Source organism: Halichoerus grypus, chromosome 9 (assembly GCF_964656455.1).
Source record: "Halichoerus grypus chromosome 9, mHalGry1.hap1.1, whole genome shotgun sequence".
Classification (NCBI taxonomy): domain Eukaryota; kingdom Metazoa; phylum Chordata; class Mammalia; order Carnivora; family Phocidae; genus Halichoerus; species Halichoerus grypus.
In genome coordinates, this window is record NC_135720.1 from 128434576 (window position 1) to 128559503 (window position 124928).

General features: G+C 42.2%; 1 protein-coding gene and 1 long non-coding RNA gene across 9 annotated transcripts; one reads left to right on the forward strand and one right to left on the reverse strand.

Moving 5' to 3' along the window:
• The first annotated feature begins 8471 nt into the window (after positions 1–8471).
• On the forward strand, positions 8472–96954 carry GCNT2 (glucosaminyl (N-acetyl) transferase 2 (I blood group)). 8 transcript variants are annotated; one of them, XM_078055695.1, is made up of 3 exons: positions 8472–9828; positions 84911–85003; positions 96612–96954. In XM_078055695.1, exons 1-3 carry the CDS (start codon positions 8904–8906, stop codon positions 96707–96709), a joined length of 1116 nt encoding a protein of 371 aa, XP_077911821.1. In that variant the 5' UTR covers positions 8472–8903; the 3' UTR covers positions 96710–96954. The 8 variants fall into 8 exon arrangements, with proteins under 8 accessions (XP_077911821.1, XP_077911818.1, XP_035979854.1 ...); XM_078055692.1 differs by lacking the exon at positions 96612–96954 and adding an exon at positions 90440–93202; XM_078055696.1 differs by lacking the exon at positions 8472–9828 and adding an exon at positions 36966–38142.
• On the reverse strand, positions 57582–59238 carry LOC118522223 (uncharacterized). The gene is made up of 2 exons (XR_004910535.2): positions 59119–59238; positions 57582–57946 (listed from the first exon to the last, which is right to left on the reverse strand). It is a non-coding gene; the product is annotated as an uncharacterized LOC118522223 (long non-coding RNA).
• Positions 96955–124928: the final 27974 nt, after the last annotated feature.

Here is a 124928-nt window from a genome sequence, read left to right on the forward strand (position 1 = left end):
CTGCTTCTCCCTCTCCCTCTGCCCCCCCCCCCCCGCTCCCACTTGTGCTCTCTTTCACTCTCAAATAAAAATAAATAAAATCTTTAAAAAAAATTGAGAGATAGGAACATTTTAAGTTCTTGATACATATTGCAAAATTGTCTAGGGGAGGAAAAAGAAAACCTTGAGTTTACTGGCTTAGGTTCTTCAGCTAAAGCTCTAGAAATTACACTGACAAAACACAGGTTGTAGAGAGAAAAAGAGTTTATTAACACATACAGTGCACATTCACACAGGAGAGACTCAGCGGTGAGTAACTCAAAGGAATGGTTAACACTTGGGGTTTATACAGCATCTTACCAAAGAACGATACCTTTGTAGAGAAGGAAAAAGATAAAGGAAAAGGAGTTTAGGCACTTAGGGGTGGCAAATTGTAGTAAAAGAAATATGTGGGTGCAACTAATAGAAGATAAGAGCTAGTTAGTAGGGTTTATGATCTAGATTCCTCTGGTGCCTTGTCCATAAGGGTCTGGAGTTGTTTCAGTGATTAAGAATCATCCTATCACTTCATGGCCATTTGGCTAAGATCAAGTGTGAAGAATCATCCTGCCTTTCCTGCTAGAGAGAGGAAGGGCAGAGTTTCCTGTGTTTGCTTCTTCTGAATCACTTCAGATCACAATCATCCTTATGTCAGAGTTGCAGGCTTTGGGTAGCATACTCTGAATGCTCGGAACCCCTTCATTACCTTTCAAAATATGTTCTAATTTTCAATCAGACCACCAGTGTACAAGAGGGTTTATGTCATCACACTTCTGCCCACAGTGGATATTCTTAGGTGTTCCTTTTTTTTTTTTAAAGATTTTATTTATTTATTTGACAGACACAGAGAGAGAGAGCACACAAGCTGGGGGAGCTGCAGACAGAGGGAGAAGTAGAAGCAGGCTCCCTCCCAGGACCCTGAGATCATGACCTGAACCGAAGGCAGACGCCTAACCGACAGAGCCACCCAGGCGCCCCCTTAGGTGTTTCTTTTTAAAAGCTATTTGAATTAAAGAGAAAAAGAGCTGTGTTTTTGTTTTTATTTGCAATTCAGTGAAGGTGAATCTTTTTTTTAACGTCTACTAGCCCTTTTCTTTGTCTTTGTGGGTTGCCAAGTTTTCTCCATGGTGGGCATGGAATTTAAATGTTCTCTTGTTAATTATGGAGAAGAGAAGAACAGGTTAGGTGGGTCAAGAGAAGGAAGGATAGGGTATACAGAGAAGAGAATGGAGCCCCTAAAGAGCAGGGAAGTCCTGAAGTAATTGAATGGGCAGGATCTGCTAAGCCGTACAGTGAAGTAATTAGGTCATTGCCAAGAATGGAAAATCAGCTTTGGCTGAGATCATTTGGCTTGACTGGCTCTTTCAAAATGAGAGGACTCAATCCTTAACCTTCAGAAAAGCTGCTTCTTCTCCCCTTACCCTCCTTCACCTTCCAATGCTGGAAGGGTCTGAAAAACACCCACGTATACAAAAATAGATATCTGATGATTTTATTCCTTTGTTGGTAAAAGACGTCGAATCTCATAAAGCACTGTATTTATTTCTCTAGCAAGATTCTTATGGAGTAGGGTCTATTTTTTCATACTTTTGCAAGTGGTACAGAATGCCAGGCCGTGGAGAAATTGAGGAAGTTGAATGCTAAGGAGGAAGTTGAATTGTCAATCGGACAAACGCTCCGCCGAGGATGAGGGGAAAGATAACCAGCCGAAGCCGTTACAATTTTTCTTTTCCGATTAGAAAAATAATCCATGACCATAAATATGAAAAACAGGAACAAGTATATAAAAACAGTAATTTCTCAGAATCCCAACACTCAAAAGAAAACTCTATTACAACAGTTGAGCTTCTTTTAGTCTCTTCTTCAGGAAAAAGTTATTTTAAGAATTGCAAACTTGCTATTCCTTTGGCTTTTCTTGACTCTACTGCAAATTTTGTGTGCATGTGTGTGTGTGTGTTTTAAGATTTTATTTATTTATTTGACACAGAGAGAGAGCATGAGCAGAGGGGAGCAGATTCCCCCCTGAGCAGTGAGCCTGGTGCGGGGCTCGATCCCACAACCCTGAGATCATGACCTGAGCTGAAGGCAGACCCTTAACTGACTGAGCCACCTAGGTGCCCCTGCCAATTTTGTTTTTTAAAACCCATTGGATATTATAAGTTGCTTCAAACCACTTATGGGAAGAGAGGAAGCTGGGTAAAAGTATAATAGCATCTAGCTTGTTCCCCGGAACATGAATCATAATTCGTTCCTAGAAGAGTATGTAAAGAGCACATAGGCCCTCCTGTTTGCCTGGCCTGAGGCTCATGGTGAAGTAACTCATTCAAGGTATACAACTTTACTTATGGACCATAGAATCCGGCCTCCTAACTCCGAACCCAGGGCATTTTCTACTAAATCCTGTTGCCTTGTGATTTTGCTTCCTTAGTGAGCAGATCTGAGTGAGGAACACAGATCTTAATCCATTATAACTCACTCTGGATCTGGGACTATAGGATTTCCCATCTGGAACTAAGTTTAAGGGTGAACCTCAAGTACCAATGATCTGTGAAGAGAATCCAAAAATCCCTTCTCTGGCAAAAGCAAACTTTGAGTGGGGAAAATGGAGGGTAGTCTCAGAAAAATACCGAGAATAATTCTCATGCATCCTACATTAGAGCATCCTAATGGGAGATCCGGTTATGGCACAACAGCTGCTTCCCTGTTAACTGCTTAGAACCTCTCTGGGGTTGGGAGCCTTAGATTCAAAGCCTTTCTGGATTCTGTAGGGAAGGGTAGTAACTGGTAGTAACTAGATAACAGTAACTTGAGACATCAAGACTCCAGGCACAGATCCTTCTTTGGTTCCCAGGCCAGCCCTTTGGGGGTGGGACTAAAAGGCAAACACATCTTTGTGCGTCCACATTCCAGCTTTTGTTATCCCACTTTCAAACATTAAGGTTAATTTGGTTAACCTGCCTTTACCTTAAAGAGAAGGAGGTATTTGCAGTAGGATGCATCTGGGCAACTTCATCCTCCTGGGAATGAAGGAGAGAGAGAGAGAGAGAGAGGAGAGAGGAGATTGGAGGGAGAGGCGCACAGCGTTACCTCTGTTTAATCCCAAGCAGTATACAATCCAGTAGGATTAAGCTTATGTGGGCTGCCTTTATGTTTTCTATTTCCAGAACCTAGCACAGTGCCTGGCATAAAGTAAGCACACAAAAAATGATTGTTGAATGAGTGAATGAATCATTCGATAGTGGTACATGGGATTTCCATTTCTAAAGGTTTTTCAAAGAATAGCTCAGGGTAGTGTGGGGTCTCCTTATGCCATGGACTTACTGGGGACTGTGATTGTTTTCATTTGCCTTGTTAAATCATTAATATCCATATATATTTAATTAAAACTTTTAAACTTTTATGAAAGGACGATGTTCACTTCTAATTTAATGGTTGACATTATGTTCTTCAGTTTTCTTCAGGCAAGGGGAAAATGTTTCCAGAATTTAACAAAGTACTTGGCACTATGTGGTGGGTTAAAACGTACTTTTATTTCATGAGTCTCCACAACATTCCGGTGAGGCATAAACTCCAGTTGAGAATAGGTAAAACTGGACAAACTAGAAAAGCAATGAGGTAGGTTTGCAAGTGATTTCTACGAAAATCCATCTCCCAGAACTAAAGACAGATCGATTACTTAAAATCAGGTTCTGCCAAACGCAGAGCTACTTTTCTGGTTTTCCTATTTTTTCACTCTGGGCCTGTCTCAAGCCCGCTCTGAAGGCGGGTCATGGGGTTGTATCTTTCCACAAGGTCGGCTTTATGCAATCATAAAGCCAGGTAAACACAGTTGTACAGCAGGCTCAGGATTCCAAATTCAATGGCATTTCACCGTGCATTTAACTTGGCTTCAAACATGGCACCCAAAACAAAACACGATACAAAGTCAAGGAAGAAAGGTACAATAAGGAGTAAGAAAGTAACGAACCAAAGGCGAAGTCAGTCCGCGAGCACGTAGTCAGCTCTTGGTGCCTACTGCTTCTTATGTTCAAGCCATGGAGGATCCCGGTCCAGCGATCAACCAGGCAGAGCCTTTGGCTTCTTTCCTGATTATGTCACTACTTGACATGAGTGATTTCATCTTGCGCTCCACAGGGCCTTTGGTAGTCACCTCTTGTAAAGAGGGGTTTTTTGTTTGTTTTTTTCCCCCATCTGGGAGTGGATTGGCCAAATAGGGAGTAGGTATCTTAGAGTTTCTTGTAGACTGTGGGCTTTGAGAAGAAAAAATGGCAACATTGCAATTCCAGCAGCTGGGACTGTACAGATTAGGGGGTCCCTTCTTTGCACTCTGTTCTGACTGAACAGCATGTTGCAATCGGAAGAAGGGAGGCTCTGTTCTTTCAGCGTGTTATTCTCCGGGATCAGAAGCTCAAGGTCTCCCCTGTGGTAGGAACACTCACTGCAGCAGTGGCCTTAAGTTCTTATAACTTCCAAACCAAATCAAGGACTTCTTGAGGAATAGAGTGAGAAAAGGAAAGAATAGAAATTTAGAAAGGTAAAAAAGCCAAACTGGCACCAGGATTGGACCCCTGTTGTTTCTCCCCTGACACCGAACCTTGATAATCCAGCCAAATTCCAAACCTGAGGATTTTATGAACTGGGAGAGGTTAGACTGTTCAAGCATCTGAGGTCCGTGGGCTCAGACTCCTTTAGCCCTTGGCATTTAAAGTGAGGGTGACCAGTTATCTCTTCATGTGCAAATAAGCTGGAAAGTGTTTTGGTGCCACAGACTCTACTTAACGCTGCTGAGATGCTGTTCATCTTTCAGCTCTTTTCCTCAGCTCTGCATTTTCCCATTGCTATTTAATCGACTGCTTGAAAAGAACCAGCTTTTCCACGCATTTCCACGCTCTCCTAGATCCAGTTATCCTGTGTTAAATGCCTGCAATCCTCCCCCATGTTCTCCCTGCACTCTGTGTTTTTCCAAGCCTTTCCCTCAAGGTCTGACATCTCTGGCCAGCCCTGAGCTGGGTGTTGGATTCCTGCCAGAATCCTCCCAGCTCCACCAGGAGATTGATGATGGCGCCTAGATTTTGGAATTGAAAACCCGAGACTCAGAGGTGTGGATGACCTGGCAGGGAAAGAAGCAGCCATTGCGGGTTGGAGACCCTAGAGTAACTGCAAGGGGTGTTTCCTTAAATTTACCCAAAAGGGTGCTGTGAGGTGTGAGATCCAATGTCTTGTTTGGGGGTTCCCAAACTGTCCACAATGGCGTTGGTCCAACTGGAGACTTTCTGACCCCCAACCCAGGACTCTTCTCCTCTATTTTAAACCCTGTTGCTTCCTGTGGTTATAAAAAAGCATTGATGAGGATAAGACAGGGTACTGAATTTAACATTAGTAAATACATCAATAAGCAGAGGAATAGATAAATAAATAAGCTTAAAAAAATACTAACAGGCAAGCATAGTTTGAACGCTGGGACATAAATTTATACCCTGCTATTTATTGAGTGACCAAGCCACAAGTCTGAACTGGTTCCCAGTTTCTTCAGAACTCCATCCTACCTGATCATGGTCTCCAACTTAGAATTGGAGATATTAATTTTGATCTAATGCTCCAGCTGGGACAAAGAATTGCACTGTTCTTTTTGGTCACCCATTACCATCCCCTTCTATTATTTCACACAAATGCAAAAGCCCAGAGCTCAGGATTTAGGAGGATGATTAGTGGTACATTGCATAGGGCCCAGGAGGACCAGAACGAGTATTTCCCACGTTTCTGACATGAGAACCAAGAAGGTAAGCATCAGATAGACTGGGTTGATGGGGGGGAAAAAGATGGATTGGTACTAATTCTTTAAAATATGTTTAACAATGTTGAGAGGCGCCTGGGTGGCTCAGTTGGTTGAGCATCTGCCTTCAGCTCAGGTCATGATCCCAGGGTCCTGGGATCTAGTCCCCATGGGACTTCCTGCTCAGCAGGGAGTCTGCTTCTTCCTCTCCCTCTGCCACTCCCCTTACTTGGGCTCTATCTCTCTCTCTGACAAATAAATAAATAAATAAAATCTTTAAAGGAAATAAATACATAAAATTAAAAATGTTTAGCATTGTTGAGGATTCTATTTTAAATAATTGTGAATGTTTCTAGAGCTTAAAATCAGAGGACCCTTGTAGCAGTTCAGGTGAGGTACAATTAAGGACTTCACTGCAGTGAAATATTAAACTGTAAATGTTCTTCACCCTGTAACTATAAATTCAGAGAGTTGTAGATTTAGAGAAGAGCCAGCAAACTGTTAGAGATGCATTTCTGCATGAAATGTCTGGAGGGATGGGACTGTGCCAAGAATGAAGGTGATAGCCAAAATAAACAGAGAAAATTATCTGGATATATTAGGAGAAGAAGCTGTAAAAATTTGACTAGTATGCATAATCAGGTATTGATGGTTTCATTTAATTATCCCTGGTCCCTTTCATTTGATATGGACAGTGGCTACTTAGGGGGATAGTAACAATTATTTATTTATTTATTTATTTATTATTTTTTATTTTTTAAAAAAGATTTTATTTATTTATTTGACAGATAGAGACACAGTGAGAGAGGGAACACAAGCAGGGGGAGTGGGAGAGGGAGAAGCAGGCTCCCCGCGGAGCAGGGAGCCCGATGTGGGGCTCAATCCCAGGACCCTGGGACCATGACCTGAGCCGAAGGCAGACACCCAACGACCGAGCCACCCAGGCGCCCCACAATTTTTTTTTAAATGAGAGAAATTTTACTCCTCATTTCAGAAAAGATTATTCTTGTATGGCTACTCTATTGAAGAAATGATTTGTTCAAAAGAATTCTAGGTACACACATGAGAGATAGTTATGTAAATAGGTATTTGGGTTGATTGAATTCTATTTTGGGTCATATAGACAAGACGGTGCATCTGAATCATGCTATAAAATCAGATTCCAAAAACAAGTAAGACTGACTCTCACCTAGTTCTGGATAATTTCCCTGGGTCCATTCTTATCATCATTTCCTGCGCTCCCGAAGATCCCCTCATCGATGCATAAAACTTTCAACTGGGCTGGGAAAAAAGAAATAATAACTCCAGTCTTGTGTTCTAAGGTAATGATTGTGAAGATAATCCCAATGAAGATTGAGTAGCACCAAGGAAATGTGAGGCTATGATAGTAAATGCAAAACGCAGGAATGCACACTTGCATCTCCCCTGTGTTCTTGGTAAAAATCAAAACATGTATGTCTGTGGGCAAGAGGTAAATAGACTACCAGACATGAAAACACTGTTTACAGTCTATAATATCATGTTGTTTTATAACTAAGACATATTGGGAAAATAGGTATGTTGAATGTACCCACATCCACAGACACAAAGATTAGAAGTCCTTAATACTTGGAATCTCACACAAATGTGACCAGGGAAACAGGGAAATGAAAACTAGAGCACTCGATCAATACATATTTGATTGTCTAGCATGTGCAGACAGTGGTGGGAGCTAGAAACAGATGAGGGATGTGTGAGCTCAGTGCTCATGCACCGCTCCTCTGAGTGTGGACCATTCACACCCACATGCAGCTAACTACCAAATAAAGTAAAACTGATCCGTGTTCTCTTTGATGTATCATCCAACTGGTACGGGCTCGTGGAGGAGAGAATAAGGGAAGTGTAAAAAGGTTTCAAAGGAAAGGTGGCGATTGTGTCATTTTTTGACACGTGATGGGGGAGGGGCTTTTGTTCACTCCTCTCTCCCCCCTACTTGTGGTTGGCCATGCCCATGAACTCTTAGACATGTTATCTCATTTTATTCTCATGACTGACCTACGAAGGTGGTAAAATTATTTTCACTTTTACATAGGGGAAACCCCTTTGAAAGGGTTTGTACATTTGTAAAACCTCTCCCCTTGAGTTCTGGAACTTCCCAGACTGAGACGGCTCCTCTCTTTTTCCTCTCCAGACATCAGGCTGCTCTGCAGGTACCCAATTTGGGCTAGGGTGAAATCACCTTGGCATTCCACTAACTTCAGTTTTAGGTTTTACACAATTTTGGGGTAAGGACAGCTGTTTGGGGGGGGGTTGGGTTGTTTTTTTTTTAATTAGCCTTTATTCATCCAGTGCCCTGGTCACTCTGTGTAATAAGTTAGGTGGTCAGGTAAGCTTGCAAATGTGCCTTTTTAAGGACCTCACCTAGCAGCAGAGAAAATTAAGCCTTGGAAAGAATTTGGCTCAACAGCCAGTCATATGCCTTGCTTTATAGCATACCCAGCCAATATAGGGAGGAGGGTGAGCATGTGTGGAAAAAGATAGGTTAAGCGATTAATTTTTAAGCACTAAATATTTATTGACAGAATATCTCTCCAGGCAGTGTTCACATGCTTAGAACTGAAGCTTTTAACTTGGCAGTGCTGTTTAAGCAAACAAAGGCCAGTCAGTTGAACGCAATGATTAACAGAAGTTGGGGAGCTGACACAGTTGCCAACCGTTGGCCTGGAGAAGAGCCTAGGGTAGAAGTCTTAGGGGGATCACTTGCTGAATGGTGACCTCACCCCCCGGTGATTTTACCGCGGAGATAGGTGGCTGCATCAGAATCAGAATCTGCCCGAGGCCGCTTGTTTTTGTGTGGTAACAGGTTGTAGGTTAACGGGAGCCAGAGCAAAGCAAATCCAAGGGAGCTACTTCAGAGATGTGTCAGAGAAAGGTGGAAATGAAACATAGTGGTGAATGAGCAGGGAAGGAAGACAGCAAAAGGACAAAACGGTCAACTGGAAGGGCACACAACCACTGATCAGAATTGCGTCTACCAAGAGGATGATTTATGGATTCTGGAGAAAATGTAAGTTAAATATATCTACACTCTGATCGGCTCTCGAGAGACGTTTCCCTCACTTTCTCGTCTTGAATGATGGTCTCTTGGAAGCATTGTCTTTTTACCGTGTCTCTTATCACTGCCCTGATTTTCGTCTTTGTTTACAATAACGAGTTATGGGAGGAGAAGCATTTTCTGAAGGCATCTCTGTCCAATGCTTCACTGTTAGCAGAAGTCTGTCATCGGATTTTTAAGGGGAAGGTTTTTTACCCAAGAGAGAATGCATTGAAAACTACCCTCAGTGAATCTACCTGTTACGAGTACATGGCTCAAAGTCACTATATAACAGAAACACTATCGGAAGAAGAAGCGGGGTTCCCTTTGGCGTACACGGTGACCATCCACAAAGACTTTGGCACTTTTGAGAGACTCTTTAGGGCAATTTACATGCCCCAAAATGTCTACTGTGTTCACGTGGATGAGAAGGCGACAGATACATTTAAAGATGCAGTGAAGCAATTACTGAGCTGCTTCCCAAATGCTTTCCTGGCTTCCAAGATGGAGCCAGTTGTCTATGGGGGGATCTCCAGGCTCCAGGCGGACCTGAACTGCATCAAAGACCTCGCGGCGTCCGACGTGCCCTGGAAGTATGCCATCAACACGTGTGGACAAGACTTTCCCCTGAAAACCAACAAGGAGATAGTTCGGTATCTGAAAAGCTTTAAAGGGAAAAATATTACCCCAGGGGTGCTACCCCCCGGTCACGCTATTGGACGGACTAAATTCGTCCACCAGGAGCTATTAAGCAAAAAAAATTCCTATGTGCTTAAAACAACAAAATTGAAAACTCCACCTCCTCACAACATGACCATTTACTTTGGCACTGCCTATGTGGCCCTCACAAGGGAATTTGCCAACTTTGTCCTCCAAGACCAGCATGCACTTGACTTGCTTTCCTGGTCCAAGGACACTTACAGCCCTGATGAACATTTCTGGGTGACCCTCAATAGGATCCCAGGTATGTGTGTCTCTTAACTTTTGTTCTTATGGGTAAACACTGCATGGTCGATACTGAATGAACTGCTTTAAAAAATAGTAAAAAAAAAAAAAAAAGGTTAACATTTCAAAGATCTTTGCAGTTTTAAATGTTAATTAAAAAAATCTTTAGGGGCGCCTGGGTGGCTCAGTCATTAAGCGTCTGCCTTCGGCTCAGGTCATGGTCCCAGGGTCCTGGGATCGAGCCCCACATCGGGCTCCCCGCTCAGCGGGAAGCCTGCTTCTCTCTCTCCCACTCCCCCTGATTGTGTCCCCTCTCTCGCTGTGTCTCTATCAAATAAATAAATAAAATCTTTAAAAAAAAAAAAAATCTTTATAGCAGTTCTGCTCACCGATGTCACTCATGATAAGGCTCATGTCCATTTTACAGATGAGGAAACTAAGGCATAGGGATTAGCAGGGCAGAGGTAGAGCTCAACCCTCTGACTCGATTTTGCTGATATGTCAAACTGCCTTTCTGGACCCACAGACCAACATCAGATATGTGCTGCAGCCTTGAGATAGGGCAAAGGATTGAGGGAAAGCTGGCTGTGCCAATGAAAGACTAAACCCAATTCTCCTTTAAGTGTGATGTCATTTACAATCAGGAATAAATATTATAAAGTAAATTGGAATGGCAATTTGAACATTTTAATAATACTTTCACTCCTGTCAAAGCTCCAATAGCTAAATTCACATGCTTTCAAAATGGGAGCAGCATACGACTTTAAAACTTTTTATTTGCAAGCTCTTTCCTGGAATTGAATCAGAAATTTAGAGCACCTTAAAGGTTTCTAGACCAGTACCTTCATTTTATAGACAAAGAAACTTCAATGGGATTGTGTGAAGTCCTCAAGCTACCCAGCTAGTGAGTGATCGTGCCAGTGATATAATCCGGGTCTCCTAAGCCTGATGTTCTTTTGATTTCAGTTAGATCTCAGTCGTTACTAAATTAACTGCACCTTTCCTTTGGCCCAAGTTCTAAATGATTTGAATGATCTCAAGTTGTTTTTAGTGAACGGATTCAGTTCTGCTAGTTCAATTCAGAATAAAAATTCAGATTCACAGTTCAAGGGAAAAGTAACTTGAATCAATATGAGCATCAGAGTCATGGTTTCTTGAGATTAGTGGTTCAACCCTGGATGCATACTACATTCACCTGGAGCTTTTAAAAATACATAAGGTCAGGCCCCATTTCCCACAGGGCCTGACTTCTGGGGTGGACCTCACCTTAGGTATTTGTTCTGTCTCTGGGTAATTCTCAGGGACAGCCAGGGCTGTGAACCATTGCAGATGCTTGTTTTAGATGTTGTTATACAAAACTTCATAGACTTAGAATGCTTTTTTTTTAACCACTTGAAAACAACCTCTCATTTATTTTTAAGATTTATTTTTAAGTGAGGTATAATTAGCATATAACATTATATTAGTTCCAAGTATACATACAGCATGACCTGCTATTTGTAGATATTGCGAAATGATCACCACTCTAAATCTGGTTAGCATCCATCACCACGTAGAGTTGCAATTTTATTTTTCTTGTGATGAGAATTTTTTGTATGTGTGATAAGAACATTTAAGAACAGCTTTCTTGAAAATAATAATAATAATAATAATAGTAATAAAGAGCTTTCTTAGCAATTTTCAAATATACTGTCAGAGAGGAAAAAATTTACCTCTTCTTTTCAACGTTATTCTGTCTGGTCTAAGAATTCAATTGACATGAGATGAATTAACAGGAGGAAAAAAACCCAAAGTTTAATTACTTGTGTGCAGAGAACCAATAATGAAAGTACGACCCAAAGAAATGATGATGGCATCTAGCTTTTATACATTTTAAACAAAGAGACATAAATCTGTGAGAAATTGACAGGACAAAGAAAACTTATGTTTGGGCGCCTCAATTACTAAGAAATTCTAAACAGGATTTGGGCTGGGGTAATAAATTAGTAAAAGTACCAAGGTTTGTTTCTCCATTCTTCTTGGCTCTGAATTTCCTACCTCTGGTGAGAAGGATGTCCCTTTATCTCCTGATACAGGGAGTGTAGATTTCCACGGGAGATTTATTTCCTGCTTTCTGAAGACAAAAGGTGGGGGGAGGGTCAGGATGTTGCTCTTGTGCCGGCTCTTTTCTTTTCTTTTCTTTTCTTTTCTTTTCTTTTCTTTTCTTTTCTTTTCTTAATTTAAATTTTACTTAGGTAACATACAGTGCAATATTGGTTTCTGGAGTGGAAATCAGTGATTCATCACTTACATACAACACCCAGTGCTCATCACAAGAAGTGCCCTCCTTAATCCCCATCACCCATCGAGTCCATCCCCCACCCACCTCCCTCCAACAACCCTCAGCTTGTTCCCAGTGGTTAAGAGTCTCTTATGGCTTGCTTCCCTCTCTCTTTTTTCCCCCCTTCGCCTATGTTCCTTTGTTTTCCTTTTTAAATTCTACAAATGAGTAAGATCATATGATATTTGACTTTCTCTGACTGACTTATTTCACTTAGCATAATACCCTCTAGCTCCATCCACATTGTTGCAAATGGCAGGATTGCATTCTTTTTGATGGCTGAGTAATATTCCATTATATATAGATGTGTATATATGTGAGATTTTTATATTTATATATGTATATATGAGATATTTATATTTATATATGTATATAAATATGAGACCCTCATATTTATATATGTATATATATGAGATTTATATATTTATATACTTATATACATATAAATCTCACATCTTCTTTATCCATTCATCAGTTGATGGACATTTGGGCTCTCTCCATAGTTTGGCTATTGTTGATAATGCTAGTAATGTAAACACTGGGGAGCACATACCCCTTCAAATCTGTATTTTTGTATTATTTGAGTAATGCACTGTCTCTTTCTTAAGTAACTTTAGTTCAAAAAAGTGGCACATTTTTGGGGTGGGCTGCCCTTGGGCCCCACAGTATAATACAGTATTATTAACTATAGTCACCATGTTGTACATTACATCTCTATGACTTTTTATTTTAAAACTGGAAGTTTGTAGGGGCACCTGGGTGGCTCAGTCATTAAGCATCTGCCTTCGGCTCAGGTCATGATCCCGGGCTCCCTGCTCAGCGGGAGGCCTGCTTCTCCCTCTCCCACTCCTCCTGCTTGTGTTCCTTCTCTCACTGTGTTTCTCTCTGTCAAATAAATAAAATCTTTAAAAAAAAACAAAACTGGAAGTTTGTAACTCTTGACCACCTTTACCCATTTGCCCCCCCATCCCCCCATCCCATCTCTGGAAACCATCAATTTGTTCTCTGTATTGTGAGTGTTTTGTTTTTTTTTTCCCCAGATTCCACATATAAGTGAAATCATACAGTATTTGTCTTTCTTTGTCTGACTTATTTCACTTAGCATAATGTCTTCGAGGTCCATTCATGTTGTCACAAATGGCAAGATGTCATTCTTTTTTATGCTCAGTAACATTCCATTGTATATGTATCACATCTTCTTTATCCATTCATCCACTTATGGACACTTAGGTTGTTTCCATGTCTTGGCTATTGTAAATAGTGCTGCAATGAACAGGGGGTGCCATATCTTTTTCATCTAGTGTTTTTGTTTTTTCAGATAAATACCCAGAAGTAGGATTGCAGGATCATAGGGCAGTTCTATTTTTTTTTTTTTAAGTTTTATTTATTCATTTGAGACAAAGAGATACAGAGAGAGAGCATGAGCAGGGGGAGAGGCAAAGGGAGAGGCAGAGGAAGAGGGAGAAGCAGACTCCCTGCTGAGCCGGGAGCCCGATGTGGGGCTCGATCCCAGGACCTGGAGATCATGACCCAAGCTGAAGGCAGATGCTTAACCATCTGAGCCACCCAGGTGCCCCAGGGCAGTTCTATTTTTAACTTTTTGAGGAACCTCCATACTGTTTTCCAGAGTGGCTGTACCAATTTACATTCCCACCAACAGTGCGAGAGGGTTCCTTTTTTTCCACGTCCTCGCCAAGACTTGCTATTTCTTGTCTTTTTGATAATAGTCATTTTAACAGGTGTGAGGTGACATCTCATAGAATACTTTTTAAATCTGCGGATTTCCAAAAGTTGGAAGGGGTAATGTTGTAGTGATAGAAGAAATCAGGACTCAAGAAAGTAGGGGGGGAGTCATGACCATATAATTGTTTATATGGAATTCTAGTGTCCAGAATGAGGGAGGAATAACCCCACTTCTGACTTACATGTTGCTTGGATCGACCATGATGTTGACTGTTTAGGTATGAGCACCATACTTTAAGCAAAGATGTTAACAACACAGTTTCCAAAGATAGCAGCCAAGAAGGATAAAAGACCAAATCCCATTTTTTTTTTCTAGAAAGGACCAAGGCAAACAAAAAGGTTATTCAATCTGAAAAAGATTTGAAAAAGGATCACTGTCTTCACAAAATTAAAAGATTTGCTCATTTGGAAGAAGAATCTAGGGTCAGTGGTGGGAGATTTAAAAACCTGTCAATCTGGAATTAGAATGGGTATCTTCCTCAGTGATGAACAAGCAAAAGGGATAGGTAGAAACAGAGAAGGAGAAATGCAGTGAAGGCAGCTCATTTATCAGGTGTTAGATAAGATGGCCTGAGAGTCTCTTCCACTCTGAGATTCCATGATCCTAAAGGATGATTCTAATCAGTTTGTTGAACAGAAACTTAAGGCTAACACCCTGGCTTCTCAACCTGGTTTATCTATTGGAAATGGATTTTTACACATCTGGTTATCAGTTACAGATCAGTGAAGCAATGGAAAACCATTGCACTGCTCCAAAACTTAGAAGAGTGAGCCCTTGAAGTAGTTTCTGTCTTATATGTATGAAGGATCCTTTTTTTTTTTTTTTTTTAAGATTATTTATTTATTTATTGGGCAGAGAGGGAGAGAGAGGGGAAGGAAGGGAGAGGGAGAAGCAGGCTTCCCTGCTGAGCAAGGAGCCCAATATGGGGCTCGATCCCAGGACCCTGGGATTATGACCTGAGCGAAGGCAGACGCTTAACTGACTGAGCCACCCAAGCACCCCTGAAGGATCCTTTCTGGAAGCCGGTGCCCCCTCACTGGTAAAGTTAGCTCATGAAGGACCTGGGTGAGCCTTAGTAGAGAGCTTGGTCATGAGGAGGGAACGGAACTGAAACCTAAGCGTTTGTCTTATTTAACTATCACTCCTGCTACGTGGAAATCTGAGTCAATTCTGTTTTAAGGGCACTTCTAGTTGATGTATTAATTGGCTGCTTGATTGTTTTGGACATTTTAAGGTTTTTCTAGTTGACTGCAGTGATTGGGAGTTTATTAGGATTCTCAAAGAAGTAATAGGGCCAGGACAAAAAATCTCACAGACAAAATGGCCTCATGGGGAGCTAGAACAGCACCACCCAATAGAAATATAACGTGAGCCATATATGTAATTTTAGATTTTCTAGTAGCCACATTAAAAGAAATAAAAACAAACTGGGTGTTATATGCAACTGATAAATTATTGAACACTACATCTGAAACTGATGACGTACTATATGTTGGCTGATTTGAATTTAAATAAAAAAAATTTTAAACATATAAAAAATAAAAACAAGGAGGGGAAATTAATTTAAGTAATATATTGTATCTAACCGAGTATACCCCAAATATCATTTGTACGTGTGGCTGGTGTACTCGCAGCAGGTGTCCTCCCCGCTCTGGGTAAAATGGTGGGACAACAGCGAAAGCATCCCAGCAGCATCGAGGAGTCAGCCACGCTTGCGTCTCAGTGTGGTCCCCTCTGCTGCTCTGGCTTTGCCTGCTTCCTTTTCTGAAATTCTCACCCCGGCTTCAGCGCTTCACTTGCTGGTGCTGCCCACTGCCCTATGGCTCGAGCTCTTTGCATCTTCCCCCTCCGCTGCCGGATGCCGTGGGGTTCGGGGGACGTCACGCGGCCCCTTCCGATATGCGCAGAGTCTTGCTTTGGGTCAGGTAGGAACTGCAGATGAGTCCCTGTTCTCATGTGACATCACGTCATAGGCACACTGCCTGCGCTGTACATGGCTGCCCTTCATTTAGGTCTCAAGCTGTTCCAGTCAGCTGTGGGTTAAAGCACGAAACAAAACATGCCCCGCCCCGTCTATAAGAGGTGCCTTAAGAAGTGGCAGGTCCTCTGGAAGCCTCAGAAGGTAAGAATTTGTGCATAGTCCACACAGGTGAGGGTGCCCATGAGGACAGAAGGGTCACAGAAAAGGAGTTCACCTATGGTCTTTTTATTATTATTATTATTGAAGATTTTATTTATTTGAGAGAGAGAGAGCACGTGTTCATGAGCAGGGGGAGGGGCAGAGGGAGAGGGAGAAGCAATCGGGCTCCTTACTGAGCAAGGAGCCTGGCTCGGGGCTCCGTCCCAGGACCCTGAGATCACGACCTGAGCCAAAGGCAGACGGTTAACCGACTGAGCCACCCAGGTACCCCCGCTTATGTTCTTAAAGAGATTTCTCCCTCCCCAAATAAATAAAAATTAAAGCAAATATAAAGAGGTTGCCCAATAAACTTCACTAGCTGTTGTGAAATTAGGGCTTCCTGCCCTCCCTGCTTCGCCTCTGTGCCTCCATCTTTCCCCCACTTTTCTCTAAACTCTCTCCTCCCCATCTCTTCCTTCACCCAGACTGCAACAAGATGGCAGCCTCTTAATCCTCTGACTCACCTGGGCATGATTTCCAATTAGGGAAAAGATCCATTTGTAGGCCCCAGGCGCAAGTTCTTGGCCTCCCACTTTGCTTCTGAGTTTCTCCTCTTGTGTGCGTCTGGCTTGCATGGTTCTGCCTGGGTTAGGGTAACACCAGTGGGTGTTATGTTCATCGAGTGTTCCTCGGATTTAAAGATTTAAAAACTGACCAATGGTTTCTGCCTCACTTGCTACAAAGGAGTATTTGGAATATGATTCCGTGGGAGTTTATTTGAAATTCATATTAAAATCTGAATGAGTGAAAAAAGAAACCCGACTGCAGGTTTTGTTGAAGAGGGGAGGAGAAAGGAATGCCAAGGTGCGTGAGGGAAAGGAACAGAGAAAGGAAGAGAGCTGAAGATAGAGGACCTGGAAGGCAGACTCCCTGCTTCTCATTTTTCTTTCTCCCTGGAGCCAGCCTACGGACCAGCCCTGATGGTTTTCTGTGTCCTACATGTACCTCTGTGCCCTTGATAGGGGAAGCTTGCTGCTGTAGAGTCCATACTAGAGTGACTCTACCATTATCTGCGATGGCTAATCTCTTTATTTTCTATCTTTGTAGAAATGCAATCAGAGGTGCCAATCTCTTGAGAGAAGCAACTACAGGAGTCAGGCAAGAACAGATCTGAATCATGGTCCTGGGAACTCATCCTTTGGCCCCAGTGATTTGGCTGGGATCTTGCTATGCCCAGAGGGAATTTATGTTCCTCAAACACATTATGCTCACAGAGCTTCCAAAAAAGCCACTAGCTGTATGGGCAGACTTGTGGCTGGGGGTGGTGGAAGTCTTACTATTAGCTTGAACAATATTTTTTTTATGTCTGCTAGAAAATACCAATTTTGTCAACTTTCAGGAAAGGGAATCGGTGAATGGGGCCCCCATGAGTTCTTTTCAGGGAAATACGGTCTCTTGAGAAGGTGATAAATGGCATGACACACTTCACCTTTACATAGATAGATTAGCAAGGAAATAGTGGTATTAGTTTTATTTCTCCAGAAGAAATGAGGGCAGGGCAGGCGGAAGTGGTTTGCAACCTTTGAATGATCTTATCTGTGCCATACTTTTGTCTGCCCTCCTTCCCTAGTCACTGAATTTGTTCTTGGAGCATTCTGTGACTCATACTCTACCCTTACTTTCCTCTTTATCCTTCCTCACTAAGTTAGACAATTCTCTCCTAGTTCTTTTCTCTCAAGAGGGTGACCTGTGTTATCTTGACGGTTACACCCTGATAGGACTAAAGTCACCTAGAAGTTCAGTGTCTTTTATGGTTTAAGTTATGGAATAGTAGGCTTACTTGCTTATGATGACTCAGCAGAGCCAAGGACCACTGGAGATCTCAGGCACTTTTTTGAGTTTTTAAACTCAAAATAATGATAATTTCTGCAAATCAGAAATTGCCCTAAGATGCAGTTTAGTTTATTTATATGCATTTTACATATCCACATATATTACTGTCAAAAATGGTTTGCATCATAGTGCTGACATATATGAACAAGTTTGCTTTGTTAATTAGAACATCTTCTGGGATTTCTGAGGAATAAGCGGAGACATGACCCTAGATTAATTAAATTAAGATATTAATATTTAGATTTAATTAATTTAATGAAGATAGTAATACTTAATATTCAGAGATAGCATTTCTTCCTGTGGTGACCCATCTTAATTTTAGACTGAGGAAGATAAAAGTAGATTGAAGAGAAAGAAAAAGGAAGGGTTAGGCCTAACTGAACTAGAGTCAATGGTCAGTTAGAATGCATTTCAGACTTCAGTGGTCTGTGGAGTGTGTTGAATAAATGATCTAAAGATCTGTTTACTCTGTGGAGTCAGAGGGTGGCCTCCATTTGCTGGTGGGATTTAAAAGCAGACCGTCTTAGCTCTGCCACCTACGCTTTATAACTTTGGGCAAGATGCCTAATTTCTCTGAGACTGATTCTTTATCTTATCTTGAAGATAAAATACCTCGTTGTGGGCCTGTTGGAAGGATCACGTTGTAGGAACTCAACGTCCAGAAAGAGGGGAACAGACTAACTTCTTAGATGTCGGTTTTTGAGGTTTTAGTGTTACTATTCTAAAACTTCTGTGTGTGACCAGAAACACTCATGAATATTTGGGGTTTTTTTTGTTTTGTTTTGTTTTGGTTTTTTTAGATTTTATTTATTTATTTGAGAGAGAGAGAATGAGAGGGAGGAGGGTCAGAGGGAGAAGCAGACTCCCTGCCGAGCAGGGAGCCCGATGCGGGACTCGATCCTGGGACTCCAGGATCATGACCTGAGCCGAAGGCAGTCGCTTAACCAACTGAGCCACCCAGGCGCCCGAACATTTGGTTTTGAAGGTGCAGGGATAATATTTTGCTAGAAATGGGTATGGGGCCCACGAGGTGACCCCCAGCTGTGGCTTTTCATGGCCATGTCACATGTGTAGAGCCTTAAGTAGTTGGTTTCTCTTTCCTCTTATTAGGAAGTAGTGTTCTGGGACTAGTTGAAAGCCTCTCACTCTGCCAAGCTTCTGTTGCTCTAGATTGGTCCAAAGACAAATAGTCTCCCCACCCTTGCTGGTGCTGTCCCATTGTTCTGGAATGTTCTTGACTCTCACTGCCCAGTCTAGACATTTCTTCAGATCAAGCAGCCACCCTCCCCACGTACTTTACTCCTAGTTGGATTATAACATCTCCTCCATGCATCTTAATTTATTGCGTGGATCCCAGTCAGTCACCCACCACATGCCCCCCAAATATGAGAATGTGAACTGAATGATTGGCACGAAGACTGAGACACTTGCCTAGCCTTATCATTCTGTGGGGTTCCCATATCATGTTGAATGAGGAGCAAAGGAGTGGGAGAGAGAAGTCCTACTGTGCTTGTCTAATACAATATTTTCTACAAACGAGGAAAACGCTTCTCAAGCTTTGCAGAAAGTTTATTTTCTTTTCAACTCTGGTTCAGCTTTGAAGCAGTCCACAGGGCAGGACCTGTCGCCCCACTTCCCACCTACTTTTCCAAAGGATACGCCTATGCTACATCCATTTGAAAACACTCTTGGGAGTGCAGTTGGCCTGTGGGAGTTATTAGTCATCTGATTGCTAAGGTCAGCATAAATTACCGTTTATGCATTTTGAAGACTGAAGTTGTAGGTTTTGGAAAAGTGGAATCAACAATTAAGGGAATTTGCCATAGTCATGTTGGCCTTGAGAGGCTTTGTTTTAAAATATCTGGGGCGAGAGGGGCACCTGGGTGGTTCAGTCAGTTAAGGGTCCGACTCTTGATCTCAGCTCAGGTCTTGATCTCAGGGTTGTGACTTCAAGCCCCAGGCTGGGTGTGGAGCCTACAAACAAACAAGTAAATTTTAAAAATCCAGAAAATACAGGTAAAGTGGTTTATTTGACTACCACTTGAATTCTCTGTATAATTGCTAGGCCCCAAACAGACCTCTTGGCCTTTCTGCCAGTTTTCCCCCTGGGCCCTTCTGTGTCTGGAGAAATCCTGATTATCTTGGGGGGCCCAGCCGAGTTATAATGTCTGCTGTGAAACCTTTGACCAGCCCCAGCCCCAGGCAGAGTCCACCTGTGCCCTCGGTGCCCCATCTATCTGTTTTTACCTAACTGGATAGTCCTTATCTTCTCGTTCGGTTTTTGTCACTTTAGCCTCTCCAGGGCCTGATGGAATGCAGCTCTGGAGGGTCTGGAGAGCTTTACGTCTTTGCCAACCTCAACCCACACAGAGGTTGTCAGGTTGTCAGTTTGAATTTGATTCACCTGATGTTGTTAGTATACAATAAATAGGGTGTTTTCATGCCAATCCAGAAGTTTCCTACTGTCCAAGTCACTGACAGCATGCACTAGGCTGACAGAATGACCAGCTGCTTTTTCAGCCCCAGGTTTAGGTGCTGTGAAGCCTTTCCAGGAGGTGTGAGTCCTTACAATGTCAGGCATTGGACAAATTACCTTTTCTTTCTTTCTTTTTTTTTTTCCCCTAAATTAACTGCTTCGTTGAGGTATAATTTACATACCACAAAAGTGAGGCATGTGATTCGGAAGTCTAGTTCACACACCGTAAAACACCAAATTCACCCATTTTGAATGTACAATTCACTGATTTTCAGTATGTTTACAGAGTTGTGCAACCATGACCCCCATCTAATTTAGAATATTTTTTAAAAAGATTTTTATTTATTTATTTGACAGAGAGAGAGAGCACAAGCAGGGGGAGTGGCAGGTAGAGGGAGAAGCAGACTCCCCGCCGAGCAGGGAGCCCTATGAGGGGCTCGATCCCTGAGCTGAAGGCAGACGTTTAACCGACTGAGCCCCTAATTTAGAATATTTTTATCACCTCCAAAAGAAACCTCCTGTCCTTTATAGCCACTTCCTATTTCCACACCCAAACCTTACTTTCCTGTCTGTATGGATATGCCTTTCCTGGACATTATATATAAATCAAATTATATATATTTTTTCATGTCTGGCTCTTTTGCTTTGTGTGATATTCTTGCGGTTTGTTCATGTTATAGCATGAATTGGTACTTTACTCCTTTAGATGGTTCACCTACTCTTCCATCATATGGATGTACCACATCTTGTTTATTGATCCGTTGATAGACATTTGGGTTACTTCTACTTTTTGGCCATTATGAATAGTGCTACTGTGAACATTCCTGAGCAAGTCTTTGTATAGACACAGGTTCTCCTTTCTCCTGGGTAGATCCCAAGAGTGAAATTGCTGGTCCATGTGGTTACTCCATGTTTAACATTTTGAAGACCTGCCCAGCTGGTTTCCAAAGCCAGGTGATGCATTGTGCATTCCCACCAGCAGTCTGTGAGGGTTCCAATTACTCCACATCCTCACCAAAACTTGTTACTGCCTGCTCTTTTATTTATACCATTGTAGTGGCTATAAAATTGTAGCTGTGATTTAGATTTGCATTTCTCTAATGAACAACGATGTCCAACATCTTTTCGTGTCTTTGCTGGCCTTTGATAGATCTTCTGAGAAGACGAACTGCCTTTTAGACCTTGTTTCCTTGCATCTCGGTATTATGGCAATCCTATTTTATAGATGAGGAAACCGAGGTATGGAGAATTTGGGGTACTTTCCCAAGGACACCCAGTTCATAAGTGTCAGAGTCAAGAATATTAAATTTGTTTTGAGGGTGGAGTGGACTGAGAGATGAAATTGTCCAACACTGAATTAAGAACACACTGCATGGCCCCAAATGTAAAGGTTTTTGCCTCCTGAATCCTCTGACTAAGCAATTGGCTAAGACTTATTTAAAAGAGGAATAAAACTGGGCGCCCGGCTGGCTCAGTCGGTGGAGCACGAGACCCTTGATCTCCAGGTCGTAAGTTCAAGTCCCATGTTGGGTGTAGAGATTGCTTAAATAAATAAGCTTTAAAGAAAATCTCTTAAAAATAAGTAAAGCAACCCATGTAAACGAGACGCAGTTACTTGTGGTAGGACCCTTTTTCTCTGGGTTTACGCAAACCACGATTCCTCCTCTTTTTAAGAAGCAAATGTCTCCAATTCCCTCCTTTCTGATAAAACCCTGTGGGCTATTTTAGCCCCCATCCTTATCCTCCCTGTTCTTTATAAGGAAGGGTTTGTGTTGGAGTCCTCGTTGGGGTTTCTGCGGCTTTCACTTTTTGTTCCTTCCATTTCTCAAGAGGTGCCCCGTGCCTGTGGTCTCCATTCTGGGGATGATGCATCAGTCTGTGGTAGCTGCGTTCGGACACCTGGACGCTGAGGAGGCAGGTTGTCTCAGTCACCTCAGTGTACTGCTCCGAATGCGTATTCTTGGCTTACAGAGCTTGACAAACTCAGGGCAGCGTCTCACAGAGTTTCACAACCAGTTTTTTTGCTTTTTTTTTTTTTTTAACCTCAGAGGATTCATAAATGTGTCTCTGTAGTTTTCTCCTTATTAGGAATGAAGTGAACTTCAAATTCCTATAATCTCTGCAATCCTGACTGACCTCCTTCAAGCCTTGGTGAAAAATCATAACAAATTTTTACAGAAGGTAAAGTCCCCCTGGTAGAACTTTCCATTCAAATGCCGAGCCGTGCACCACTGTTTTTAGCTGCTCTTGGGACTTCTCAGGGCTCAGTGCTGCTCTGAGAGACTCCAGTGTCTTCAGTCTCATGAATCTGGCAAAAGCGAGGCGAGGGACGGGGTTTAAGGCTCTGCTTGGTTTCTGCTCTGAAGCCATAAAAGGGAAGGTTCGGACAGGAGGGAAATGAAATCAAGGACACGGCAGGATTGGGAAGGAACTGACTGACAGTGATCGCTCACTACTAACAAAATGTGGGTCCTGAGAGTGGAGACCTTGACTTGCTCTGAAGGTCACAGGGCCCAGCACAGCCAAATGCATAGTGCAGCTAGAAACAGCTCGGCCTTTTGCCAAAGTGTGTGCAGTGCTTTTAGCTTGTTCCCGAACTATCTCCCGTGATAGCAGCCTCTTTGCTTGTTGTGCTTGGTGCTCACTGCTGAACTTCCCAGCGTCTGTGTGTGCTGATAGGCTGGTGGTGGTTGTAGGTCAGCTACAGATCGATCCCGGCGGCACGCAAGGTCCCAGGCACTTGGTGTCCCTTGGCCAGACACCTCTGGCCGGGAGAGAGCTTTGTCTCTCTCTCTCTCTCTATATATATATATACATATTTTTTTATATAGACGTATATATTCCACATATATTTATGTGAAATTCACATTTATATATGTCTATAGTTCTATATATGTCTATATATATTTCTATATTTATATTTCATATATATATATATATTTTTTTTTTGGTCCATATTTTTTACAAGTGCCAGACAAATGATTGTTTTCAGTAGATGTCACGGGGTAAAAACGGTAGAAAAGTATTCCCTTAATATACCATTCCCACATTAGACCCTAGATTTCAGAATCTCAGAGGGGCAAACTTTCCACTTGGTATAAAATATAGGGAAGAGCTGAATCCGGTAACAAGGATTCTTTTTTTTTTTTTTTTAAGATTGTATTTATTTGTGAGAGAGAGAATGAGAGACAGAGAGCATGAGAGGGAGGAGCAGACTCCCTTCTGAGCAGGGAGCCCGATGTGGGACTCGATCCCGGGACTCCAGGATCATGACCCGAGCCGAAGGCAGTCGCCTAACCAACTGAGCCACCCAGGCGCCCAACAAGGATTCTTAACTCTGGAGAGCAAACTGATGGTTCCCAAAGGGGAGGTGGGTGGGGGGATGGGTGAAATAGGTGATGGGGATTAAGGACTGTACTTGTTGTGATGAGCACTGAGTAACATGGAATTGCTGAATCACTATATTGTATACCTGAAACTAATACAACACTGTATGTGAACTATGCTGGAATTAAAATTTTAAAAATTAAAATTAAAAAAAAAACATGACTCTGGTTATCTAGAAAATGTTTAAAGATCTCAATGAGTTTTTAACCTTTTATTTTAAACTCTTTTCAAAATTATTATACTTACAAGAAGAGTATAGAGCTCTACCCTTCATTCCCACATCTCCCAACCCATAACATTTTACCACGTTTGCCTTTGCCTTATCTTATCCTTCCCTCTCTCTTTTATAAATTTTTCCTAAGCCACTTGTCAATTCCTCCTTACTGCTTCAAATAGTGTTTCCTAACCACAGAGGAACTCCCCTATATGACTAGCACCACCATCCAGGGACATGTCACTGCTCTTCAAACCACAGACCCTATTCCAGTCTTACTGGTTGTACTAAAAACGTCCTTCATAATCTAGGATCTGAGTAACGATCTCAAGCTGCACTTAGCTGCCCTCCCTCTTTAATCCCCCTTAATTTGGAACCATTTCTCAGCCTGTGTCCCCCCAGCTCTTACCGTTTTTGAAGAGTGCAGTGTTGATGTTTCCTCGTGATTAGATTCAAGTTATGCCTTTTGGGCAAAGACACCAGAAAAATGATGCCGTGGAAGCATGCAATGTTTATTTCTTGTAGTAGTGGTGATGTTAACTTTTGTCTCTGGGGTAAGGTAGTACCCGCCAATTGCTTCCCTATAAAGTTAATCAGTAAGATTTTGTATTTATTACTACGTCGTTAATAAACATTTTGCGTGGAGCCCATTTGAGACTCTTTAGATATACTGTTCTTCATGAAACGTTCACTCCCCGGTTCTACCGTCCACTGATGGTTCTTGCCTGGCCCAATTATTACTGTGTGGTTGCCAAATTATGATTTTTTCCTAACTCCCTCCTTCTATGTCTATTAGTTGACATTCATCTATAAGGCAGATGTGTTTGTTTATTTATATCCTTATGGACACGGATTCCCATTTTACTCAGTGCGTTATAATCCATTACAATTTTTACTTACTTTGCTGCTGAAATCGTCTCAGTCTCAGCCAGTGGGGGGCCCTTCAAGGTGACTTTTGAATCCCTTCAACCAACCCCATTATTCTTTGAGCACTTCCTTACTTGTACTAAACCTGCCCCCTGTCTTGGAATCAGCCATTTTCTTCAAGGAACCCTGGTTCCATTTCATGGAGGATATTGAGAAACCAAGGTTTGGGCACTCAAGGACATTATTATTTCTATGCCCTCTCAGGGCGTAGAGCTAGGGAAAAAAATATATGTATGTGTACACATAACGTCTGTGTGTACGCATGACACACACATGTACAAACATGCACTCCAAGTCACTCACACATTCACACACATACCCATCTATATGTTAGCTTTTCGAATAGATATTCAAACCACAAGTGCACATTGATATCTGCAGTTCTGATCCACCAACACAGGGTCGATCCCCTCCACTTCCTTCCCTGGCAGTGAGGGACCCAGCCCCCTGTTCTCCTCACTGTATTCACTTCGGTGCTTGCTTCCACTCTGTGAAACCAGTCCTCCCCCTCACGGTGCTCAGCGGCAGTCCTGCTCCCAGGATCCACCTCCCACTAGCTGCAGGGAAGAGAGAGAAGGAGTTCTGAGTGATTTCGATACCATCATAAATGTATTTGTAATGGGAGACAGGTAAATATGGAAATATGTAAAATACAAAGTTAGGGTCCAACTCTACCTGACTTCATGAACTTGGGTAATTTGGGGGCCTCTCTGAGTCTTACTTGCTCATCTGTAACAGGAGGATAAGAATAGTGCTTATCACTTCACAGGGTTGCGGTGAGCATTAATGATGTCCTGCGTGAAAGAGTGACCGAATACTTGGCACCTGACAAGTATTCTCTCAATGTTATCTTTTATTAGTGTTCTATCAGTCAGAGCCCCAGCAAGAAACAGATAGCATGCTTAGATTAAGCTAATCAAAGGGTGCCTGGGTGGCTCAGTTGCTTGAGCCTCGGCCTCTTGGTTTTGGCTCAGGTCATGATCCCAGGGTCATGAGATCGAGCCCCACATTGGGCTCTGTGCTCAGCAAGGAGTCTGCTTGAGATTCTCTCTCTCTCCCTTTTCCTCTGTCCCTCCCCCCACCCTCATGCACGCACATGCTCTCGCGCGTGCGCTCTCTCTCTCTCTCTCAAATAAATAAATAAAATCTTTAAATTAGGCTAATCAAGAAAGACTGACCGAAGGGACTCTGTGGGCAGAGTGGAGGGAAACTATAAAGAGTATGGTAATACCCAGGGCCAGTAATAGTGGAACTGCTGTTACCATTTCTAGACCTGAAAGAAGGAGTGCTTGGAAAAGATGTTGTGGACTGGGCTCCTTTGAGAAGAACTTCAGTCAAAGGAGGCATCTATCCTGCTGTGACTGGCAAGAGAGGAGCTGGGGAGCAAACACCTTGAGCCCTCTCTTGTGCCCAACCAGAGCCAGAGATGCTTGATACACTCCCTATAAGTCAGCCCTCCTGCAGGGTGGAGAACAGAGGGAGGGACCTAAAAGAGCCAAATGGAGGGGTGCCTGGCTACTCAGTGGGTAGAGCAGTGACTCTTGATGTCAAGGCTGTGAGTTCGAGCCCCATATTGGGTATAAAGTTTACTTAAAAATAACATCTTTATTGGGCGCCTGGGTGGCTCAGTTGGTTAAGCGACTGCCTTCAGCTCAGGTCATGATCCTGGAGTCCCGGGATCGAGTCCCGCATCGGGCTTCCTGCTCAGCAGGGAGTCTGCTTCTCCCTCTGACCCTCCTCCCTCTCATATGCTCTCGCTCTCTCAAATAAATAAATAAAATCTTTATTTATTAATTTTTAAATTACTATTATTATTTTTTGAGTAGGTTCCATGCCCAGTATGGAGCCCAAGGCAGGGCTTGAACTCACAACCCTGAGATCAAGACCAGAGCTGAGAGCAAGAGTTGGACATCCAATCAACTGAGCCACCCAGGCACCCCAAAAATAAAATCCTTAAAAAAATAAATAAAAGGGCCGAATGGACGCTATTAACTCTGTTTTTCAAGTTGAGGGGGTGAGGGTATGTTTTGGTCAAACAGGTAACTGATTCTGATGGAATTCTTGCAATAGTGTATCAAACCCCTGTCAAATATATCAGTCATGTGGATGGTCTCACACCTAGTCTTCCTGAGAAAGGAAAGCTTAAAAAAAAAAAAACCTTAGCAGAAGTCACCAGGACAGCAGGTGTCTGAGGATGGGGAAGGGCTGGGAATCCAGGAAGCATGAAGCAAGATCTGAGCACCTGGCATCCCCAAGTCAGATCAGAACAGAGGAAGGAGTACTTTGGGCGTGGGGAATTGTTCTCTGCAGAAAGAGAAGAGAGAGGGATGGTGCACAGGGCCTCTATTGCTCCAGATTGTTACCAAGCACCTGGTAATTAGTTCAGGGGCCAGACCTCAGGACCCCAGTTCAGCCTAGGCCAGGAATTCCCTAGATCCTGCCTTCTGCTTGTGCCCAGTCAGAACATGCAGAAATGTGGTCACCCGAAGAGGGGAGGGAGGGATGGAGTTTGGAAATCAATCATAATATGTGCCATAAGGAAAAGATTTGTCCAGATGGTTTTTCTGAGCTATAGAAAAAAGAAGCTGAAAGGAAAGGAAAGGACATTTCATGTTTCTGTCCTGTGTGCTTTCTCAACACTGCTGTCTGATTGAACTTGAATCAGAAAATAGAAGTGTTGGAGAAAAGGAATGCCTGTGTCTCACTGGAAGTGAGCCCAGACCCCATTCCTTCTCATGATCTCTCCATGAAGACCATCTGGGTGCTATGCCATTCCTGGGCCTGCCTGATGGGGCACAGGATGACACAGAGACCCCCATTTCAGTCCCAGGTCACCCCTCCCCGCTGAGTGACCCTGGGCTGGAAGGTCCCTGAGTCTCAGTTCCTCGTTGGGCAGGTAAGGGTGATAGCCCCGGATGCCAGCTATCAGCTTTGTCATTCATGCATTTGGTTTGTCTCTGTGGGTTACTCCTCCATCCACATCTGTTCCGGGTGACAGGTGCCCTAAGGGCTAGCGCTCAGCAATGTGTTGATGAGCACAAAGGGCTTTTGAATTTTTGGCCTCCTGTTCTGTTTTCTCTTGACTCCTTTTCTTCTGGACGTTGCTCACTGGCAGGAAGGAGAGGTGGCCAGCTGGGTCATGGCCCAGGGTGGCTGGTGTCAGGAACCAGACTGGAGACACCCGTAGCAGTCCGACTGCTTGAGGAAGAAGTGAGTGGGCTCTGGTATGTGTCTGCAGAGTATTTGATCACTCTGGGTAATAATCCATAAATATTAGTTATTCCAGGATGCCTGATCCTAGAAGATCCTAGAAGGACCCACTCACCTAGAAGACACCTGGCAGAGCTTTTCTGGGAGAAGGACTGTGACTCATTTCATTCATTCATTCATTCATTCATTCATCTTTGGTGAAGAGTTGTATAACATGGGAAAGTGCACAGATCAGGAGTGTTCAGCCTGGTACAGTTTCACCCACTGAACACACCCAAGTAACAACCATCAAGACACAGAACATGACCTGCCTCCCCGTCACTATCCTGCTGTCTAACACCATAGATTACTTTTTCCTGCTTCTGTCCTGTATATACATGGAAATAAACAGCATGTACTCTTTTTCTGTCTGGCTTTTTTTGCTCCATGTTATGTCTATGAGATTCACTTTTTGTGTTGCAAGCAGTTACATTTTTTCATTCTCATCTGCTGTGTAGAAAGAAGGAGGTGCATGAGGTGAGGAGGGATGGTTTTACCCCCCAGGGAACATTTGGAAGTATCTGAAAATACTTTTGGTTGTTACAATTTGCAGTTGGGGGCAAGGGATGCTACTGGCACTTAGTGGGTCGAGGCCAGAGATGCCGCTAAACATCCTACAATGCACAGGGCAGCCCCCACAACAGGCATATTCACCCCAAAATGCCAGTCGTGCCAAGGTTGAGAAACCCCGATGGGCATTTGGGTCTGTTGTGAATATGGCTGCAGTGAATACGGAGCTGTATGGCCTTTGATAAACATGGATGCATTTCTGTTGAGTAAATCCCTGGGAATGGCATTACTGGGTCAGAGCACCTGCCTCTGCTCAACTTTGGTAGATCCTGCATTTCCCAGAGCTGTGTTCATTCACACTTTGACCAGCTACACGTGAGATTCAGGTTGTCCCACATCTGCCCCCAATAATTGATATTTTCTGCTTCTCTCTGTCTTTTGGGGGGGGGGGAGGTTGTTGTTTTTTATTTTTATTTATTTTTTTAAAGATTTTATTTACTTATTTTAGAGAGAGAGTTCGTGAGAGGAGGGAGAGGAGCAGACGGGGAGAGGGACAAGCAGACTCCACACTAAGCACGGAGCCCGACGTGGGGCTGGATCTCATGACCCTGAGATCACGACCTGAGCCAAAATCAAGCATCTAACGCTTAACCAACTGTTGTTTTTCAATCTCTCTCCTACACCTTTCCTCTAATTCAATTTATGGCATATTAGACACATAATTAGACACAAACACATTAGTGTTTGTCAGTAAATAATCCTGTTCCATATTTTGCAGGAGACTGGGATTATGCACAGGTGTGCTTGCTGTATACAGTAAATTAGAGAAGGCATTTGGGGCAGGACCCTTGCAACTAGAGCTTCTCTCTCTCTCTCTCTTTTTTTTTTAAGAGAGTGAGGTTGGGTAGGGACAGAGCGGGAGAGAGAATCTCAAGCAGACTCCCTGCTGAGCACTGAGCCGGAGGCGGGGCCCGATCTCATGACCCTGAGCTGAAATCAAGAGTCAGCCACTTAACTGACTGATCCACCCAGGCGCCCCTGGACTTTGTCATTTAAAGAGCAGCAAATGGTACCTTTCTGTACGTCCATTTTCTTCCATTCTTCCTGAGGGTGCTGATAAGCTTTCCATAGTAAATTTTATGCAAGGGATCGGATTATCCACCATTTGAGCTCATGTTTATTCAGTATTTTCCCAAATTGTGCAATATTGTTTTCCCCAAAACTTTGGTTGTTTTTTTTTGTTTTGTTTTTTGTGGTAAATTGCTTAGTCACAGGAAAATAGATCAGGTAGAGTCATTGAGGAAAAACAAAACCAAAGAATTTTGGTCTTTGATCTATTGGCTTTCAAACAGTTGATCCCATGAGCTTGTTAGAAACACAGATTGTTGGGGTGCCTGGGTGACTCAGTCGGTTAAGCGTCCAACTCTTGGTTTTGGCTCAGGTCATGATCTCAGGGTGGTGAGATCAAGCCCCGTATCAGGCTCCACATTCAGTGCAGGGTCTGCTTGAGTTTCTCTCTCCTCTCTCTATCCTTCCCCACCTCTCTCAAATAAATAAATCAATCTTTAAAAAAGAAAGAAAGAAAGAAAGAAAGAAAGAAAGAAAGAAAGAAAGAAAGAAAGAAAGAAAGAAAAAAGAAGAAAGAAAGGAAGGAAGGAAGGAAGGAAGGAAGAAAGAAAGAAAGAAAGAAAGAAAGAAAGAAAGAGAAAGAAAGAAAGAAAAAGAAAGAAAGAAAGAAAGAAATGCAGATCATTAAGTTCCACCTGGAACTTACTGACCACTTGGGGTGTGGGCCCTGCAACCTATATTTTTCACGACCCCTCCAGGGGATGGGATGCTTCACAGAAGTTTGCATACTTTTGATCTGGACAATCCTTATCCCGAAGCCACAGACACACCTCGTTTGGCTGAATACTTTTAGAAACAAATGTTTTGGTTCTTCCAGGGTTAAGCAGTTCACTTCCGCATATAAATTCAGTGGTAAGTTTCCTCTTGGAATGTTAATATGCTGTGACTTATTTGGGGTAATTTCGTTTTCATTTTCTAAGCCTCCAAATTTCAGGCTCTTCCTATTTCCAATTGGTACATTTATGCTATCAGAACGTTGCTGCCTATCTGCACGTGCTTGGGCATTTGCCTGTTTGAATATGTATATGCTATCTTTTGCAAGTATTTGCATAGCATCCTTTAACATCCAGGAAGTATTTCCATATACCTCTGCTCCATCAAAATCAGATGTAGATCAGTTCAGCTCACACCACCGTGATACGGTGTAGCATAACCATCCTCTGGACCTGCTCTCTAGGTATTAAAATTCTGCATATTAAACTTCTTCCTTCCTCTGAGATGAGAGTTTGAAATAATGCTTTGGATTCCATGGATCTAGACAACAAATTCTTCTGTTGCTAATTAGATGAATGGTATAGAAAGCAAAATGATTGGGTCTCAGGAGAAGGTGGATTTTCCCCAGAGAACCCCATCAGAGGACTCCTCAGTTATGGGAGTTGTTGTTTTAGTTGAAGATGTGTTTTGGAAATGTCTTCTTTCTTCTCTTTAACATCGTGATCATCATCATGAAAAAGAAAACCAAAAACCTCCATTTACAAACTATCTGGTCACCCGGACAGAATTACGTAGTTGGCTGTCCAAAGTGAATTGGATTGTCACCATTCTTTACTTTCCTGTGAATTACCCTTAGCTCAATTAAAAATAAATCCCTGAGTCATTTGACCTGCTTCAATAACAAAGGAAACCACACAAAAATGACCTTCCAAAGGACACCCATCAGTGAGCCCAAGAAATGATAACATCTCACCTCATTCACCCAAACTTTTCTGCCACGGGACTTAAGCTCTCAATGTTACTTCGATAAACTTCATCAGACCCTGTCCTTGCAGGGCCCTTTCTGCTGTTATTTAACATTTTAAATGTTGTATGCCTGCTCAAGCCTGTGTCCCCTCCATTTCTTTCCCAACTAAAGGACAGCAGTTAATTGAGAATGGAAAAACCAGTCCCAGAACAATTATGAAATCATAATGAAGTTTGCATAAGTACATGCAATTAAACAAAGAAAAGGTATGTGAGGAAGTGCAAAAGAGTTCAGGGCCAATGTGGTACATTCATAGGTCTCGGCAGGTGTATGCTCAAAACAGACGAGCGAAAAAAGGAATACTGAAACAGTAAAATCACAAATCATGGAGGGCTTTCCTAGCCTATGCTGTTCTAATTTACAAATTAGAACAATGGGCAAATACAGGTTTCAACAGTCCTTCTTCCATCGCTGAAGACTGTACTTTTCAAATGCCCAGATGATTCTGGACCTGTTCAACAAGCATGGAACACAGTGTGTGCCAAATGGCTCACCTTCCAGAACATGAGGGAAGGCTGTTTGAGTTGCTGGACCATGATAGGAACCGGGAGAAAATGTCCCCACTCTCCTGAGCTCATCCTCTAACCGTGACTGGTACTCTGAGGTCAGGGTTAGCTGATAGGAAGGTTTTTATCTGCTGCTAAGCCAGAGAAGTTCCAGATTCACAACTCTGCCCCAGGAAATTTCTCCACATTGGGCTTTCTTGTTCTGTTCTTGCTCGATCTTGTAATCTCTCCAGTTGGAATGCCTTCTCCATGTTCTGAGGGTCAGAATCTACCCACTGGAAGCCCTTTCTCACCGTCCCAGTTCCAAGGGAGCTTTTTTCCCCTCTGAGCTTCCATCACATTTACTGGATGTCCTTTTGTTTGGAACCGATCCACAGTCTCCTGTGTTTTGCTGGTCATGTATTTTCAGCTGTCCGTATTTTGAATCCTAGTGAAGATGGAATTTCCTACAGGACAGGGGCCATTCCTCACACGTCCTGCATTCTGTCACTGCTGCTTAGTGGATTCACCATACAAATACTGAATTACAGCTCATTTTAGCTAAAAGGGACTATAGAGAACATCCTTTTTAAAGATGAAGCAAATAGGGACCTAAGACCACATACTCAGTTAAAGTTAGAAAAGGGACTAGCATAGCAGCAATGTCCACAATAGCCAAACTATGGAAAGAGCCAAGGTGTCCATCGACAGATGAATGGATAAAGAAGATGTCGTGTATATATATATACAATGGAATATTATGCAGCCATCAAAAGGAATGAGATCTTGCCATTTGCAATGACGTGGATGGAACTGGAGGGTATTATGCTGAGCGAAATAAGTCAGAGAAAGATATGTATCATATGACCTCACTGATATGAGGAATTCTTAATCTCAGGAAACAAACTGAGGGTTGCTGGAGTGGGGGGTGGGGTGGGAGGGATGGGGTGACTGGGTGATAGACACTGGGGAGGGTATGTGCTCTGGTAAGCACTGTGAATTGTGCAAGACTGTTGAATCTCAGATCTGTACCTCTGAAACAAATAATGCAATATATGTTAAGGAAAAAAAAAAAAGAAGAAGAAGAATGTAGCAGGAGGGGAAGAATGAAGGGGGGGAAATCAGAGGGGGAGAAGAACCATGAGAGACGATGGACTCTGAAAAACAAACTGAGGGTTCTAGAGGGGAGGGGGGTGGGAGGATGGGTTAGCCTGGTGATGGGTATTGAGGAGGGCACGTTCTGCATGGAGCACTGGGTGTTATGCACAAACAATGAATCATGGAACACTACATCTAAAACTAATGATGTAATGTATGGGGATTAACATAACAATAAAAAATTTAAAAAAAAAAAAAGAAAAGGGACTAGGATCCAGTGTCCTGATTTTTGCACCATGTTAATAATATTGCCCTGTTAGTAATATTGTGAGGGTTAATAGTCAACCCTTGTTTGTTTGTTTTTTTTAAGATTTTTTATTTATTCATTTGACAGAGAGAGAAAGAGAGAGCGAGTAAGAGCATGAGCAGAGGGGAGGGCCAGAGGGAGAGGGAGAAGCAAACTCCCAGCTGAGCAGGGAGCCAGACAGGGGGCTGGATCCCAGGACCCCGGGATCATGACCTGCAACCAACTGAGTCACCCAGGCACCCCTGGACAACCCTTCTTGACACATAAGTGAAAACATATTTTGCATGGTTTCCCAGAGACTTGATTGAAAGTTGTGGGTTTTTTAATGTCATTTAATCTACCGGGTCAATCAATCTGGTCAGACTCTTAATCATAGGAAACAAACTGAGGGTTGCTGGAGGGGAAAGTGGTGGAGGGATAGGGTATCTAGGTGATGGACATTAAGGAGGGCACATGATGTAATGAGCACTGGGTGTTATATAAGACTGATAAATCAAAGGCCTGTACCTCTGAAACCAATAATACATTAGATGTTAATTAATTGAAAAAAAAAACAAGAAAGAAAATAAAATCAATCTGGTCAGAGCTTTTGTTTGTCAAAATAAAAGATACCAGTTCCTCTGTTCCCAATTCCAGTTAAGAGTGCATTTACCTATGGCTACCTGGAACTGTGGGGGATGTGGACTCCCTTCATTCATTCATTCATTCATTCATTCATTGAACACATACAAACAGGTAAATAAATAGTATAAATATGGTAACATACATATTTCTACATTACAAGGTTGAGCGAATGGAAAAGTAAGTCTAGACTTCCCACTAATTCCCAGCCCATGAATTCCTTAGTGACCCTAGGACTTTAAATCCTTCCTCTATCTGTATTTTTTTATTTAAGAAAAAACCCCAAAGCTGCAGCATCTGATGTTCTGTATTTACATGACTAAAGCCTCATTAAAGCCTCAGGGTTGTTTCTAGGAAACATCGTTAATGAATACATAAATAATGGATTTATTTATTATTTGTTATTATTATCAGTGGGTGCTGTATGCACGTATCGGCTGATGAATACTTCCTCACCGCGATTTGTTTTGCTCTTGGTCCTCCCTCATCTGGCACGGGTGGCCTGGGAGCGCTCCTTCACCTAAAAGTGTCCTGGATGGTGCTCCTTTGCAGCAAGATGGAAGCCCAGTTTCTCATGCGAGGTCCTTTACGACAGTCTTGTGAGCCATGATTTGTGTGGTGCCGCCCCCTTCGACACTGTCCTCTTTCACACAGAGAGCCTAAGGGTGCTGAGGTGTCAGAGGATCTTCTTCCGTTCCCTTGACGATTTCTTTATTTCACAGAGATTCTGAGTCTTCTATCATTTCCAAGAAAGGATACTCTCTTCATTTGGGGGCTGTGTTCTAAGATAGCTCCAGAGCTGGAAGAATTATCTACAGATGTACAAAAAATAAAAGCTGGATGGAATAAAGAGCAAGTGCTGATGGTGGCCCCAGGGGAGGGTAAACACGGCTTGCCTGATTAATTGGCTAGCTGGGGAATAACTGCTTCCAAAGTGAGCGACAAGGCTCAGTTGCTAGGCCTACAGGTGCCCGGCTGGTCCTTGCCTGCAGTCAAAGGTGGAGAGGGAGGGAAGGCTAAGCTGGTCAGTCTCAGTAGCAAAAAAACACATGGTGTCTGTTCTGGGTAAGCAGCTCTTATGGCCTATTAAGAAGGAAAGGTAACAATTACAGCCTTTTTCTGTTTCGACATGCGGTTTCTTAAAAAGTTCTCCTGTGGGTTTTGTTTTTTTTTTTGTTTTTTTGTTTTTAAATACCAGAACCTAGGGGTGGGGAAAGTTGGCCCAAGGACAACCAAAAGGGCAGAGAGGGAAAACAGCTATATTTTCAACAGATAAACAATGCCATTGGAAGTAATAGATTGAATACAGAAACATTAGGATAGCCCCTAATTCAGCTGGTGTGTATTTCTTAATATAATGGCATTATAATGTCTGTTCCCAAGCCTGTGTAGATCCGAACCCCTGTGTTAATGGCCAGTTGGAAACAATAAAGTAAACAGCCTCTGTTGGCCTAATTAAGTCATGCATCTGCACCCTGAACACTTTGTCAGGCCGCAAATATATTAATATTCATTCTAAGCCAAAAGGCTTTGCCAAACTAGATACTCAAATGACTGTCCATTGTTTTGAAATAAAATACACAATAACCTAATACTTAAAGGTATAATTTGGAAAAAGAGAAGCTTGGGATTGACTTTTCCATTATCACGCACTTTGCTGTCATTTTCTTTGCTTTATTCTGTGGAAGACACTAAGAATTAGATTTATCTGTTTTACCCACATAATGGCTACATTTTCTTTTCTCTACTTTGCATAAAAATCTGAAGGTGGGTTCTACATGGAGTTTATTTGTGACAGGTCTTAAAGAATGAGGAGGATTTAGTGAAGGGGAGAGGAAAATAAGGTACGCGTTGGAAGAACAAAAAATAGGAACAATGGAAACTAGCAGAAAGAAAAGATACAGAGGGGCGCCTGGCTGGCTCCGTCAGTGGAGCGTGCGACTCTTGATCTCGGGGGGTTGTGAGTTCGAGCCCCGTGTTGGGCATAGAGTTTACTTAAAAACAAACCAACAATACAGTGTGCTCAGAAAGTCTATCACTTGGAGCACGGTGCCCCGAATGGTGGGGGCTCACATTGGTTTTCCATCCAGGCGCCCCAAAGAGCTTGATACTCTAGCCAAAACACTACCCTTTACAGGTAGGGGGAAACAGTGTGCTTTTCCTAGGTGGTCAGTAAGCCTGACTGGGCAGGTATAAAGTACTTCTCTGAGTATTAGATGATGTTCTCTGGGTGTTTAAGAGCTGAGTGCCCCCCAGGTCCCCTAATCTGAACATCACTTGTGGCCAGGATTCAAGTTCTTTCCAGGGAAAGTTTAAAGCCTTAAGTAAATCAGGGGTTGTAGCTTGGGACTTGCTCGTGTGACAAGCACCACCGTGGATGCTGGATGCCATAAGGGGGGGGGGGAGAGGGGCTGGCACCTGATCTCAAAGTCACGGCCCCAGGGAGCCTGCGTTTTCAGGTCCCCTAGGACTGGGAGTCCCTTAATCTCTTGTTTTTGTAAAGGGTAGGGCAGGGCTCGAAACCATGACAAAGGAGCCGGGATGTATGCTGTTGTTTTTTCTTTTAGATCTTGTCTCTTCAGTCACTTTTGTCATTAGAGCATGTTTTTCATGAAAGCATTTGCACACGGAGGCCACATTACATCCCGTGGATTGGACTGGAAGGGCCGAGGGGCCAGGTGTTGCCATGAGCAGCCAGAGGGGGGGCGCGCCCCCGCCTGCGGGTGACTAGCAGGAAACAGCACGCCTGCCAGAACACATTATTTCAACTTTGGCTTTCACGGCGCTAATCCCCTGAATGGGGGGTGGGGGAAACACGCGGGGGAACTCAAAGACATCTGAGAAGCTCATCCTGCAGCGGAAAGGAGTTGCCGGAGAGATCGGGGGCCACAGCGAGCAGATGCGGGCAGGGAGGCAGAGGGAGGGAAAAGGCCGGGCTTCGGGAACCTGCCGCGGGGCTTTGGACAAAGGGCCTCTGAGAAGCAGAGAACGAGGCGGGACCAGTTGCTAATATCAGCACGGGGGACGGACGGAGCCAGCAGCTGGACTCCCGGCATGAAACGGAATCAATTCCCAGCGTCTCCTTCAGGTTAGGAATTACTGGAGTATGTACCAAACTAAGAACTCAAAGGAAAAAGTAAGTTTGGGGAAGGACTTCCAGATCTTGCCCGTCTTTGAAATCTTGCTCCTCTGTGAGGCATGCCTTCCATGCGTTACCTCTTTATAGTTTCTGTTTCTTGCGTAATCATTTTTATTGTGTTCTACGTGCTCAGTTTTGGGGGAGAGCAAAGCTTCCAGAGGCTGAATAACTCAGACACTTTGATGCTGACTCAAGTTTGCGCATCCTTTGTCAGAGGCAAAACGCCTTTCCTGTGGAGAAACAAACTGATAATGTACGAGAAGTCTTCTTGCAAGGATTACCTGACCCAAAGCCACTACATCACGGCCCCTTTATCTAAAGAAGAAGCTGAATTTCCTTTGGCATATATGATGGCCATCCATCACAATTTCGATACCTTTGCAAGGCTCTTTAGAGCTATTTACATGCCTCAGAATGTCTACTGTGTTCATGTGGATGAAAAGGCGACCGTTGAATTTAAAGATTCAGTGGAGCAATTACTGAGCTGCTTCCCAAATGCTTTCCTGGCTTCCAAGATGGAGCCAGTTGTCTATGGGGGGATCTCCAGGCTCCAGGCTGACCTGAACTGCGTCAAAGACCTCGTGGCGTCCAAGGTGCCGTGGAAGTACGCCATCAACACGTGTGGGCAAGACTTCCCCCTGAAAACCAACAAGGAGATAGTTCGGTATCTGAAAGGCTTTAAAGGGAAAAACATTACCCCGGGGGTGCTGCCCCCAGCTCACGCTATTGGACGGACTAAATACGTCCACCGGGAGCACCTGGGCAAAGAGCTTTCCTATGTGATCAGAACCACAGCGCTGAAACAACCTCCTCCCCATAACCTCACCATTTACTTTGGCTCTGCCTATGTTGCTCTATCCAGAGAGTTCACCAACTTTGTTCTCCACGACCCACGGGCTGTTGACTTGCTCCACTGGTCCAAAGACACTTTCAGCCCTGATGAACATTTCTGGGTGACGCTCAATAGGATCCCAGGTATGTGTGGTTCTGTGTTTCACATGACGTCAACGTGCTGTACTTGGAAAGGCTTCTCCAGAGCCTGCTCCTTTTTAGTGGACATAGAACTTGAAAAGTGAAATCCATGGTTCTCCCTCTAATCCTTTCCAGATGCAGAATCATGGTCTAGCATGGTCAAGTAATACCTTTGAGTGGTATTGCTTTAAAACCGATCATGTTCTTTTGCGTTCATCTTATTAAATCTTTACCACAATAGGCATTACTTTCTTGGTCCCCGGTGGTGTTCTTGCTTTCCCCCAAATTTGTCAGACTCGCTCTTACCTCAGGGTCCTTGCCTCAGCCATTCTCCTTCCTATCCCCAGACCTGCACAGGCTCCTCGTCAGCCGGATGTTACAGCTCACAGAGGCTGAGCTGACCAGCCCACCCTGTTTTTCTTTCAAAGGAATTTGGAATAATCATTTTTTTAAATTTGGAATAATCATATTTACTTATTTTCACGGGTTTGTTCTTGGCCTTCTCTATATTATTAGCGCCATGATGTTGGGGTCATTTTCTATCTTGTTAACAGCTGCATCCTCAATGCTTAGAACACATAGTAAATGGTCGATAAATTCGATAAATGATTGAGTAATGAAATGAATGAATAAATGACCAAGCATAAGGCTTTACACCATAGTTGCCTCCCTAAGACCCAGTGAGTTGAGAAATATTTGGACTCATGCATATACTATATCACATGTGTAGAGTTGGGTTTTTTTTTTTAAACATTTTACTTCAGATCAATAATGAGATTCTAGGAGCAGCTCCTTCTTCTCTCAACAAAACATTTCTATCTTTACCAATGGACCAGATCAGTTATTTTTAAAACTACATAAACCTTGATAGGATTTCTTCTGAAGGAAATCACATGCTTTGGACTCAATGAAAAATACAAAATGGATCTCTGATGAACTCAACAGCATTATTATAGCAAGAGAAAAGCAATCATTGTTCTGGTTTTGGGGGGCTGCCAACTTGGAAACACTGGTCGGTGCTCTCAGGCTGCAGGGCAGAGCCTGCTGGGCGATAAACATGCCAACATTCTCTGGAAAATACCGTGTTTGGTCTGTGAATCCCAGGGCGACTGGCCTGGTGAATAGGGTTTGCTCTTACTGTGAGCTTTGGCTCTCCTGACCTCCCCTCTCTGTCTGGCCCCATCTTTTCACCTCTTGTCTGCTGTTCCATCATTGGCATATAATTTGGGAGCGTTAGGTACATCAAGGCTGATTTTCATATTTAAATATGTAGTCCCTTTCTATTCTCACTATTCCCTTTTGATTTATTAAAAGTCAGTACTATGTATGTGGTTCCTTACATATGGTTTGAGGTGAGGGCATTTCGTTAACTTAACAAAAGCCTGAATCATCACTTTTTAAAAGAAGAAAAATGTGGATTGGGGCTGGTGTTAAATGTCTGTGGTTACTGTGACAGGGGACGATCAGTCTTCTCAATGTCAAATCAATAGAAGAAAACCAAGGGAAAAAAGAATCTTTCACCTCCCTCCTTTTTCTTTTTCTTCCCCTTAGTCTCCTTCTCCTTTCCAGCCATAGTCAAATAGACAAGGTGGGAGACCAAGATGGTTATGTAGATAAGCCCAGGAGAGGAGACCATTTTTGCTATAGGTTTGTGGTGTGGTACGCTTGCTGGCTTCTGCCCTCTCGGAGTGACCCTATCACTCCATGTAAATCACATAACCTCTTGGAACCTCAAATCTCCCCAAATACCAAATGAGGGCCCAGGTAAGAAGACCCCCTTTGTCTCTACCTGTGCCTTTCCTTGCAGAAGACACATTGCCCAGCACCGTATAAACACCTGGCACTCAGCTATCAGGAATTTGTAGGAAGGTAGAAATCAATGTTGGTGAGTCGGGATTCTCAGTTGCCCATTAGCCTTGGCGAATGCATTCCATTTCCTTCAGAGGTGAGAGCTCCACCATGAGCAGCCCCCAGGGAGGAAGGCAAGCACAGCCCAGAATCAGTGATCCCTCAGGTCTGATTCTGCAAGGGATGCTTTTCAGGATAGCATGACATCTCCTGCGGCTTTGACTCCTTTCTTAGACGCTGGATGGCATCCTGGTTCAGGGAGAAAGCAGAAGGATATCCTGCTTGTAGGTGGGGTCTTCCTGAATTGCAAGTTATTTTTAAAAAAACCAAATCATCAAACGCTCTAGCCCATGTTGGGTGTCTTCATCTTCAAAGGCAATGTAAAATCCAGTCACACACTCAAGGAGCTCCCGGGTTTTAAGCTTGAGTATTCCTTGTGACTTAAGATTTAGTGTGTGAATCTGGTTCTTTGCTACCAGACAACTTCGAATGATACCAGCTCTTCTATTTTCAATGTCAGGTGAAAAGAGGAAAAGCCCTTCAGCAAGTACAGTGTTGACATCTTTTTTGCAAAATGTGCAAGTACAGATAGTGTTGCTCCTTTCCTCCCTCAAAAGTTCCTTCCTCTCTTCCCCCTACCATCCTCAATTAAAGTGGTTGTGTTAGAAAGACCATGCCAGGGCACCTCAGTTTCCCCAAATCACCCACCAAAGTAACAGGACCACGAAAATGGCTAGTTCCCTCTAATGAGATCACATCAGAAAACCAAGTGAAAATAGTTTAAAGTTGGTGAGACTCAGTGGAAAGTATATTCACAGAGGTAGCCCCGAATCACATAGCTTCACTGGCTTTTTTTTTTTCCCATGTTATCTTTCTATTGAGAAAATGATTTCTCTCTTGGTTTTCAACCCTTCGACTTTTTCCATTCTGCACTGGAATTAGAAATGGTATCGAAACAGGCCAGAAAGAGTCCCTTGGGGAAAAAGGCCCCAGTCTCTCATCCTTCTTCAGGAAGGGAGGCCAGACAGAGGGGGCTGTCATTCCACTCTGTGCGGCTCCTGCAGAGATAGACTATCTAGACCTCTCCCTTCTGGCCATATTCCCAGAGGAAACCCTCCAGGAGCGCAGATTTCAACACTTCTCTGACCGACACTACAGAGCACCAGGTTCTCCTAGCCATAGTCCAAAGACCATGTTCTCGAGCTTTTCTGGTTATTCCTATAGCTCTGTCTTTGGCCTCCCTGCCCCATGGTGGAGAGCCAGAGGCCATTTAGATTTTTGCTTTAAATCTTGTGAAATTGATCAGTATCTGCAGAAACAGCTGTTGGGCTTGTTTTTTACAGGTAGATTCCTGACCAAATTGTCCATCTTCAATGGAAAAGCAAAGCTGTTACTTTTTTTCCCAGCTATTTTTTTTTAACCCCCCTCACTGTGTAAGTTTGTTCTTTTGAATTGTTGCTCAAGCATTACTCTGACCTTTCTCATGCCATGAGCTTTTTCTTCCATAAGAATGTTTTCATTTGCCTCTCTTCCTTTTTCCATTTTGTATACGTTTTTTTTTTTCGGAGCCCTACTTCAAATAAATTATCTCAACCTCAGAAGTGACTGCATGATCACATTTCCGCATTTTTCAAATCTAAAAATAGCATGTTTCCTACTTCGATTTATTTTGCTTCTTTAACTTCGAGTTTTATTTATATGTGCACATTCTTTGGGAGTGTGCTCTGACTCTTTAAGTGGCAAATGGCAGAAACACAACTCAAAGTTCCTGAAATAGACACCAGAACCCACTGGGTCACAGAAATGAGATGCTCAAAAGGCTCCAAATAAAGCTGGATCGAGAGTGGAAACAATATATTCAGGACTCGTTCTTGCCAGGTGGTCTCTCTAGGAGGTGAAAAACTGTTTCTGTTTGCCCAGAGCTAAAGGGAGGTCCTAGGTATGGGACTCTCAGTGCTATCATCAGAAAAGTCCTGGCAAACTGGGACGAGCTGGTGACCTTCTCTCTCTCTCTGTGTTGGCCCCATTCAGGCAGGTTCTCCCCACATGGTGTCAGAAATGGCCAGAAGTAGCTCCGGGTATGTGGTTCTGACCCCTGGCACTCCTGGGGGACAAGAAAATCTTTTTCCTGAGAGTTCCAGCAACAGTGTAGGGGAGTCCTCATATTGGTCCTGCTTGGTCCAGATCCCTATCCCTAACCAAACTGGGGCGCAGGGGTGAAGAATGTTGACCAGCCTTTCTTCGGTCACTTTCCCAAGGGGGCAGACTATGGTGGAAGGTGGTTCCTTAGACCACAGCAAAATCGTTCCTTGTCCTGAGGGCAGGGTGTTAATGATTATCTCCACCTGGTATTAGAAGGGCAAGATTTAGCTGAGATCTAAAACTTTAAGCCCTTGAGCAATTGTAATTTGGAGAATACTAATTAAATTAGTTTTGTGGAAGTGGCATGATCTCAAGAAGCATATCCCTTCTGCCTCATAAAAACATATTTTTTTAAGATTTTATTTTTAAGTAAGCTCTACACCCAACGTGGGGCTCAAACCCACAACCCCGAGATCAAGAGTCACATGCTCAGGGCACCTGTGTGGCTCAGTCAGTTAAGCGTCTGCCTTCAGCTCAGGTCATGATCCCAGGGTCCTGGGATCGAGTCCTGCATCAGGACTGCTCAGCAGGGGGTCTGCTTCTCCTTCTGTCCCTCCCCAGCCCACTTGTGCTCTCCCTCTCTCTTTCTCTCTCTCTCAAAAATAAATAAATAAAATCTTTTAAAAATAATAAAAATAGGGGCGCCTGGTTGGCTCAGTCATTAAGCGTCTGCCTTCGGCTCAGGTCGTGATCCAAGGGTCCTGGGATCGAGCCCTGCATCGCGCTCCCCGCTTGGCCGGAAGCCTGCTTCTCCATCTCCCACTCCCCCTGCTTGTGTTCCCTCTCTCACTGTGTCTCTCTCTGTTAAATAAATAAATAAAATCTTTAAAAAATAATAATAAAAATAAAAGAGTCACGTGCTCTACCAACTGAGCCAGCCAGGCACCCCCATAAAAACATTTTTAATAACATTCCTTTGTTATGGTTGGAGAGTACTTATTTTGCAAAAGTACTTACACATAATCTTTAATCCTTATAAGATCCCTATAAAAGGACTACCATTCCCATTTTGCAGATGAGAAACTTGAAGACTAAAATATGTGACTTGTCCAAAGATAAATACCTCATATACCTAGCAAGAAGTAAGAATAAAAAGAAACATCTAGAAGGAGAGGGGAGACTTGTGTTATACATTTAGATTAAAATGTACCTAGTTTGATGAATTCTTCATTTAATTATTGTAAAAAGTGCAAGTGTTCCAAAGACAAAACTTGGCTCATTGTAGGTCTTGTTAAGTTTGTGGAATGGTTAGGGGCACCTGGGTGGCTCAGTCGTTAAGCGTCTGCCTTCGGCTCGGGTCATGATCCCAGGGTCCTGGGATCGAGCTCCGCATCGGGCTCCCTGCTCAGCAGGAAGCCTGCTTCTCCCTCTCCCACTCCCCCTGCTTGTGTTCCCTCTCTCGCTGTGTCTCTCTCTATCAAATAAATAAATAAATAATCTTTTTAAAAAAAAAAAGTTTGTGGAATAGTTAGATGGCTGGACCCTCACCCAAGAGTGTTCTCTCTTGTTCCTTATGTCATCTGGATAGTTAGCCCATTTTCCTGGAACTTGGGCTTTTTCCTGTGAGTGGGAGGTACAGGAAAAACGAGGGGACTGTTTACTGTACATCTGCCAATGGGTCTGCCTTATCTTAGTTTAATCTTCACAAGAATCTTGTCCGGTCAGTACTTAAACCCACATTTTACCAACGAGAAGATGGAATCGGAACAGTTGAGTAATGTGCCTTGCTCCAAAAGTAGAAGGCACAGCGAAGGAGAGAATGGGTACAACGAGAACATCAAATCCTGCACACTCAGACCTCAGCCTACACCCTCACCTTTGTGTGCCCTTGAATCCCACACGGTCCTCTCTTAGCTCTGCCCCACAGGCTGGATTCCCACTCTCTCGCTCTCTCACTGCCCCATCCCTGTGGATCTGGCTTTCCCTGGAGCTTGGATTCCAAGACTTGGAGAGACCCAGGTTGGAATCCTAGTTCCTCCATCCCCAGCCACGTGGCCCGACACTTAATAAAAAAGCACCAGCTTCGAGTAATAGAGCAAAGGTATTGAAAGCATGTAGCCAGACTGCCCGGCTCTGGATCCCTGCTTTGCCATTTACAAGTTGTGTGACCTCGGACAGGTTACCTGCCATCTATAAGATAGGGAAAATAATAACATTTATATCAAATATATGAGGCTTAAATGAACTGGACTAGTGCCCAGCCCCTGTTTAAGTGTTAATTTTTATTATTTTTCTTGTTGTCTTCACCTATAAAATGCATATTCACTTAATAAATATTTATTGAGCACCTAGGTACCATGCTAGGTATGGGGATATCGTAGCGAGTGAGACAAAGAAGGCCCCTGGCCTTGTGGAGTGTATGTTCTAGATGGGGAACATAGATAAGAATAAGCAGACAGATAAGATAATTAGAGATTATGGTAAGTGCTGTGAAGGAAAGACAGGCTGATCCAGAAAGGGACCCGCTTCAAAATGGGGTGGGTCAGGGAAGCCTTCTTGGAGAGAGGAGCACATGAGCTGTTCCTCCTAAATGAGAACGAGCCAGCCATGCCCTTGAGAAAAAGGTGCCAGGTGGAGGGGCGGGGCTTGCAAAGGTCCCAGGGGAGCAGGACGGTGAGGGTTGGAGCTGGGATGAGGTGGGCAAGGCCCTCGTAGGACGGCCACGGGGATGACACGAGCCAGCAACACCAGCTGCTGCTGTATGCGGATTTTCTCCTGCACAGGGGTGGGCACCCCTAACCCTTGCATTGTTCAACGGTCAACTGTGTTTTCTCTGACTCCATTCTCACCTGCTTTAACCCATTCTCCATAGTGGCAGGATGACCTTTATAAAAATTGATCATGCAGTCATCTCTCTCCTTGACGACCTTCAGTGCATCCTCATCACCTCCAAAATAACATCCCAGCCCTTCACTGGGCACAGGGCACTCTTAGCCTTTCTAGCACCTTTTCTTGCTACACACCGCATCCCATACTGTAATCCAGCTCTACTGGAGGACTTGTGAGTCCCAAATGTGCCACTCCCACCCTCCCTGCCTTGACTCATGCCAGTCCCCCTGACAGGACGCTCTGGACTTTTCCTCCCTCTCCCTCATTTGACTGACATATGCCTTTCTTTTAAGATTCAGCTTATAGTCACTCTCTAAAAAGACTTTCGTAATTCCCACTCCTGTGGACTCACTTCTCCTGTATCATACTGTACTATTAATAGTCTTGGAATGCTGTGTTTGTGTTCCCAGTGGCCTTCTAGACTGAGCTTCAAAGGTAGAAACTGCACCTGCTAATTTTTGTTTTCTTTATACCTAGCACAATCCCTGGTACATGAGCAATGCTCAATACAATGGAGTCTCAACTTACATTCATTTAACTTGCATAAACTCAACTGTATTCACACATACACACAAACACACACACACATGCGAGTGCGTGCATGCACATACAATGTGTAAATTTGGCCATCCCACCCTGCCCTCCATTCTACCCAGTTTGTCTGGAGAGTGAACATGAGGTGGATTCTGCTTATTCCCATGATGGGCCTTGGTTCCCATGGCTCCCTAATGTTAAAGATACTGTGTATATCTCATAAGATAGCTCCTCAACTAGAGCCAACTTCTTCATCTGGTGCTTGTTAGAAGAAACCACCATCTGGACCAAGATTAAAGGGAAAATCGGTCATGTTAGAATTATGGAGACTCCCTGTCATCTTAATGTGGCACATTCCCAAGGGATTTCTCCAGAGGAATTTTGACTGTATGTTGTTTCCCCTTTATACACTGACCTGGCAACCTAAACTCCCTGTAGGATGCATATCTTTCTCTCAATACGTCTTGAATTTATTGAACGGCTAGTAATCAGCAAACTCAGAACATGAATTCAGATTGTTTTGGGGCTAATCCAGTGTTCTCTGTCCTCCCGACAGTGAATGTATAGAATCATTCTTCTCTAGAAGTCATTTTTAGGGGCACCTGGGTCGCTCAGTCGGTTAGCGTCTGCCTTCAGCTCAGGTCATGATCCCAGGGTCCTGGGATCAAGTCGAGTGTCAGGCTCCTTGCTCAGCAGGGACTCTGCTTCTCCCTCTCCCTCTGTCCCTCCCCCCGCTACCCCGCTCCCCCACTGGCTCGTGCTCTCTCTCGCTCTCTCACTCAAATAAAATAAATAAATAATAAAAATCATTTTTACTTAGAAAGGCAGATAGGGTAAGAGCGGCAAAGAGATAATTATCAAAGACTAAAGCCAGTAGTCTTTGAACAATACTTTGTCATGGAAATTTTTTTTCTTGAGGACTATCTAGTTTTATTTATTGATTTATTTTTAATTTGTTACATACTTGAAGAGGTACATTATCTTTTTTTTTTAAGATTTTATTTTTTATTTATTTATTTGAAGAGAGAGACACAGCGAGAGAGGGAACACAAGCAGGGGGAGTGGAAGAGGGAGAAGCAGGCTTCCCGCCGAGCAGGGAGCCCGATGCGGGGCTCGATCCCAGGACCCTGGGATCATGACCTGAGCCGAAGGCAGACGCCCAACGACTGAGCCACCCAGGCGCCCCTATCTTTTTAAGTTTTATTTAAATTCCAGTTAGTTAACATACAGTATAATATTAGTTTCAGGTGTGCAATATAGTCATTCAACACTTCCATACATCACCTGGTGCTCATCACAAGTGCCCTCCTTAATCCCCTTCACCTGTTTCACCCATCCCTCCCCCCTCCACCCCATTCCCTCCCTTAACCATCTGTTTGTTCTCTAGAGTTAAGAGTCTGTTTCTTGGTTTGCCTCTCTCTCTCTCTTTTTTTTCCCTTTGCTCATTTGTTTTGTTTCTTAATTCCACCTATGAATGAAATCATATGGTATTTGTCTTTCTCTGACTTATTTCTCTTAACTCTAACTCCATCCATGCCATTGCAAATGGTAAGATTTTTTTTTTCTTTTTATAGCTGAGTAATATTCCATCATATATAGATACTACCTCTTCTTTATCCATGCATCCGTCAGTGGACACTTTGGCTATTTCCATACTTTAGCTATTGTAGATTATGCTGCTATAAACATCGGGGTGCATGTACCCTTTGAATTAGTATTTTTGTATTCTTTGGGTAAATACCTAGCAGTGCAATTGCTGGATCATAGGGTAGTTCTATTTTTAACTTTTTCAGCTATGATTCAGTAAAAGCTCTCATGTTGCCAAATGTGTTAAAGGGCATTGCTTTTATAATCCCTCTTTGAGAAACTTGTATTTAAATGGATAATTTTGTTCTTTTCTTACTCTTGGTTACCGACTATTGAGTTGAGACTTCGTTAATAGTTGATTTTAGAGTCACTATTCTCAGAGAAATTCAGAATTAGGGAAATTTGAATTTTCAATAAGCGTCCCCCTGGGGTCTTTCCTCAGCTTGCTTTTTTGGCTCTTAATGTTCTCTCTCCCTTGGTGATTCTAATTTATGTCTGCAGCTCATCACTGCTTGGGTACTGATGAATCATAATCCTGCATCGTGCCCCCCAGGCCTTCCCAGACATTTCCGCCTATCTATTGGCTATCTCTTCCTGAGGCTCCCACTGACATGCTCCCCCTTCCACCTCCCTACTCCCCACAAACCCACTTCTCGAGAATCTCTGTGACTGCCACCTCCATTCTCTCCTGCTAGCCAATGGCTTTCCACCCCATATCTAATCAGCACATTCTGTACATTCTGTCTGGGATGGTTTCTAGCGAGTATCACCCGCCTGTTCCCATCGCTAGCACTATAACCCCAGCCCATCACGCCACTCTAATAAGTCGTTAGACCCGTCCAAGTGCACTCTCTAGCCCAGGTCTCTCTCTTCAAACCATTCTAACACTCTTGACATATTTTTCTCATGAAGGCATGGCTCTAAGAATAACTTCTCAATCCCAAGTGCTTTAAGGAGTTCCTGCAGCTTATTAAATTACTCTGTACAGACATCTCAATGTGGCATGTTGCCTATCAGCATATTCCTAGTAACTCTCACCTCATTGTCAGTTCCCACTGCTGCTTTCCCAGAAAAACCACCGTGCCTTGTGTTCCTGCCTTTGGCATTTTTCTTCTTCAGGTCATTCTCTCTACATGGGCCATTCTCCTCCATCTCTCACATTTAAATAATGGTTTTAATATGACCGCATTCAATGGCTTTCATTTAGGAAGCTTCCCCTGATTCTTTTTTTCAATTATACACTTTGTAAACCTTTGTCATAACTCTTTCATGTCATTCTGTAATCTTCTCTACATTTTGAATGTGACTATCATATTACCCTGACTGAACTATCTAATCTCTTTTTGGGTCTTTTATATTTTTGGCAGCCCAACATAGTGAGCATCCAGTGGGATAAGAATAGTTACTGAATTGATTTAAAAGGAAATAATTTTTTATTCAGGTATAATTGTCATGCAGTGTTATATTAGTTTCAGGTGTACAATATAATGATTTAACAATTCTATACATTGCTCAGTGTTCATCAAGATAAGTGTACTCTTAATCCCCTTGATCTATTAACATTCCCCCTTCCCCCCAAACCTTCCCTCTGGCAACCACCAGTTTGTTCTCTGTATTTAAGAGTCTGGGTTTTTGTTTGTCTCTGTTTTCTTTGTACTTTTTTTTTTCTCCTTAAATTCCACTTGTGAGTGAAATCCTGTGGTATTTGTCTTTCTCTGGCTGACTTATTTCACTTAGATTTATACCCTGTAGGTCCATCCATATTGTCACAAATGGCAAGATTTCACTCTTTCTTGTGGCTGAGTAATATCCCATTGTATATATATAACACATCTTTATCCATTCATCTATAGATGGACACTTGGATTGCGTCTGTATCTTGGTTATTGTAAATAATGCTGGAATAAACATAAGGGTGCATATGTCTTTCTTTTCAAATTAGTGGTTTTTTTTCTTTGGGTAAATACCCAGTGTGGAATTACTGGATCGTATGGAAGTCTATTTTTAATTTTTTGAGGCTCCTCCATACTGTTTTCCACAGTGGCTGCACCAGCTTGCATTCCCACCGACAGTGCACGAGGGTTCCCTTTCTCCACATCCTCACCAACACTTGTTATTTCTTATGTTTTTTATTTTAGCCATTCTGATGGGTCTGAGGTGATATCTCATTGTGGTTTTGATTTGCATTTCCCTGATGATGAGTGATGTTGGGCATCTTTTCATGTGTCTATTGTTCATCTGTATTTTTTCTTTGGAAAAATGTCTGTTCAGGTCCTCTGCCCATTTTTTAATCAGATAGGATTTTTTGGTGATGAGTTTATGTGTTCTTTGTATACTTTGGATATTAACCCTTATCAGATATATCATTTGCAATTATCTTCTCCCTTTCAGTAGGTTGTCTTTTGCTGCTTTCCTGCACTGTGCAAAATTATTTTGGTGTAGTCCCAGTTATTTAATTTTGTTTTTGTTTCTCATTTGAAGAGACATAGCTAGAAAAAATGTTTCTACAGCTGATGTCAAAGAAATATGTTTTATTCTAGGAATTTTACCATTTCAGGCCTCACATATAGGTCTTTAATCCATTTTGAGTTTATTTTTGTATATGGTGTAAGAAAGCCAATTTCATTCTTCTGCATGTAGCTGTCCAGTTTTCCCAACACCACTTGTTGTAGAGACTACCTTTTCCCCCGTTGTATATTATTGCCTCCTTAGTCATGGATTAATTGACCATATAAGTGTGGGTTTATTTCTGGACACTCTACTCTGTTCCATTGATCTATGTGTCTATTTTTGTGCCAGTACCATACTGTTTTGGTTACTGTAGCTTTGTAGTATATCTTGAAATCCAGGATTGTGATAATTCCAGTGTTGTTCTTTCGAAATAGAAATAATTTTTAATATGCCACTCAGCCCTGCTGCTCAGTCAGCTGCAAATCATCATCCCCTCCACCCCCACCCCCATCATCACACACACACACACACACACACACACACACACACACAACCTAGATTACTTTGCAACGTTCTGAGGGATCAACTTAAGACAGCATTTTCTAGCCATGTTCAGTCTTTCTGGGACATTTCCTGAAGTCCTTTCTGCTCCTGGTAAACAGCAATGGGACTGGTCTCTCTCCTTCAGTTTTTCCAAAGCATCTTGCTCACCTTGGGAATGCTTCCCAATGCCAAGCTTATTTTGGGAGCAGTATGGGTTCAAGCCAGACTATGCTTCAATCTGAGGTCTCCATCTTTGAGTTTACCAAACCGCTGCCTTATTCTGCACCAAAGAAGTAAAAAGAACAGCCCAACAGTAGAGGCCCCTGGGTTTTCATAAAGCTGCTTTTTTAAAAAAGATTTATTTATTTATTTGAGAGAGAGAGAGAGCATGCAGTGGGGAGGGGCAGAGAGAGTCTTAAGCAGACTCCCAGCTGAGTGGGGAGCCCAGTGCAGGGCTCAATCCCTAGACCCTGGGATCACAACCTGAGCCGAACCAAGAGTTGAACATTCAACCAACTGTGCCACCCAGGCACCCCATAAGGCTGCTTCTTTGATGGAAAAAAAGCCTCATCAGTTGGTTAGGGAAATGACCTTGTTAAGATCTTGGGTGATTTTTTTTTTTTTCTCTGAAACTCAGAGTAGACAATTTGCAATCTTAGAAAATTACATCCAAAGCAGTAGATGTATTAGTTACTTTCCTAACTAACCATTTCTTAGTGTGGTTTCTCAATGCCAGAGCTGTTTACAAGCCTGTCTTTCTCTCATCCTCCGACCTGCAGAGTATTTGACATTCTTTCTTGAGATGTTTCTGGACAAAACCATGAGTGTCAGGTTTTCCCCAAAATATATTGATCCCGTATCTACGTCAGTGCCATGTTTTCAGAGAATAGATGGATGATATTGATTCCCTATAATCTTTCTTTTCAGCCAGATTTAAAAGATCAGAACTTAATTGTGAACATTTGGGGAGTAAAACTGCCATTTTTATATAGATTTATTTATTTTAAAGAGAGAGAGAGAGCATGAGTGCCCGTGTGCATGCGAGCAGGGGAGGAGCAGAGGGAGAGGGAGAGAGAGAATCTCCAGCAGACTCCCCACTGAGCACGGAGCCCCACTGAGTGAGGAGCCCAATGCGGGGCTTGATCTCATGACCCTGAGATCATGACCTGAGCTGAAATCAAGAGTCAGATGCTTCACTAACTGAGCCACCCAGGTGCCCCTGGTATTTTTTTTTTTTAACCTTTCTTTTCTTTTCTTTTTTTTTTGAGAGAGAGAGAGAGGGAGGGAGAGGAGGGGCAGAGGGGAAGAGAATCTTAATCAGGCTCCACGCCCAGCACGGGGCAGGGTGGGGGGCCTTGATCTCACATCCTTGAGATCATGACCTGAGCTGAAATCAAAAGTCAGAGGCTTAACCGACTGAACCACCCAGATGCCCCACACACTGATCAGTTACTGAATACTCTAAGTAAATACCTCTCAGCTGTGAGTGGGTAGGACTGCTGGTGTCTAGGGTTACCAATTCATCCTGGTGTGCCCAGGACTTTCCCAGTTTTAACACTGAAAATCCTACATTCCCCAGAAATTTCTCCATCTTGGGCAAACTGGATAGATGGTTACCCTAAGCGCTGCCCCAGCACATTCCTACTCACTTCCCAATGCCCAGGTCATCTCAGGATCAAGATATTTATGTTCCATAGAACAGCACTGATCAATAAACTGGAAACAGGTTTAATCAAACCACTCAGTTATGCAGGTTCATCATACTGAAGACTGGTTGAAGGGTAGTGATTGAAACTGCACTATCAGTCACGAGGGCCCTAACCAAAGCGGACTGGGGCCAAGCCTACTCTATTTATAACAATTTTTCCATTGTTTTTGAGGAGAGAGGATAGAGTTTAAGGAAGTCGTTTAAAAGGATAAATCGGTACACATAAAATCTGAATCTAAAACCACTTTAACCAGTGGGAGAAATCAAATGCAAAGATCTTCAATGAAGTGCAAACACGGGACATATCTTGGAGAAAAATTTGTTCCAGCATTTTAACGTCTAGGAAAGAAGAAGTGTCTGCTTTTTGGGATTGATCCAAGCCCTTTGCCCTAATAAACTGTCTAAACTCAAGTTAATGACAGGTTCTGTGGGAAAGATGTTAGTAGGAGAGTGGATTGAATAAACTGAACACGAGTCAAGAATTTAATAGGGCTATTAAAAGTAGAAGTTGGAGGGAGCCACTGCTTATCTCTATTTTAAGACGGTTTTGCTTCCACTTATTTGAAAATGTTCAAAAGATAAGGAGTATCTTCAAGATACAGTTCTCTGGCAGCTGCTGAATGATAAAATACTGTCTCTTAGAATCTCCAACAGACACCCTGCTGAGTGCAGATCCCGACACAGGGCTCAATCCCATGACCCTAGGATCATGACCTGAGCCAAAACCGAAGAGTGGAATGCTCAACTGACTGAGCCACCTAAGTACCCCAGTGAATATATCTTAAAAAAAAAAAAAGTGGAGATGCTTGCTTCAAGCCCTCTTCCAGTACAATTAATGATTGTAAATTAGCCATCGCCTTGCTGAGTAATGCTATCTGTTGGTAAAAGGTTTATGGTTTATTTAATAAATGAAACTGCCAAATTAAAAAAAAAATACTGTCTCTTAATAGAAATACCATCCCCTTGCAATATCAGTTCGATGATCAAAAATACGGAGATGGAGGAGTTTGGAGGTAGTTGGTGTCAGAAAGGTGGCAGAAGACTATCCCAGATCTGGACAGATCTTGGACATGCAAGTTCTCTTCATGAATCTGCAATCTTTTTTTTCTCAAAGGAGACATTTAGAAAAGTTGCATAGAAAGACAGTCACCTATTCTGTTCTTGAAAGTTAACAGAATATAACCAAAGATAAAAATTTTTGTTTGTGCTTTGTGTTTGGTTTTTACTTTTGTTTTTGTGTGGGCAATTAGAATTAAATCTGGGCAGTTCACCCCAGAAGGGAGAGAACTTTGCTACCCGAAGAATACTACTTCTAGGGAAATAGGAAAAGGAGTGGGACCCCAGAAGAATGAGGTTGTGCTGTGTGGCATAGCAGGTGGAGAAAATGCAGAAGAAGCCTTCTTAGCCAGATTTACTTTCCACCACTTGGATAGACTACTCCTTTTTTAAAAATTGGGAAACTAAGGTAAAGTGATCCCAAGAGACTTTTTCAGGGTCATGTAGGAAACAGTAGAGCCTTCGATTTTTTTTTTTTTTTTAAGATTTATTTATGTATTTTAGAGAGAGAGCACAAGTGGAAGGGGCAGAGGGAGAGAGAATCACAAGCAGATTCCACACTGAGCGTGGAGCCCGATGCCGGGCTCGATTTCACGACCCTGAGATCATGACCTGAGCCGAAACCAAGAGTCTGTTGCTTAACCGACTGGACGACCCAGCCACACCTCCCCCCAGCAGAGCCTTGTTGAAACCCTGCTCCAAAGCCTCAGTCTTCCCCACTGTGCTGTGTATTTGTCTCTATCATAACCTTTTTATGGGGTTGTATTTGTCTCTATTATAACCTTTTTGTGGGGTCCACCAGCAGGCTGGCACTCTGAAGAGGTAACCATTTGGATGTGGTTTGAAAAAAGAGTCTGAAGGGGCTGCAGTTGGGAATGAAGAGTAGTTGCCCCACCCTGAGGCAGGGGGACAGGGCAGAAGGGGCCAATGCCACCCATGATAACAGTGGCCTTGAGAGCTCCTGCCTATCCTTCGGGATCTTTTAGGTGGCAGAATGACCTCTCAAGCACAGCTGTTCTGCTTCACTAAACGTAGCTAGGAAGGCAGATGGGGCAGGTAGTTTCCTAGGTGAGCCAAGTTTGCCATCAGAGAGATGCCTGAAGATGTGTTGAGTCATTCTTCGGTGCAAGGCATCGTTCTAAGCTCTTTTTATGTCCCGACCTATTTAAATCTCTTTAGAACCCAGGGCTCCTGGGCGGCTCAGTCGGTTAAGCAACTGCCTTTGGCTCAGGTCATGATCCCAGGGTCCTGGGATGGAGCCCTGCATCGAGGCCCCGCTTTGGGCTCCTTGCTCCGTGGGGAGCCGGCTTCTCCTACTCCCTCTGCCGCTCCCCCTGCTTGTGCACGCGCACTCTCTCTCTCTATCAAATAAATAAATAAAATCTTAAAATAGATAAATAAATAAATAAGTCTCTTTAAAACCCTATGAGGTCAGTCTTCTTAGCACCTCCCTTTTCTAGAAAAAGAAGGACACTGAGGCATATAATCCAGTGCCCTGCACTCCAGCCCAGACGGTGTGTGTAGGGGCCTCCATGCGGGTCTAAGGATGACCAACATCACTATTTGCCCTCATTTCACATTCCTTTATCTGCAAAGATACAGAAATTCTAGGTGATGGCAAAGACTCCAATACTGCAAAATGTGGGCCTGGAGGATCACGATTGCAATCTAGAACAGAGATCAGCAAACTACAGACAGCCCCTGGGCTAAATCTGGCCCGTTCCTGTACTGTCCACAAACTAAGAGTGACTTTACATTTTTAAATGGTTGGGGAAGGGCGCCTGGGTGGCTCAGTTGGTTAAGCGACTGCCTTCGGCTCAGGTCATGATCCTGGAGTCCCGGCATCGAGTCCCGCATCGGGCTCCCTGCTGGGTGGGGGGTCTGCTTCTCCCTCTGACCCTCCCCCCTCTCATGTGCTCTCTCTCATTCTCTCTCTCTCAAATAAATAAATAAAATCTTTAAAAAAAATAAAAAAATAAAAAATAAATGGTTGGGGAAAAAAATCAAAAGAAGACGATTTGGTGTCATGGAAATTACATGAACTTGAGCTGTCAGTATCCATAAATTAAGATTTAGCAAGACACAGGCAATATGGTTATGGCTACTTTCATGCTGTGGTAACAGCACTCAGTGGTTGCATCAGAGACCAAAAGTCCCACAAGCCTAAAATATTTACTACGTGGCCCTTTATAAAAGAAATGCTGATGCCTGATAGAGGATCATGTGGTCAACATAATTGCCTAATATTTTCAGGGAAAAATTTTTGTCATAATTGTGAGTTTATTAACCAAAAGCCTCCCCTTTTGTGTAGAAAAAGATTTATTAAAAAAAGATTCTGAATAAACATATTTCACAAAAGACTTTTTTTTTTTTTAAGATTTTATTTATTTGAGAGAGAGAGAGAGAAAGCTCAAGCAGAGGGAGTGACAGAGGGAGAGGGAGAAGCAGACTCCCCGCTGAGCAGGGAGACCGATGCGGGGCTCGATCCCAGGATCCTGTGATCATGACCTGAGCCGAAGGCAGACGCTTAACCCACTGAGCCACCCAGGTGCCCCCACAAATGACTTTTTAAATAGCATCTGCAGCATGTATGCATAAGATATAGAAATACATTTATATTTCTATTTGCTAGATGTTAGTACTCTGCTTGTTTTCAAAGAAAGTCTGGTTTGCCCAATGTTTGCAGTGATCTTTACGGTTGTCAAGCCCTTGCATGGTGACATTAACTTATTTGATAATTTACAAATACTGGAGGTCCTGATCGACAGTAATAAAATAGTCACCGAGCTGTATGAATGCCAGCCATTCTTTTATTGAATGATCGTGCACTGCTCTGCTCCTGGAGTTTTTCTGGAACCTACTTCATCCTCTGTCTGCCACCTCTTGACGAGGGTGCCCCGTTCCCCAGTGCTACGTCCCTCTTTTAATCTGTGACTTCTTATCTGTTCAGTTCCGAGTCAGTTTGTTACGATTGTGTCTAAACAAAGAGTCCAGAGGCTAAGTCTCAAGGGGGATTCAAAGTACATGACCTTTAATGCTTAAAGCAAAGATGATAAACTGGCATCTTTAGGGCCAAATGCAGTCTTTGGGGGTGCATATGCATGCATGCACTTGTGTCTTACAAAATGTGTTAGTGACTTGGTAACATTTAAAGAGTTTGGGATTTATATATATATATATATATAAAATTCAGCTTTCTCACTTCTCTTAAAATATCTGAAGAGTTGGCAGCACTGGCCCTATGACCAGCATGGCATTAATAGCTGGCGCTGAGCTGGAGCTGCTGCTTGCTTTAGGTGGGACCCAGGCTCTTCGCTGCAGTCCCCACCCTCCCCTCACCCTCAAGGTATCCATGACACCTTGGCCAAGTGTTCGCTGCCACTCGTGAACTTACTAGCCCTGTCTTTCCCTTCCTCCACCAGCTTCACTTCCTTTTTTCATTTACGGTCCTCTGTACGTTCCAGTGTGTGAGTCCAGTCCGCGGCGTTGTGATCGTTGTTTTGGTTGCTGGGAGATCTTGTTTACTTTCTGGATCTCCCGTGCAGCCAAAGTCTTTCGGGTTGTCAGACTGACAGCCAATGGTGTACCCTTGGCAGAGTTGAGGGGGCCCATCAAAAAGCATCACCTTGATTCTGTAGCGATAATTAAACTGGGAGGAGCGATCTGAGGTCAAGGAGAACTATGAGCATGTGGGAAGGAGTCAGGCTCGGATTCCTCCCCTGCCCCTGTGACCACCGCACCAGCATTCGCGGTTACCTCTCGCGGCCCAGTTGCGGTGGACACAGAACTCCTAGAATGTTCATGAGAACTACGGGCCTGTGAGGGAAAAAAGATCCCACAGTGTTCTCAGAAAGCCCCCCAGAGCCTCGCCTTTTGCTTCCATGTTGAGCTGAGGGGATTATGCACAGTTAGCCGCTGTCCGGGTGCTGTCTCCTTGTTGGTGATGTTCAAGATTATCCTGGGACAGAGAGAGGCAGGGAGTGTGATACAAAATGTCCACATGACGACAGTGTTCAGTTTGTGAAGCCAGCTAGAGTGAACAGAGCAGAAATAACGTACTGGTTGGAAGTTGATAGCTTAGCCCGCCCAGTGATTTGCTAGAAGAAAATGCCTGTTCAGTTGCCCCAGATACTAAGCAAAACAAACCTACCCGCTGGGCTAAGTGCTTAGCAGGCATCCCATTTTCAAGTTAGGTTGTTCATCCAAAGCACTGTAAATAAGGCGGGACAGACTATAGAAGGGTTTCTGGGATACTGGTGTTTTGAACTGTAAATCACCTCACACCACTCCCCACCCCATTTGCAATCTGCTTTGACTAAATCATGATTAAAGATTTGTTGGGTTTGCTTTGGATGGGCATTCCAGCGGGGCTCCCTCTTGTGGGGCCAAGGCTCAAGGCAAAAAGAAGGAAGAACCCACAGAATCTGTGATGAGAGCCCCGTGCCTCCCCTCCCCCCTTTGGCTCTTTCCCTCCTGCTCTCCACAAGTCTGACCAAGGATGTATTTTTCAGAAAAGGGTGTGGCTCTAACTAGAATGAAGGGAAGTGAAGGCATCCAAACGGACAATTCAGTTCCTCCCTTCCCATAGCCGTATTTCTACTTTTTGTCTGGGCCAAAGGGGGCTAGCGATGGGGAAGAAAAAGAATGGGATTTAACCTCCCCTCGTGTTCAGTGGGAATAAATCAACCCAGTGGAAATGTTTCTCTTTTCCATTACTAAGAACAGAAGTCAAAATATCAGTTCATTCACACGGTAAGAAATGTTGGATATTTTTCAAAAGAGAAATGACAACAGTAACTGGTAATGCGTATTGAACACGTGATCGTATACCCAAACCCTCAACAAGAGTCATCTCATTTACTGTTCTTCACAACCGCGAGAAATGGGAACCGCTGTGATTTTTCCATCTCACAGAGGAAGAACTGGGGCTAAGAGAGGTTAAGTAACTTCAGCCTGGTCTCTCAGCTGGTCACTGACCAGAGGCGATTTGAAGCCAAATAGACCGGCTTCAGTATCTGGACAAGGGAGCTGCAGAGTGAAGGTTTCTGGCTTCAGTCCAGCTGAATGACTTTGGAAAAAAAATATTCTTCTTGCCTTCCATTTCCTCATCTGTAAAATAAAGGGTCGTATTAGATGATCTTTGAGTCTGTTTCCAAATCAATACCCGTCACCTCCAGGCCACTGTTGTCATTCATTAGCTCCGTGGATTATAGTAAGCTAAGGGGGGTGTGGGATAGGAAGGGGGGCAGGGAGATTGCCGCGTTATACACCAAACACTTTCCTAACGGAGACAACTGCTCCAATGGCCACACGGTGCCCAGACAGGTAGGAAGGTTGGGTGACTGCAGGCTGAGAGGGGGGCAGGCCACTTTTAGCTACCACTGTGGCTGCCACAATTGATTTTTTTTTTTAGCTGGACGAGTTACTTTCCCCCAGAAGCATCCTTACCACCCTCCTAAGTCTACAGCGCACTCCACATTTGCTGAGTGCTCCAGGCACCTGCACAGGTGAGCTATGACGACCGCTCTGTAATGTGACCAGACCTGCTGGGCGTCCAGTCCTGCCTCCCCTGAATTACACTGACTGGTACTTCCAGGAATTTTGCAGCAGCCCTGAAGCCTTTGTTCTTTCTTCAGAGTAAGGAAGTGGGAGAGAGGGGGCTGGGTGGGAAAGAGACTTCTTTGATTTGTATGAAATGACCTCAGATCGGAAGATGTCAGACTTTTCCAAAGACCAGTGGCAAGTGACTCCACATATTGTAGATACTGCCATGTCAGGAGTTCAAGATATCTAAAGCTCTGTGTGAAAATGGGAACCAACTTTCTGGGAGCAATGACTATCACCTTTCCCTCTCGCGTGCAAACGAAAGTGTGTTTCTTTCATTTATGTCATCCACACCGACCCTTTAATGTTACAAGTCACTGCTAGGTTCCTTCTGCCCTCATCCCATGCCCCAAGAGTGTAATTCTTTTTTCCTCTCTTCCCATACATAGCCTACACAAACATGTATATGCTATGTAACACCACTGGAAACGGATTTAACCCAGCTCGCCACAGACTCTTTGGCCGTTGATAATCTTTTACCTACGCCCATTACAAGTGCATTTTTTTTTTCTTCTCTGTGTCTGTGTGCCCAGAGGTAGAAATAACACTGAAATGCAAAAGAGGGGCAGAGAAACGGGAAGACGAATAAAGCCGAGGGGCAGAAGTCCTAAATGTTGTGGTTTGCAAGGCGGGCTGGCAGCTTGCTGGGGCGAAGCAGAAAAAGTAGAAGCACTTACTCTAAAAGGCGAGGAGGAGAGAGCTGCAGAAGAGCCGGGAGATCAAATCCAAGTTGATGGGAAGGAAGGGGGGCGGGGTGAGGCGAGGGAAACTCAGCCCCAGTGAAAAGGACCCGTCAGTCCTTTCCAGAACGTAATTTGCTAAGATCCGCCACTTGCATTTCGTATGCATATGAGGAGGGTTTCCCGGAAGCGGGGCTGGGCTGAGCGCCGCGCTGCAGGCTGCTCGGGATTCAGCACCCGGGGTCCGAGAAGAGCGGTGCGAGCTAGGGCAGCATCTCTCGTCCGGCCCGCGCCACAGAGGATGGACGCCACGCTGGAGCGGACAATAAATGAGGATTGAAGGACTCAAGCCCTCTGGAGAAGCTTGCCGAAATTCAAGACTGGGAAGACAGGCGGTTCAACCTCTTCACACTTGCGGGTTAAGGGACTGGTCATTTCTCAATCCCTGGAGAGAGATTCCTTCCCCAAGGAAGTGAAAATAATGAACTTTTGGAGGTACTGCTTTTTTGCTTTCACTGTGTTCAGTGGGGTTATTTTTGTGATATTTTATAATAGCCCGTTACACCTGCCAAAGAATTTCGGGACGCTGAATAGCTCCAGTCACAGGTATTTTAGAATACATGCCTGTGATAACGCCTTAGAAGATAAGTCCACTTTTTTGTGGGGAAAGACCTTGCCATCACCTTTGGGGAGTGTCCCGTGTAAGGACTACCTGATCCAAAATCACTACATCACCAGCCCCCTGTCGGAAGAAGAAGCTGCTTTTCCTTTGGCTTATGTCATGGTCATCCATAAGGACTTTGATACTTTTGAAAGGCTCTTCAGGGCTATCTATATGCCCCAAAATGTCTACTGCGTTCACGTGGATGAGAAAGCCACAGCTGAGTTTAAGGAATCTGTGTGGCAGTTACTAAGCTGCTTCCCAAATGCTTTTGTTGCTTCCAAGATGGAGCCAGTGGTCTATGGGGGGATCTCCAGGCTCCAGGCTGACCTGAACTGCCTAAAAGACCTCGCGGCGTCCAAGGTGCCGTGGAAGTACGCCATCAACACGTGCGGGCAAGACTTCCCCCTGAAAACCAACAAGGAGATAATTCGGTATCTGAAAGGCTTTAAAGGGAAAAACATTACCCCAGGGGTGCTGCCTCCAGCTCACGCAATCAAGCGGACTAAATTCGTCCACCGGGAGCATATAGGCAAAGATGGCTCCTTTGTGAAAAATACTAATATTTTGAAAACCTCACCTCCACATCAGCTGACCATCTACTTTGGCACTGCCTATGTGGCCCTTACCAGAGAGTTTGTCAACTTTGTCCTCCATGACAAAAGGGCCATTGATCTACTACACTGGTCAAAAGATACTTACAGCCCCGATGAACATTTCTGGGTGACACTTAATAGGATTCCAGGTATGTGCTGATTTCCATTCCAATTTTTTCTTATTCATAGATTGAGTTCACTAACATCCAACGCTTCTAGAGAACAGACTTGTTTGAAATTATTTGAAAAAAAAAATTTAATGCTTAGAAAACTATTAGTCTGGTTGCTTTTTAGTGACCAGCTTAGTGCCAACTGTCTTGTAACTCTGTGCGGTATAGTGATCTAAGAAGTATGCAAGAGCTGCCTGAGCTCTGGCAAAGCTGTCTTTGATCTTGTATCATGTAGCTCAGTCTTTTGTTTGTGTGTGTGTGTGTGTGTTTTTTTTAATTGAGGTGTAATTGACATATACTAGCTCAGTCTTGTGAATGAATGCTTTTCATGTCCTTGATAAGCACAGCCATAACGTGTTGAAATTGATTTTTAATAAGCATTCTAGAATTTATGACTTGAAATAGGTAGTGTTTCTTTCAGAGCATGTCACACAGTATCCCATTCATCCTCAAAGTCATTGCTCAAAGTCGGTGGGGCTGTTTTTAGAATCTGTGAATCTTCTTTGGAAGTTGATAAATTGTCTCTTCAGTTAAATGTCTCTAATCTAAGACCTGACCAAGTACCCAGGTCTCAACTAACTTGGTTCAACAAAAACAGTCTGATATTTTGTTGTCGAGAAGAATGGGTAAAATGAATTGGAATCCCCAGAGTTGATCAACAGCTGGAGGTGATCCAAAGTAAATTCTCAATTTCGAAGTCACAGATTGCTGGAAATTCCACTTTGCAGTCTCTTGATTTCATAGACTGGGAAGCCTTTTCTGTTGTTTATGATCATTTGGAAAGGGGTCCGAGGTATGCCAGGCCACTGAAGGCGGAAAACAGCTCCAAATTCCCTCTTTGATTCAGGACTGAGTTTCTTTTCAAAATTCTGTTTTCCGTATGTTGTCTGAGGACACCTGTGTGCCCGTAGCACCTGTTCCTGGTGATGTCCCAATAAACGAGTTTCCACTGTTGTGACAGCATGGCTGTGGTTATCAACCCTCGTGAGGGTGGCCCTATCCCTGCTCTTACGTGGACTATTGTTATCAAGGACACATTTGAGTGAGGTTTCAAGCTACCTTCGTAGCTGAAAGATTCATAGCTGTGACTCTTTTCTCAATTATTCAGCATTCCTAAGAGCCAAGTGGGAGTGGTGGTCACAAAGTCTACTCAGGGCAGAAAGAGGACAGGCAAGGTGACTGGGAACAGAGACATGTTCTATCCTGTGGGCTACTGAATTGTCAGATCACAAAGACTTGTAGGAGCGGGAGTAAACCAACGCTTACCAGAGTGTAGTGAGTGTTCATTCTTACTGTTTACAAATGACTATTTTAAACACATGTAAATATGCACTAGGTGGCATCTAATACTGTTTTGGTTAATATAGTTTGCTCCAGATGTATGTTCTACATCATTTCTTTCAAGGATAAGAAATAATCATTGTTATCCTCATGTACAGAGGAAGAAAAGGAGGCTTAGAGAGATTGAAGTAATATGCTCCTCTTTACACAGCTTGTCCAAGCAAAGCTGGGATCTAATCCTGGATTCGTGTGACCTGAAGTTTGAACTTGCACCAGGAAAGGAAGGAATAATCATTTTTTCTTTCCTATTTCTAAAGCAAATTCCCGGGGCGCCTGGGTGGCTCAGTCGGTTAAGCGTCCTACTCTCGATTTCAGCTCAGGTCATGATCTCAGGATCCTAAGATCAAGCCCTGCATTGGGCTCCAAGCTCAGTGTGGAGTCTGCTTGTCCCTCTCCGTTCCCCCTGCTTGTTCTCACGCACTCACACGCACTCTCTCTCTCTTTCTCAAATAATCAATAAAATCTTTAAAAAAAAAAAAAAGTAAAGCAAATCGCCTGCAGAATTCCCGAAAGGGGATAGGGTAAGGATGGGGGAGGGGGGGAAGAACAGTGGAAGTAAGCTCCACCTGACCACTTTAAGCTGGAAATAAGGTTAGCAGGAATATGGAGTGCTAGTGTGTGTGTGTGTGTGTGTGTGTGTGTGTGTGTGTGTGTGTGTTGGAACACAGTGAACATGCTGAGGCTTAGCAGGGCCACTGTGCTAGCTGGAGTCATGGGAAGGTGTCCTTGCCAGAACTGATTGCCAGCCCCACACAGGCTTCTGTGCCAGTTTCCTCGGTCCCCATCTGCAACAGGCTTTGGTCTGGCCCTTCCTTCTGTGAGCCAGTGGGAATGGGAGGTGTTCTTCAGTTAATGTTCTTACAAAAGGCTGGTGAGGGGAGAAGCAACCAGGCTGAGACTCTGAACCTAATCACTGTGAAGTATCTTGAGGACTTTGTCTTTACAATGAGTAGAAGTCTTTCTTTTTCTTTTCTTTTAAAGATTTTTTTTTTTTTCTTAAGTAATCTCTACACCCAACCTGGAGCTCGAACTTTACAACCCCCGAGATCAAGAGTCACATGTTCTACCGACAGAGCCAGCCGGGCGCCTCTTGTTCATTTTACATACACTGTTTTTAAGTTTACCACAAAAATACAGAGAAAAAGAAAAATGATCTTTATTTTAGGCACCCTATTGTTCGTGAGAAACAAAGGACTACTGGATATGTTATTTATTTACATAGATCATATGCAGATATTTAGGAAGCTAATTTTAATTTAAATGCTTAAGTTTTTCTTATTTGGAAGCATTTTATAATCTGGACCCAAACCGTTTGGTGGAACTAAGTCTCCAGGGATCTTTGCTTCCCAGAACCCAACAATGGCAAGTGCACGCAACTCTCAGATAGGTTAGTACAATGCTTGTTTCCTTGCGTCAAGCTTTGCAGTGGCTTTTCATTATCTTGAGGATCAGGTTGAAGTTCTTATTGTGACATGACCTCCATGACCTGACTTCTCCTCCCCCTTACCCTTCCCTGACCCATCTCTCTTTCTTTTTACTTGATGCTTCAGACTTCATGTTCCAGCAACTCCTTAGCCCTACACACTTTCCCAATTTTCACTTAATTTGGGGGCGGCGGTCTTTGGGATATCCCTCCTACTATCTCTGTCTAACTCCGATTCATCCTTTATAATCCACCTTGGATGGCACCTCGGGAAGCCATCTCCAATCACCCACCTCCCAGATAATTGGTACTCCAACTCTGGGTTCTCCTCTACTCCGTGCACTGCTCCCAGCATTGGATTATAATTTCCTGCTAAGTGCGTATCTCCTCTGCCCTACCCCCTCAGTGTTTGGGTTCCTTAAGGGTAAGAAATAGGACGACCATCTTTGTCTTCCCCATCACTACCCCACACTACCACCTACCACCGTGCCTGACTTGAGGATTTGTAGCTTGCTGGATGGCTGTGGGGAAGGTGTGGGGAGGGGCTAGATAGTTATGAGAAGCTTGGAAGGATGTATAAAAGTGTCCTGTCTCTGGGTGGGGTGGGGCGAATTTTTGAGTAAGGATTGGAGAAAGAGGAGGTAAGATACTGCTTGGAGGTGTCATTCCACAATAACGAAGTCCCACAAATGGTATCAGTAAAGAGAAAGAGAAAGATACCAGAAAGACGTTGTAGAATTGGCAAGCCCCAGAGTTCCAGCTGAAATGTTAATAGGGCAAAGTTCCTCCTTAAAAAAATCTGGTTTCCAGGTAGCCACTCTGGGCCCATCATGCATTCGCATCTGATTCCAGGAGAAAGCACTGGTACCCCATGTGGGTGCCTCCAGTTAGTTCCCACCTTACTTGCACCTGGTTTGAATTTCTCCCGCAACCTGGCACCCACCCAACCCTGCCGGTGGTACTTCTTCCTGACCTACTCAACGTTCCTGCAGTGGGCTTCTACTGCCGTAATTTGATCTAGGCTGCTTCTTAGCTAATGGATTAGGAAAAACAAAACAAAACAAAACAAAAACCCTGAGTGTAAGGAAATGAAAGGCTAGGAAAAGACAACAATAGAAAGAAAACTTGAAACATTTCTCCAGGTGTAGCTCCCAGCAAATGTAAACAGTGAGCTGTTGAGAAGCTATGTGTTCTCCACGGAAAGGTTACCAGGCCCTTAAATCTGGGCAGGGCTGGCTCAGTCCCAGTTCTTTTCAAAGTATGTATTGTATGCTCTGTACATCAGCCTAAATTTAGAAGTCAGTTTGGAGAACCACAAAGGATGCATTCAATCATGCCGACTGTACCAATGACCGAGAATTAGAAACATTGATGGCCTGGTGGAGTCCTGTCCTCATGAATGTCATTAGAACAGTCAGGTCTACCAGAAAGCTGAGTTTGTGTGTGTGTCCAGATGATAATCCACACTGGATGTGGAGATAAATTCTGGTTGAAGGAGAAATTATATAAAACAGAAACTTCCATGGGTCCTTATCCATTTAACAGTTTTAAAATGATACCACTTTAGGGGCACCTGGGTGGCTCAGTTGGTTGAACATCCGAGTCTTGATTTCAACTCAGGTCATGATTTCGGCGTCATGAGATTGAGCCCCTCATCAGGCTGGGCGTGGAGCATGCTTAAGATTCTCTCTCTGTCTCTCTCCCTCTGCACCCCCCACCATGCATGTTCTTTCTCTCTCTCTCTCAAAAAAATAAATAAAATGATGCCACTTTTGTATAGCCAGATAATACCAAATACACATAATAAATTTGGACATGATTTTTAAAATATTATGTCAGTGATTTGGGCCTTTTGCCCTGTTTTTCCTCCATTAGAAAAGGGCTGAAGGCTCTTCTCGGGCCAGTAATTTGGGGAAGATTTATGATTTACAATTTATCCTGGCTCTTGAGTACCTAGAATGATAAGTTTATATCATAAAATGGTGAGTTCTGGTAGAGAAACCTTAGGCAGGTTGCCTACTATTTAGATAATTAAGTTCTGCTGAAGCCGTAGGCAGTTGAAGGATCATTTATGATGTCTCCAGGCATTGGCTGTGCTGTAATATTTGGATCATCTTTCCTGGAGAATCTATGCCCAAACATTCTTTGCTCCCCACCCCTGTGAAGGAAAAAGTCCGGAAACACTGCTCTTAATTAGCTTTTAATTCCTAATCTCTAGAACAACATTATGCAAGACAAAAAATTGGATTAAAGTATATATGAAGATTTAATTAAATATAAATACCATTATGATTGGTAAATATTCACTGAGCTTACCATGACTTGAATTCTGGCGGAAAGGATTAATGTAGCTACCATTTCAGAACTGGCAAGACCATTTGTCCAACATTCTTTCAACCTGCCATCACTGTCTACAAATTGTATAAGACAAATATTTTCTAGAAGCCTTAGTTGCCTTTTTTTTAAACAAAAGCATAATATTGCATTTCAGTGACTCTTTAAGCAACAACATAAAATATTTTGTATATCAAAGCCCTAATAAATGTACAATCAATGTCAGAATGATCTCTTTAACATAAATATCTCTACTCTGTTTCTCTGAACCATTACAACAGCATCTCCTTCCATCCGCCTTTGAGTCCACACAATGCTATGAAAAGGACTCGGGAGCCAGACAAAGTTGAAGTCCCGGATCCTATTATTTGCGAACTATGTGGTATTGGCCTTAGTGTATGCTGACCCTCAGTTTACCCATCTATGATGATGGGAATAATAAATAGCACTTAGTTCCCAGAGAAGTTATAAGTATTAAGTAAGATAATGCATATAGTGCAATGGTTCTCAGACAGAGCCCCAGAACCAACAGGGCCTGTTGACACAGATTGCTGGGCCATCCCCTCAGAGTTTCTGATTCAGCAGGTCTGGAGCAAGCCCCAACATCTGTATTTCTAACAAGCTCCCAGGGGATCCTGATGCTCCTTGTCTAGGAGAACCGCTGATCTAGACCCTCTCTTATGGAGACTGGCCCATGTATAGATTTGCAGCAAATGTTGGTTCTGTTGATTTCCATCAGAGACTCTCCTTGACTGAGAAAAAAAGGCAGCCACCAGGACAAAGGAAACTGAGGGTGTATAAATAGGAAAAGCTGGACCGGTGGTGGTTGCATATAGAAGGTGTTGTAAAGGTGGTGTGCAAAGGGCTGGTGGGAAAGTATTCCTATTGAGCAAATATCCCCTGGGCTCAGGAATGAGGCAAACCCGCTGATGAGTTTTAGCTTGGTCCTTATTAGCTTGGTGACCGTGGGTAGCTCTGACCTCAGACACCTCATCTATACGGTCCTGATAACAACAGCTACTTAATAAGTTGTTCTGAGAGGGGCACCTGGCTGACCCAGTTGGTCAAGTACAGGACTCTTGATCTCGGGGTTGTGAGTTTGAGCCCTATGTTGGGTGTAGAGATGACTTAAATAAATAAAGCTTACCCAAGAATTAAAAAAAAAAATAAGTTCTGAGAATTAAATGAAAAAGTTGAGTGTCATGAGTGACAGGATAAGTCTTTATCCACTTAGTAATATGAATATGTATAAAGAAAACCTTAATGTGGTCTAGAGTTCCTAAACTAACTAGATCCTCAAGGTGTTAAATACAATTAATTTAAATATCTTTTTACTCTAAAAGCATGTCTACACTATGGCTCCACCACCAAGTACAACTGGATGTAGATATACCCAGAGAAAACCAGGAGGAAGTATAGGAAAATGTAAGCAAGTTTCACATGTTGGGATGGGCACTTATTCTTTGTAATTTTGATTTCCCTTAGTGTAATCGGTGTAATTTTTGAAACTACTAAAACAGCTCACTTGGTCCTCACACGAATATTGCTGGGTGTGTATTATCCATAAGAAGTGTTTCCTTAAAAATCCAAAGGATGTCAGTATTGTCTTCAGGACTTTATTTTTGTGAACACATCAGGTGAAAGGAACAGGAATTGGGATTCATAGGTTGCTTTGTTTGCTGAAAGCATATCGTGCCCCAGAAGGGACTTACGTGGTATTTGTTTAGAATATAATATAATTTCTCAGAAAAGGAAATCAGCACAGCCAGGACCTGAAAGAAACGAGAGCTTTTTCACAATCATTCTATACAGGTTTTTGCTGGCGCAGCCACATCCTTCCCATTTTGGGTGTTCAACTTCCTCAAAGTTAAAACAAACGTTACCCCTCCTAGCTACTCACACAGGGATAATTTATAAACCCTAATACGAAATTCACCAACACGCAGCTCCATAACCCTCTTGTGCCCATCAACCAGTTTCTCCAACTGCCAACATACTACACAAACCCAAAGCCAGAAAACAAAATTTATGAAAAATCTTTGAATTGACTCTATAATTTTCAGACATGAGTAGCTTCCTCTTTTCAAAGGAAATACAAAATTCCAGTAGTCCAGGCTGAGGCTTTCTGCGTATCCCATGATAGTGTTTTGCTGAAAAGTGAAAATCTTTTTATCCAACCTAAACTTTTAGGATCTATTACATCAACCAGATTGTGTTTTCTTCTCCCCCCCCCTTTTTTTTAATGGACAAAGCTGAATCTACAAACTCTTTAAGCCTTAGAAAGCAAGAGTCAGAATGATGCTTGTTACATCATTAGGATAGTAAAACTCATTTAGTGGGATAGACCCTTCCACCTGCAGTGTTTAGAGATACTTTTGTTCATCTCTTGTTGCTACTGAATATCCACTTCCTCTATTTAAGAAAAACACAACAAAACAAAAAAAGGACAAATACACGGTCTTCTGATTTTAAGAGTCCTTGTATGTTGACTTGGAAATGACACAAGGATATTTCACTTTCAGCTATATATTAATGTATTTAACATGACCACTGGTTCTCGCAGAGCCTTCTCTTTTCTTCTTTTTAAAGATTTTATTTATTTATTTGAGAGAGAGAGAGTGAGCGAGAGAGAGAGCATAAGCAGGGGGCACAGGCAGAGGGAGAGGGAGGAGCAGGGTCTCCGCTGAGCAGGGAGTCCGATGCGGCGCTCGATCCCGGGACCCTGGGATCATGACTTGAGCCGAAGGCAGATGCTTAACCGACTGAGCCACCCAGGCGCCCCAAGCCTTCTCTGCTGGGTTCAGTCATCTTGTTAATTTTTCACATGTGTGATTTCATCTGAGATTCCCCAGGTTTCAAGCTTCCGAGCTTTGCACGAGGCTCCTCTCATCTTGCAGGACTGTGTGGAGGGACGAATTTCAACGTTGGCATCCCAGCCTCATCAGTTAACAGCTGGTCTGACACTGGGCAAGTTTACTTTACCAACCTGAGCCCCAGTTAATTTTTGGTTTTAGGAATTTAGAGAAAGTTTGGAAGGTATTTGGGAATTTATTAAAAAGTAAGATTGTGTATTGGGCAGTTCTGATTCAATTTCACTCCCCAATATATAAATATGTAGAATAATGCATTTCACAGCAGTGGCTCTGACTTGCTAGTATTTCTTTTCAAAGATGCTTGTAAAAGAGCCAGAAGAATCTTGAGGTGGCTCTAAGGAGGAGAGTTTTGGATGACCCCAAAGGACACTCAAGAATTAGAACAGCAGGGGCATGTGGGTGGCTCAGTTGGTTGAGCTTCCAACTCTTGATTTTGGCTCAGGTCATGATCTTGGGGTCATGGGATCGAGCCCCATGTCAGGCTCCGAGCTTGGCGGGGAGTCTGCTTGAGATTCTCTCTCTCCTCTGCCCCTCACTCTCTCTCACCCTCTCTCTCTCTTTCGCTAAAATAAATAAGTAAATCTTAAAAAAAAAAAAAAGAATTAGAACAGCAGTTTGTGGACCTTGAGTTTTTTAAACACTTCACACTGCACATCTAAAAACAGTAGAATACTAAACAAATGGACCGTAAGTGTTACGAGCCTGGTGTGAATGTTTTATTTTCCTTTTTATAAGTTCTTCACACTCCAACCACTGCAGTGACCACATAAGAAGGGCCAATGACCTAGATATGCACACTGCAAAATTATCTTCTAGCCTCTGTTCTAGCCTCTGTCCTTGTATGACCCTAGGTAAGTCACCTAACTTCTCTGGGCCTCAGGTTCCTCCTCAGTAAAATGAAAAAAAAGGTGGGCTGGGTGATCTCAAAAAAATTCTCCTGCATTAATTTGCTTTAACTCTGGAGCATGCAGTGGAAGGAGCAAAAATTTTACACATTCATTTACCTGCTGGCTGATCTTGAGCAGTTAACCTATCCTATGTGGGCCACAGTTGACTCATCTATAAAATGGAGACAATACTAGCAATTTATAAGATGATGGAGAAGGTAGTTCCCAGTTCAGCCTTTGTTGATTGTATGACCATTTCCATCCTGCCTTTTTTCCAGTATAGGATTACTGGAACAATAGGCCTACTGGAACAATGAATTTCTCTCCTTGTCACAGTCACTATGTCTGTGTTTAGATGCCAACCGCCACTCCTGCCAGGACTTAATAAAACTCAGGCCAATCATCATAGGCAGTGGGTGTGGGTGATTTTTGTGCTGTAAAATTCTAACCAAATGAGGATGTTAGTTACTGAGTACTAACACAATAACCCCATTTGCCTGGCTGTCTTAATATAGCACATTTCTCCTTGTTTCTGGAGAGTATTTTCTGGGCACGCCCATAAATACTGAGCTAGATGAAGGCTAGTGTAATATATAACTGTGGGGGAGGGGAGGAGGCCCTCTGGAGCCAGACGACTTGGCTTCAAATGCAGTTTTGCAGATTTCTAGTGTATACAATTTGAGGCAAATGATGTAATCACTCTGAATCTCAGTTTCTGTATTTGTAAAATGGGGACAATAATAGTACCTACTATTGTAAGTGAATTATGTGTAGTAATACATATCAAATGCCAAAAATCGTGCATAGTGCCTGGTAAGTATTAATAACTGTTAGGTTTTTGTTTTTGTTTTTATTCCACCCAATTGTCCTCATTAAGAGACAACAGGAACTGGGAAAACACAATTTTTCCATGATGCAAAGGCTTCTGAGATTACTACAAAGGATCTGGAAGATTTTCTGGATCTCAGACAAAATCAGCTTGAATTTCCCTCTCCCCGCCAGCTTCCAATACTACTCTCCTTGTGGGGAAATGAGAGGAAAAGAGTAACTGTAGTATGACACTGGTTAGTGAGAGTATTTGTCTCACGTGCATCATTTTTTGGTGGGCAAGTTCATGCTTAGATACGAAGAAACACAGGTGTTCAACAACAATCCTGTGTCAATGTTGGCATCTTGACTCTTGAGGATACCTACAATTTCCAGATAACCTGAATCTCCTCTCTGCGCCAATTGAAAAAAAAATGCAGTATTGTTTCCACCAGAATGAGGGGGCACCTGAACCAGGTTGAAACGGTATCTCAGGAAGCATCTGGTCCATCTCCCTGTCCGCTTCCATCCATTGTGTCCCAAGAAGGACACGTGGAGTGAGGAGTGTGCCAGATGAAAGACATGGCCTCATTTACCTTCAGAGCCCTCCAGTGGCCCACATGGAATTGAGAACCGTGGTAGGATGAGGAATGTGGGCCCCCTTCCCTCAAAGGGGAGGGGGTTCAAACCATGGCTTCTTCTAGCTCGTGATTTGGGCAGATCCCTTCAATTCTTCAAACTCCATTTCCTCAGCCTAGGAATGATACTGCTAATCTCATGGTGGTGATGGGAAAGGAAGCACGTGTTGTTAAGATGAATCAAGTGGTAACTCTTAACTGTACCGTGACTCTATAATTAGTAACTTATAACTCCAGCCAGGACTCTAAGGCCCATAATGCCACTCCTGACTCACAGAAGGTGCTCACTGAATGTGGTTTTGGGGATAGGTTTTGTTTCTGTTTTTGTTTTAAGTGGACCATGCAAGAAAGAGTAAAAACTTGGAATGGCTACTTCAAGAAGAACAAAATGACTTTGTGAAGTGAAATGGGTAATTTCGTTTTGGAGTTGGAAGGGATATTCGCATCATTTAGGTTTAGAGAAACCAAGCCCAGGAAGGTGAAGTGATTTGTTTGGGTCACCTGATTTAGCAGCTGAATTGGGTCACGATGATGGGACTTCTAAGTCATAATACAATAGTCGGTTTATTTAGTGCTTCTCACAATTTATTTCTGAAATACTCTAGATTTTGGAGGAAAAGGGCAGTAACATTTTGGTATGTATGTTATCCAATACTGAAAGATAAGTTTTAATGATGAGATTCTATAAATGTGTTCCAAATTCATCAAAAAAGGTAGTGAATATTCATATTCCTCAAATGAAAATTTTTTATTGGTATACTACAAAATGGAATTTTTCAATATATCCATTTACCATGAAGGAGACCTATTCTGTTATACAATATTGTTGAATTTGGAGAAGCTTCCTTTTTTATTTTTAAATTCATATGCACTTTTCACAGAGTCCCATGTGCTCTGACCATTGCATAGTGTCATACATCCACTACCACGTTGGCAAATCCTGACCTGTTCTCTCTCCTATGGTTTTGCCTTTTCCAGAATGTCATAAAAATGGAATCTTAGAATATGTAGCCTTTGGGGTCTGGAAAAGCAGCTTCTTATTCAGCCTCCTTAAAAATCTTAATAATATGGAGTGCCTGGGTGGCTCAGTCGGTTAAGTGTGTGCCTTCGGCTCAGGTCATGATCCCAGGGTCCTGGGATCGAGTTCTGCATTGGGCTCCCTGCTCTTCAGGGAGCCTGCTTCTCCCTCTGCCTGGAATAAATGTTGTGAGTTCCAAGGTGAATATGATAGTTTCTTATAGACCCTCTGGCGTCTTAATAGCTGTTGATAATTGGTTCCGTTTAGCAGACTTTCCCCATATTATTTATGTATTATTTTCCATAAATAATAGAATCAGTCGGAGCTTTTATTATTAAAAAAAAAAGCATGGTCATTTTTAGTAATATTATTCACTGGGGTAATAAACTAAAAGTAAATACAGTATGTAGTTATATCATTACTAAGCTTCAATTTGGTAAGCTTTTGTTAGCTTTGATTTGATGGTAACTGTGATTCCGAATACAGACAGTCCCCGACTTAGGATGGGTCTGGTTCTACTCCCTATTTTTCAATTTTTAGATGGTGTGAATGTAATTTGCATTGGGTGGAGACTGTACTTTGAATTTTGAATTTTGACCTTTTCCCGGGCTAGTGATATGCTGCCCCCTCTCGTGGGACTTAGCAGCCAGCTGCAGATCCCAGTGAGCCCTGCCATCACAAGCCCATCACCCTGAGGCGCTGATAAATTCTGTACGCAGACAGCCATTCTGTTTTTCGCTTTCAATGCAGTGTTCAGTTAAATTACATGAGGTAGTCAATACCGTATTATCAAATAGGCTTTGTGTTAGATGATATTGCCCAACCAAAGGCAATATGGGTATTCTGAACATATTTGAGGTAGGCTAGACTAAGTGTTGATGTTTGGTAGGTTAGGTGTGTTAAATGTATTTTCAACTAACAGTGGGTTTATTGGGACTTAACCCCAGTGGAAGTCAAGGAAGATCTGTAAACAGTAGGAACATCACAAGCTTAATTTCACTTTTATTCCAGAAACACATGTGACAGATTCACAAAACTTCCATCGTGAGTCCTTTCACTCAGTCATACGAGAGCATCATAATGAGCACATCCCAACATCCCAATATGACCTCTTATTAGAACTCATTTGGGGGGCGCCAGCTGGTTCAGTCGGTAGAGGATGCAACTCTTAACCTCAGGGTTGTGCGTTCAAGCCCCACATTGGGTGTGGAGCCTACTTAAAAAACAAACAAAAGACTCATACAGAAGAAGAGTTGTCTAGGTTTGTAGGTGGCTTAAGAGTTTATCTTTTACTATAAATTAAATGTATTAGTCATTGGTCTTGATCTAAAAATGTCCATAATTCAGAGTTTCTAAAATATTGAAATAACTATCATACAAATGAGAACACCAATATCAAGTACTTCAGAATCAGGGCCCGGAAACCTGAAAGCTGGAGACCCAAAACCAGCACCGTGATCCCAAGGATGACCCTAGGCAGAAGAGAAGGGGCGAGGGCAAGGAACTGAAGGGGCCAACGTTTCTTTGAAGTCTCATGTTTTATTTTACAAATTTATAAAAATACACATTCCTGGGCGCCTGGGTGGCTCAGTTGGTTAAGCGACTGCCTTCGGCTCAGGTCATGATCCTGGAGTCCCTGGATCGAGTCCCGCATCAGGCTCCCTGCTCAGCAGGGAGTCTGCTTCTCCTTCTGACCCTCCCCCGTCTCATGTGCTCTCTCTCTCAAATAAATAAATAAAATCTTTAAAAAAACATACATCTATAACTTAAACTTCTATTGAAATACTACATAAACATAAAACTGCACTTATTGGAATTGAGCACTGAATTTTGCACTGATCCTGACCTGAGTAACCTGCACAAGAAAATATGTTACTGCTAATACACAGGAAACCCCTCCAGTCACTTCCAAGAGTGACGATCATCCCCACCCGAAAATTACTTTTGCCTGTCTTTGTGTTGTTATTGTGACTCCTAACTGTAGCCCTGTGCTTTTTATCCAAATGTTCAGATTCAGGAGATGTTTCCAGAAGAAATGCTAGGCCTACCCTGTGACTTTCTGTATTTCTAAAAACTGCTGCAAACTCCATGGCGTTGGGGGTGGGGGATACCCATATACCAGGGGCACATCCCAAGACTCTTTCTCCTGTGTTTCTTCTCTTTTGAAAGTTTATTTAGATGTTTCTCATATTTTGCAGAAGAAGAGTGTAAACAGAAGAACTACTTCTCCAGTTTTGTATAAAAGATTGCTTGCTATAGATAGGCACTTAGTTCCCAGAATTAGCAACCTTTATATATACCCCAGTACATGCAGCAACAAATGGAACTTACCACTGACCTTTAACTCTTTTGGGCCTGTCTTGGGTTGAAAATAGGGATTAAAATTAGACAAGAGTCCTAAGCAAGTATGGTTTTTATTTGGCTGCTTCTACGTGGAATTGGAGGGAATGTTTTACAACTTGCGAATGAATTCTTGATTTACATCCAACTGGCTGTAGCCTGGTGCCTTGTTTTGAAGGTGAAGAAGGCACTGTGTACTGGGCAAGATAAAAATTTGTCTAATGGATTTGTTAAGAACCTTTTTCCAGACAACCAACAAAGTAGTACAGGGCATGCAATGTTCTCTTACCTCCAACAGGGAATGATCCTGACATGAAATCCCTTATCTTGTAATGGAGTGAGAAGGGGAGTCAATCTGGTAAATGCTTTTATTTGAAACAGTCACGTAAAATCTAGGAAATGCCACTTGAAGTGCATATACTTAATTGAAGCTGTAAACAAACACATCTAAACAGATCAAGAGAAAATTACAGTACTTGATGTTCACGTGCTCCAAATAACAACAGAATCTCCCGTTTCTAGAATCTATAAAAACGTAAGTCCTAAGGAAACAGTTTTTGACTTGATAAAGCTATGAAAGTGGTAAACTTGTACATATGGAGTGCCCAGACTCATTTAAAGAAACCCAATCCATCTCTCTCTTTTTTTTTTAAGAGAGAAAGAGAACGAGAGAGAGAAAGCATGCACGTGAGCAGGGGAGAGGCAGAGGGAGAGAGAGAGAGAGAGAGGGAGAATCTTAAGCAGACTCCACACTCAGCAGCGTGGAGCCTGTCCCAGGGCTTGATCTCATGACCCTGAGATCATGACCTGAGCTGAAATCAACAGTCAGACGCTTGACGAACTGAGGCACTCAGGCGCCCCAACAACCCATATATCTCAATGATAAAAGCTGCTTGTGAAAGGTTATTTGCAATCTATATCCAATATAGGTGAGTCAACTAGTTAATAGCTATGTTGAAGTCCTAAGGGGACATGGAAGTATTTATTTGTATAAGAAGATGCTTTATGAAAAAAAATTTTTTATTCTTTTTTTTTAATTCTAGTGTAGTTAACATACAGTGCTGTATTTGTTTCAGGTGTACAATATAGTGATTCAGCACTTCCATATATCACCCTATCACAACAAGTACCCTCCTCAATCCCCATCACCTATTTCACCCATCCCCCCACCCACCTCCCCTCTGGTAACCATCTGTTTGTTCTCTGTAGTCAAGAGTCTGTTTCTTGGTTTCTCTCTCTCTCTGCCCATATTTTTGTTTGTTTCTTAAATTCCACATATGAGTGAAATCATATATTTGTCTTTCTCTGACTGACTTATTTCACTTAGCATAATACCCTCTAGCTCCATCCGTATCATTGCAAATGGTAAGATTTTATTCTTTTTTATGGCTGAATAATATTCCATTGTATATGTATACCATATCTTCTTTATCCATTCTTCTATTGATGGCACTTGGGCTGCTTCCATAATTTGGCTATTGTGAACAATGCTGCTAGAAACATCAGGGTGCATAAATTAGCGTTTTTGTGGTTTTGGGGTAAATACCCAGTAGCACAATTATTGGACTGTAGGGTAGTTCTATTTTTAACTTACTGAGGAAGCTCCATACTATTCTCCACAGTGGGTGCACCAGTTTGCATTCCCACCAACAGTACACAAGGATTCCTTTTTCTCCACGTCCTCAGTACTTGTTTCTTATGAAATAATCTTCTCTTAATGATTGTTATCTGTACGTGTAAGATTTTGTAATGTTTTTTTTTTTTTAACTTTCATTTTTGTTCTTTGTAGTGTTATGCATTTTTTGAATCCATTCTAATAACCAGGGTTCAGTTTTTCACGAATTATAGAATAATATTTTTTAGAAAGAGAAAAAGGAAAGATTCACAAGGCAGATGTACCATAGTGCTTGACACTGGTTAATTTGGGGGAGTTGGAAAATAAACAACTGGTCTCTTTGCACTTTTCTGTGCTTTTAAAACCTCTAACACTTAAAATTGCTTTATTTGGTGAAAAATAAAATCTCTCCTTACTGAGGCACAATGCTTGCTGTTTGAGAAGCTAAAAAGTATTATCCTTATGAAGGGATGTTCCATAAAATATTCTGTGAAGAACAGGTGTTCTCAACCCTGGCTACCCAGTACGATTATATATGGGCATTTTGAAAACCATCAGTATCTGGGCCTTAACCAATGACCAGTGAAAATGGAAGACCAATTCAGGAATTCCCAAAAGGGTGGCAGGACAGCCGGGTGTGTGTGGACAGTGATGCATGATGAGGTGGGCAGTGTGAAAGATGAGGTCTTGAAACCGAGTATTACACATGATGTGTTGATCCGGGCTAGGTAGACAAGATGAATGAGTGAAGTATGATGGGGATCAGGGCGTCAGGAGAGTTCCTGGCTTCTTAAAGCCCCAGTGAATTGTTGTCAAGTGTCCAAATTATTTGGACACTGGCAGTCCAAAGTTCTGTGGGGAACCTTCTGTTTTTTTTCAGTGTTCAACCCCCATTTTGATAAGGGTCGAACCAAATAAGCCTGCGATCAGATGTGGTTTATGAGCTGCCCGTCTTCTGTTTGTAGCCTGGGGGACAAGATTGCAACGATCCTTTTGTTATCATGGTCAGTATTTTGGTACCTTCCTGGCCAGAATGTGAACTCTAGCAGTGAACTGCTGGTCTCAGCCAGGGTTTCCATTCTGAGGAGGTAGCTGGGGCCAGCTGCTTGATTAGTGACAGTCTGAAGCCAAAAGTTAAAAATGCCGGTTGAGAGTCAAGCTTTTGAGGGAGGAGATAAGTGTTAAACTGGGTCCAGGGGGATCAGAAGCAGCAATGTAAAATGAGCAATGGTGTGAGGAGTGAGAATTCCAGTAAAAGGCAGAATGGGCTCCCTTGGGAGAGGTTTGAGATGATGGCAAGTCAGAATTTGCTTTCATTTGTTGGGGGATGAGTGGTTGATGGGTAAGCATCTCGAAGTGGCTTGAAGAAACAGACATGCGGCAGACAGTTCAAAGTAATCCTGCACACCCCCCCAAATAGGAGGTAAACAAGGTCAACCCTGATTATAGAAAAAGCCATCTAGTGGTATCGCCAATAAAGTGGACAGATTGGAGGCAGTCAGAGCAGTCTCTGGCGAGAGATGTGAAGCCCCTGAATTAGGACCATGCCAGCAAAGGGAAGCAACATCATTATAAGCCAGGGAGAACCACTGGTAGATTGGAAATCAGTTGGGGGCTCCCATACTGCACAAAATGGTGAAGTCGTAGCTGGAAGCGATTAATGAGTGAATTTGGGTTCCTTGCAAAGGTGAAGGATTTTGAAAACTGTCATGGTTTAGTGGAAGAAAGGAAGGCAAGTTGACAACCTCCAAGCCTGGAAGTGGTAAAACTGAAGGGCTTCACCATCTCAGAAAAATGTGCCATGAATAAAGGAGTGTTTGAGAAGAGTTAAAGGTGATAAGCAGCCAAAGAGAAATGTAGGCACCTGGTCAATGGGTCAAGGTCAGCCTTTAGGTCAGGATTGTATTGAAATCTGAACTGTTCTGGGTCAGAGATTTTCCACCTTTCTAAACGTGTCACTGACCTTCCCTGTTCTTCACCAGAAGACTGTCAGGGAAAGACTTGAGTAGAGGTGTCTGGGCTGCTAATAGAAATATTAATAAATATAAACCCTTCTGGATACACTAGGCCAAAAGCTCCAAGAACATCTCATTCATAGCTTTACCCTCAACATCTACTCTAGAACATAGGAAACATTCAAGAAAACTGTTTGAATAATTGAGTAAATTATCTTGAAACAAAATCAGTAAATTATTAAGGACGTGCACACTCCTGGGCAATTCACTTAAATTTACACAGCATGCCAATGAGAAGGAATATATTAAAATAGTAAAGCATATTAAAATTTCTAAAATCCCTTTGAGTCTAAAATTCTGGGTTTTTCTTCCTTTACTCATTTCATCTTTTCCTTTTACAACCAAAGAAGAATCAATTTGTTGACAATTACTGGAGGTAAATGCAGGGGTGTCGTTTTTAAGGATACTATGCCATGATCGCAAAGACTCAGAACTCTAGAAAACATCCATAAGAAACAAGACAGGATCTCTTTTAGTAAATTTCATGCGTTAAAAATCCTAAGTGATTAATGAACAACTTTGTAGGTAAAAACAAAAATAGACCTTTTTATTGCTAAACATGACCCCAATTACAATGAGAAAAAAGGGCTACAAGTTACTTCACACCGCATTTCCCACTTACTAGGTAATTTTCCTTTTTTTTTCTGGTTGGTAAAGCCAGTCACCACTGAACATTGTGCATTTCTATGTCTTTTGTTGAATTATTCTTAGAATATTCACAAGTACAATGACTAAGTCAGCAAAGCCAGTAAGCCTCAGAGGTACATAAATAAACGTATGAAAAATATAAAAGCAGTAACATTAAAGAAGTTTTTGCAAACTAAAAAAAAAAAAATGTTCATTTTACATGCAAATATTTGCACATGATTTTATTAATAATGTACAATTTAATGTTCTCAATCGGGGCAGTTTTGCTCCCCAGGGAACATTTGGCTACATCTGAAAACATTTTTGGGTTGTCATGGGGTATGGGGGGGGGTAGGAGGTAGGAGGATGGGACAGGTATGGGGACTGCTACTAGCATCTAGTGGATAAAGGCTCCACATCCTCCAAGGCTCAGGTCAGCCCCCCCAGCAATGAGAATGTCATTGCCTCCCAAATGTCAGTACTGCCAAAGCTGGTAAACTTGATCTTAGCCAAAAGGCCGAGAAGCGATCAAGGCTGGTAAACTTGCTTCTGGTTATAGTAAAGACGCAGTGTCTTCCACAGCTACAGCTGTCCCCAGGACTTTAATAGAGGGATTATGTTTGCAACCATTTATTTAGGGAAGTGTGCCAGGCACCGTGCTAAGCACAAGACATCCGTTATCTTATTTCACATGAACAAAACCCTCTAAGGTTTTGAAGGTTAGTATGTGATATCTTAAAGAGATTACATAACTGTTCAAGGTCACACAACCAGTAATAGCCGAGATAAGGATTTGAAATGTGGACTCTGACCTCAAAGCCTGTGCTGTTAATCATGTATAAATAATGTCAAAAGGAACATCTTCACATACAGATACTTACGCTTTAGCTTAGCTCATTTTGAAGCTATTGGTTTAAAGGGCCAGAGGGAATTGGGGGTTATAGAGGCTTTTCCTGCATATTTCCAAATTGATTTTCCAGAGTTATACCAATTTACGGCACCACCATTAATTTGTGAGCATTGTGAGCATCAGCATTGGCTTTTGACACTTAAAAACAAAATCCCTTGTTTATTCAATAAATTAAAAAGTATATATCTGAGCTTCAATAATAAGCAATTGCTGGACTTCGTTACCACATGTAGGTCTCCCAAAATGAGGACTACACTGTGTGAGAACAGTAAGAAGAAAGTCAAGTCAATATAAATAAAGCTTGCATTTCAAAGAACCGTATTCATTAATTCAACAAATGCAGTTATTTGACTAATAATGGCTAAGCTCCAAGAAAAACATTCTTGGTTACTCTGTAAACTTATCTCAAATCTTTTGTTTAAATAAGCCTATGAAGAGCAAATGAGAGAATTGGAGTTTATAGTTTAAAATAGTTTCTCCCGGGCGCCTGGGTGGCTCAGTCGTTAAGCGTCTGCCTTCGGCTCAGGTCATGATCCCAGGGTCCTGGGATCGAGTCCCACATCGGGCTCCCTGCTCGGCGGGAGGCCTGCTTCTCCCTCTCCCACTCCCCCTGCTTGTGTTCCTGCTCTCGCTACCTCTCTGTCAAATAAATAAATAAAATCTTTTAAAAAAATAAAAAATAAAAAAAAAAATAATAAAAAAAAAAAAAAATAAAATAGTTTCTCCAGTAATATTAGTGTCTTCTTTTTGCCCCATCCTAGAAATAATGCAAAAGAGACCCTTCCTAGGACACTGTGAATTGAGGGTAGACTTTATCCGTATACCCCATAACTACCCTCCTAGAATCCTGACAAGTAAGAATAATCATAATCATAACAGCAATAAAAAAAACACAGTCATCCAGTCCAGTATTTTTAAAAGAGCACTCTTTCCCACGAGTGGATCCAGAAATCACTTTAGTAGGCTTTGACCAGTATTTTTAATATGAGAAAATAACACAAAATAAACAAGTGCATCATACGTAATAAGCCTAAGGCGTTTGTAAAACTTTTGTTGGCTTTATGTATGTGTGCGCTCCTACAATGGCGTAAATTGTTTTTCTGTGGATTGCAGTCTAAAAGGTTGAGAAACCACTGATCTGTTCTACACTTCATTTGAAAGGTGAGTCTGTGTGGCCTTAAATGATGGTTCCAGGATACACAGCTGGTTAGTGACAAAGCTAGGGTAAGAACCAAGTTCCCCAATCCCAGGGGAAAGGCCAGTGTGTTCCACGGGGGCATGGGGGTGAGGTGGGGTGAGGGTAGCGTGTGCCGCAGGTCAATCTCTGGGAGAAAATTATGCTTAGTAGATACTTTTAGGAAGTAGAAGGGGCATCCAGGTTGGGATGGGATCAGTAGCTTTGGGGTCTCCACGTGTGTTTTAACTCAAGCCACATTAAATTACTGCATAGTGGGCACACGGTACATTTAGAACATTCAATCTCTTGCTTGCCATTATCCCCTCACAATAATAATCAAGCGATGCCTGCAAAGTATTCATATTGAGTTGATATTTGAGCTGTCTCCAGAAGTCTTGTTGAGGACTAGTTGTACCAGGCAGGACCGATATGGCAAATAGGTGATTGATGGCCGCTTAAGCAATTGCTGTAGGGCAAACTGAAACAGGTTGGCCTTGGCTAAGAGAGGAGAATAAATACTTTTTATACTGAGAGGTAGAGCATGATTACACCTGCAAGTACAGTGACCTGTTGGGAAACCAAGGTGGCAAGCAGGCCTGTCTTAGCCACACACAATCTAAGTGGTCCTACCATCACCCTTGAAGACTGAGTTGCTGGGCAACCCTTGCACGCCACACCCATTCACTCTCTTAACATTGACTGGGAATCCCCCGTGGGCCCAGTGCTGTGAGTTCAAGGCACCCTGAGGACCGGTCTTCTGCTCAACACGGCTTTTCCCCACGCCAGGTGGGCTGATGGTCTTCAAGAAGGTGATTTGAGAGGTCTACTCAAATGCCTGTATTCCCTGCTGTGCGGACAGGTTTGTAAAATTAATCAAAGGATGGAAGGTACGTAGTACCAGATTTCTTCATCAGGGCGAAATGTAGGGAAAGGAGAAAGAAAAGGTAACCTGAAACCTGATGAAGGCCGAGGGAGGGACTTCAAGGAGAGAGGAGACAGAAGCTATGTCCTCTTTGCAATGCTGGTTACAGCCCAGAGCTTCTCAGACTTGATCACGTGCCGGGATGCTCTGGGGATCTTGTGAATATGCCGATTCTGGTGCAGAATGAAAGAGAAAAAAAATATCTTGTCCTTTAAAAAATGTACTCATGTAAAGGAGGGTAGGGACATTTTGTTATGGCAATATGTTCTTCACACTCTTCTGCTGTAGCTTTTCATCAAAATAGACTTGTAAAAATTACATCCATGTCAGCTAATCTTGTAGACACAAGTAAATATACCAAATTATCTCTTTGTTTTCTAGACTGCCCTCCCCCCCACCCCCAACTTAACCAAGGCAAGTTTTATTCTAAATTCTTTTAAAATGTGTACTAAGAACAAAATAAAGAAGCTTCTCTTGGGAAAGCAAGCGCTAAAGTAATTTTTAAAGTAATAAATGCAAATCAAAGCAATAGGAAGAAATATCGCTTAATAAATGGTATTTTTCTTGGGGACTACTCAATATTTATAAGCAAACTTTTCAAGTTTGGCAGCGAGAAGAAAAAAAGAATCTGTCTTATAGCAAGCCCTTAGGGGTAAGAATTCATGCCATTTACAGGAAAGGCTGTGCAAAATTTAATTTTAGTTGGGAGACCTTGGTACAATTCTTGATTTAGATCATCATATAATTGTCATGTGACATCAGGGAAAAAGAACAGAGCTTTTTTCTTCTGAAAATGCACATTTTTATTAATGTTCTTAAAGAGGAAACATGTTTATGTGCCTAATCCAGTTAAAATTTTTGAAAAGTATTGGTCTTGTCCGGTTTTTTTTGTTATTAAAAAATATCTATCATCCTAGGTAATTTTTTTTCTCATTAGTATGTATATTAGTTTTTTATTTGCCATTGTAACTATCACAGACTTAGCAGCTTAAACAACATAAATGTATTATCTTACAATTCTGTAGGACAGAAGTCTGACACGGGTCTCACCAGACTAAAACCAAAGAGTTGGCTGGGCTCTGTTCCTTTCTGTAGGGTCTGGGCCTTTTCTAATGGCCACCCATGTTCCTTAGCCCCTTCCTCTACCTTCAAATGGTAAAAAAAAAAAGAAAAAAAAAAGAAAAAAAAAAAAAAGACCAGCTCATCACCTCCCTCTTCCACTGTTAAAGACCCTTGTGATTGCATTGGTCCGGCCTGGATAATTAAGGATAATTTCCCTATTTTAAGGTTAGCTGATTAGCAAACTGAATTCCATTTTGCCCTGTAACATAATTTCAGGTTCCAGAGATTAGAATCCAGACTTCTTTGAATATATGTCATTGTGAGGGGCGTTATTCTGCCTACTGGATCTTCTGAGAAAGGACTACTACAGTCTGGGTGCAGATGTCATGAGCGTGGTGCCATTACATCAAAATTATGTTCAGATTGTATTGCTCACTGGTGAAAATTATTGGAGCTCTTATAAAACAAAATAGTTCTTTTGTTGCATTTACCTTTGATTCCCATATACCTACTTTCCAGTAATGGAAATCTTGGCGTAAAACTACTCTATAGGATTAAATGGACCCTTTAATCTCTGACTTATCCAAAATTTATTGAGATGGAGAGGGTTATTTGAAATGGTTTAGCACAGGGGTGTCTGGGTGGCTCGGGTTGGTTGAATGTCTGACTCTTGATTTTGGCTCAGGTCATGATCTCAGGGTCCTGGGATCAATCCCCACATCTTGCTCCATGTCAGCAGGGAATCTGCTTAAGATTCTCTCTCCCTCTCCCTCTACCCTTCCCGCCCATGCTCTCTCTCTCTCTTTCTCTCATTCTCTCTCACTAAAATAAATAAATCTTAGGGGCGCCTGAGTGACTCAGTTGGTTAAGCGACTGCCTTCGGCGCAGGTCATGATCCCGGAGTCCTGGGATCGAGTGGGGAGCCTGCTTCTCCCTCTGACCCTCTCCCCTCTCATGCTGTTTCTTCTCTCTCTCTCTCTCAAATAAATAAATAAATAAAATCTTAAAATAAATCTTAAAAAAAATAGTTTAGCGCAGCGTTTCTCAAATGGGGCAGTTTTGCCCAACCACCCTCCCTCCTGGGGACATTTGGCCACACCTGAAGATGTTTTTGATTATCACAGCTGAGGGCTATGTACTACTGGCATCTGGTAGGTGGAGTCCAGGCATGCTGCTAAATATCAACAACAGGATAGGACAGGCCCTACCACAAGGAATTATCCAGTCTAAAGTGTCAAGAATGCCCTATATGTTAATTAATTGAATGTAAATAAAATAAAATGAGATAATTTTAAAATAAAATAAAAATATAAATGTATATAAATAAATATTTAAAATATGCAAAAATAAATAAAGTGTCAGTAATGCCAAGGTGGAAAAGCCCTAGCTTAGTGGCAACCTAAAGCCCTCCTCCCCTTCTTAAAGGCTCTTTACATTTCAAAGGTGAATTAGATAACTAATTAGTTAATGGATCAGCCACTAAACTTTGGGCCAAAGAACAGCTGAAAGAAATAGAGAAGATGGGTAGGTCAGTGCACGCCAATCTTCCTCCGAGAAACTCAAAGATCAAACTTACTGCTTGGGGTCAACAGTTTATCCTCACTGGGTGTTGGAGAATCATCTTGTTTCTCTCTCTCTCCCCAGGGCCCAGCACAATGCTTGGCAACACCAAATGCTCAAGAAGCACTTTAACAAAAAGGATAGTGTGTCAGGGGGGCCTGGCTGGCTCAGTCAATGGAGTGTGGGACTCTTGATCTTGGCATCATAAGTTTGAGCCCCATGTTGGGTATAGAGATTGCTTATAAAAAATAAAAAATAATTTAAAAAAGGATAGAGTGTTAAGGGATTTGTTTGAGTTTATAAGTAGTGAACAAGATATTTCCCTTCTGTATGCTGAATATTGCAACTTCATATAAAGGGCTCTCACTTATTAGTGCTTAACACATAGAGTAGCTGGTTTTCTGAGCTTCATTTTAAGTTACAAGTCATCTGAAGTCTTAAAAAGCTGTAATATTAGGATTGAAAGTAAATTCAGTTGAAGGCCATTGAGAGATAACCTCAAATCTCCCAACTTTTCCATCTGCATTATGATTTCATGCTGTGGTATCTCTTAAACTCTATTTTGCAGGCTTGGGCACACATTATGACCAAAAAAATTATGCATATATTTTTTTTTAATGGTGGCAAGGCAGGGTTCATAACCACCAACTATTCACACCGTAAGCTTTTGAGGTTTTGCACACCGACGATGGAAAATCTAACATGAAAGATAATCTACCAAAAACATAAGCATAACTTGGAGCCTTCATTGATGAAATGACACCCTTCTTTCTTGGTTCTCATTTCTGTTTTTCTTCTTTATCAACATCGCAGGTGTCCCTGGCTCCATGCCAAACGCATCGTGGACCGGTAATCTCAGGGCTGTCAAGTGGATTGACATGGAAGATAAACATGGAGGCTGCCATGGTGAGCCATTGATTCCATACTTTGAGGCCACAGTGCTTGTTGGTGTTGGCATGAAGGTCGTTGTGAAATACAGGGGTTCTCATGGAGAGAACTGCTGGTGTATTTAGAACAATCTGTGAGTTCTTGGAGTAGCTAGAGGCTTCAAGACATTGTAAATTTAGGAGGGGGGGGTGCCTGGGTGGCTCAGTTGGTTAAGCATCCGACTCTTGATCCTAGCTCAGCTCTTGGTCATGAGTTCAAGCCCAACACTGGGCCCCACACTGGACATGGAACCTGCTAAAAAAGAAAGGAAGGAAGGAAGGATGGAAGGAAAAGAAAGAGAGAGAGAGAGAGAAAGAAAGGAAGAAGAGAAATGACATGACATGAAGTTATCTCACTGATGTTCTCCGACTCTTGACTACCGAGTGGGTGGGCTCAACTTAGGATGATACTTTCTTGCTAGTTTCTGCTTTCTTCTTACTTATTCCTCTTTCTGTTCCTTTTGGGAGTGCAGTGGTTAGGAGGGGAAAGTGGTCAGGATGAGACGTGATGTCATGTTCTCACCACGGAGCAAGCTGGACCTCCACCCCTGCCCCTCACACCAGCCTCTGGCCCCCCCCACCCCCCCGCAGACAAGCTTCCAGCTGGCTTAGAAGTATTTGCTGCAGCTCTGGCATGATGGCAGGCAACACTAACAAGATATTTCTCCTCCAGACGGACAAGAATGAGATAGTTCCTTTCTTTCTTTCTTTATGTATTTGAGAGAGTGCTCGTGCATGAATGGGGGGGAGGGCAGAGGCAGAGGGAGAAGCAGACTCCCTGCTGAGCAGGGAGCCCGATGCGGGACTCGATCCCAGGACCCTGGGATCATGACCTGAGCTGAAGGCAGACGCTTAACCGACGGAGCCACCCAGGCGCCCCAGTAGTTCATTTCTATAGAACTTTATAAAGAAGGGCTTTCATCAGCCCTGCTCTACATTCCATTGAGATTCTTGCCTGGTACATAGTGAGCATGGTATTCATTCACTAGGGCTAACATAACCAAGTACAAGAGACTGGGTGACTTCAACAACAGAAATTTATTTCCTCATACTCCTGTAGGCTAGAAGTTGGAGAGCAAGGTGGCTACAGATTTGGTTTCTCCTGAGAGGCTCACAGATGGCCACCTTCTTCCCGTGGCCTCACATGGTCTTCCTTCTGTGTGCGTCTGAGTTCTCATCTCCTCTTTTTATACCCACACCACTCATACTGGATTACGGCCCATCCTGTATGACCTCATTTTAACTTGAATAGCTCTGTCTCAAATATGGTCACAGTCTGAGGTATGGGGGGCTAGGACTTCAACATATGAATTTGGGGAGGGGGACAATTCAGCCCATAACAGGAGGTGGGCGAGTGGTTAAGTGAAAGAGCAAGTGTGAGGGTTTCACCTTTGTTCCCTGTGGTGACAAAGCTTTGCTTCCTCCACTTGTCCATCAGTCCGTCCACCTACAGTCTCTGGCTTCCCTCTCTGGCCCATCCCATTGACACTTAATATTTCAGAGGAAAACCTCCAAATGGCTGCCTCTTTGCAGCTCTCCATGACACTCCATCCCCTTCTGCTGCAGATGGCAATATCCTCATGTCACTGTACAGTCTGCTCTTCAGCGTATTCATGTCTTTACCTTAATCAGCCAACATATTGTCCCCAGAGGACAGCCCGTGCCACCTGCCTGCATTTCGTTGTGGCCTGACCTCCTGGTGGAAGGAGGAAGGTGGAGAGGAGGTTGCTTTGCTTTTGGATGTCCTAAGTCTTCTTTAGAAAAGAGACCATCACCATCAGTCGGGGTCTCAATATTTGAGATGTGTTGCCTTCCCCAAAGTCCTCCCATAACCCTGTCACCCTCCCTCTAGGACCACCGTGGTCATCCTCTGATCTGCTTCTCCACCTCCTTTCCAGCTGTAACTCCGGAGAACTTCAGCCTCCACAGCAGGGACCCATGTGACATCATTACTTTGTGGCTCCAGCCCCCCCCCACAGAAGCTTCTGTCCCATTGCATCAGTCACCAAACCCCCGCCCCTCCGTAGAGCCTTACCCTCAGTCTCCTTGTCTTCACCTGTGTCCAGGCCCTACCCCATAGAGAAGATATAGGCTAGTCAGGTTTGCATTTTTAGAGGGATCTTTACTTATCACATGACAGGTGGGCCCATGAGAGTATCCCCAAGCCAGGGACCTACCTAGGGTACAAAGCTTGGGCAGCCCAAGCCTCTCAGACAAATGTCTCATTTTTCTTCTCTTAGCACCTGTTATGCCATGAATATCTAAAAGCCTTGTACTGTGCAGAGCAGAAAAATAGTTTGTCCCCCAAACCACTAGATAGGGAAAAGAAAAAGAACCCAGAGGATGCAGAACAGTGCATGCCAAACCAGCAAGTCAGGAGTCCAGTCTGGACCTTTTCCCCTTGGTTGTGAGTAATAGGATTTGTCCTAAACCCGTGGATGTGTACACAGTCTATAAGGCCCTGTTAGCACTTAGAATCACGGGACCACCTAGATGTGGTCTTGAACTTGGAGCTTCCACCTTTGATTACAGTCTCTTTGTCACTCTACTAGTTTTCTTCACCAGCTTACATACTTTATATCTTCCTGTCTTTCTCCCCAGAGAAGAATAGAAGCTCCCAAGAGGGCTAGGATTTTTGACCAATTTGTTCATTGCTGTATCCCCACACCTAAAATAAGTTGTTGTTGTTGTTGTTTGAAACGGGGTTGCTTTTTTAAAATTGGGATTGCCAAGGTTTCAACTGTCTCAGCTTCTTCCTTCTACTAGCTTCCTTCTGAGGACTTCCTGTCCAGCCTGTGTACTGGGTCAGCCGTCCCATGCTGTTCTCACTCAACATTCCAGATTCCTCTGCCATTTGACCCTACAAGGTCCATTCCTATGCATAACGATTACCAGCATGTGCTTTATGCCATTTGTGTTTCCCTGAGCAGAGCATCACTGGAGACTCTTACAGAACTGTCCCAAACTCACCCCCGATAGGGAGGCTAGACCCTCCTGGCTGCCAATTTATTCTTTTATTCACCTCATTATCTTCCTGGTGTCCTTTTCATCTTTCCTGCTTGCTTTAACCTCTTAATCTTACAGCCTTTCCACCCTCAAAAGGTAACAATTTCAACTTGAGGAAGAACTTTCAAGACATTCCATCAAAATCCCCTTACCAGTTTGTCATGCCATTTCCATTCTTCCATCTCAGGGTACTTTGGACACACTCTCATTGTTCCTTCCTGTTCTGAGAGGAAAAGCTACCCATCCTCACAACCTGGGTCTGGGGGTCTCAGCTTTGTGCAGGTTCCCCTAAATGATCCCCTTGCTCTCTTGCCGTCCTGCATTGCCCTCTGTGCTGGTGGGGAGTGATTCTCTTCTCTCTCAAGTGTGTAGTGATTGCCTCTAGCCGGAAGACCAAGTTGTCTGTGTAGCCTCTACTCCATCCACGTGAAACAGTCGCTCCTGTTCACTTCATTCTCTTAAGCATGGACGCGCTGCTTGTGCATTCACTTCTCACCACCTCCCCCCTGGGTTCTCCTCTGACTTCCCACAACTCTGGCTTCTGTGCCCCATGGTTTCCACTCTCTGTTGTACTTCCTCCCAGGCACATTAAATTAATCACAAGTCCTGTCAGCCCTTCTCTGTTCTGTTTCTAATAACCTTCCTTCCCCACTCATGGCAACCATTAACTTTGAACCAGTTCTCTGGTTTACATTAAGTTGTTAGTGTGGCCTCATGATTGATTTCTAATGTACCCTGCAAAGCTCTGCAAAATCAGTCTTGCTAAAATTCGTTTCACCATTTGATTCTTCCATTCAAAAATCTTCAAAGACTTTGCCTATTTATGGGATAAAAAAAAGGCCCAGCCCTTTAGTTTGTTTTAGGTCAGTCAACTGTAGTCATTCTACTCTATGCCAAGAAACCTCTAGAAAAGAGGTTCAACTTCCTACCATTTTTATTCTAACCCACTTCCCAACCAAACTCCAGATTCTAGCAGAGAATTCACACCTTTGCACATTTTTTCCAGAGGCATTGTCCCCAAATGAAGCCACCGTCTGTGCCCCTGATGCCCGCCCCCCCGCCAGTTCTGTGCTTCCACTAACTCTCCACTCATCCTTCTCTATCCATTCACTCAGTAGCTATTAATGTAACTCCTAATATTTACCAGGTACTGTCCCAGATGCAGAAGACACAGAGGGGAACAAAATGGTCTCAAGTTCCAGCTCTTCTGGACCTTATGTTCTAGTCCTGGGAGAAAGACAAACAATTATCTGGAAAGAAAGTCAATAAACAAAATATTTGTCTCCGTGGCACTGACACACATAGCTATCTGTTTGTAATGAGAGCCAAGAGGAAGATGAATCAGGGAAGGAGGAAAGAGAGGTCAGAGGAGGCCTCACTGAGAACACAGCCTTGAGGCAGATAACCTGGGGTGTGGTGTGAGAGGGAGCCTCCAGGATGTCTGGTGGAAGGGGGCTGGCGGGGGGAGGAAGAGCAACGTGGATTCTCAGGTACAGCATGCGTGGTGTGCTCGGGTCCATCGAGGAAGCCAGTGTGGCCGAAGCGAGTGAGCAAGGGTTGTAAGTGAATGAGCAAGTGGTGGGAGGTAAAGGCCAGACTCTGAGGAGTTTTCAATGCCATTGCTCACATTTTGGCTCTTCCTCCACATGAGATGAGAAACCCTTCGAGGGTTTTGAGCAGAGGAGACATCACGATGTGCTTCACATTTAGAACAATCGCTCTGGCTGTTGTGCTGAGAATATACTAACAGACCAAGGTAGAGGCAGTGGAACCCAGTTATTACTGTAACAAGTCAGACAGGATGGTGGAGGTGGTGTGGGCCAGGATGGTAGTGGTGGAGGCGGTGGAAAGAGGTCAAATTCTGTTAGTATTTTGAAGGTTGAGCTGACAGAGTTGCTGACAGATTGGATGTGGGGTGTGAGAGAAAGGAGGAGAAGTACCCAGGGGGACTTGGAGGTGGGTGAGGAGTTGAGTCTTGACATGTCCTATCAGTGAGGTTCATTCTCATCTAAGTGGAGATAAAAGTAGGCACTTGGAGAGGCTCACAGAACAGGCCTGAGCAGTTCAACCCATCAAGACCTGTCCCATCTGTACACTTCTAGAACCTCTCTCATCCATCACGCTCACTTGATAATACACGAATTGTCCCGTGACACCTATTATGTTCTCGCTTTGTATTATTTCACTCTCCTGTTATTTAAGTACCTATGTGTTCCCTTTGTCTTCCTATAAAGAGCTTAACTTCCTTGTGGGCTGGGCCTACACGATCCTGTTTCATTCGAATCCTGTAGCACGTGGCACACTTTTAGCTACTCTGTAGGCAGGCAAGACTCTACGGCTGGGCAGCCTCACTAACCCCAACTTTGGAAAACCAGCATGTTCTGACTGTCTCTTGTTCTCTCCTCTGCAGGCCGCTATGTCCACGGCATCTGTATCTATGGAAACGGAGACTTGAAGTGGTTGATTAATTCACCCAGCCTCTTTGCTAACAAGTTTGAGCTTTCCACGTACCCCCTCACCGTGGAATGCCTCGAACTGAGGCTTCGAGAAAGAACCCTAAATCAGAGTGAAACAGTAATACAGCCCAGCTGGTATTTCTGATCCACTGTAACACGGGCTCGACGGGCGCTCGCAGCTGGGAAGAAGAGCCTTTCTTTGTGAGAGAACTTTGCCTTGCTTATGTGAATAGTTGCCAGAACGAGGTTACGGCTGCAGGACCTGGCCATGTTATTCTGTGTGCAACCATCCACTGGACCCTGTGAACTCCACTATCGGGACGGCTGCACAGGGCCACACCGGCATTTTGGCCACAATGGCGGCCTCCTGATGCTCCTTCTGCGTCAGGCTAACTCTCTGATCAGTGATCAACTGAACTGATGTCAGACCTTTGCACCGGATACTCATTATAGAGAAATGTTCTCATGAAAAGGAGAACTGTAGATAATACTGTTTAGGAAAATAGGAATTGTGTTTCTTTGAAGGAATCTTTTATGACAGATCTATAGCCACACATCCGTGGACACCACTCCTCTTTGCTCAGCCACACGTAGGCATAGAAACAACTTTCTGGGCAACTCAGCAATCTCCTTTAAAACTTGAGCTACCAGAAGGGAGAACTAGATCTTGTTCCCGGGTTTCAACACTAGCCTTTCCAGTTTACTGTGTCTGAAGTCCTGTATAGAATGTGAAGTCATTGACAGGAGGCGGGATATGCTTTCCAACAGCGGCCACTACCTCCTGTTTCTGCAAAGGAATCCCAGGGAAACAGGACATTTCTTGTGGTGTGTCAGAATGTTCACTAGTCCCTCTGCCATTGCTTTCCATGGAGAACGCTGAAACGTTCCCACAGAATGAAGATATTTCTAGAAGAGAGGTGCTATTGCATGAATCTTGTCCCAGGTCTCTAACCTCAGAATGAATCATTTTCCTCTTCGGTCACCACCCTCCACCCCCACCAAAGTGATCTTACCTGCAAAATGGAGTCCAAATTCTACACCATGAAGGCTTTAAGGACTCCAGAGGATTTTGAGTAGCTTATTCTCAAGAGAGTATTCTCTGAGTAGCTTTACAATGCTTAGTGCTGATCAGAGTGCCTAGATTTTTAAGAGCTTTCCATTGTGAGTGAGCATCTGTGTCACTTATCCCTTGTGCTTACACTTACCCCTTATCCTTTATCCAATTCATTCACTCAGCATGCAGTCAGTAAATATTTCTTGAGTGCCTATTGTATACCAGACCCGTTTGACACAAGGAGAAAATGAAGAGAGAAGCTTTTTCACTCTAAAATTCTTGGTAATAGCATCAACGTTGGAAAGGCTGCTCTAGAGAATCTCACGGATTGCTTGTATTTTAATGCATTCATATGCAGAGTTATAGACTGGGATATCAGGCCAAGAATATGAGTAATTAGAAGTCGAGGTCTAGGGGCGCCTGGGTGGCTCAGTTAAGCGTCTGTGCTCGGCTCAGGTTATAATCCTGGAGTCTTGGGATTGAGCCCCATGTCGGGCTCCCTGCTCACTGCGGAGTCCACTTCTCCTCTATCTCTCTGCCCCCCCCCCACTCGTTCTCTCTCTCTCAAATAAATAAATAAAATCTTAAGAAAAAAAAAAGAAATCAAGGTCTAAATCAGAGATCATTCCAAAGGGAGAAAGGAAGGAATAGACAGAAGCTAAATCCTGTTGTGTTGTAGGCATCCGAATAGCTCCCTTATGGCTCCTTGCATTAACACCTTACAACACTCTTGGGAGGCTCACATGATTACCTCCATTTTGCAGATGAAGTAAGTGAGGCTTAGAGAAGTTGTTAATAAGCATGAGGAAACGAGTTCTCTGAGGATTGGGATGTTGCATTAACACCTTACAACACTCTTGGGAGGCTCACATGATTACCTCCATTTTGCAGATGAAGTAAGTGAGGCTTAGAGAAGTTGTTAATAAGCGTGAGAAAACGAGTTCTCTGAGGATTGGGATGTTCTTATTGGTCTCCTTAGTTCAGTTTCCTGAGAATATTTAGAGAACGTGAAATAAAGCCATATTTAGTATAACAGAGAGGGTAGGTTTTAAGAATGGTCTCAGTGTTAATATGAGAAAATGTGCTGTCACCTCAGAAAAATGTGAAGTCTACTTTTGTACTCCTAAATCCATTGAGTTCCTTAATATTTATTTATTCTAACAAAAAAAAAAGTTACTACAACTAATGATACCTTTAATTCACACTATTTTTATTATTTTTTTTCTGTGACTGTGCCTGTTGAATGTTAATCGTATTTAAGGGAATGCCTTTGAAATAAAGCCTTTTTTCCCTGCTACTGAAAAAGATGGAGCTGTACAGAGTGGTAAAGGCTTGAAGCGTAGGGAACACACCCAGAGCTAATGGTGGAGTCTAAGAATCATCTTCTTTTTTTTTCAACTTCTTTAAATGACCCCACCTGAGAAGAAATGTTTTACACTGGATCTTTCTCATCTAGAACGAGAACTCTTTCGGAATAGAAGATGTTTACATGTCTGTTGCTGGTCATCTCTGTGTCTTAAATACTTTAATATTGGAAGATTGTAGTGTTTGGGCAAGTGGGTTTCTGCTAGCCCATGGGGATGGCTGAAACTACTAAATCCGTCCTTGTTTGCAATGATGGTCCATGTTGTTATCTTGGAAATAAATTAATATATTGTTTTCACCTTTGGGGCTATTGTGTATTTTTATCTGATGGTTGGTTAATATCCACTAAAGACCATGTTTAACAAGGTAATTCTTCGAGCATTTTTACAAAAAAAATACAAACAGAGGGGTGCCTGGCTGGCTCAGTCAGTGGAGCACCTGACTCTTGACCTCAAGGTTGTAAGTCTGAGCCCCATGTCGGGTGTAGAGATTACTTAAAAATAAAATCTTTTAAAAAAAAAGTACAGGGGCGCCTGGGTGGCTCAGTCGTTAAGCTTCTGCCTTCGGCTCAGGTCATGACCGCAGGGTCCTAGGATTGAGCCCCACATTGGGCTCCTTGCTCGGTGGGAAGCCTGCTTCTCCCTCTCCCACACCCCCTGCTTGTATTCCCTCTCTCACTGTGTCTCTCTCTGTCAAATAAATAAATAAAATCTTTAAAAAAAAAAAATACATAGGGACACCTGGGTGGCTCAGTAGGTTAAGCATCTGCCTTCAGCTCAGATCATGATCCCAGGGTCCTGGGATCGAGTCCCCACATTGGGCTCCTTGCTCAGCAGGGAGTCTGCTTTTCCCTCTGCCTGCCACTCCCACTGCTTGTCTCACTCTCTCTGACAAATAAATAAATACATACATACATAAAAATAATTAAACTTCTAATTTTAGAATAGCTTTAGTTTTATAGAAACTTTCAGAAAAATTGCAGATAGTACTGAAAGTTCGCATATACACCCCACTCAGTTTCCCATTATCAACATAGTACATTAGTATGGCACATTTTATTTAGATTTCCTAAATTTTTACCTAATGTCCTTTTTTGGTTCCAAGATCCCATCTAGAATGCCACATCATGTTTAGTCAACAGACTTCACTGGGCTATGACTGTTTCTCAGACTTCTCTTGTTTTGATGACCCTGACAGTTTTGAGGGGTACCAGTTGGCTCTTTTGTAAAGTGCCCCCCCAATTTTGTCTCATGTTGTGCTCATTATTAGATTGGACTTTTGGGTTTGGAAGAGGAAGACCACAGAGGTGAAGAGCCAGGGTCCATTCTTTCTACATGACTTATCAGAGTTGAGGCTAACCTTGATCACCTGACTTAAGTACAGTTTTCTCCACTGAAAAGCTACTCTTTTTTCCCCTTTCCATACAGTACTCTTTGGAAGGAAGTCACTATTTGCAACCTGTATATAAGGAATAGGGAGTTATGCTCCACCTTCTTTAGAGTAGAATACCTACATAAATTATTTAGAATTCTTCTATAAAGGAGATTTGTCTCTTTCCCCCAATTTACTTATTAAAAAATCTATTTACATCAACGTGGGCTCATAGATGTTTATTTTAAACTTCAGGTTATAATCCAATACTACCTTGGTCGCCTGGGTGGCTCAGTCAGTTAAGTGTCTACCTTTGGCTCAGGTCATGGTCCCAGGGTTCTGGGATCGAGTGCTGCGTCAGGCTCCCTGCTTCCCCTCTGCTCGTGGCCTCTCTCTCACTCTCCCTCACTCTCAAATAAATAAAATGTTAAAAAAAATAAATAATCCAGTACTACCTTTTTTTCTCCAATTGTTCCAGCTATGGCCATAGGTAGTTCTTTCAGTCGGCTCCAAGTCTTTGACACATCCCCATCACTGTGGGTTTTTCCTTGAACACTTTCTTATTTTCTGGCATTGCAAGATGCTCCAGTCAAGCCTCTCTTACTATTCCCTTATTCAGTTTTGAGGATAAATGACAAGTATAATAGCCATGGCATGAGAAGTACATGGTGATCAGAGGCTCAGACTCTCAGATGAGGGTCTGGGTCACCTCACCAAGTAAGCCATACAGACTAGCAGAGGTGCTAGTGAAGGATATGGGGAATCTGAAATGGGAAAGAGAAGAAGGAGACACTGGGTATCTGTTATGACTTCAAGACCAGCTGCAGTGCTGGAAGCTGTAGGTCATTCCACTAATCTTCCCTTTATAAGTTTTCCCCAAGAAAAGACACTCACAGGATTTGGAGGAGCTGCTCTCTCAGTTTATAGGACGAAATTGATCCAAGCTGCTCAAGTGTGGATGGTGCACTGGACAAATGCGATCTTCTCAGGACTGAAGCTGTCAGCCTTCCCTGGAAATTACTCTCATCTGGGGTCAGCCTACACCCAATGCCAGGAGGGTGTGGGGCTATAAAGGCCCAATGCTCTCACCTTAACTTGGGCCCATAGCACCTGATGAGCTCTCTGGGGTGGAATGAGGCCTTATTTTTATTGTGTCACAGCCCAGCTTCTTTCCTTAATCCTAATCCCTTCTCTTCCTCCATAAATACTGAATGTGAAGAGCTCCCTTGCACACTAATCGTTTTAGAGCCTGATTTTTGGAGAACCTCACCTGTAACATGTTCCCCACACAAAAGATGATACAAAACTGTACCTATATTTTCTTTTTTAACTTTCATAGTTGTTTTTTTTTCTTCTATGTTTAACTGTTAAGGATTTTAGCCATCTAGAATTTATTTTGTCATATGATTTCAAGTAGGCACCTAAATTCTTATTCTGCTAAGGAAAACCAGTTATCCCAATACCTTTCCCCCATTGCTTGGAAATGCCAATATGATTATGTATTAAATTCTCATATATTTGGGAGTCTTTTTCTGGAATCTATTCTGCTCTACTGATTTTTTTGTCGATCCACATGGCAAAATTGTATTTCAAAAATTACAGTAAATCTCTGCTCTGTGGCAAGACAAAGAATCCCTTACTGCTCTTTTTCAACATTTTCATGGTAATTTTTGCTCATTTACTTTCAGGCAAATGTCAGAAACAGCTTATCAAATTCCTTGAAAAATCCTATCAGGATTTTAATGGAATTTGCACAGAATTCATATTGATTAATTTTGAGGTAATTATACCTTGACAATATTGATCTGTAATATGTCTATTTATTCAGGTCCCCTGTTGTGTATTTTACTCATATAGTTTTCTTATGCAAGTCTTGCACATATCATGTTATTATTAATTGCCTGTATTTTTTAAAAATATTTTATTTATTTATTTGACAGAGAGAGACACAGAGAGAGAGAGAACACAAGCAGGGGGAGTGGGAGAGGGAAAGCAGGCTTCCTGCGGAGCAGGGAGCCCAATGCAGAGCTCAATCCCAGGACCCTGGGATCATGACCTGAGCCAAAGGCAGACGCTTAACGACTGAGCCACCCAGGTGCCCTTAATTGCCTGTATTTTAAAGAGTTCTTTGTGCTTACTGGGAATGGGTTTTTTATTTTTTATTTTTTATTTTTTATTTTTTGGGGGAATGGGAGCTTTAAAATATATTTGTTTTGTTGTTGGTAGCATAAAGAAAAACAATTGATTTTGATCATGTATGTGGATTTTATTAAACTTTTTCATTATTCCTAATAGTTTCTCATTGTGTTTTCTTTTCTTCTTTTCTTTTTAAGTAGGCTCAACACCCAGAATGGAGCCCAATGTAGGGCTTGAACTCACAACCCCGAGATCAAGACCTGAGCTGAAATCAAGAATTGGACACCCAACCAACTGAGCCACCCTGTGGTCTTCCTCTTCCAAACCCAGAAGTCCAATCTAATCATGAGCAAAACATGAGACAAAACCAGCGGGGCACTTTACAAAATAGCCCACTAGTACCCCGTCAAAATTGTTAAAGTCATCAAAATGTGTTCTCTAATAGTTTCTCAATCTATTATACCTCACATTTTCTGAAAATTATCTATAAATACCAGTTTTGCCTCTTCCTTCCCCAAATTAAATCATCTTGTTTCTTTTTTATTTTTGTCTTCTTACATTGGCAGAAATTTGCAACACAATTTTAAAGGGTAGCAGTGATAGCAGGTACCCGTGAGTTGTTCCCAACATTAAGGGGCATGTTAACTCTTGTGCATGATGTTGGAGGTTTGATATAGGTTTCTGGTAGATACTCTTTATTAAAAAGAATACCAGAAAATAAAGATACATTGAAATATATTATGACTCTAATATATATATATATCCCAGTTGTTATCTCTTTTTTTGTTGCATGATACAATTACGGGTGACTGGTTTTTAAAATTTTTCTTTGCATATATTACTTCAAAAAATGAGGATAAAAAGTCACTACTCCTAAACTTTTTAAACAGTAAGAATTTAGTATAGTAGTTGATGTCAAGTGGGAAACTGGAGCAGGGATCCATTTGAACAGACTAAGCAAACAGTTGAAGTTTGAGAAGACTACTAATGACTGAGCTGGAAGATTCCTTGTTGTAACTACTCCCTCTTCTGGTCAGGATGGCTTAGGGATTAAGCGCCAATGGGAAATAGACCAGAGGTCAACCTCTCAGAGCCAAGTTCTGACTTTGGCAAGAGAACTAACAGCAATATGTCTGAGAGGAGGAGGGTAAGAGGTGAAGTTGCCCATGCTCACTTTTCCATGAGGAACATCCACAAACTTAGAAAGTGGGGTACCCACCGTAGCTATCTGGAAGAGTAACTTGGCAAGTCCTGTTGTGAGCCCAGGAAGCCTAACCTATATCTTGGGAAGGATCCTGGGGTCTATATCAGATAAGTGGGCTGAATGATCCAAAAATAAATGATTCTTAAGAAAAGAGGACAGAATTCAGAAACCGATGCACAGCATCAAGTGTCAAACGGTAGGAGGGAATCTCGGGCATAACTGTCATCAGGAGCTGAGGATATGAGGAGAAACAGTTAAGAAAGTTAGTGCAAGATTAAAGTGAATTATTTATGAAATTCAGGCCATTTATTTCAGCTAAAGTGAATTATTAATGAACTTCAGGCCAGGTACACAAGGCAAAAATGTAGGGTTTTAGAGGGCTTCCTTAAAATTTTTTACTTTGAAATAAGGTTAAACTTAGAGAAAAAGTTACAAAAATGACAAAGAGTTCTTGTATATCCTTCAACCTGCTACTTCCAATGCTAACATCTTACATAATCAAAGTTTAATGATCAAAACCGGTTTGGTTTTTAACTCTGCGCCAGCTGTGTATTGAGAGTTGTGGCCAGCTGACTTTTACCTTTGCACAGGACAGACCAGATGGTATGTCGGGAGTCCCAATAACATGTAGTACCATCATATTAGACCAAATGAAAGCGAGGGACCGGTCTCAAGTGATATTTCCCGATGAAAATTGTACTATGGAGGGGAAAATTCTGTACATTCTCTATTCCAGACTATGGAAGTGAGATAAAAGAAAAAGAAGAGTAGATCCATAGTCATATCACTAAGAAAATGGTGGAGAAGAAAACAGGTGTATGGTGGTTAAAATGTATCTTGTATCTTACAGTTCACTGGTTGGAAAACTCTAATTTAGATTCATTTTCTCAGGATTTCACTAAATAGATTTAATGGGTCATGAAGAGCTAAGAGGAAAAGCACTGATTACTGCCATGTCTACACATTTAAACTCTGACGTTTAACACCTTTGGTGATCCCCTTCTGCATACCTCTGAGTGGGCCAGGCATGGAAGCTCCACAATTAGCATTCATGTGGTGGCCTTTACAGAGGACTCAGCAAGAAGTATTTAAATTAGACTTTCCACCTGCATGGCTGTGTATCAGAGATGACCCAGTGGAAGAAGAATGGTTTAAAGAGTAACCACAGTAATAGCATGGGATTCTTTGGGGATACAGTTACAAAAAGCAACAGAGTGACTTTAAATACATTATGGACTGGTAGACAAATATATGAAAATGTAGGAAATTTAAAATACTAATGTGGTAGTCATTATCATACATCAAAATTTTCCTATCTGGATATGTAATTAGGAAACTTTTCTAAGGAAAGGTGGGAATCAGGGCAAATGTCATTTGAAAAACTTTCATTATATAAAATAAAGGTAAAGAAATATGTTGTGTTTTCATAGGATTTTTAAGCAGGAAGATTCCATTTGTTCATATATATTTAACAAAGAAATTGTGCCAGGTTCAGTTTCTGGTAATATATCTAGGTATTAAGACTGATAGATCTTTCATATTCAAGTTGAAGAGATAGAAAAGTTACAAGAATATATCAACAAACAAGATAATTTGAGATAGTGATTAAGTTCTGTGAAGAAAAGAAAACAAAGTGAGGTGATAGAGATCAACAGACATAGAGAGAGAGGGGCTCCTTTGGATTAGGCTGTCAGTCCTAAAGGAAAACAGGCAGTAAACTCTTACACATGGGTCTTAGCTATATTTTTTTTTTTGGATCATCTCCTCAGGCAAGGGCAACAAAAGCAAAAACAAACAGTTGGGACTACAGCAAACTAAAAAAATTTTGCACAGCTAAGGAAACCATCAATAAAATGAAATAGGCAACCTACTGGATGGGAGAAGATATTTACAAGTGATGTATCTGATAAGGGGTTAATATCCAAAATATATAAAGAACCCATATGACTCAACACCAAACAAATTAAACAACCCCCCCCCCACCAAAAACCCCACCACAATCTAATTAAAAAGTGGGCAGAGGACCTGAATAGACATTTTTTCCAAAGAAGAAATACAGATGGCCAACATATGTGTGAAAATATGCTCAGCATCACTCATCATCAGGGAAATGCAAATCTAAACCACAATGAAGTATCACCTCATACCAGTCAAAGTAGCTAGTATCAAAAAGATAAGAAATAACAAGTGTTGGTGAAGATGTTGAGAAAAGGAAACTTTTTTTTTTTACTTTTTTAATTGTTATGTTAATCACCATACATTACATCATTAGTTTTTGATGTAGTGTTCCATGATTCATTGTTTGTGCATAACACCCAGTGCTCCATGCAGTACGTGCCCTCTTTAATACCCATCACCAGGCTAACCCATCCTCCCACCCCCCTCCCCTCTAGAACCCTCAGTTTGTTTTTCAGAGTCCATCCTCTCTCATGGTTCGTCTCCCCCTCCGATTTCCCTCCCTTCATTCTTTCCCTCCTACTATCTTCTTTTTTTTCTTTTCTTAACATATATTGCATTATTTGTTTCAGAGGTACAGATCTGTGATTCAACAGTCTTGCACAATTCACAGCACTCACCATAGCACATACCCTCCCCAATGTCTATCACCCAGTCACCCCATCCCTCCCACCCCACCCCCTACTCCAGCAACCCTCAGTTTGTTTCCTGAGATTAAGAATTCCTCATATCAGTGAGGTCATATGATACATGTCTTTCTCTGATTGACTTATTTCGCTCAGCGTAACACCAAGAAAAGGAAACTCTTGTGCACTATTGGTAGGAATGTAAATTGGTGCAGGATCTATGGGGAAACAGTATGGAGGTTCCTCAAAACACTAAAAATAGAAATACCATATAATCAAGCAATTCCACTTCTGGGTATTTATCCAAAGAAAACAAAAACACTAATTCGAAAGGATATAGGCACCCCTATGCTTATTGCAGCATTATTTACTATGGCCAATATATGGAAGCTACCTAAGTGTTCATTGATAGATGAATGGATAAAGAAGATGTATATGTATATAAATACAATGGAATATTACTCAGCAATAAAAAAGTGAAATCTTTCCATTTTTGACAACATGGATAAACCTAGAAGGTATTATAAGTGAAATAAGTCAGACTGAGAAAGACAAATACCGTGATTTCACTTGCCTGTGAAATCCAAAATGTAAAACAAATGAACAAACAAAACAGAAACAAAGTCCTAAATACAGAGAATAAAATCGTGGTTGCCAGAGAGGAGGGGGGTGGAGGATGGGTGAAACAGGTAAAGGGGTTTAAGAGGTACAAACTTCCAGTCATGAAATACATAAGTCACAGGGATATAAAGTATAATGTAGGGAATATAATCAAAATATTGTAATAAATTTGTACGCTGACTAGCTAGACTTATCATGGTGGTCACTTAGTGACACATAGAAATGTGGAATTACTCTGCTGTACACCTGAAACTAATATACTATTGTATATAAACTATGCTTCAAGTAAGAAAAAGACCCTGTTAAAAACAAAACATTAGGCTGTCAGGCAAGGCCTCTCCTCAAGAGGGGACTTTTTGAGATGAGAGTTTTGCTATCTGCAGTTGATCACCAAGGCTGTAGCTGGATGCTAGGACTCGATTTCACCCATGTATTCCTTGGCTTTGCTAAAATTTCACAGTCAAGTGCTCCTTGGAGAAAAGACTGGATCCGGAGCTTGGGCAGGGAAAGTATGAGTCTGCACCATAACGTGGTACCAGAAAGTAGATAGTACTCAAAGAACGATGAGAACAAATCAAAAGCACCAGAGTCACCTTGAAGGGGCTCCTACCAGCTAACATGGGACACTCTGAACATCAAAATAAATATTTAGAAAGTAATAGATTGTTTTTTGTTTGTTTGTTTGTTTGTTTTAAAGATTTTATTTATTTATTTGAGAGAGAGAGAATGAGAGATAGAGAGCACGAGAGGGAAGAGGGTCAGAGGGAGAAGCAGACTCCCCGCTGAGCAGGGAGCCCAATGCGGGACTCGATCCCGGGACTCCAGGATCATGACCTGAGCCGAAGGCAGTTGCTTAACCAACTGAGCCACCCAGGCGCCCCAGAAAGTAATAGATTGTAACCCAATTAATAAAATGAGTTCATGAACCCCTACATGTATATATACATACATGAATGGAGGAGGAAGGAAAGCTCTTACAGTAAAAGGCCAACTAATAAATACAGAATGAATGATGGAGTTAGGACATCATTAATGGTTGCTACAACTAGTGGGCAAAAGTTTGATAAGGAACAGAATATTTACAGTTTCAAAATATCTTCCCACAGATTATTTATTAGTTGTAAATGTACAATTGTAACTTTACAGTGAAAAAAAATTGGAGATATCCCCCAGTCAAGTGAGTGAAGTTACATCAGTAACACTGGGACAAGTCAACTCACAGACCTCCTGGAAGAAAGCAGAGTTGAACATGACATCCCTGTGGTGGTTGGTATTCCTACCAAAGTATATAAACTGAAGTTGTAGTCATGAGAAAACATCAAACAAACAAAAATTGATTGACACTGTACAAAATAACTGGCCTGTACTCTTCAAAGATATAAAGAAAAACTGATGAATTTTTCTAGACTAAAGGAGATTAATGAGAAATGAAAATCAATGCAATGTACGATCCTGGATTGGATTTTCAACTGGAAGGATAAAGAAAAGGTATGAAGGACATTCCTGGGACCATAGAGAAAAATAGTATGTGGATTATGAATCAGATAATACTATTGCATCAATGTTAAATTTCCTGATTATATAAAAAAAATTTTCTTTGTACTTTGTACCAAAGTGTCTAGAGTATAAAGTAGCATGATGTCTCCAACATATTCTCAAAAGTTTCAAAAAAAAAATGTATACACACAGAATGGTAAATGGGATGGATGCAAACATTTAGTGGATCTGGGTAAATGGTATAAGGGAGTTCCTTGTACTATTATTTCAGTTTTTCTGTAAGTATGAAAATATATCAATACGAAAAGTTGCCAAAAATCCAACCAACTAACCAACCAACCGAACACACCCCAAACCGCAGTTAGTTAAGCTGCTTCATCTGGTGGTACGATTGAAGTTATCATTCCTGCAGGAATTCTGACAATTAATTGCACAGCAGTATAAGATGGAAGTGAATTCCTATTAACTCATCCCCCTGGACACGGTAGTACCAGAAGCCAAGTTCCAAGTATAATCTTTTCAGCCCTTCACTTGCAGCGGAAACCTTATTTATACTTTGTAATCAGTGTTTATCAATCTAGCCAAAACCATAATCTTTTTTTTTTTTTTTTGGCCTGTTTTCCCAGTGGCATAAAACATCCAAAATATCAGCCATCAAAAAAAAAAAAAAATGAAATCTTGCCATTTGCAATGATGTGGATGAACTAGAGGGTATTATGCTAAGCGAAATAAGTCAATCAGAGAAATACAATTATCATATAATCTCACTGATATGTGGAATTTAAGAAACAAAACAGGATCATAGGGGAAGAGAGGGAGACAAACCATAAGAGACTATTAATCATAGGAAACAAACTGAGGGTTGCTGGAGGGGAGGTGGGGGGAGGGATGGGGTAATTGGGTGATGGGCATTAAGGAGGGCATGTGATGTAATGAGCACTGGGTGTTTATATTAGATTGATGAATCACTGAACTCTACCTCTGAAACCAATAATACACTATAGGTTAATTAATTGAATTTGAATTTAAAAAATAAAATAAATTTAAATAAATAAATAAATAAATAAATAAAACCCCTTAAAAAAAAAAAATCCAAAATAGCTGGGTATTGTTCTCAGTATAATTGTTTTTACATCTCCAGTAGAAAAAGTGTTTATCACACAAGGTTCTTACCAGCAATCAACAGAAACTGATTCTGGCTGATTTAAATAGAAAAGTAGTTTTTTAAAAGCTGACTTTTACTTTTTTTTTTAAAGTTGTATTTATTTATTTTAGAGAGAGAGTGTGTGTACACGAGTTGGGGGAGGGGCAGAGGGAGAGAGAAAGGGGAAGCGGACTTCCCGTTAAGCACCAGGGCCTGATGTGGTTTAATCCCAGAACCCTCAGATCATAACCTGAGCTGAAACCAAGAGTTGGATGCTTAACCGACTGAGCCACCCAGGCGCCCCTGACTTTTACATTTAATGGACTGGGCATTCAGACCAACCCTTCTGCTGAAAACAACTAAGAAAGCTGGATGAAATATAAATATGTCCTTCCTAACAGCATCAAAGAGACAGCAAGATAGTGAGGCAGGATTAAGCCAAGATACCAGAGAAATGGAAATCCAAAGATTTCTGATCTGGGAGAAACAGCCGAGAGGCTGAACGGCACCATTGACAGTCTGATTGGCTTGGGACGGGGGTCTGAAAACTTTTCTTAAAAGTGCAGATGTTAAATATTTTAGGGTTGCAGACCATATAGTCTCTGGTTCTCTGTCATAATTATTCAACTCTGCCATTATAGAACAAAAGCAGTAGAGATATTTGCACACACCCATGTTAATAGTAGCACTACTCATAATAGCTGAGAGGGGAAAGCAACTCAGTGTCCATTGGCAGATAAATGGATGAGCAAAATGTGATATATACATACAATGAAACATTTACAATAATTTATCTCTCATATAATAAGAATCAACAAATTTCAAAGAATTGGAAATATACAAAGTATATATTCTGGCCAAAAAAGCAATGAAGCAAGAAATGTTTGAAAAGTAACTAGGTGATCCTCATATGTTCTGAAATTAAACAATTCATTTTTAAATAACCCATGGGTCAAAGACAATATCAAAATGAAAATTAGAAAATATTTTTAATATTTTGATAATGTAAATAAAATGTGAGTGTAGTTAAAGTGTGCTAAGGGGGAAATTTATAAGGAATATATGCAAATATTAGAAAAGATAAGTACCTGAAAATTTAATTATAAAGGTAGCAGAAATTAATGAAATAGGAAACAATATACAATAAAGACAGTCGACAAAATCAGGGGCTAATTCTTTGTTATTCAGAGATCTCAGACATAAGTTTAGATAGAGTGGAGAGAGGAACAAAGTGAGAAATAATTCTATTTCTCTCTGTCTCTGAAACTCACTTTGAATCTTGGCTATAAATAATTCAACTAGGGGCACTTGGCTGGTTCAGTTGGTAGAGCACGCGACTCTTGATCTCGGGGTTGTGAGTTTCAGCCCCACATTGGGTGTAGAGATTACTTAAAAATAAAATCTTAAAAAAAATTCAACTAGGGCGCCTGGGTGGCTCAGTTTGTTAAGCGACTGCCTTCGGCTCAGGTCATGATCCCGGAGTCCTGGGATGGAGTCCCACATCAGGCTCCCGGCTCAGCGGGGAGCCTGCTTCTCCCTCTGACCCTATCCCCTCTCATGCTGTTTCTCTCTCTCTCTCTCTCAAATAAATAAATAAAATCTTTAAAAAAAAATTCAACTAATATTATTTAAATGGGGCACTTTAGTCTATGAGCCAAAGAATAAAGTATTAAGCAAAGAGTCAAACTTCAAATTGTGTGTGTGTGTGTGTGTGTGTGTGTGTCTAAGCAACTGTAACAAAATATTAAATAGGATTTAGTTTCTTGTCCATGGAATTAGTGACAAGAGCCAGAACTGAGGTCAAAGGGGCGTTAAGTTCCACATTACTGGGGTCATAAATCCCCATCAGAGATTCTTAAGACATGGCAAAACAAGTCTTTTTTATTTTATTTTATTTTATTTTATTTTATTTTATTTTATTTTATTTATTTGAGAGAGAGTGAGAGACATCACAGAGGGAGAGTGAGAGGGACAAGCAGACTCCCCGCTGAACGGAGAGACCGATGCCAGCCAGATACCAGGACCCTGAGATCATGACCTGAGCTGAAGGCAGACGTTTAACTGAGCCACTTAGGTACCCCCAAAACCAGTCTTATTACTATGAACCATGATTCTCTAACTCAGAGGTCAGCAATCTTTCTGTGAAGGGCTAGATAGTAAATAGTTCAGGCTTTGTGGGTATGGTTTCTGTTAAAACCATGAAACTCTGCATTGTAGTGCAAAAGCAACCATAGACAATATGTGAACGTGCCTGTGTTCCAATAAAACTTTATTTACAAAAACAGGCAGTGGGCCCGATTTGTCCTATGAGCTGTAGTTTGCCGACTCCTGATCTAAACATTCCCTCCTCCCTAATATCAGGCTAAGACTGATGAAGGAGAAAGAGCATCATCATAAACGTGGAATTATCAGCCCAACAGGAATGCTGTTGCCCCCCACCTCCTATTTCTAAGCAAAGTGAGGAAGACAAGAGAATCACTTGAAAATACAAGTTATGCCCAAAGGGAAGACTGGCATCTTCTACTCTAGTTAGATCTATTTCCAAAGAGTGAACTTACAGCTCTGAACTTCATCTAGCTAAACAAGGAAATGAACTGGAGAGAATTGGCAGGGCAGAGAGAGGGAGTATAGCAGAGGAAGGAGCAACAATCTGCTGTAACAAAGACGTGTAAGATTCCCTTAATTCCAGGGGTCATGATGGAAGGAAACTGGATTTGATTGGTTTTGCCCTAATTTTATCTAAAAGAACTTGCATCCTGGCCCAAAGATGACCCAATCAGTTGTGAAAGAGTTTGAGCAGGGACCAGACTTCCCAGGTCAGAGAATCTGGTCAATAGGGAGGCTTCCAGGCTTTCCCAAGAATGCACGCGATGCCACAAAGGGAGAGTGGTTGGTGACCTGCCATGAAATAGTTATCCACAACCAGTTGGAGTGAAAAAGAGAAGTAGCCACAGCCAACAAAAGGCCACACCATTAGCTAAATCTGTAGGAGACACTCATCTGTTCCCAAGAAGAGAGAGGACAAGAGCACATGTCCTCTCTTCCCTACCAAACCACACACTCAGAGGTGAGGAGGAGTGAAGGGGGCTCAAAGAACAGACCTTGCCTTCCTCCACACTTCAGCTTCCCTCAGTTTGGGGACCTTTTCAATGGCAGGGGAAGGAAAGCCTTAGATTGGAATGAGATTGTGGCTTTAAAGGGAATGGATTTTTCATCACTGAGGGTAACCTGGAAGTTCTGGAATCTGCTCAAAGTGCTATTTAATAAGGACTCTGTTATGAGAAGAAAGGGAGAGGTAAAGCAGTAGACTTGGGAGCCACGATTGCTGGGAGGAAAAGATATCCTGGGGTTGAGACTATTTGAAAACTAAATATCCATGTAGAGTAACACCTCACTAATCTGGAGTCTATGTAGTTAGTCTTTTTGGCTACCCATGCCAGTGTCAAGAAATTGGAACACACACTCTCACCTACACAGACACACAGGCACACACATCTATGAAGGAAAATCGCCTCTTCTTTATATTCTTAGGTGAACTATTCAAGTCTTCAGTCAGAGCTGAATTAGCTAAATGATGAGAGAAAGTGAGGGTCCAGCTCTAGGATCACAAAGGATGCATTTGGAGCTTAGAGGCAATTTTTTTCTACACACATTTGAACTTCCCTATAACAATGAAATAACTCTATGCTTCCACCCAACAAGATCTGGCTATGCTTTGTGTAAGAGGACCTCACACTTCTCCAAAATCGGGAGACACAGTGTAAACAGTCCATCACTGGCTACATTAATTACTCCTCAAGTGCAGTCATAGTCCCACTGAATATTCCATTGCCTAAGGAAAACACTGCAAAGTTAACTTTCAAATAACTTGTATACATAAAAATATGTACAATAATAAAAATAGTGGGAAGAATGAGAAAAACTGGTTAGTACGTACAAATAAACACAAGCAATAAGAAAACATGCAAAGCTACCATAGTCCTCAATGTTGTTTTATTTTTTTAAATTTTATTTATTTATTTGAGAGAGAGACTGAGATAGAGAGAGAAAGCATGAGAGGGGGGAGGGTGAGAGGGAGAAGCAGACTCTTTGCTGAGCAGGGAGCCCGACGCGGGACTCGATCCTGGGACTCTAGGATCATGACCTGAGCTGAAGGCAGTCACTTAACCAACTGAGCCACCCAGGTGCCCGCGTCCTCAATGTTTTTATCATTTATTTAAATTGTGTTTAAAAATATATAACAGGAGCACCTGGCTGGCTCAGTTGGTTAAGCGTCCGACTCTTGATTTCAGCTCAGGTCATGGTCTCAGGGTCATGAGATCGAGCCCCACGTCGGGCTCTGCATTGAGCGTGGAGTCTGCATGAGATTCTCTCCCTCTCACTTTGCCCCCCCCCCCGCTTGTGCATGTTTACACTCTCTCTCCCTCTCTCTAATAAATAAAGTCTTTTAAAAAAAATAAAAATATAGGGCGCCTGCGTGGCTCAGTCGGTTAAGCGTCTGCCTTCGGCTCAGGTCATAATCTCAGGGTCCCAGGATAGAGTTCCGCATCAGGCTCCCTGCTCTGTGGGGTGCCTGCTTCTCCCTCTGCCTCTCTCTCTCTCTCTCATGAGTAAATCAATAAAAAATCTTTAAAAATACATCTATGACATAAAATTTACCATCATAACCATTTTTTCAGTGTACAGTTCTATTGTGTTAAGTATATTCACATTATTGTGAAACAGAGCTCTAGAACTTTTTCATCTTGTAAAACTGAAACTCTATACCCATTGAACAACAATTCTGCATTTCCCTTTCTGCTGGCCTCTGGCAACCAACATCCTATTTCCTCTTTCTATGAGTTCACTACTTTAGAGATTCCTCATATAAGTAGAGTCATACAGTGTTTGCCCTTTTGTGACTGGCTTATTTCACTTAGCATAATATCCTCAAGGTCCATCCATGTTGTAGCATTGGATATGTCCATTGATGGACATTTGAATTGCTTCCACCTCTTGGCTATTATGAATAGTAATGCTAAAAAGAACAAGGGTATGAAAATACTTCTTCAAGATCCTACTTTTAATTCTTTTGAATCCCATAAGTGGGATTGCTGGATTACACAATAATTCTATTTTTAATTTTTTTGAGGAAACTCCATATTGTTTTCCATAGTGACTATACCATTTTACATTCCCAACTACAGTCCTCACTTTTATAATCAGTTATAAATTTGCACATTATAGCTATGACTTTCTTCTTCCACTACCCATTCCATATTTCTCATGTTCTCAGCTAGAACTTCAGGTGGTCAGGGTTCTTTACCTGGTGGGGTGATCCAAATCTTCAATTCTGAAAGGTATGAGTCCTTTATCACCTTACCTCTTTTGGTTGCTGTAGTTTTCCATTAACCTTTACTATTGGGCATAGAAATATTAAGGGGCAACCTCCAGAGAATTTCCTTGGTTCCCGAAAGTATCCACCTTGCCCCTATGGGTAGTGTGATGCAATTACCTTTGAAAATGGTAATCACTCCAGCCAGTACAGTGATGTGCTTTTTTTCTTTCTTTCTCAGAGTGATACTTTTTTCTCTCTGTTGGTTCAGTGGCATAAGGAATCCAGGATGACCAAGTAGAAATCTCATCTTTGCATTCAGTGGAACCATTGTTGTGCCCCTTAGAGGGAACATTCCACTTTAGAAATCAAGACTTCCAAATCACAGAATTCAACTCAGTCCTTGATTCCCAGACCCATGTATTCTGGCTATGGAGAAGACTGCCATACAATAGTCTCTGATTCAAAGTATTTGTGGCATCCTGTATAGGAGAATTCCATATTACAAAGTTGTAATCGCCAAGACAGCATGGTACCAGCACAAAAACAGACACATAGATCAATGGAACAGAATAGAGAACCCAGATATGGACCCTCAACTCTATAGTCAAATAATCTTTGACAAAGCAGGAAAAAATATGCAATGGAAAAAAGACAGTCTCTTCAATAAATGGTGCTGGGAAAATTGGACAGCTATACGCAGAAGAATGAAACTCGACCATTCTCTTACACTATACACAGAGATAAACTCAAAATGGATGAAAGACCTCAATGTGAGATAGGAATCCATCAAAATCCTAGAGGAGAACATAGGCAGTAAACTCTTCGACATTGGCCACAGCAACTTCTTTCAAGACACATCTCCAAAGGCAAGGGAAATTTAGTACTGAATTTTCAGAAAGCCATTACAGATTTAAATTAGGCCAGACACTTGTACTTGATGAGGTATGTGGTGAGACCAGTTAGTTCCATGGACATGAGCGAATTGCCAAACTTCTTGGGCTCTAAAATGAGTTCCTTGATTATTTATACAAAATGACATGATGATAGATATGTCATGCTATGAGTCTATGGATTGTGGTGCTAGCAGAAGCATTACAGGCAGGAAAGCAAATCCATATTCCATGTCTATTCCAGTGAGGGCACATTTTTACTCCTTCAGTGATGAAAGAGGTCCAGTGTAATCACCTCGACACCTGATAGCTGGCTGGCCCTTTAGAGAGGAGTACCATTTCAGGGCTCAGTGTTGGACTCTGTAGTTAGTAGATTAGGCATTCAGCAGTGGCATTGGCCAGGTCAGCCTTGGTAATGGAAAATCCATATTGTTGAGCCCATGCTTAGCTTCCATTCCTGCCACCAGAGCCACTTTGTTCATGGGCCCAACGAAGGATTGGATGACAGGGGAAAGTGGTGTGCTAATATACACAGAATGTGTCATTTGCTTCACCTGATAATTAAGAGCCTCCTCTGCAGTCTATGCCGTTTGGTGGGCATTCACATTAGACACAAATATCTTCATAGTCTTTTCCCATTGTGAGAGACCCATCCACATACGTCTTCCCCAGACTTTTCATCACCAATCATCCATCCTTTTTCTCCCAATCCCTAACATCCAGCCCAACTATGCAACTGCCGATGTAATGAGTATAGATCCATACTTCTGGCCATCTCTCCCTCCAGACAAAGCGAACTACCAAATGTACTCAAAGTTCTGCCTATTGGAGGATTTCCCATTAGCACTATCCTTCAGGGTCACCCTTGACTAGTACTATAAAGCTGAAGCTGTCCACTTTAAGTGGTGCAACCCTGCCCTGTATTTCTATTACTAGCCCCACCTCTCTACTCAGCTCCACGTCCAGCCTTTTTTCTGGTACAATTTATCTTTAATGTTTTAATATAAAAGTGTCCAAACATACTTTAAATATAGAGTATGATGAACCCCATAAATCGTATCAATCAGCTTTAAGAATGATCCAGGGGCTCCTGGGTGGCTCAGTCGGTTAAGGGTCTGGCTCTTGATTTCAGCTCAGGTCATGATCTCAGGGTCGTTAGATTGAGCCCCACAATGGCTCTGCACTCAGCGAGGAGTCTGTTTGCCCCTCTCCCCCCCTTCTGCCCCCCCGGCTCCCTCACACATACACTCTCTCTTTCTCAAATAAATAAGGTCCTTAAAAAAAAAGAGAAAAGAATGATCCATCCATATAATGCTATCTATACTTGATTCAGTTATTTTCCTCCACATTTTCCTTAACTTCAATATTTGAAAACAAATCCCAGGCCATTATGTCTTTTCACCTCTAAAAACTTCAGTATGCAACTCAAAAGAAAAAAACCCCACCATTTTCTTATTCAACATAATGCCATTAACACATACAAGAAAATTAGCAATAATTCTTCAATGTAACTGAATACCCAATTCAAATTCAAGTTTCCTAATTGTCTAAAAAAGTTCATACTCTTAGTTTGTTGAAATAAGGATCTGAACAAGTTTCACCCACCAAAGCTCTTTTAAGTTTCTTTTCTTCTAGAACAGATCTTTAGTTATGTAGAACATCCCACATTCTAGATTTGACTGATTGCTTTCTTGTTTTGATTTTCATTTGTTTCTCTATGCCACGCATTTCTTACAGACTGGAAGTTAGATCTAAAAGCTTGATTAAATTAAGGTTAGCTTGTCCAGAAGTGCAAGGGGATCCTCTTGCATGGAATCAGGATACATATAATGTCTGGTTGTCTCCATTTTAGGGATGCAAAAATTCACAAGTGACTTCAGGAAGATTCACTTCCTTTAACTGCCCCACGAACATATCCCCAGGAGAATCCAACCCCCCCCCCCCCGCAAACTGTTCTTCCTCCTTTATTCATCTTCAAGGCAAAATGTTCTGAGACATCTAGCATTCTTCCCTTTCCACTGGTTCTCACATTCCAGTTAGTTTCTAAACAAGGAGCATTTCTTATATCAGATTCTTCTCTATGTACACCACACTGCCTTAGCTGGAGAAGGTTCCAGAACGGAGATATTTGAGTAGGCTTGAAATAAGTAGAACTAAGGACACAGATTCATTCCTCTGATTCTCCCAGACAGGATAATCATCATCCTTCTCTATTTCCACAGCACTTTTGTTATTCCTCTGTGATTGGATTTATCCCATTATATATATATAATGTCTATTTCTCTTCATATCCAGGGTAGAAATCCTTTTAGAGGAAACTAAATTTTATTCGATGCCCTAAATTCCTTATACCTGGTTACATTAAATGGTCACCATTGAATGAATGTTTCCCTTACAGGCAATACTAACATTTGAATAAGTAGTATAAATATTTGAATAAGTGGCATATTTTCCAGCTCTTTTTGTTAGATATTAAACTATGTTTAAATGTTTAAAATATTAAATTCAGTTTTATGCTAGTAATCTTAGCCTGATGTAAGATGTAGGAAAAAATTTACAACCTAATATTTTACAGACTAGAACAAGGATGCTCAGGAGGATGTGGGGCCACATTTGGAGTGTTAATGTGGTGTGGGTCCCAGTCTACTGATAACGATGCTATTGGCTAGTAATGCCTGAACCACTCACCCAACTGTATTACTCACAGGGCCAATGTTGTGTCTGGACCAGCCCTTGTGATTCTTTTTTTTTTTAAGATTTTATTTATTTATTTGACAGAGAGAGAGAGCACTAGCAGAGGGAACAGCAGAGGGAGAGGGAGAAGCAGGCTCCCTGCTGAGCAGAGAGACAGACAACATGGAGCTCCATTCCAGGACCCTGGGATCACGACCTGAGCTGAAGGCAGATGCTGAGCCCCCCAGGTGCCACCCAGAAGCCCCACTAGCCCTTGTGATTCTTATTTTTTTTTTTTAAAGATTTTATTTATTCACTTGAGACACAGAGAGAGAGAGAGAGAGAGAGAATGAGCAGGGAGAGAGGCAGAGGGAGAGGGAGAAGCAGGCTCCCAGCTGAGCCAGGAGCCCGATGTGGGGCTCGATCCCAGAACTCTGGGATCATGACCTGAGCCCAAGGCAGATGCTTAACCATCTGAGCCACCCAGGCGCCCCGCCCTTGTGATTCTTATTATGATTACAGGATGCACTTCAGCAAAAGCCATCAGGGAACTTTGAGGAACAAGATTTTGTTTTTAGTTTTTATTTTAATTCCAGTTAGTAACATCAGTGTTATATTATTTTCAGGTGTACAATATAGTCATTTAACACTTCTATACATGACCTGGTGCTCATTCAATAAGTGCATGCCTTAATCCCTATCACCTATTTAGCCCATCCCCCCACCCCCTCCCCTCTGGTAACCAACAATTTGTTCTCTATAGTGAAGAGTCTGTCTGTTTCTTGGTTTGCCTCTCTCTCTCTCTTTTTCCTTATGCTCGTCTGTTTTGTTTCTTAAATTCCACATATGAGTGAAATCATCTGTATTTCCCTTTCTCTGACTAACTTATTTCTCTAAGCATTATACTCTCTAGTTCCATCCATGTCATTTTAAACAGTGACGAACAAGATTTATTACTCATAGGTTCATGGTACATGGTACATCTGAGGGGCACAGAGCAAGGTCATGGAGAGAGAGACACACACACACACAAATACACAGAGGGCCCGGGGAGCTGCCTTTATTAGGATCCAAGGGTGGGGTATCTAGGGTTTTGTGAGTTCACTCTTCATTAGCTACTTTAAAGTATAAAAGCAGGAATTAGGGTATAGGAAGGGAGAAGCAGGGTCACTCAAGAAGTCAGTTATCTAGGTTATCCAGGGCTTTCTGAAAGAAGAAACTTCATGAATGGGGACAGCCTAATTCCTTACTTGATTGTTTATCCAACTGGCAATATATGGCAATATTCAATATGGATGCTTTTTGAAATGGTTGCCTCAGCAACCAAAAGCTTAATGTCAGGCACTTACTTCACAATCAAAAAGCTTATGTCAAGCTCTTACACTACAATTAACTCTAAGGCCCATAGAACTCCACAAAGTTCATGGTCATATTCAGAGAGAAACTAGAGTTACCCTAGATCAGCTGAATATAATTGCCAGCGGGTACCCGAAAAGACACTCCATATCACTGATCCTCAGGGCAATGCAAATCAAAACCACAATGGGATGTCACTTCACACCTATTAAAATGACTATCACAAAGAAGATGAGATTAGTGCTGGTGAGGATGTGGAGAAGAGGAAACCCTTTTACACTGGTGATGGGAATGTAAATTTGTTCAACCACTATGGAAAACAATATGGCGGTTCTTCAAAAAATTAAAAATAGATCTACCATATGACCCAGGAATTCCACGTCTGTCTATATACTCAGAGGAAATGAAAACAGGGTATCAAAGAGATATCTGCACTCACATGTTTATTGTAGCATTATTCACAATAGCTAAAATATGGAAACAACCCAAGTGTCCAGTAATGGATGAATAAAGAAAATATAATACATAGATACTAAGAATCTACAAAAAAGCTTTTAGAATCCATAAGCAAGGTCAGTACTTTGCTGCACATAAAGATCATTATATGTAAGTGAATGGTGTTCATATATGCCAGCAAAGAATATTCAGAGCAATAAGAACCATAGGTCATTAAGGATAAATCTAACAAAAGATGTACAAGACCTTAACAGATAAATTTATAAATTTTATTAAAATTTTTAAAAGGAGGGGCGCCTGGGTGACTCAGTCGTTAAGCGTCTGCCTTCGGCTCAGGTCATGATCCCAGGGTCCTGGGATCGAGCCCCCCCCCCCCCCCCCGCCCCCGCATCAGGCTCCCTGCTCGGCGGGAAGCCTGCTTCTCCTTCTCCCACTACTCCTGCTTGTGTTCCCTCTCTCACTGTGTCTCTCTCTCTCTGTCAAATAAATAAATAAAATCTTAAAAAAAATTTTTTTAAAGGAGTGATATACAATTTTCATAGATTGAAAGACTCAGTATTTTAAGGAGGGCAATTCCCCTAATTTCCAAGTTCCAGGCAGTTCCAATAAAAATCACAGCAGGATTCCTAACAGAACTTTATAAGCTGTTACTACTACTAATTTGCAAATAAAAGAACCCCAAACTGAATGTCTCTCTAGTTGTCTTTTCTTTATTAGCTGTTCTTCTTAGGTGTTAGTGCTTTTGTTTTTTGAACTTGGGGATTCTTTATGTTTCCATTTTCTTCAATTGTTTTTTATATTTGTTGGTATGTCTCCTTCCTTATTTTAAAGATTCTTTCCTCCTGTCTGTGCACATTGGTTATAGTCATCATGGCCTGTGATTATGGGATGGCAGGATGAGCTTGAAGCTAGAGGACATTGTACGCTTTCACTTAAGTCTTTGCTCTTACTCCTCCTGAGCATCATTAGTCATTCAGATAATAACACAACTTTTTCCCAGACATCTACACCAAGGGCCAGCAAACTGTAAAATTCTCAGTAGTAAATATTTTAGGCTTTGCAGGCCACCAGGGTCTCTGTCATGTATTTTTTGCTTTTTAAAAAATGTTTTAAATGTAAAAATGGAAAATGGAAAAACCATAGCTAGCTTGCAGACAATCCAAAATACAAAATAGGCCACAGGTGGATTTGGCCTGTGGACCATGGTTTTTGCTGGCCTTTGCTCTAATTCTACCCTCGTTCCCCTAACCTGAGACAAATCCCTATTTCCTGTTGCTTAACCTAAGTGGAGATGAAAGAGAGGACTTACTTATCAGGTACCTCCTAATTCAGTTTTCCAAGCAATTACTCTGGCTTTTGCCCAGGGCCCTACCTTCTTCTTCTTGAGCACTCCTCCTGTTTCTGTGCCTGATGCCATCCCAGGACCCTTCCTACTCCAACCAGAACACATCTGTTCTATAAGCTTTGAACTTGATTTACTGCTCTCTGTCTTCCAAAGGACATCCTGATGGTACCCTTATTATTTAACAGTGCTGTCAATAACTAATTATATCTGAAAATATATATCTTTTCTAAGAAAGAAAGAAATCTTTTCTGTCATGGGTAGGATTTAGGGCAGAAGGGGAGGATCCACATGTTTATCCAATCTTTACTACTTTCTAGGAAAATTTTCTTCAGAATTGCCCTGAGCCTCAAAGCAACGTCATTAGCAACTACTTAGACTTAACTACGAGTTTAATGTCTCTGCTATTTTTTTCCCTAAATGCCATTTCTCTCTTATTTTTTAAAGTTAATTAATTTATTTTTAGTAATCTCTACACCCAGCGTGGGGCTTGAACTCACGACCCTGAGATCAACAGTCCCCCATTCTGGGGCACCTGGGTGGCTCAGTCGGTTGAAGGGTTGAGCAACTGACTCTTGATTTCAGCTCAGGTTGTGATCTCAGGGTCATGTGATGGAGCCCCACATAGGGCTCTGCACTTAGGGGAGTCTGCTTCTCTCTCTCCTTCCGCCCCTCCCCATGCGCTTTCTCTCAAATAATAAATAAATCTTAAAAAAAAAAAAAAAAAAAAAGAGTCCCATGCTCCTCCAACTGTGCCAGCCAGGGCCCCCCCATTTTTCTTAGATTAATATTTTATTGAGTTGGAGTATATCCCTGGGCAATTTTTTAATAAATGTTCTGAAAGTGGCATACACTATTTGAGTTACTGCACTGATTTCACTCTTGAATGACAAATTAGTTGGATAGATAATTTTAAATTTAAAATAATTTCCCTTGGAGCTTTGCTTTGATCACTTTTAGCGTCAAGTGTCACTAATGAGGAATCTGTTACCAATGAGATCTTTACCTTCATAGGTAATCTGTTCTCTCTCTTTCTCTATACAGAATCTTAGGATTTTGCCTTTGACCATGAAGATGTAAAATTTTATCAAGAAGTGACTTAATTTGTGATTAGTGATGTGAGGTAGGAGTCTGAATTCATTCTTTTACATGTAAATATTAGGTTATTCTAGTATTTTTTTTTAGAGAGGGGAGAGGCAGAGAGAGAGAGAGAGAGAGAATCTTAAGCAGGCTCCACACCCAGTGTGGAGCCCGGACAAAGGGCTTGATCTCATGACCCTGAGATCATGACCTGAGCTGGAATCAAGAGTCAGACAGTTATCCAACTGAGCCACCCAGGTGCTCCAAATCTAGTGTCATTTGTAAAAAAAGATTATTCTTTCCCATCAAATTATCATGGCAACCTTATTGAAAATTAATTGACCATAATTATAAGGGTTTATCTCTGGACTGGTGATTCTTTTCCATTGATCTATATGTCTACTCTGTGCCAATACGACATCATCTTGATTACTGTCACTTTGTAGTAAATTTTGAAATTAGGAAGTATAAGTCCTCTGATGTTATTGTTCTTCTTTTTAAAGATTGTTTTGGCTATTCTGGAATCATTGGCCTTTTAAGCTTAATCTATTCCTTTCTTTCTCTCCTTGAACTAAACAAAATTAAAGAAGCCCTTTCTGTTTTTCTTCAAATTTCTACAAGCCTGAGCTTATTCAGGATCAAAATTTGTTTTCCCAATGCTCGCATGGGCTCACACAATTCATCTTTATTTGTATGCCCTTCTATACCTATCATTTTAGAACCGGATCATCAAATGGACCTTATCCAAGTTTCATGAGCTACTTCTCACTCTTCTTCACTGGAGTCATTCATGACCATGTTGTCTGACTCTTGTTCTTTAGAACTCCCCATCCCCTTTTGAATCATCTTTCCTTTGAGAGCTTCTGGTGATAGAATTAGATGTTTCTAGGGGCGCCTGGGTGGCTCAGTCGTTAAGCGTCTGCCTTCGGCTCGGGTCATGATCCCAGGGCCCTAGGATCGAGCCCTGCGTTGGGCTTCCTGCTCAGTAGGGAGTCTGCTTCTCCCTCTCCCTCTTCCCCCGCTTGTGTTCCCTCTCTCGTTGTGTATCTCTCTGTCAAATAGATAAATAAAATCTTAAAAAAAAAAAAAATTAGACGTTTGTTTTTTTTCCTTGAACTTTTTTGAAATTTTCTATCCTGAAGTCATGCCCTAGGGTCCTTTCCTTCACTGTTGTGCGCAGCGGTTTGCTAAAAGGCCTCAGACTCTGTGTGCTTCTGGTCGCAGGAAAGATGTGAGGACCACATGATGATGAGCACTCTCTTTCCTGTAACCTGTAACCTAGAAAACAGACAGTGTGGTCAGCTATGAACCCCTGATTAATGACCTGAATCCTTCCATTCTGGTAATGTTGGTCACACACAGTGACCACAAATGGAGAAGCCAATAAGAGACACACCAATTATATCTTCCTTAAACCTGGGGACCATGTAGTCTAGGGAGCTTTCAGAAAGACCAGCAATTCATTCACAGATAGTAGTAACACGCAGGGACTAGATATAGAAATGCTGTCAATGGCCTTCCTTCTGGCTGAACATTAGTAAGCTATCACAACACACCAGGGTATTATGATACAAATTCCCTCTTCTTCAAGCTTGGACTCCTTTGCATACTGTCCACTGAATACTCATTTTTTTTTTAGCAGAGCTGAGGCTGAGCAAATGGTTGTGTTAGAACTGGTCAGAGGGCTGGGCAATCTCTGAGTTACCTGGAACCCCAGTGACTACTGATTTCTTCCCACCCTTACATGACTTCCTATAAAGATGGATAGTAGTACATCTTACTGGGCTAAGTTAACTGCCTTAGAAATAAAAAGAGAGTTTGTGAAGTTGGCCAAATTAACAAACTAAAACATAAGAAATTCAATCATTTTCTCGGAATATCTCTAAGAAATATAATGGGGGAAGCTCCCACTAACATGAAGTACACATGATAATCTGAATGAGAAATGTTCAAGATAAAATGCAAGGTGGGAAAAACAGTTTTAGCCTGTGTGACTAAGGTTTAATATTCTCTTTTATATGAAGAGGGCAATTATAAATCGATGAGAGGCAGTTTACAAAAGAGGGAGAGGAGGATGGGTAGGGGAGTTGGAGTTGAGGACAGACCACTTCACCGTTGCTGCCATAGAAATACCAGGAGAGAGAAAGAAGATGGTGCAGTGACAGATTTAGTATTATGTGTGAAACTCCCTAGTTAAAAGGGAACTTGACAAGACCCAATCTCCCCAACTCCTCAAACATTCTTTGTCTTAGAAAGACGGTGTGTTTCCAGTGCGGGGGGGGGGGGGTATTGTTGGGATCATCTCTCTTCCTCTACAAAATAAGTGTGTACAACACGTTTTATAAGAATTCATCGAGATGTAGGGTTTTTTATACCCCAGCAATTCTCAGAGTATGTATGTTCCCTGGAAAAGCATCAGCACCCACCTGGGAACTTACTGGAAATGCAAATTCTCAGGTTCCATCCTAGATTTATAGAATTAGAGACCCTAGGGGTATGAGGAGAGCCATGTTTGTTTACCTAGCCAGCCAGGTGATACTATGATGCATGCTGACCTCTGAGAACTGCTGTCATGGCTAACATTTTCCTTTATTGTTTCATGAGAAATTCAAACAAATAGCTTATGTGTTTCAATCCATATTGTGGATGTTGTCATATTTGTTAAAATGCTAGTAACATATTACATCTACAAACGAAATCTCTAATGTACTAAATTTCAGTAATTCATTAAGTAAAAGATGAACAGAGGTGGATCAAGGAGAGAGTGGTTCTGGGTTGGTTGGTGAGTCTGTTTGTTTTTTAAAGAAAAAGAGCCCATGGAAGGGCAAACAACAAAGCGAGAAAACATGCCAATTCATAAAAGGTCCCCCAAAACATGGTTTGTTCAGGGAAACTCCACAAGTTCCAGTGACTTATTTCAGTCCCTCTGTCTTTCTCTTCACTGACTCTCCAGGTGTCCCTGGACCCATGGCCCAAGGCATCTCAGATATGAGTCTTAGACCCATGAAGTGGATTTTCCAGGAAAATATTCATAAAGGTTGCCATGGGAACACTTTCTCTCTCTCTCTCTCTCTTTTTTTTTTTTTTTGTCCCTCATTGGGACTACATTTTTGCCATTAGAATGAAGGGAGGGGATGGAATGGCATTTAGAAAGAGAGTGTCTAGCTAGAGTAATTGTGTCTGGGTCACAGAGTGAGTGGTCAAAAATTAATAGCTCTGAAAACATGCCCGCAGATCTGCAGTAATTATTTCGTCTTAGAGATTTAGAGTTTTAGGACTCTAAGGAGCTTTGGAAATCCTCTAATCTCCCTCATTTTATAGACATGGGAACAGAGAGACTAAATGACAAGCCAGTGAGAGGCAGAACTGGGAACAGAATGTGGCCATCCTAACTTTGAGTCTAGGGTTTTGTCCCTATCACCCGCTTCCCCTTAAATCTAGTTTTTTGTAGTGATAATTACATAGAATCTAGAAATCTTAGAGGTTCTAGGAGATCACTTTAAGTGTTAACATTTGACCAGCCTTCCCCACTCACATACGTATTTGTTTGATGCAGGACCATTTACAAAATTCTTTGGCATGTTTTGTCTTCTTGGCTCATGCATCATCCTTAATGTACATGCAGGTATGAGAATGACCTTCTATTTGTGAACCACAACAGAGATTCACTCTGGTTTTGTTCTCAGTCACCTTCAAGGCAACAGTCTGTGGAAAGCCCTTCCTCCCCCCTCCCTTTTCCTCTCTGTGCCAGAACACGGAACCCATCTCTGTCAGTGTTTTTCACAGCTTAGTCTACACAGAATGCCACCGTGTGACAAGGTCTCACTGGTCCTTAATGAGAAGAAAAAAAACCAGTGTAGCAAGTTTTTCTTAAAGCTAGATTTCTTAGCTATGAAGTACTATCCTTTCTTTGAAATTAAGTTCTTCCTCTTTCGTTTTTATACTAAGATGCTCTATTTAAAAACGAAGTGATGGGAACGGATGATGGAAAATCCAAAAGTAATAAAACCGGCAAACAAATAAATAATAAAACAAAAAGTTGGCCATTATAGATTTCACTTTAAAAACATTCTTTTAATCCATGAAATCAAAATAGCTGTGAGAACAACGTCTCTAGGCCATTGCTCTTTTCCAAAGTGCTCATTGGAGAGCCTGGTTGGCAAAGTCAGTTAGGTGTCAGACTCTTGGTTTTGGTTCAGGTTGTGACCTCAGGGTCGTGGGATCAAGCCCCGCCTTAGGTTCTGTGCTCAGTGTGGAGTCTACTTGGAACTCTCTCCGACGCCGCCCTTTGCCCTTCCCTGCCGCCCCCCATGTTCTCACTCTAAATAAATAAATAAATAAATAAATAAACAAACAAACAAACCTATCTATCTTTAAAAAAAAGTGCTTGTTAACCATCTGTGATGAAAAGCCAGTTTTTTTTTCTCTCCAACCAGCTGTGGAGTGATGTCTTTATAAAAGACAATGAATAAATTAGAAAAATAAAATGCTGCTTGGATGCCACAGAGATATCAGATTGTTATACGAGTTTCAAAAGCTGCTCATTTTCTTCATTAACCTTGCAGCAGACTGATGAAGCATCAGCAGACCAGCTCCAGTCTGCAGAGCACATTTTCAGGACACTAAATGTTTCATTTACAACATCACACTCTTTCCAACACCACGCCCTGCAAAGGTGTGATGGGCTAAGGGGTTCTATGGTCCAATCCATTCAGGAAATGTTCAGCGTCTTTCATCTGGTTATATGGGGAATAGTATTGCAGTATTTCTTTATCTTTTTTTTTTTTAAGATTTTATTTATTTATTGGTCAGAGAGAGAGAGAGAGCACACAAGCAGGGGGAGGGGCAGAGGGAGAAGCAGGCTCCCCGATGAGCAGGGAGCCCGATGCGGGACTTGATCCCAGGACCCCGGAATCATGACCCAAGCTGAAGGCAGATGCTTAACCTAATGAGCTACCCAGGCGTCCCAGTATTTCTTGAACTTATTTGGCCACAGAACCACCATTCCCTTTTTTGGTAGTTCATCTTTTTTTTTTTTTAAGATTTTATTTTTATTGTTTTTAAAATTATATTTAATTTTTTAAGAAACTGCCAAACAGTTTTCCAAAGGGATTGCACCACTGTACATTCTCACCTCCAACATGGGGCTCGAACTCACGATCTCTAGATCAAGAGTGCCATGCTCTTCTGATTGAGCCAGACAGGTGCCCCAAGTATCTTTTTCAATGTCTTTCTCTTAACTCTACTGTTCCATAGATCACAGTTTGGGAAGTAGTGCTCTGAAACACAGCATATGTCCGTGACTTGGAAGAGACCACTAATGTCACCTTCCTCATGCTAACTTTCCATTTGGAACTCCAAAATGAGCCATACTGGAAATGTGTGGATGTGTTGGTGTGCCCACACTTCTTCCCATGACTGCACTTCATTAAGAAGCAAAATTAGTCCAGTGTTTTCCTCTCCCTGTGCCAACGGATATCACTTCTGAACCTTGCCTCATTCCTATGACCTCCACCTGCTGTTTCAGTGAAACTCCTGAGCCTTGATACTGTTACAGAACTGGACTGGATCGCCCGACGGAAGAACCACATGGCACTCGGAGATCTTGGAGGACAGGAGGTTTATTTAACGCCGGCGGGCTCAGAGGAGAGTGGTATCCAAAGGTCTGAGCCGCGAGCACAAGGTGGGTAATTTATACACTTCTACTTCCGCATACTTGGCACTTTCCGCATGTGTGCAAAGCGGGGCAGGGAGAAGAACCCGGAAGAGCCCCGGGGCAAGGACTGGGACTCTCTTGCTGGCTGGGTTGGCCATCTTAGGACACAGATTTTCCTTATCAGTACCTTTCGCCTTTCTTTAATTAGCTCAACTAGCCCCTTCCTGTAGCCGTTTTCCCTCATCCTTTCCTCCTATGCCCGTGAATTCACCACTTGGTTTGCAGGTAAAGCCATCTTTATCCTTCAAATTCTTCCTTTACCCTGTCGCCAGAGCCTTCTTTTAAAGCCACAAATCCAAGCATGCCACGCCTCTGCTTACAACTCTTCCCTACCTTCTCAGTAGAGTCCTGTGACAAGGGACGAGAGCATCCTAGCCCTGTGCCTCCCAACCCTGAACCACCACCACCGCCCCCACAGCCACTGTGTGCTCAGAACCCGGGAGCGCTTCAGGCATGTTTTCCCATAGGGTAGGATGGCAGCTAAAGGAGTAAGAGAGTTGAAAAAAGGCTGGAGGAGAACAGGACATTGTGAGATCAGGCTTCTCAAGGGACTGGCAGCATGACCTGTGGGGTACCCTAGGTTTCTGTCAAGGTGAACAGTTGTGGGGAGGAAGAAAGGAATGTGTGGCTTCTAAAGTTCTAGCTTGGACAGAGGAGGTACTCAACAAGAAGGGACAAGAAGAAAAGGAGTAGGTTCCTTGGGAAGGATGTATTGACTGCAGATCCACTGGGAGAAGGGAAATCCTTCACTTCCAAAACTTCTAATGATACACATAGCATAACTGTAGTGAGGTCATGAAGGATGGTCATAGCGGCCATGAAGCTATGGATGACTTTAAGGAAATCCCCTCACAATGAACTGAGTCATCCAAACCCTTGTTTCTTGACTATACAAAGATGGTTAGGTGCAGAAAAAAAAAAAAAAAGGTACAATTTGAGACCATAAAAAATAAAATCCACCACATTGCATAGAGATTTATTTCTACATCTTGATCTCATTATAACTTCCATAGTACTCTGTACGTCTCTGGGACATGCATTATATTTTATCTTGTATTTTAGCAGTTTGGGAAGTTTCTTTAAGTTTATGAGCCTCTCCAGGTATGACCAGATGCCTGATTCATGCTGCAAATCTGAAGTGGGATGTCTAATATTTGTTTATTGAATAAATTAGTGCTATAAGTTTCTGTAACTTCTCAGTTTGAAACTTGCATTCTCCCACAAAATTCTCTTTCAGATTCAACCCTGTTGCTCATGCAAATGAATGCAGTTGATAGATTCCCTTGCAATGACCTTTTCATTGAAAAGCGAAGAAAGAGCATATCTTACATAATAAGCACTCATTTTAGAGAGTCCAAAGAATCTAAAATGGTTTCCTTCTCAGGAATGTAAAATGTTTTCCTTTGGGTTATTGTTTTCTTTTGTGTTTTTTAAATATTTTGTCAGAGAGAGAGAGAGAGAGTGATCGCACAAGCTAGAGCAGCGGCAGATAGAGGGAGAAGCAGGCTCCCTGCTGAGCAAGGAGCCCAATGTGAGACTCAATCCCAGGACCCTGGGATCATGACCTGAGCCAAAGGCAGACACTTAACTGACTGAACCGCCCAGGCATCCCTTACTTTGTGTTTCTTGATGTCTTGTTCATTCGTGGTCACTGTTAAGATATGAGTGTCTATGGACCCGGTTACTTACAGGATCTATAAATCTTCCAGCATGTTTGCTAACAAGTTTGAGCTGGAGTCATATCCATAGGAATGCCTAGAATTGAGGATTCATGAGAGCCCTAAATCATAGTGAAGTCCCAGTGGAACCAGATTGGTATTTGCTCCTAAATTATGAGCTACTTTAAAGAATATCCTACAAATAAGAATATACTACAAATATGAATATACTGCAATAGGAAAACCAATAATTCTCATTTTGGAATACATGCCCTATTTTCATCCTAGATCTTGCCTAAAACATATTGCAGACCTATGACCAGTCTGTGAACTTGCAGTAAGAATATCCTCAAGTCACTCTGAAGGCAGATGACATTGGAACAAATTTCAATCTTCTGCACTTGGCACCTTGTCGCAAGTGGCTGTTTCCTAGTCCATTTAATCAAAGTCCTTACGCATTTTGTGGGTTGCCCCAATGAAGGAGATAAAACTAAGTACCTTTCCCCATCTTTCCGAGAGGAGGGTCCAGCTATTTCATACATAGAAAGTCACCGTAAAGCTAAGCAAGATCCTTCTTGTGCCAAAAATCATTAAAGGATTAAACATGCATGGAATTATAGGCCAAGAGCATTGTTCTCCCAGGAGAAAGGTGCAACCAAACCCCTTGAATTTTGTGAGCTTTGTGAAAATTGGTCTCACTTCTTAGCGGAAGCATTGGTTACCAAGAAGAAAGACAGTGGAACTGGCTTTTGAGGTGGCAGTGGTCTTTGTCCTCCCTGGCCAGATGGCACCTTGGGGAATGTGCTAGTGAGCTAAGAACACTGATTGCCAAAAGCCCTATTACTTGGAGCTCAGGCCTCTTTGTACAAGATGCCCTGGTAACAGAATGTAACTCCCAGCCTTCAGAACCTGCTGCATTCATATAAGCATTATCTGCAATGGCCAAAACATGGAAGCAACCCAAGTGTCCATTGATGGATG

What these genes read in the sequence shown, in the direction of transcription:
- GCNT2 (XM_078055692.1), top strand. Translation starts at nt 8,904, where the DNA reads ATGATGGTCTCTTGGAAGCATTGTCTTTTTACCGTGTCTCTTATCACT. An exon ending in GACCCTCAATAGGATCCCAG is followed by an intron (nt 9,829 to 84,910) that starts GTATGTGTGTCT and finishes TCAACATCGCAG; the next exon opens with GTGTCCCTGGCTCCATGCCA. An exon ending in TAAACATGGAGGCTGCCATG is followed by an intron (nt 85,004 to 90,439) that starts GTGAGCCATTGA and finishes TCTCCTCTGCAG; the next exon opens with GCCGCTATGTCCACGGCATC.